The sequence below is a fragment of the Wasmannia auropunctata genome, unplaced genomic scaffold (genome assembly GCF_000956235.1).
Source record: "Wasmannia auropunctata unplaced genomic scaffold, wasmannia.A_1.0 LD336000.1, whole genome shotgun sequence".
NCBI classification, from domain to species: Eukaryota; Metazoa; Arthropoda; class Insecta; order Hymenoptera; family Formicidae; genus Wasmannia; species Wasmannia auropunctata.
The window spans coordinates 2,079,302-2,205,719 of NW_012026890.1; the positions used below are offsets into that span (position 1 = coordinate 2,079,302).

A 126,418-nucleotide genomic window follows, 5' to 3' on the forward strand; every position below is an offset into this window, starting at 1 on the left:
CAAATTAAAAAATATTTGTACACACGACAGATATTTAAAAATTAATTTCTTCCAGGAGGTACATAGAAAATAATTTGTAGATATTAATCGGCCGTTCGAATCGATTTGAGGAACGATAATGTAAGAGCAAAAAATTTTCAGATAAACAAATAAAAAACGTAACGGAATGTTTCTGATTGCGTAATGTCCGTGATCGTTAATGCGCAAACTGATATTGCGAACATTTAAGATCGGAGATCGGAAGTCGACTCGCGAAGCGGACAGAGACAAATCGAGATACTTTAAGCACACCCTGTACTTACAGATGTTTAAGAGCTAAGCAACTACTCAGAGCGAGTGAGTTGATGCGAGCCGCGTATCACGAGAAGGAAGTTCAATTTAACCCAATAAAGGACAATCAGAGGCCGACGGCGACCAGAGACGAGTACCTACTACTCTTCTGACGGTTAAACGGATCTACCGAGAGAGACTTCGCCTTCGGCTCTTTTCCACCCAGAAGACGAGAAACCAGTCGTTCAGCGCATATCCCATCATATTGAGAAAGATATCGCATCATTGCAACTTATGTTTGCAAACGGTAATAACGGAAGCGGAGAGCATACGTGCCGGTTTGATCTTGTAAGAAATCTCGGTCGCGACTCTTAATGGAGTTGATGCCGTAATTTACGGAAATATTATGCAGGATAAATACCGCACCTTATATAACGTTTTCTTAACGTATTTGTTACGTTAAAAAAAAAAGGTAGGCCATTTTAATTTTTGCGCGAGTGTGTCCCTGGTAAGCTTCCACATAACAATGAGGAGAATGTTCACTCGGCGTATCGTGCGGCTCCTCTACGGGCCGCAGAAATGTATTATGGGCTGGCACTCTGTGCGAAAATGGAAAAGGCCAATTCCATCCATTCTTCGAGCTCGGCCTCGTGCGAACGACGAGGAATACAGGGCTCACGATGCACCGAAGCGTAAAACCGGTGACATGGACCAAGTGGGTTTTCGTGCAGCAGATTTCTCACAAAAGACCGCAAAAAGAACGTGCGCATCGCATTCTGGGAGGCAGCTAAAGGCCGTTGGGAAAAAGGGTGCGACAAAATGGCTCTTGTGATCCGCGGGTGTATCGATCATGGGATTGGTCGCCGAAAATGTCCATTATGACATGTACACGACAAAGAGAACGAGGAGGTAAATATAATGGAAAAAAAAACGCGTGTTCCTTTCTGGAATATATCATATGATGTATGAAGATTAGATTTAGCGTGTATTTTTTACTTAAAAACAAATCGGTTTTTGGATGTTTATTATATCTTCTACTTTCATTTTTTATAATACTTTTATGATAATTATAAAAATAATTCATTTCTATAATTGCTAACAATATAACAAAATTATTACATCACAAAAATAATATTTTTTAGACTTAATAGTTAATTGTGCAATCAAATTTATAAAAAAAATTCTTCACGGATGACACTTTTTACATGCGACATTTTACATCGTGGAAACATCGGCCTGACTTTCGTCACGTCACGTACCGACGTTTATCTCATATGCGTATGCACGAGAGCAGCATCGGTATCGAGATCTCACGAGGTCCATTTGGGAGCTGATGATGAAAAGAGCGAGAGGTACCTAGTAGATTAGCGGGGGCTCACCCTCTGCCCACCCCGCTAGGCGGATAAGGGGGTTCCAGCATTAGCGATTATACGCATCGCGGCGTCCATACATCGGGTGTCTCCGTGTGGAACTAAACAGACAAAATGGCCACGCTCTGGATTCACCCCCAGATTCCGTTTTCCTTTTGCGAGAAGTTCTTTCTCTCTCTCTCTCTCTCTCTCTTTCATTTTTTCTTTTTCTCTCGCTTTTATTTGTGCCAACGAGAACAATTACTCTCTTCGTCTAGGAGAGTTGCAACGGGCAAGAGTCACGAGATTTTCGAAAGTGTTCCCCGCTCCTTACCGGAGAGATATGCCTCTGTGAGTCGGTGAAAAGCGTAGTGGCTCTTGTACACCGTCGTTGTCCAACATCCTCAGTCACGCATTCGTAACGCGAAAACAACAATTTGTGTCATAGAACACGCTACAAATGATATAAAAGATACCAACAGATGACAATGTTTTAATTAAATTTTGAACAAAATTTTGAACAATTTTAAATAATATATCAAAATGACAAAATTATGATTTCTAATATTTCTGTGTATGTATTTAAAAAGCATAAGAAATATAAAATGGAAAAGAAAGTAAAACATTGCTTAATTATTTTATAAGCAACTGTGAATGTCTTATTTGATTATAAAAAGTCAAGTATTAATTAAAAATTCACGATTAACTCACAATTATCGATTTTTTTCATTACAAGTAAGTAGTTTTGAACAAACAAATGATGTATCGAGCGTAGACGTTCAATTTCCTGCGATACAATCCTTCACATCTCAACCGCTGTATGACAGCTGTTGACCCAGTTTCCGGACCCACTTCATCTCATTGTCAAGGACATCGTAAGGATGGGATATCACGCCCCTTGCACTCCGCATCGCGTATGCCACCCTTTCCCCGCGGGAGACCGACGGAACACTTTCACGTGTATGCAACGGATATGCACACGGTTAATCCTCTTTCCATCGAGGCCGGTAAACATCGGCCATTCGAGTCCCCGGCCAAATCCCAAGCCATGTTTAACGCGATCATTTTGGAAATCGGATTTGGCGGCATTGTCCCCGTGAAAGGGATGACACCGATCTTACGCTCTGCGCACTTTTAAAGCTACTCTCGTCCACTGATGCATACCGCAACATGGTGTGACAGTCCTTTTAAGAGAGCCGATCGGCGGCAAGCGAAGCATAGGATACGTGCATTACTATGAAGAAAGAACGATTTCTTCTTTAATAATAACAAAAGCAAATAGAATTTTTTTAAACAAATATTATTATGTATATGCGAAAGTCGGACAAGAAATATTACTAATAACAAATATAGCTTAGTTAGAATGCTTAATTAGTTCTCAATATTTATACATGATGCATTTATTTCCGTGACGATCGAAAGATAGCGGATCTTTTATGGCATCTGCTTTGCATGAAAAGCCGAGTGTACAGCAAAAAAAAAATCGTTACCGTGATTTCATCTTGCTTGCGCAAGATGCGTTTTTCTTTCCTACAAGTGAATGCACATTCGTGCTCGTGAGTTAATGCAATTACAGGCTACTTTATAAGAGATCGGCGCGTAGCGTCTGTCAAAGGACGCGGCAATCGACAAGGATCAATTATAATATAGCGTTTAATGAAGTAGTTACGGAGTTTTCTCCGATGCTTATCGCTGTTTATTGATCACCGATCGATAACGGTAATAATATTTCATTATCCGCGCGCCTGATAAAAAGCTCCTTCCATGCCTGTCTTTTATTACTCCGTTGCGAGCGTTTCCGTGAGAGACGCGCGCGGCACTGAATTTAAATATAAATTGAAAGAAGCAGCTGATCGCGAGATTGTAAGTTATTATACTCCTTTGTATTCAACGACGTGGAAGACCGATGCGGTTAGACGTCTCTTATCTCGTCCGTATGTTTACACTATTTACAGTATACGAATTTGTGCGTATCGATTGTGTGTTTCTCTGATCGAGTCACGCTCAACGGAAGAAGAGCATACGAGACGTTATTATGTGATCACCCTGTTATCGCATGGTGTGACCGTCAATTGCTCGCATCTTTACAGGCCGTTTCCGACCTTCGAAACAATTACTTGCAATTAAAGTCGTCGTGGCAAAGGCCGAAGGCACGTTGCCCTTAATTTCTATACGAACTTTCTCGACGAACGAGAAGACGCGGATAAATTCGGGAAATTTTTACAACGAATTACAATCTAAAATGCGATGTCTCATGATGAGTTTCCTCTCCGCTGATATGTAATCAAGTTATTTTATTCTATATCTGGCAAATGTATGTTAATTTTTATCATATAATACGCGGCAATATATTTTTGGAAATATTAAGCTAAATAGATATTTCTGATACTGACAACGTGACACTGCCTTCGTAACTCGTCATCGCCTTTCAGTTATCACAGTTATTACGCGCCTAAAGACCGCAAGTGCCTTCGAAGAGCGTTTAAATATAGTAGCCGCGTTATTATTTTGCGTAAGTACCCGAGCTCTTTAGGTTCTAATAACTATATGTGTATACGAGGTAACATGCTCGGTCCGCATACGAAATAAATTACGGTCAACGTAGCCTCCTGCGTAACGCCTGTCACGATAGGAATTATCGTCTCATTATTGAGAGGACGTGTAATGACGACGGCGGCCTCCTCGATTCGGACGAGAGAAGAGTTACCTTCTCACCACCACCGGGAACTCGCGCGGGTCTTCGGTAGGCAAAAAGCGGCCGAAGAAGGCAGAAGACATCGAGAGCGCGCGTATGAAAGAAAAAAAAACATTAGAACGCCACCGACGTGTGTAACGACTCTTCAGGTAATTTCGCTCGCTTTGATCCCACGACGACAGAGACTCCGGAAATTGTCCAAGGGTCAGCGCATTTCGTGTGTTCGGCACACTGTAATTTACCTTTCGGCTATTGTCATTTCTTCGCGAGATATGCCAGAGAATTTCTGGTGTATATCGAATCGTGCAAACGACGCGACTCCCACCTGAGCTTCTGATTCGGCAAGCGGTCAGTCTATCGAGTCCGATGCGCAATTGGGATTCGAACAACATCGCGATGAAATTTTACTTTTGAGAAGATAAAAATAATTATTGCATAGAGATGTACTGCAGATAAGAATATAATGAAATCGAAAGCGCGGCGGATTTCGAACGAAAGTGGCATTGCTTTCAGACGTTTACCGTTAATAAACATCGAAACGAGGCGCACAGGCGGCGGCGGCAGCGGCGTGGCGCTCCACTTTTTACTGTGGCTGTTCGGAATCAGAGAAAACGTTTTCCCTGTCGTTAAAATGATATGCGCGATGCACATGTAATAATGACCGGGGGGGCTGTGTGGCCGGTAAGCAACGCTAATGGCGTACGCTTATAACTGTACGGTCACGAAGGCAGATCCGTCGACTCGGCTCGCGATATGGACGATAAGCGAGTTCACGAAACATCATCGTGAATATCGTAGTGCCCCAAAAAAAAAGCGTAGTTTGGTCTCACCGTATCATTAACCCCGTGGAATTGCCGGCAATCCGAATGCCAGGCTCGATCCGACAATCGGAACACCTTCCGCGCGAAATAAGCGGATGCAGAAGGCCGAAGGTGAACAAAACGCCTTTCCCTTTATGACGAATAATCTTGTAACATTGATTTCCGTTCATTCTTTATATATTACGTCGAGAAAGTTTCATATACCGTATGTTAAGCTTTATAAGAAATTATCTCCGTGATTGTATTTTAACATTTATTATAATTTATATTATCTTTTTTGCGTATATCGATTTACTTAAATGCGCTTAAACAACTATTAACATAATAATAAATTGCGAATTTACAGAGCACAATTGATGTTTATTATTAGACATGTTTTGAAAAGGAAGAAAAATTACATGCCTTAATCAGACATTAATCCCATCGATCGCACAATACCTTGATAGAATGCATGAGAACTCTATTTCTGCGCTGTAGAAAATTACAATTCAGTAATTTAATTATTACTTTAAAGCGCGTTACGGGAACGTTACGGTATGAAAATCAGCCATTGTTTGAGATTCACAGACTTGATAGAAAATTCCAAGTTTACAAAGCATTATACAGTATCAAAGAAAGGCCTTAATTTCAATTTCAGGTGATTTGTAAGCTAACAAGGCATCCCAATTTTATTCTTCACATCTTAATCAGCGTTTCCGCGTCACGGATAAAAGCGATCGGTATAGTGGCGTTTAGAATTCGTGATATATGTATCTCGAAAAAAAAAGAAGAAACGCGCTCTCGAAGGTCGTGAGGTAGCAGGTTTTCTCGCTCGTCAGCGCGGCGGTCAGGTATAAGACGAAGGGATTCTGGGATTCATTAGCGTAATTAACGGGCCCCTCATTAAACGTATTACGGAATGAAGGGGATGTCCTTACCAGCGCGAGGCTCGGCATCGGCCAGCTTTCTGCGAACGGAACCACGCGTCAATTACATTCGAGCCGTGTGTTCCTCTTTCGACGCGCACATATTTCACCTCCAGTTGACGCTCGTCACAGAAAATTTATAACAAAGAAGCCGAAAGGCTCGTCACACTTTGCTCCTACAACCAGCAAACGTACGCGCTCAAATTTAGTTTTCGTTCATTAACGCAAGAAGAATCGCGATATTCTTTTTATAATTCTGATTTTTAAATTAAATTATTTTGAATATTAATTGACTGAAAAACTTTGAATATTAATTAACATATTATCATATTAATGTGATTTTACATGTCTGTTTACTGCAGAAAATCATATAAATTATAAATATGAATGTAATTACAATATATTAATTATGCAGATGTAAGTCGTAAAATAGAAAAATGTCACATAAATTTTTATGATCAAAATCAACATGAATAATTGTACACGATTTTTCTACGCTTGTGTATATTTTAAGTAAAATAAAATCTGTTTTTCTTTACGCAAAAAAATTGTTTCCAATAATACTTCTTCACTACATGAGTAAGGCGCTTATATAACAGCATTCCGTTGCACGCGGTTAATGTTAACGATACATTATTCGAAGAATAAAAAAACTTTATGACCTTTCCAGGACTTCAGCCACGATCGCTTTATACACTATTTTGCGCAGCTTATTAATTAGGGTTTCTTGAATGATAAGATAAATCTATGCATACGTATACACCTGTATACATATATGCCGCCATACGATATTCTTATCTTCCTTAATATTCTACGACGTGCAAAAACAACCGGCGTTAATAAGTATATGATTACGTTCTTGTAGCTCATATAGGATCACGAGTAAATGCAAATACTTATCTAGATTAATGTTTGCAATATAGACATTATTATGGTTTACTTAATGCGCGTCTGGCGAACGCTGAAGAGTTAATTAAGATATTTGAATAGTGCAGAATTTGCAGAAAATATAGAGAATAAATATAAAGTATAAATGTGTTTAACATAAATTATTATAAGTAGGGTACGTTTGCACGTGTTCGCGCGCATGCGTGTGTACTTAAGATCAAAATCTATTAATTTAAAAATGAGATTTCACTTTGATGCATATCTGTAGTAAAATAAGTAATATGCTGCCATATCATCTCTGATGCTTTTATTGATATCGTGGCAACTTTGCTTTGATCTCGTTAGCGTTTACATTCGAGGAACACTATCCTAGAGGGTCCGAATGTAAAACGAGGCACGCGACGCGTGCGCGCAACAAAGGCTTAAGGGCGCGACTTCTTTGGGGTTGACACGTGTCATTCGGCCCCTGAAATAGGAGGCGATGATAGGTTGAAACGGTGATCCGACACCATTCCTACGAATTATCGAGCGACCATAAGGGTGGCTATTCCTTGGTCGTCAGCTTTTGATCTTACTTACGAACCCTTACATTTACGTGTTAAAGTTGGTACCATCTGCTTGCATAATGCGTGCATTTGCGGAATGTAATTGGCAGTTATCTTATCGAACTCGACTTTTGAAGGACAGACGTAAACTCAAAATAGTATATATGTAATAGATTCTGTCGAAATGTTGGAAACATAAAAAACTAATAATATAAGAATTTTACTTTCTTATAACTTTATAATTACAAGACTAATAATTAATATAAATAATTAAATTATATTAATTATTTATTACTTTACTTACTTATTTATTATATTAATTATTTATTATTATAATATTCTTAATGTAAATAATTATAGATTTATATACATATATGTCAATTATCGCACTGAATCTTTTACTATTAAAGAAGAAAGATATTCGTTCTTTCGACAAAATTTTCTTTATTTTCGAAAATTGATCTCGTTCCTTTCCTAAAAAGTTTTTAAAGTACCATCTGAAGGAGTGGATATTCAAGAGTGGGGGATTAACGGACGGGTGTCGCTGCGAATATTTTATAAATTAATGTCAATGCGCCCGGCTATATCCGATTACACCGGAAGTACCCGGGTACAATGAAACACGCGTGCGACTTGCAATCGGGGCTCACAAGGAAAAGACACAAGAGGGGAAGGACAGGCCGGGCGAAAAAATGCTTTTGGCCGTGCATGGATTTCCTCCCACATTGTAAAGTAACCCCCGCTACAGGGCGGCTTTTTTATCGGCAGTCTGCTCCGCGAGTTTTTTTTCTTGCCGCCCTCCCTCCTGGCGCGACCCCCTCGCGATTGTGTTCGAGGTACCGGGGGGCGTGAACTCTGGCTGCCACGAGTAACCTCGAGGCGTTTTTCGCATTTGCAAGTACCGCCAAAGTTGAACCCTGAAAGGAACCGTTGAAGTTTATGCAATCCAGCTGGATGGAGTTGGCGCGCTAGATTGCTTTTGGCAAAGATTTTAGTATATAAGATATTTTATAAAAATTTAATTTTTATTTGCACACCAAAGTCTTCATTCAATTTCAATTCGTTTCTAGATAGTGATTCTTAAGAGATTTAATTACAAAATAATGGATATGAATTATAAAGAAGCTAAACAAAAAACTTCAATACTCTAAATAGATATAATTCTATTTTTTAAAACTATTACAGACTCTATCATATATATTTATATATATTTCAAGAATCTACTAAATATATATTTAAAACTGTGAATAACAAATGTATGTAAATTACGAGCCATATTCAGTAAATCTGCACAGTTTGCTAGATCTGTTTTTTACGATGACATATTACGATTGTTTGCGAATTGTAAGTAACATTATCACCACAGTTTACGATCAATAATTTTTTGCTTATTTTTTTCTAATATGACAAAACATGAATTAGTGGATGGCAACCATTCAATTATATCATGCGTTCTGATCTTATAGTCTTTCGCGAGTAATTACTAATAAAAAAATTATTAGCCGTTTCCGTTGGTTTGTCCCTGTGTGGCAGTACGCTCCCCTAAAAACCGCCTTAACTTCCCAATAATTTATTCAGATACCCACCGCACGCTTTGCTTGCTTTCTCTTTTCTATTTGTCGCCGCTTAGCAGAGAGAGGTTTATATCTCAATCTTCCCCTACTTGAAAGGTATAAACTTAAACTTCAGAGATAAGCAAATTTTTTTTTCTCATATGGGACATAAAGTATCCTTGTCCAGAGAGAAAAATCCACAAGATTATGTTCTCTGAATACGCATTGAAATTGACTTGCAAACGGCATATTTAAAAGACTGACAGATACTGATTCCACAGGTAGAATTATTGTATTTATTTAGTTACGTATTTTCACACACGTATTATGATTAAGTTATACTCATAGTTTAACATGTAATTAACGCGTAACACAAATAAATACAGAAAAATTTACCTATATGCTTTACTCCTTCGTCTGACAGACAGCCGACCCGACCCGTCCTCATGTCCAGGCATGTCGCTAGATAAGATCTAAGGTTACGACGTTGCTGTTAATGTCAGATTAGTGTCACTAGCCCTTTTCCAAAACGACTCGCTCGAGAATGGGTCAGAGAGCCGGGCGTGCGCCCGCCGTCTATCGGACTTTATTTTCTCTCTCTCTCTCTCTCTCTCTCTCTTTCTTTACCTCTGCGTCGCTTCACGGCTTTACTTTACGACTACCGTCGAGTGAGGGCCGACCCTTCTGCAAATCTGTTTATTTTGCGCGAGTTCGCTCGACAGGTAGGTCCTCGAGAGGATCGACCCTCGTGCGATCGACAGCCTGAGAGAGAGAGAAAGAGACATCCTCGTATTGTCCTATTCTCGAGAAAGTTTTGCCGCAATCCTCGAGATTTGCACAAATCCTTTGATCCTTTCTGCCAAGGATCAGAGGACTCTTCCAAACTGCCACTTGACTTTTTGAAATTATGTTACAGCGCACCCAATTTTATATTCGAGCATATTGACTTTTTAAAACAATAGTATACAATAACCGATGTTCAATTTTTTGTACGTGATTTGGTAGATTTTAATATGCACAAAAAATAAATTAAAACCTTTTCGTTTCATTTAAAAGAAAGAAAAAAATCATTTAAAACAGTTAATTAATAATGATACAGGAATCTTTTATTAGATAATGAAATTTACATATAATTGATGTTATAATGAAAAACTCATTAAGCAAAGAAATAATATAAAAGAAAGATTTATAGACCTTATACTCTTTCCATGAGATGGCGAAAAGGCTCGTCGGCAAACGAACGAATGGCAGTAGAACAAATGTTAAAAAAAACTATGCCGAAGAGAGCAAGTTACTAAAGAGAACGCGAGAATATTTAATGAGATTATCGCTGATTTCTTAATGAGCGTTAATAGCACATAATTTTTTAATTATCTTAATAACGATCATGAATATAATCATTATACTTGGTAAATCTTAGTGGAATGGCAAAGAAGTAATTTATCCTTATCAATTTATCATGTTTATTTTGATTCATTTTGTGCATTCTTTATGGTAAAATATGTTGTTCATTTAATTCTTTCCTATAATATATGTTAACAGAACTTTAATATTTAGAACACATAGATATAGGAACATATAATATCATTTTTAAACAATATGCTGCTTTTTCTTTATTTTCAATATATTTGTGCTTCGAAATATGTACATTTGATCACTTGGACAGTCAACAGAACAGAGCAAATGTCAGTTACTAGTTTTACCCTTGCTTCTATACACGGAGTTGTTCGAGTTTCGTTACTGTGCGCGCACGCGTTTGTGTGCGCCTTTCTGCCACGTGCCTGCAACCCTTATGAGACAACCGATACGCTGGGCGGAGTTCTGCGCCCGGTTCCTTTCGACCTTTGTAATCTGCGCCGTGCAAGTCCACCACCTGGAACTACAGAAGTTCGGTCGATTTTTCGTCGTTAGAGCCGTTGAACAACGTTTGTCTTTGAAAGTTTTAATATCAGCTTGTTTCCATTTGTTTCATTATAGGGGAAAGAGTTTTCGCATGGCATTTTTATTGGATCCGCCACTGTTTTGACTTCATTCCAAATTTTATTATAAGAGGCATTTTTATCAAAGTATGTTACATCAAAGCTTTTTAATATAATTTTTTTATATAATTATTTATAATGGAAAAAATCTGTCCTCACACACAAAAATATATACTACGAATGTAATAAATACTACAAGCAATCGCGATGTAGGAAATGCTCAAGCGATGCATATAGCATGACTACCTTTCAAACGTATATAATTTTTAGGTAAAAAACACGAAGATAAAAAGCACGAAGCTAAAAAATGAAGTGTCTCCTTTATTTTAATCCACGTAACTTATGACACTTCACATGATATCCGCGATACATCTTGACTGCGACAGCAACAATTTTCAGCACGCGGAATGTCGCGGGGAGTGGTGGAAGGAAGGGACGGAGTAATAGAATTAGTTCGGCCAGAGAGACGAAGAGACCTCGCTTGCCTTGCTATAACACGAGTCAAGTTCCGTCACGAAGACCTTAATATCCGCTACTTCCGCCGCCTCCCACTCATTCGTTTGTTTATTCGATATCGTCGGCCGTCTTACGAGGCCCCGTGCCTCGTCTTTCTTCCTGACCTTTATGCGATAATATAATTCTCATATGGCGCTACATACGCGCTGGCTGATTTATTAAGTGGTGGGTGCTATTTGTATATGAACTCCGAGGGAAATGTCAAAAAAGTAAAATGAGAGACAAAGTTGTTTGACACGTTGGAAGGAGAGGACACATTACGAATACGTGTATTTTCCACATTTCCGAACACGCGTGAAACGATCGAAAACGTAGGTTTTCGTGAAATTTTTAAACATTTGCTAAATAATGATAGAATATTTTCAAAATATTATTCAATATCTTAATTATGATACGATAAAAATTATTCAATGTTTAGTTTCAAGCGGGGAAATACGGCTCGCGATTGTGGCCAATTATTATCGCAATTAACAATAGGATGTCCGATTTTTACAACGAGTTGAAATCACCCCGCACGCGAAGTACACCGTACATCTAGAGAGAGAAAGAGCTGCATTGTCCCGCGGACGATTCACTCGCGAAGTAGCGAGCAAGAAATCCGATGTGGGTTAAATGCTAATTGCTCAAAGTCGGGCGATGGCGAATCCCTCGGGTGGCACGATCCGCGGCCGTGATAAAGCGAGCTACACGAAGTACGTGCGTTCTTATCCGCGCTTACACATTGGGAAGGTTAAGAGTATCGTGTATGCGGCGCGCTCGAGTTCTGGGGCACTTTTAGCCTTCGTGTAGGCTAAGTTGCGTGCCGTTGGCTGCTGCACGTTCGTCCGAGCACGACCGCGGCCGCCGCTTGGAAAAAGTTTAGTGCTTTCTACAATGCTGGAAATAAAAGTTATCGATATTACGAATTTAACACGCGTTGAACTGTGCCAAATAATAAGTGGCTCATAAGCATGCTTATCGATCCCGTTACGTGGCAAACGTAATCTCGGGAGGATGAGAAGGTCGTGTGTATATCTGAACGTATTATTATCGTCATGAATAATTTACCGAGTTATTAATCACGGATACGATATACAGGCCGAGATACAAAAGCCGCGCGACGTTTGATTGTGTCAACTTCGTATCCGCTGCGACGGGACTGTGATCCGCATCTTACTAAGCTGTTTGCCTCCACATGGCGATAATGTCATAATGTCTTTTTTTTCCCTGACTGTCAGTACAAAGAAATGGGGTCAGTTTCGCGCAAACAATATTATCTAATATAATATGCGATAGAATGATTCGTCGAATATGCACGGATTAACCAAGGCGTAACAGCGATAAAATATAAAATGACGCAAATCTTTTTTTTTATAACTCACCTGTAGAACAAAATTAAATTGTAAGTGTGTATATATATATATATATATATAAGGCTCTTCCCGGCGATAGCTTTCTTTTTGCTTTTGTTATTTCAAAACTAGATCGGGTGTCTATAACGGATGCTTGATAACGTGTGCCGCTATATCCTTCGCATAATGCGGTAATATGGAGTTAAGAATCTACATTGATGGACTGGCTTGACCAGATTTGCCAGCTTTATCGAAATCCGCCGCGCGTGTTGACTGGAAAGTGTCCCGGATCGTACGGCTCCTTCGTCTACTTTCCTAAGTAAACAAATCACACCGTAATGCCCGAAGAAGTTACCAGTGTGTCAAGTTTGCAATTATTTCAGGAAGTAATTGAATATTTCAAAGCGGGCATGAATTTATTTAGCACGTTTTGTTGGAATTGATGAGGAATTAATTTCCACTTGCGCGTATCCCGCATTTTTAACCGTGATTGTTTAACGATGAAGAAATGAAACTTTCAAATTATATTAAAATATTAATATAGATTAATTGTTATTAATTACATGGATACATTATCGGTAACATAATTTTTATTTATTACTTATCGTGAAAACAAATGTCTTTCGCTCAAATTTTATTTTTCTAAATTTTCTCAAACAATGTGATAGCTGCAAGCGTTTGTGTTTATGTTTATCCAGTTTTTCGAGCGAAGAGGTATCTTGTCTTCATCTGCAATCGCTCACATTATCCCGTAATTCCTTCTCTAATAATGATAATCAACTGAAAAGGGGAAGTAAAAGAACTTTATTGATGAATAAAAATTCAAACGAATCTAACTTACAGTTTTCGGACAAGGATTAGGTCCTTTTCGTTGTTAAACGAGATTCCGATAGAAGACAGAGCGAAAGTAGGTATAACAATTTTTACAAGGTATCGGGCCAAACAGTTACAGTAAATCGAATTCGACGTTGATGACGACTGCCCGTCTTCGAGGTAGCCAAAAGCAAATAAACATCCACTCGACGTAATCTTTACGAAGGCTCGAAGCCGGGTCGAGTGCAGGCGCCTGCCTTGCGAGAACTCGAGCGTGCTCCATCGAGCATTGTGTCCATTATACGTTTTTGTCTGCCGCTCTCCCGCCCTCTCCTCTCCCCCCTCCTTCCCTCTTCCCCTTTTGCAAGGTTTCCCGTGAGTCCCGCGAGACTCCTCGCATTGTCATATCCGAGGTGGCCTTTCCATCCTCTCCCTTCTCCTTTTTCTTTCTTCCCTTTTCTGTATATAAGTATAAGTTTACGTTTGGAAACCACGGGCCCGCAAGGCCCCGCCGGTATTCATCCCAACATCGGCATACCTTTTTCTGCCGCGCGGTCCCGCACGGACGAACGGGCCTAGTCGCGCGTGGCGAACGACGGGCCTCGGAATAAAGTACTCTCGGAGAAATGGAGCCGTTTTTACTCCACATTTTTCAATCTCTTAACGAGGCACTTGGAGCCCAACATTGGACAAGTTAATTTAATCAAAGTTCGATTGCATCAATATCATTCTGTCTAAATAAATCGTTTTTCTTTTAAACTAAAAAAAATGTATAGGAAATTTAATTAATTTTAAGATGGATTTACAAGGATATGTCGAAATAGTTATTTTTAAAGCTCTGTTTAAGAAATTTCCATGATCGCGCTGTAATACGCACGATTGTTCCCATTGCCGATCGGAACGTCTTCCTCGGAACGTCGAGCAGAAGCTCGCGAGAAGACGCAGGATATGGTGCGCCTTCAGCTTTGAGCGAAGATAGGAGTACAGTTATCCATAAAGTAGAGCATGCGTACGTTGGCTCTAGAGCGGCAGGTGGCTACCGCTGAACAAAGAGACAAGAAGCAAAAAGAACATGAGCCGTCATCCCGTCAGGACAGCACGAGAGAGCTCTCGTTCACTCGGAAATGATTGAATCATTGAGCCGATGTCCACTCGTTACACGAAAATGTGGTAATTCACGAAGGACATGCGACGCGCGTCAATCGATGCGTTTCTTCCTGCGCTACCGCGTAAGGCGCATTTCGATTCGTTAATTTCTTTTTCTCTAAACCGGGTTACTTGTAATTACAAAAAAAAGATTCTTTTATCGTTGAATCGATATCACGGATATTTCAATGTTTCCTTAAAGAACTTTGAAGATATCTCTTAGGAACTTATAAATTTTAGCATACTGATTGAATAGTTAGTATATTTTTTAAATATAAAGCACTCTTATCATAAATATATTTGTTTTATATATTTTTTTACATAAAATGAAGGGATTATGTTGGGACAGGAAAACACATATATATGTAATACTACGAGACGATATTTTAAATTGAATTAATTAGTTATTATTCATATTTTATACAATAGTAATCATAATTAAGGTGTTTTAGTTCTCGTAATATTCTATATCCGTACAAGGGTACTCGGTAAAATCGATAAATTGGGGGTCTGCCGTGTTATATCCTATATGTATATAGACGATTTTTCTAGGCCTCTCTTGTTTCCTCTGTCTCTCGTTTTTTTTCTCGCATCTCTTTACACATTCTTATCACAATATCGTATTTTACACAGATTCACTTACGGCTTACATGCTAGAGGGCCCCGGTGCAATATTTACAAATGTTCGGTGTTCGATCTCTCAGCTTCGCCGAGTCTGATCGATCTCCGATGTGGTTTTGCACCGAGACTAGTAACGCTAGTAAATTCTATGGACTCTTTATGCTGTTTACCATTCTCTCTCTCTCTCTCTCTCTCTCTCACTCTCGCGTACTTTCTGTCACATTAAGTTCGCACTCGTTTTCGCGCGCGGTGCTATCATAATCCGCGAATATTCGACGAAAGCGTGGCAAAGGTAAGCCGCACGGTTGATTTTGCACGCTACTCATCGAAGCTGTCGGATCGACGTCTTTTCACGTCGCAGAGATTAATGTGTCACGCATTATTTCCCGAATACCATACATCTTCTTTCCAATTTACGCTCATAGCGATGTTTATAAATTATGTATTTTTTTTTATTATAACTAGTATTATAAAATTTCGTTGAAATTTTGTTTACTTCAGATTTATGTAAACTTAAGAATGGAATTTTGCATACGGTAAGTAAATTTATTTCTCTGATAACTGCAACTTTCCGGGAAATTCTGCACCAATCTCGATGACGACGATGATAAAAAAAAAACGCGCACCTTTGTCACTTCGACCACGCTCAATTGTTTTACGCTGTTTTTCGCATTTCCGGCTTTACACGCAATTTAGGAACTGAGGGGAGCTTCGTCTTAAATTATACACGCATACACCTTCTTATTGCACCGAATCAAAACGCAAGAACCCGTCCGAGAAGGCCGTCTCGTGCTTCCAAGTTCTTCGCAGCGCGGCTTGCGGTTAAATCTAACGGCACTTATTATTATACACGGGAGAGAATCGTCGGTGTCGTCGCCGTCGCCGTCGTCGTCGTCGTCGTCCCTGTCGCCGCTGCCGGTGCATCTTTCGCGTGCACCCGACGACGACGACGACGTTGAACGTCACGACGCGGCGCGGCGCAGCGACATCGATCCCCGGACCGTAGCCTACCTTCCAGCCCGCCTTCCCTTTTTTTTCCGCCGCGAGGCCTCTACGCAAGCACACGCGACGTAATCGTGTACCAGCGTTCAACAGCAAGCGCGGCCGACACGAGCGGAAGGGCATAAAACTAGTTTTGTACTGTTCTCTTTGTGCACCATGGGGGCGAACCCGGCAGCCTGATCCACCACGAGTTTCCGCGCCGCGTCGACTTGCCGCGGCGCCGACGCCCTCGTCGATTCCCAGGAAATCGAGGGAAATCGGGGGAGATTTATACGGGTGCGTTTTGCCATGTGAGATGCCGCGTACTCAATCGCCGTACTCTATCAATAAGCGAATTCGGAAACCGCACCGGCTCCAGTACCGCGAATACGATCATTTTGAGGTTTGATTGAGAAGTTATATTTTCGTATAAAAATGTAAAGTAAATTTGTGTGCTGTCTTATCCTGGGATTTGTCATTGTACTGGGAATTTGACACAACCTTGGATTGTGTAAAAACTCTGTTATTTACAGTTACGGGTTGACGGTGGGACCATGTCGGAGATATGAAAAATTCACAGAGGAGATCCTACGTTACGATAAATGTCCAGAAATTAAAATTTTGTTTCATTTTCAATGTTAAAAGTTTGAATTATTTGTATTAAAAGATACGTGCATAAATTTTAGAAATCATTAGGTAACTTAAATTTAACTTTTTGCAGGTTTGAGGGCCGGAATTGTGCGGAACCGAGGTCTGGCGGTCTCGGCGCGCATCGCGACCGACATGTGCCGAACGGTAACAATCAGAGCGAAGGAAAAGACAGAATCAGGAAGGACAAGGAACTGCGCGGCACACCACGCGTTCTCATGAGACGACGACGACCATTGTTGCACTGACGAGACCGTGGATCTGGGTCAGCGGTGGGGCCCGCCCGACCCTCCCAGTTTCCCGCGGTTGCAAGCCACAGCCGTCGTTTTTGCGGTTTTGGCGTCGCCTCTTGGAAAGCTGGATATTGTGCGACGCAAGATGGCAAGGGTGACCTAACATGGCCGACAGAGGACAGCGAAGAAGAAACAGCGTAAAACAGTCCGCCACATCGTTTACCCGCAACACGAACGGCTTACAGCGTGAAGCTCGCGTTCTGCTTTTCTGAACGAGCTCGAATCTAGCTTGTATGATGGAAAAGAATACTGAGAGATGCTACTTAGAAAAGGCCTTGATTATTCGAACGCGACAAAGATCGCGAGAGCTATATTTTCAGAGGCAGCAAATCGTTCTATTTGACTCACCATTAATTTACACTAAAGTTCTCCTTTCTCCCTTCCAATTTATTAATTTTATAATTTAAAATTTTTCAAAATAGATACTTAATAAAACGACATTTTTTTCTGTAAACAAATATATAAATAAATAAATATTGTATTTTTGAAATTAATTATTTTTAAGATAAAAATTTTCGATTATTAATTCATCATATAAAGTAAATTGCCGAGCGATTTGCGTTAGACTATACAGAACTACGAAAGAGACAGCAAATCAGGGCAACGAAATCAATGTCGAAATTCGAACGAATCTTCTCTATGTTTTTCCGACTGTTTTTTAATGTACTTAAACATCGGTGGCATTCCGCGCGCCGTCAACGCGGGATAATGACTTTTTTCCAGCTCGCTCCTCTATAGCTGTTCGTTCCTCCGTTCGTCTCGCGCGTATTATTCTCCTCTTTGGAGGAGGCCTCCGGCCAGTTGCCTCATCCGGGAAGGAGGGACTGGTGATTACAGCGAGCCACCGTGATTGCCGAGATCGTTTGACTCACGAAAATGTCATTAGGATTTCATTACTTCCAACCGCCTTGAGGAACGACTGCTCAACGAGTTTATGCAACGTTGTCTCTCGTTTTTCTCCCCCTCCCTCCCCCTCCCTCGTCTATCTTCCCGGAGAGACCTCGCCAATCCTGTCCGTTCTTCTCGTCCATCTATCGCGCGAGATCCAGCACGAAGTAGGTCAGCTGCGCTCGCGGTGCTGTTGGGCAACTGTCACAAAGGATCGACCGGCCTAACGTCATCGGCAATTGACATTTGCGAGGAGATAGAAATTGGTTTTTAGCGATGCACGATTGTGCCAGACCGGGGCTGATTTAGAAAGGTGACGAAAATATCGGGGCGATCGAGCCGCGCTGAAAAGAAGAATCACGGTCCCGTTGTTCGCCGGAGTTCGTTACTTGTCCTGGACGTAATTACTATAGAGACGAGCGCCGGATGTAGGCCATCAGGACGTATCTCAATCCTGATCCGCGTTCTTTCCCATTTCCCTTTTTCAAATCGTGATATCAATATCGCCACTATTATACTACTATCGCATTATAGTCTCGGTAATCGTCTGGGACTCGTTAAGTTTGGACGTAACGGTGATTGTGCGAGTTCATACTTTGTCTCGTTCAAATAAATCTCAGAAAATTATTTTTATTTGTCGTATACTAGTAAATTGTATATTCAACACCAATGTGAGTTCTTAATTAAACAGAAATTATCTGAACGAGAATCGTAACTATCAGATTTTACGAATCCAGTCTGAGAATGAATGTGTATGAGAATAATAGTGGCAATACTAAGAGACCAAAAACCTCAAATTTGATATTAAAAAATTTTACACACAATATATATTATCAATTAGTTACATTATAAAATATCTCAATATGAAACCGTGAGATAAAAATTTCACAAATAAATAAAAAATAAAAAAAAACAAACAGAAAATAGGACGGACTGTAAATTTAAGGCTTTTGGTCTAGAAATAAAATCAATTAATATCTAATTGTAATGGTCAATGGTAACGTCGATTCAATACTTTTTCATAGGAAATTATTGTATCGCGTAACTCGTTTATTTGATTAACCGTAGCGATTAAATTCAATATGCAATTCCACGCTTGACAAACGGCGGACAACAACATTTTCACAATGGAAACAATTGCTCGGGAGGCAATCTCTGCTTATAATTAACCGTAGTAATCAAATTAGATCCGATGCACGCAATCACGACGGTCGTACACGAACAGACATAGATAGAGAGAAGCCGTTTTATTCCCCGGGAAAAAAAGATTCCGCGCGGCTCTTATTTTTGCGACAACGATTACTTGTCAAACACGAAAAGCGTTACAGTCGTGGCAATCACTCAATCATACGCGAAGCGTTACAAGTACCCTCCAACTCGTAAATCGAACTTCAAGATCGTCAATGAACGACGTCGTCTTCAGAGAATTCGCATCACGAACGGTCACGGGTCGATTTTCGGCGATTTCACGTCGTGAAATCGCCGTTACATCATTATTATCAGCCTGCTTTTTTACGTTACTTTTTTTTACTTCACCGTACCGACGATGTCGCTCCTGTCTTCCTCCGACTAACGTCGATCCCAGCTCGAGGAGGAAACATCTCGCGGCACCAAACAACACCACTTTTAATCAGTCAAGAGTCACTCTCGATGCACGGATCGTTCATGACTTCCGATATTCCGCGACGCTGTCGTCGACAATCCACGTTGGCTGGAAAACTCGGGCGTCGGTCCTCTTCGTCGTCGAGAAGCGTCCATCGCCGATCGGCATTCGTGGTTGCATCTCTCTCATCCATTAGTATTATTACTAATATTTTGCTAAGGGGGGGGCGTGTATCACATACACAGACACACACGACGTCGCACTGTTCGTACCGCTCTCACTTCGACGGACGGCCCGCACGGATACCGGCATGCGGGTTTCATTATACGATTAGAAACAATATTAACATTCAATTTTCCTCGCGAGAGGTGCTACACATATTCACATTTTGGGGCGAGACCACGCTGGGATACGTTCGCGGCGCCACGAAGGGGTGGTTCACCTGAACTCAGTTCAAGGGACATCTTCGTTAAACCGCTGGCCATACTCTGTAAAAGGCACAAATGATCGTCCGATTAAAAAAAAACGTTGCGATGCATGACAAGAGATTTTGCGAAATTTCAGAAAATTAAGCCATCTATCTCAATATCGAGCTACTTTTTTTCATCAAATCAATATCGTATAAAAATAAACAATTTAACTGCCAAAAAATATTAAATATTAAATTTAACATTTCCATAATTATTCGTAATTTCGAATCAAGTTCAATACCAAAGTACGTTGCATCTTTCAGCATAAATCTGTAAATATACATCTATCTGTGCTGCACAAATGTATTTTTCACGCTCGGCACGTATACACGCGCCGGTCCTCGCGGTTATTATATTATTAAAGAGATATGCGGTAACTTTGAAGCTTCCGGAATCACCGCGATGAATATTACGGCAAGGCAAGTGAGGTAAATTTGTCTTGTCATGCTGGTTCTCAGTGAATAGAAGAAACGTCCAACATGTCCCAAGGGGACACGTGACTGGCAGTACCAGTTTGTGTTGAGGCGCGTTGATTGACGCGTCGCACTTTAATTTCAAATTGAAAATGTCTATGATTGAGTATCGAAGTACCATTCAATTATGCTCACACAGAAATCGCCGGTGTGAGTTATAGCCGGAATGACAAAGCTACTATCGAATGCAGACATTTAAAGAATGCTGTTCTCTCGTTGTACGTGAAACACGATAGATGTTCCATATCTTAGAACGCGATTCATTTCCCATACAATTATTTTTTATTTTCTGAATAGCGTTGAATCGTTGTAAAGATTGAAATACATGTATAGATGTATTATATATAATTTATACAATTATTTTAAACTTTATGAGCAACGTTTTTCTGTTTAACGTCAATTTTAATCTCAAATCACAAATTTAACGTATTCAACATTTTCAACATACAATGGTACGAGTACCGTATAAAGAGCTACGGACTACTTTAGATGCATCAATTTCGCAATAACTTCTATAGCTTTCCGAATGCAATGCATCAAAGCCTCGATGTCGATCCGATTCGGAGAGGCAGCACTTACGTGAGTAGTCCGGGGTTGGGGTCCGCCTGGTACCAGGAGTACTGCGGCATGTAACCCGCGTGATGCGGCGGCGGTGGCGGTGGCGGTGGATGATGCCCGGCCGTGTGCGGGTGATGATGGGAGTGGGGCGGCGCGTGTGGATGCGGATGGTGCTTCATCTCGCCCGGCCAGGAGGGTGCCGGCGGGCTCTCGTTGTGCTGAGGCGACATCTCGCTTCCGGGGCTCGAGCTCCCGGGGGTGTGACCGCCGCCCCCGCCGCCCATGCCGCCGAGGTAACCCGTCGTCGGGCTGCCCGACACGGAACTTCCGCCCCCTGAAACACAAACGCGAACCGGGAACCGTTTCAGAACCTCGCCTCTGAATCTCGCGACCGCTGCTGCCGCCGCACGCCGCGCCGTCGCGTCGTGTCGCGTCGCGTCGTCGGTCGTCGTATTCAGCCGTGTCGCCTTGCTGCACATGCAGCTGCATGCGCCTGAATGGGACCGGCGTCGCAAATTGTATTAATCGCGCGAGGGAGCGGTATTGTGCGCTAATGCATCTGGTGGCTGCTACGAGACGGGAAAGAGTTCCCAGACGCGGTGGTCGCGCCTTCGATTCCGCGGGTTCTAAGTCGAGCTGGGGTCTGCCTGAGTGTGTATATATAGTTCATCCCTGACTATACGTCATGTTTTCGTGATATTCCGCCATTTAGAAGCGCTCCGATTTTTATCTCTTCCGAAACTTTGTGTTACCTTGATGCTATTCTTAAGTACAGGACTGTTATTTCGTGCTCATTAGTGTAAGTAATGAGATGTATTATAAAGTATATACATATATTTATATTCACTTATGCTTATTAATTTTTGTAACATTCAATTTATGAAAATAATTAGCGATTGTAACATTCAATTTATGAAAAGCAGTTTAATATGTTAACGCAATAAAAGTATGCCAAGAATTAAACGGCAACACAGTTATTCACATACAAAGATAATATTTATATCATATATATCGAAATCACTAAGTACGCGAGGCATAATTGATGTGCACTAAAAAGTACACGGACGCTCGCACTAAATTTCGCCATGAAAAAGTGGCACTCCTAGCAAGAGAAATCTCTCAAGATGGGGTTAATTGCGCTGGCAGTGTCTTTCGTGTGGCGCATTTCCGAATAAATCACTCACTAGGCAGATTCGAGATTACCGTTAGTCGCAGAAAAGGAGCAGTGGTGAGGCAAGCGGTTTCGTCGTTGTCGGCGATACGGGCAGTGGCAAAGGCGCGATAAAAAACGCAAACCGCGAAAATTGCGTCGGATTATTAGTATTGTAATTACGGGGCAAAGCGCGGCGCGTCCGCGGAGATTGCGGCGATGAGATGCGGTAAAGTGATGGAGCCGGACCGCCGTCAAGCGCGCAATCATCGGGCACGTTCACCTGCAGTGACATTCAATTAACGCCCGTGGACGCGTTCCCTGGATTAAAAATGCGCGATTGATCGTGTTCGAAAGCGAAAATAGATCGAAGCGGTTGATCGTGAGAACGATTCAATCGATCGCCGATAAATTGATCGAACGTGCGCTCTTTCAAGATACCAATTAGATACGCGAGATGGAAGAGATTTTTCTCTCATAAATATATATTTTTTTTTATTAATTCATACGGTGCATATATTATTTATGCAATTTAACACGACTTACCTCCTTGCATGAGACTTCCGGGTTGACCGGGTTGAGGGGATGGTCCTCCGGGTAGAGCTGTCCCACCCGCCAGAAGACTGCCATGCTGGCCACCACCGCCACCCCCGCTCTGTTGCGCCGCCTTCATCATCTTCTTGTATTTACTCCTCCTGTTTTGGAACCAGATTTTCACCTGCAAGAAAAATCGTGACGGTCATGTTAGAGATGAATTTTTGTTCACGAACGAAAAGTAGGAATTTTTTTTACACATTCCACACTTTTGTCCAACGGACATGACGTGTTTCACAATTTCAATGATAACAAATAAGAATAATCTTATCAATATTAATTGAGCCGTCGTCCTTCATTTTGTTATAATAGTGAAGGTAACTTCCGTCAACTTTCCGAAGGTATTAGATAAGCGAGGAAGATAAAAGAGGGAACTTCGTGGCGACACAAAAAAAGTATTGCAACAGAACATTATATGTGCTTATTATATATCATGCTGAATACTTATTAAATGTTTATTAGTATTCACATCATATTTATTCCATGAGTATTACTTGTCATACAGGATTACTTGTCATATTATTTTTTTTTTAAAGCCGTCGGCGTTTATGCATTTTATATAACGATAACGAATTTCTTAAGTCGGATTAGAAGGTTTGAATATTCATACGTTACAAAGTGTTAATAAGTTATATTTTTAAATCATCTGACTTATAATGTAGTTACATGCAGTAAATTGCAATATTTTCAAATACATCGACACTCATATATTAAATATACACTCATCGCTATATCATAAATGCTAATAATTGTTATTATGTTTATCATTAGCATGTCTATTTACGCACAGTTTCCTCGAGCCATTAGATCGAGCCATAAAATTATCCACGAAATAGGACCGCAAGCGACTTCGTTCGAGACGCATCGTTCGATTATCGACGCGCGATTGGAAATATATTTTGCAACCGCGATGCGCAAAAGCGTTGCCTGAGTCTAATCCGATGCTTCGCATCATCGCTCCGTGCTGCCGGGTTAGACTCGCCGGCGAAGACGAAGGAAAAAGAAAAGAAAAAGAAACGCGCGCCGTTTCGTAATCGTCGTTTCTTTTGCCTCCTCGCTGCACGATGCATAGAACCGCAGCGCGGCAAGAGCAGCTTCGTCGTCCTGCGGCGCGTATACCGGTGCGCACGCGCGACCGCTAGGATTGCACATGCGGTATTTTTTTGTCTCAGCATCCGCACACATGCACCGCATGCACGTGACGTGCTGGCTCAATCTTACGTAACTCTTGCCGCGCGGAGCTAAGCGTGTACAGGAATACGCGAGGTGTACCCGCGTGTGCGCGGCTGCGCCGAACCGAAGCCATATGTTTGAACGTGTCGCCGAAATTGGTTCGCGAAGGAAATTCTACCGTTAAAAAAAATTTCTTTTCATTCGCGCCCTTTTGCGTGACATCTCACTATATATTTTATTGTAATAATTTTGTTGTATCGAAAAAAATCTATCTTATTTAATAAATCTGTTTTATGTAATAAAAATTCTACGTTCGATTTCACTTAATTATTTCTAAATTTTTTCTTTTAGATATCATTCACGTTGATAGATCGTTCAATCTCTGCGAGAATAAAGTTTTTCATATCAATGTAAAATCGATTATTACTTTTAGACACTTTCCACACGCGTAACCTTACACTGTCCCTGGCACGATTCCGTTATTCCACCGTACGATTTAAAAGTACATATTCGGCTACGCCGAATAGCTTGGACGAAAACAGAGACGTGCTCTTTTATTAATAGTACACCACGCCTAATGACTTTTTAACGAGCCTATCCGCTGTATAACCATCCGGGCTTACCCGATCAAACTCGATACTCCACCGCCACGTCGATCAAACGCTGCGGTCATAAAACGCGAGATGAATACAGTGAATACGTGCCTCTATTCACCAGGCACGAAGAATGATTTTTTTTTCTTCACAATTAAAGATTACTCTCCTTTCATGGCGATCTTAGTCCCGTCGAACAATGCACTCGCATGCGGTAGGAGTGTAAATTATAAAATAAATTATACCGTTATATATGTACATATATACGGCTGTCTATTAATTATCCAGGCGGACAATGAAGAAATTCTTCATCGCGGAAACCCGCGCGAGCAAAAATGCAACAATTGAACGTTTTTTATCTTCTGTTTGATTAGCATAACATTTATCGAATCAATCTGGTGAGCGCATTGATGGTATCGTTAATAATCAAATAAATTTTCCTCACAAAACGTGTTAAAACAGTATGCAAACGTGACTTTTTGCAATTAGATGAACCCGTTCTTTATTTTTAACGAACTTGTTTCTGCATGATGTTGCTACTTTTTCATGATATATTTCAACCGTCTGACTTCCTATCTTCTAGCGTCTCCTCCTCCCCGGCTGAATAAACTGACTTAGCTAATTAAAGTAACTGTCCAGCTTTTGATTGACGTCCAAAGTGCAAAAAAGTTGATGACATGAACGTATGCGCATGCTGTTTCATAGATATTATTGCGCAGCGAAGGAATCACAGACTGACGTGGCGAGCGATGTGGGTCTCGACTAAACAATCGTTTTCAGTTTATGATTATTCGATAAGACTGTCAAATAAGATTAAAAGGGGAAGAAAAAAAATTAGTTTGAACGTTTCGATGAATTGCATAATCGTATATTACAACAAATAAAAGTCTATGAAATACGAAAAGATATTTTTACAATTACAAGGAATCGCAAATATCCCAAACAAAAAAAATAAAAGAAATTTGGAACGAGTGATCAATATATATATAGGTATATGTTAATCAGTTCGTCATGGAGAAATTTCACTTTTCGCATATTATTACCTAAAACGCGAAATAATAGGTCCAGGTTGAATTGAAAAACGGGGTCTAATCGGCAGGTACGGCACGCTTTTGCATTATACATCAGCATGAAGAAACCAGAAATAAAGCATAGTTCCAGTTTTGCGGAACACGCATCGTCACACTCCGCCGTGGCCTCATCATTAAAGGCACGGCACGAGCTACCGAAAGAAATGTCTTGACTGACACAGACAAACGCATTATGTATCTACAGGATATACAGATTATCCCCCAGTATCCTCCTACTTAATTATCATGACAGATTCTTGGATTTGGGATACTAATATCGTCCCGAGTAAAATGCTCAACCGTATTTTGATAGATTGGTGAAATTGTGGAACTGAAGAAATAACTATATCAAGGATGATTAAGGCGGATGATCAATATAATATACTGCGCCCGATATTTGCCAATATTTAAAAAAAAATCGGTTTTTTTAATTTTTCCAAGCACCTGTTGTTGTGCGAGATCCCGAGACACTCTATGCATACGCGTTATACTCATCGCGAAAAAATATGCCGCGGCAACATCAGCAGCCCCTGCAGTCGGCGAGCGTGCGCCCGGCGTGCCGGCGCAAATAAATCTCTTTCTAATTGCTCGCTGAAAAACCCGGTTGCGTTGAGCAGAGATGGCGCCCGACAAAGGCCAGCAGCGCTAAAACCCGGTTTCGACGTACTTTATTTCGCTCAACTGGCCGGCCGGCCTGGCCAGCCGGGGAAGAGCGGATCGCCGCGTTCGTCGGCGTGCGGCGGTTTGTTGTTTATTGATATTTACAGCCGCCGTTGACAGGGCACGACGCGCATCGACGGTAAGGGATGCGCCTTTTCGTTCGCGAGGATAATGTTGGCGGGGTTTGCCCTTTTTTTCGAGCCGTCGGCGGCTTCTCTCTCTCTCTCTCTTTCTCGCGGGAACGGCACGCGGGATATATTTACGCGTGGCGGCGCGCTCGGCGCAAAGCTTTAATTAATATCTTTTTTCCAGGTGTCGTCAGAGCACGTTAGACACTCGTACGAATGCTTCTTTTGCCCCCTCATTTGAAGAACAGGACCGTGGATAATGATTGTATTTTATTTGTGGTACCTAAAGATAGATATAGGACGTATATTCGTTTCTTCGTTAATTTTTAATAAAATGTATTTTGACAAAATTATAAAAACTCTATCGTCTTCTTTCAAATAGATATTTAATTTTTATGTAACATTTGTTGCTATATTAATATATTGTACATAGCTCTCTCATACTTCAATTCGGTTGATAGAGAAAGTTTTGAAACGCGTGTGAAAATGTAAAGTTTTACGGTGCGAAATGCGGTTCGAGATAATATAATGATTGTTCCTTCGCGGTAGATACGACGACAAGCTCGGTCGTCAGTGATTTATTACTCCCTGTACTACTCATTACTCCGTTACTAACATTCTTTCCATCAAATCTTTCCCACAATTTGCGTACTACTTGAAAGAGAAAAATGTCTTCTTTGAGAAACTTAAGCTCGCATATCGACAAGATTTTGTTCTAAATACAACGTTCCCAGAGAAATTAAATATACGATCGAAAAACTAAATCTTTAATATTAATTAAAATTAAAGATTTTTTTTGTCATACACATATATTATATGTATAATATATGTACAAAATATTTTGGTATATTAATGTTATTTTAAATAGTTTCACAATTTATTGACGAATTATAATACTTATAAGTTAATCTTCACTTAATTTTATAAACTTTGTTCCGTAAAAATTTCGAAATTTCATGCAGGCCACGTATGAAGAAACCGGGTGTTAAGAGTAACTGGAGAAATAAATCAAATTACACTCCAAGAGTGAATCATAGAGCCGTCGACTAGCCGCGAGGTAGCAATCAAAATCGCTTTATACTCCAGCAGCGTTACAACAAGCGACGCAGGCATGAGGCGTCGAGCCGGGAATCTTCGCGCGCGGCTTGGCGTCGCGCGAGTTAAAGGAAGAATACCGAACGAGCCGAGTCGAGCCGTGCCGAGGGATACGAATGCACCCTGACGCCGACGGGCACCGGCAGGCACGGTGGCAAGCTGTCGTTATCTCTCGGTTGGACTTAGACGCGCGTGTTACGTGGTTCTCCGCGCGTCGAATGGCCGTCGGGCGGCCGCGCGCGAGCGAGCGAGCGAGCGAGCGAGCGAGCAAAAATTGCGCCGGAGCAGCCGGTGGTCGCCTCGCCGCGCCTCGTCTCGTCCCGTCTCGTCTCGCCTCGCGAGGGCAAAAAGAGGAAGCGAGGACGCCGTTGCTGCCGGACCCGATGATGTTGCCGCCGCGGCCAGTGACGGGCTTCCGACGTCGCCGCGGGCGAGGAACTCGGTAACAGTCCGCGCTGTCGATATCGCTGATGCATACTCAATGAGCGACGGATCGTCGCCGGGAGGACGGAGGGGGACGGAAGAGGATGCCAGCGGGCAAGGGAACGAAGGGGGCGGGCTGCGATCGAAGGGGACAGGTAAGATTTTAGACGAAAAAGTGCAGCGCGAATCGAAGGCGATGCTGTTTAATATGTATGAGTAGCATCTAGGAGTAATATTATCTCTGTATAAATGGAAACGCTCCCACCGCAATTCGATCCGCGTCGGGGCTGCATCCTCGGATCGCGATACAGCTCGATGATTTGAAGTCCCTACGCCTAATATGAGGGGGGAGACTGCGGAAGGATGAGTCGTTAGAAATTGCGACTTTCTTTTTGGATGGCTGAAACCGCGGATGCGATGTCAGGTTTTAAGTTGTTACTAAGAAATGTTTCGAACGTTCCTCTTATACAAAACTGATTTCAATAATGTAATTTAAAAAACACATGAAAAGCAAATAGAACAATCCAAAAAAGATCTTAGTTTTATAATCATCTTTTTTTTTTGTTGTTTCTTGCATTGTGAGTCGATCGTTCAGGGTTTCGAATCGATAGAGTTTGCTCCGTCAATATTGGTCGAGTTGACACGTGGCGGCGAGTGTGGACTAAATTACTCGTCGTAAAAGTGGCAAATGTAGCAATTGCGAAAAAATATAGTTCTACAGGTCTTGGAATACACATCGCGACAACGACAAATTCCAAGAATCATGTGTTAGCTGGGCGATCGATACATTTTGTAGAAATACTGTGACACACATATGTAGTAGGTATTATAATTCGTAATAAAATCGAATAGATCAATCTGCAAACGTTTTATTAATTCCATTGTAACACGTTAAAGTGTAATTTGGCAAATTGTGTCAACACGGATCATCCAACGGCAATTATATCGTACATGATATATGTTCTCCATTGCTGACCTCATGCATCGTAACTCATCCTTCATCTGATCGAAACGGAGACTGGACAATTAAATACAATTACAGCGACGGTGATGACGGAACGACTAATGATACAATACGAAGTCAGTAAGAGTCCAGTTCGTAATATAATGTGGAATATGTAATTGTAATTTATCAGTTAATAATTAATTGTTAATTATAAAAAATTTTTGTATGTTCGACGACTGTATAGCGTTCAATCTGCCATACAAATAGATGAAGTCTTTGTTAGCCGCATTATTCTAGACATTTTTTGTCACATTGAAAAACAATAAAAAAAATCAGAATACTCAAAAAGTACGAATTATAAATTGCGAAATTATATCGTGTGCTCGGCTTCTCACGCGGAGATCCGCGCGAAATTGAAAGTTACATCGCAGCGTTGTTGTCGCACACGTTGTTGATTCGAGTTATTCCTGTCGGCGGGTCGATCCCCCTTCATACAACGGAGACCCCCGGCACGTTTTGAATGATCCAATCTGTCCGCACAATAAATAATCACGCGTATCGGTACGGCCTACCTGCGGCCGAAAGCCGTAACAAACTAATCCGTCATCGGTGCGCGACGCCGCGCCGTGCCGCGCCGCGGCCGGTGCACTTCGCCTAAGGATTTTCAGCGAGCGTCAATCACGCGGGGGCACGGGTGAAGAGTGGCACGATGAGGTCACCCTCGCTCATGCCCTTTATACGATCTAAACTAAGTAGATCAACGAGCGTACATCTGATAGCGCCGAATTAGCGGTGCACTTGTTTGCACAGAAAAGATAGAGCAAAATGAGAAGGAGATGGCACATTCACATATAACATAGGATATATAGAATAGGATCAAGATAGAAAGCGATTCCGAATTATTTTGACAGTGCGCTCACAACTCCGGTCTACTGGCTGTTTGCTATATAAAAATTAAAAACTGAAAGATATGAAATAGAAAAATTTGTCAATTAATTTTTCCTCTTTTAATTTTGATATATTTGCAAGATGCGCAATTTCACCTAATTGTTAAGTGTGTCTCATCGTATCTCGCCAATATCGTCTGAAATCACACTTGGATCGCAGCTGGATAACATATGTCGCGTATTTCGAGGAGGATGGTCGCCCGGTCGGGCACACGGCGGATATCATAAGCGTTTTACATTTCCAGCTATCGGCTGGGTGAAGAGGATACAGGAGGGAGGGGGAGTAGGAGGTCAGGGAGAATAATAACAGCCGTGTAAATGCGTCACTAGGGCCCCGTTCGTTCGCATAATGCTATAATGCCTTTTTTTTTTCATTTCGCTCGCCCGCTCACTCCTACAATGCAACGTTCGAGCCCCTCTCCGCCCGCGCGCTCCTCCCGTCCACGCGCGCCGGGGCCCCTCGCTGCTTCGGCGGTTCCCACTTCCTGCCTGGCATCGGTGATGCGCAGTGCCACCTTAACAACGAAATTCCCCAACGGTGCAGCGGCGGTCCTCCTCGCTTTTGTTTCGTTCACGGTTGTTTCTTTTGTATGTATGACCGCGAACGTAGCGGGAAAGTTCGCGTCGGAATCCGACGCGATGATATAAAAGGAATTACAGATGTTATCAAGCGGCGTGATTCGCGTGTTTCATGGAGTCCGCGTTCAGATTTCAGCTAAGCTCCTCAACTTCTTGCATGGCGGATTACATCCTCATAATCCGAAGGACGATCTTGATCTCCTATCATCCCTCACTGCCACGCTCGCGCGACGCTCAAAGGAGCGTTAATTAAGTAGCAAGTTACTAGTTAATATCTTTCAACGAAATATAATGAAAAAGGTATAAGGCCGAGCGAGCCCGCTTTTGTTGTACCTGGACTATTTGCCTCTATACCGGTTTACTTATACTCGCGCCAACGCGCGAGTCTCGCCTATTTTTCTGAGCGTGGATAATGGAAAACTTCGAACGATGGCCGCCGCGCGATCGGATTTCGGATGGTACAATGTTTGCGCGCGCGATCGTCCAGCTCCTGTCGTTTTGTCGGCCGTTCGCGAGTCGCGACACAAAGCCGCGCGTGCTAGCTTTGTCCGGTGAAATCTTAATCGGAAGCGCAATTATCGCGATATCGTTATTATACGCTTCGCGCACTCCGCGTCCGCTCCGCGCAGCCGCGCCGCGTCGCGTCGCGCCGCATCGGCGCGAGGTCGCGCGAAGAGACGAAAAGTGGTTGAAATCAAACGCAATTCCGCAGTGGGCTCACGTGCCGCGAACAACGGTGACACCGTGACGAGCGGAATACCGCGTCGCGCGGAGCGGTACAACACCGTCACCGTTCCTTTTGTACCGTCGCCATTTGTTATTTTGTACATATTCATAACGGCGTTACATCACACCGGCGCGTACCGATGCATTCTCTCGCTCCCGTTGCCTTTTTTTTTTTACCTCCCGGTTATTTTTCCCCGCTTTCCGTTTCCACGTCCACGGATACCAATCAGTGGTTGTCATCCATCAACGTCTGCCGTTGATGCGTTTCGCGCGGATTTATTAGGTCTTACGGAATGACCACGCAGAAACACAGTGCCGGCCGCGTCACAATTAAAATGCGATTAATACATTGCGAGCGTATGGGGGTCACTGATTTTTGTCGTGGTAAACGTTTTTAAACAGGCTCATTAGTGTTTGTTTAGTGTCGTTTTTGCGAAGAAAAACACATCGTTACAAAGGATTACAAAAAGTATACGCACAACAATTGTATTCGTTGAAAAAAAAATAAAACCTGATTGAATCTACATTCTCCCTACTGCGCTCAAACAATTCCAATTACTGCGCTACATAATTTTTCTCTTATCAAGAAATATTACTTCCTCCAGATATATTCAAGATACTATTATTTATCAAAGCCAGTTAATTTTACTTCTGAAAGCAGTATTGCTGTATTACGTATAAAATTGTAAGCAAACTAATTAATTTTCCATAATTAGTAACGTCCCTTCTTTAGAAGAGAGATCTGACTTTCCTAACTTCCTGGGGTGGAGCGCACCAATAAATTTTCATTATCAGCCACGTTCTTGATCGACTTGTATTTCCTCCGATCAAACCGGAGCTCTTTTAAATCGCGCGCTGCGCAGTACAAGGCCCGACCAGAGAAATCTCATTTATTCCCCCTTGGATTTCAGCGCGCGAGTTCGCGCGAGGCATTTACGCAGGATCACAGCCGCAACCTGTGGTCCTGCGTTACGTGAGAAATCTTCGGGCACCGTTATTGTATATCGCGCCGGCTGTCGTTCGCAAGACAGACAAAGACCCTATTCATCCGCGTGCAATTGCATGTGTAGGAACCGATCCTGACTTCCACCGTGCCGTCGCGCGCCGCCTCGCGCTATCCTCTCCACCGCGACGAATACCCTCCCGCGGTTGGTCGCTCAACCTCGTTACCGCGACGTCACATCGCGACGGAAAAAGAATTTCGCAGTAAGCCAAAAGCGACACGCGGCTCTCTACAAAATCGCAAAATGTCTACCGAACGAAAGCCACAAACGGACGTTAACGACGCAAAAAAAAAAACGCATTCTGGGGTCAATATCTGTCCGCCGCATAACTGTCGGTCGATCGTAGAATCACGATTTACTCGAGTACAATTATTCATTCAACGTGGTTACATTGGTAGCAATTACTAATCTTTCTATTACGTCGAGATTAATAGGACGATAGTATTTTTAACGACACGAGTTATTAGCTTCATAGGGTTATTAATATTAATTAGCGCCCGTTTATTTCTTACGCTAATTGAGATGTAGTGATTTACAGACGGTTTCTCAACTGTGGATGAAATTACGCTCGATGAAATCAAAACCGGAAAATTTTGAGTTTTAATTTATGAAGAATACGCATTTAAGCATAATTAAAAATTGTTTAAAACATATATTAATTATTATGCACATAATTAAGTATTATGCATATAATTATTAATATATAAATTATGATATACGTATGTTATAAAAAAGTATATTAGAGAAAAGTTCCTCTCTTTTCTTCCTCTCTCAATTGCAATTGAATAAATAATGAAGATAATCAAAAATAAAATTGGCATACTTATTGGTATCAACTATCAAGCTTGGTGTGCAGCGATTTCAACGTGCGACCCAGCGCGGGAAAAGCGGCATAGTGTATGATCAAATCGGGCGTATCTTTCTTATCGGAGTGACGTATTTGGGGAAGCGCTCGTTGAAACCGCGCGATGGATGGCTTTACTTCGCAATTTTCACGATGGACATGACGCGGGACGGACATTCCCATGTCCGTGTTCTCGCGAGTTTCCACGAGCCGGAATAAGTCCTCGTTTGTAGGTGGGTACCTTCGTCACGGTGAGCGGTTCGCAGCATGGTTTACCGGACAATCGTGGTGGATGCGCTCGAGGACGATGAGCGGAGACAGGACAGAAGAGAGAAAGAGAGAGAGAAAGAATAAATCGGAAGGAGGGAGAAAAATAGAGGGAGAGAGGCCAGGGAAAACAGAGAAGAGAGACAATCAGAGGAAAGAAAGGGAGAGAAAGAGAGAGAGAGAGAGAGGAGAGAAGGGACCTTCTTCTTGGTAGCGGCCACGGAGGAAGAGAGCGAGGGACCACCATGTACACAGGGACGCGAGGGAAGCGAGGAGAATGTCGTGCTGTGCTCATCGAGGTGTAGATCCTCGTCCCCTGGGTCGTTCCTACGCCGTGGTCAGCGTCCCACTAAGCCACGGTCACGTTTACGTTGTCGCTTCAACCGCGTCTAAACCGTTGTCGTATGTGGCAATGTTAATCTTACTCGATCTTACGCGATCATCAGGATTTGTGCCGTCTTTCCGGTGAGCGCGACCGGTTTTCCGCCGTTACACGATAAATTGCGTTGCAAAAATATTCGCAGATATCATCGAATATATTACTGACGTACACAAATAGATTTATAAATACAAGTTCATTATAATTTCTATGAAAACAGATATATATGGCTACGATAAAAAAAAATGTATCCGTATTTTATCACGAAAGTATCAACGTTAATCATTCTCGCAGAACTCAGCGAGTATAAAATTCGACGATATTACAAATTCCGTGACTTCTCTCCCTCTCTTTCATATTTGCATGACAACTGTGCCATTATATGCCGAAAGTTTCATCCCTTTCACGCTCGCGTCCCAGCGAAACTTGGCACTTGGCTCGACTCCTTCCATTAGAGCGACAATAAGGTTGTCTCTCTCGACGGCGCGGCGGGGCGACACAATACCAAGAAACGATATCTTGATCTATCTCTCGAAACGCAACAACTAGAGTGGCCCCTTGCGCGAAATACCTACGGTATCCCTGAACACGTAAGTCCTCGTCGCGCGATAAAATCGTTTACGCCGCGCCAAGAGTTTCGCTTCGGCGAACGCCTCGCGCTTCGAATCGCACCTGGCGCGAGGTAGCAGGTTGCCGAGCGGTTGCGGAGACGGATCGGTACCGCGAAAACATTGCGAAAGAATTAATATATGCTGTTGCATGAATCGAAAATGTGATAATAGAACGAAAAATAACAGACGGCGATACGAAAGTCTCAAATTACACCTAAAGAAAAAAATATCAATATAGAGAAGATGTACCTTTTGTGTATATAACTTAAAAAGATTAAAAATATATCGATGGAATATCACACTTCTGGATACTGAGAAATATCAGTCAGAGCTGGTCTAATTACTTCAAATCTTCCTGCACTGCAACTTAATGTCGTCGCGTCACAAAAAGCCCTAAATCTCGACCGTCTGCATCAATATATGCGCGTTCTTATCCGCTTCATATCTGATGTCCGTAACGGTCCCTACGTATACGTCCACTTCCACCTCTTTGTGTCGCTAATGCTTACCAGGCTCGTATTTTCGCGATCGCGATCGCGCCGCGGAAGAGGAAACGCAATCGTTCCGCCGTGCAGGTCGATATCTCAATCTCGGCTCCTTTTTTTTTTTTGGTGCGCGGCTCGAGGCGTGCTCGCGGGTACCTCGTGTGTCTGCCTCGGAAGCGGCCGGTGAGAAGCAGTCCTCCGCCGCCGTGTACTTTACGGGTTAGGCCGGGTCGTCGTTCGTCCCGCGGATGTGTAAACCACGCGCTGTACATGGCGCACGCGATGGTGCCGCCAAGTTGCCGATTTCCGTAAAAGTCTAGAAACGCTCTCGCGCGCGGCGCGACGGACCGGCGGAGCGCGAAGCCGGCTCCTCCCGGCTTACCTAAATGGACCTTAGCGCTTCCACGAAAGCGAACGCAAAAGACGCATTCCCGCGATGCAACGGACTTGATGCACGGTTGCACTTAAAGGCGAGTCCCTTACATCTTAATTCGTGCATATGTAGCTTGGGAGCGGCGGCCTACCGCGAAGCGGAGGCCTTAGGACGAACGGAACAGGTGTGAGATGCGCCGCCGAGGAAATGGCGGAACTAATGTTACCGCGAAACGTTTAATGCGCGCATACGTATTCCCCGTCCATTCATTACATTACGTCGTGTACTGGTATATATACCCTAAATAGCGCTTTCCGCTTCTTCAAGAAGATTAAACGTCTAAAGATAGCACTTCCAATTGCATTAATAGAAAAAAAAATAATCTTTATGCAACGTAGTAATTAAAATCAATGGGAAATTCGACAGGAATTGAGAACAATAACTGCCTTCGCCAAACGTAGCGATAACTCTAATTAACGGACTTTGCACGTCTGCAATTTATCGGGAAAGATCCCGTGTGAATTTATGCCACCGCAAACCGGACGCGGGGGTCGTCAAAGCGTGTTAAATTACGTATTAAGAGATTAGCTCCACGTGTACCACGGAAAAAAATTCCGCGGTGATCAATCCTCGTGCAAGCGGATGCGGCGCGTTCAAAGCGTGCTAAATCACGCCCCGAAAGAGGGAGAGAGAGAGAGAGAGCCTTGTTGATGCCGAAGGAATTTCTGGGTTTCGCAAGAGCCGGAAGAGCGAGTCGCCATCGGCCGCGGAGATTTATCTGCAATCGCGACTTTGCGTCGAACTCTCTGCTCGGCGCTTCTGACGCACCCGGCCGTGTATGCAAATGTACCCCGCGCGTACAAAAAAACGGCGGCGGTAACAGCGGTATAGTAGCAGCAACAGTAGTAGTAGTATAGCAGCCGCAGCAGCAACGACAGCGGACCGACGCATGTTTACAGCAGTTACGTTCCAACAAAACAGACGGAAACTCGGTGAGCGAGTGACATGGTGCTACCGCGCAGGATGATGAAGTAGATTCCCTCCTGGCGAGGATGTGCATTATATCTCGCATCACGCTTATACGACCGCCGCCGCCGCCGCCGCCGCTGTGCGCACCGATGCGCCTGCACGCGCACCAGTGCGACACGACGCAAGTAGTAATGTGACGCACTTGGAGATAAAGTCTTATCTCGCCGCTGCGCACCGCGCGTTCGCTCGCGCGCGCTCGCGTGGGACCCGCGATCTCGCCGCGAACCGCGTCGGGAAATCCCGACGGTCATTAGCATAACGCCGCCGCCGTGTGGAAGAGGTAACGTTTTCCGTTTTCGATCGCGAAGATCGCGATATAGTAACCCGGTTTGTGTGCGCCGCGATCGAGTCGCTCGATCGAACGGAGGCGGTCGGCCGGAAGTCAGGCTTGCGTGTTGTTCGCTCGGGATTTACATTTTAAAGTGTCGGTAGAATGTTACGGAAGGATTTATGTTTCTAGGAATCGGCTCGGAAACAGCGTTACGCGCGAGATTCTAGATGTGTTTCACGTCTTGTGCTCGAAATAATTAAGCCAGAGAGACGGCGAGCATAAATAAAGTATGCCCGAATACACGGAATAGATGCATAAGAGAGTTCGTATCTCGCTATAAAGCGCGAAATTGAGTTAGAGTTCGGCGAAGATATGACATAGATGGCACATAAGATATAAATGATGATGGGGCAAAAATTCGTATTCAACGTGTTGCGGTTTCATGTGGAAGATCTTACGGTTAGATGATGGAACGGTACATTGTGTTGAGCGCGTATGTACCGCTGCGCGCGCTTTCCAGGTACACATCCACGGTGTATAAACCGCTGCTGGAAACGCTCGCGTTCGACACAGCTTTCAGCGGCGTCCCTTCTTATAAGCTTGTCCCGTGTTTTTAATCTTAACGCTTTGACAGACAGAGTATTAGTAGCGTTCGCGGCCAGATAGGCGGGCGGGAAAAAACGCCGTCACGACGCATCGCAGTCATATAGGTGCGCTTCCGCATTCATGCAGGGAAAAAGTTATCGATATTCTTTCCAAATTAAAGGATTAACACAAAACGGAGAACTATACCGCTAAAATTCTTTTATTCTGATCAATTTCACGCAGAATATATGCAGTCACATCGAATTTTTTTTATATCAATGATACGTGAGATTTGCCGTTTTTGAGATTATAATTATTTAAGTTCTGATTGCAGTGCAGCTTCAAGCATTTTGAAACAAAACCTGTAGCGTCGTCTGTCTAAGCATCCACAAATTCCCATCGCCAATGCGCATCCGTATGCACGCCGTATACACACGTATACGCACAACCGCGAGAAGCAGGACCCGTAAGCCGCAGCCGCATTATCTGAAGTACTCTTCGGCGCATAGCGGGCACATGCAATTTTCGAGCGGGTTCTGCCAGCTGGATGTTGGAGAAAGAAAGAGGCGACGACGAGCGGTATAGGAAATGCGCGAGGAAGAAGCGGCAGGGGAGGTGGGGTGGGAGGGGAAGGAGCGTAATTTTACCCTGGTTGCCGGTAATTTCACGCTTTTACTCGGGCAGGTTAGCAAGGCGCAGCTCGTTCTCGTGGAAAATGTCGTACCCGTTCGCGAGGTTCTCCCTCTTCACCCTCTCTCTCTCTCTCTCTCTCTCTCGCGCGCGCCGTGTCCTCGCTTTAAAGACCTGCTAGCTCACGAAAATGCAGACGGTACCGGCAGATAGTTACGGGACATGAGTTCTTCGCTCGCGGGATTTTATCGCCCTAGAAATCTTCCGGTGTGTATCTACACACGCGTGCGTGCGTGCGTACGTGGGTGCGTGGATGCGTGCGTGGATGCGTGCGTGGATGCGTGCGGGCGTGCGTGCGTGCATGCGTGCGGGCGTGCGTGCATTCGAGCGCACGGCAGGCGAACTTATCGTCGGTCTAGATTCGCGACTGTTCACTTATTAGCGCGCGTTTGTGATTTATCGTGAACACGAGCTCTCGATAAGTAAGGATTAAGCAATCCGATCCTTAACGCTGGGTGAGAGATGACGAACGTTAAACGAAGGGTTATCAGCAGCTGTCATAATTACGTCCGCGAACTCATAAGGGATTGCATATAGTATTCTACCGGCAGTTAATTTTTGTTGTCTTCACTTCTCCATTTCGCTTATATCACAAACGAAGATCGTGGAAGGACGAATCTCCTCCCCCTGATATGCGTTCGCGGTCAAGACACGACTGTTGTTGACGTCGTCTTAAAGACTAGAGCGTTATTCGGAGAAAGAGACGCATTCACAAATAACTCCCCCACTTGCTAATACAATCCGCATACTCATTGCGAATTATTACGTGAGATCATTATACAAGAATCGCCGTAATCATCTCATTCCAAATTCCGCCCTTTCTCCCCGGTTAAGGATTCTCCCTATATATAATAGCATCAGCGAAGATGATTAAAACTGGTTTCGTTACTTATGCATACATAAATTTCATGCCTCGCACGAAAGAGGAAGCGTACCAAGAGGTCTAAGATCGTATACCAATCGTATAGCTCTGATTGGTATCATTTATTCGCGTGCGACGCACACGTGATCTTTTACGAGAACGGCAATATATGTCACAAATTCGCTATTATATTGAGGTCTTAATAGTCTCTCGATATATTAGCTAATGGTAAGTATTAATACTTGAAAAATGTATTAATAAATAAATACTCAAGATAAAGGCAATAAAAATATTTAATAATTTTTTTGATAAATTTACCAAGTTTTTATAATATTAAAAATTATTTGTATTCACTTATTGCAGAAACATGATTTCTCGAGTACAATTTGCAATAACGATATTGCAAGATATCAAATTCAATTGTGATATAAAAAATATACACATTTCTCAAGTGATATTCTCGTGCTATTCGATATCGCGTAAAGATAAAGGTATTAATATCTCATTAAACTAAAGCATTTCTAACGCATGTACACGGTAGCGCTGATGGATATGCTCACGCGAGAGAGGAGGGCTCCGGAGTTAGTATCGGCTGTTCACTCCTTAGAGGCTTGAAGAAGCGATCGTTCGCAAGGAGCACCGAGCGATCGTTGATAAGCGCATAGATGCGCCCTGAGGAGTAGGCGTAATAAATTGTTTGCTGATTCTATTGAGCCTACGCGACCGGCAACAATGGCAGAAGTGAGGAGACGGAGAACGAGAAAGACAGACAAACAGAGAGAGAGAGAGAGAGAGAGAGAGAGAGAGAGGACCAATGAATGAATAATCATTCCAAAGGCGCCGGCTGTCATTGTCTTCTTTAACTTACGGAGCGAATTTGAATTCTCGAGCTCATTGCACGTTGCGCGCAGCGATTTTTTTTCAATATAAATAAATATATAAATATATATAAATATATATAAATATTATCCACTTGAACGTTTCTGAATTGTATCTCACTGTAAATCTGTTTTATCTCGTAAGCAAAAAATTGTATCGCCTAAAATCAAGTATAGATGCCTTCAAGCGATTCATGTACATTTTTGAAGTGATCATGAAGATAGATGTTAGATACGTATGCGGTAGTAGATATTACGTCAAATCGCGTACAAATCGAAATTGTTCGTCACATATCGGGGGGAGGGGGTTAATTTATCCTGCGGCATGACTGGTAACCCAAAGTACTTTCACCGATCAGCACGTTTCAATTTTACTCTGTTCCATACGTTCGATAACGCGCCGTAATGGCGGTTACATTTCCCGTGACTAATTTCTAGCAATCGGCTGCATCGGCACCCGCCGCAATCGCAAGATTGTGAAAGAAAAACCGGATTTTTTTATATACTTGTCGTAGACAGGATGCGAATGTGCTCGGATTTCAACATGTCGAATCTTTTTACCTCATCTACGTCACTTATGTTTATATGGAGCGGCGGCTGTCTGTTTCCTTGATTTAGTTTTTGTGTTATCTTTTTCTTACTTCTGCAGTTTGATCTTTGACGGGTATGTATCGATATGTGTGAGCAACGTATCAAAGACGCGAACGTATCGCGATAACAGGTGTCTCTTTATCCTTCTTATTACTCTGTCCTTATAGCAAATTGTTTTCCTGAGCCTCGATCGCCAATGCTTTCCACATTGCTCACAAAATTACAATCACTAAAAATTGCAATAACACAGACTATATTAACAGGATATTACTTTTCACTTTATTTTTCTATCATAAATTAATGGTTTCTTGGTAAATCAAATGTAGGAAATCGTTGTCGAGAAATTTAATGTTGGATGTCAAAGCTTTGCAGGAAAGAGAGAATATATCTAATATTAGATCCAGCATAATTTGCATAAAAGTAACTTAGTTATAAATCATCCTGATATAACAACGACCGATGTTATTTGATGACGACTTGAAAACAGAGAGAAAGAGATAGATAGATAGATAGATAGATAGAGACAAGAAAACGAGAGTTATTAAAAGATAAATTCCACACATTCATCCTTCCGCCTTCGGAAGACAAATGACAACATCGATCGTGCTCGTTTCAAGATGCTAAAATCATTAAGTCGCGCGCTTTTATTAGTCTGGCGTACATGCATCGAGCAAGTTGATAAATGCACACGAGTTATTAATTCGCACGCGAGGGAATCCCGGCCTGGAAAATTATTTTTCCGCAAAGACCGAGATTAGATATCGCGATGATGTCGTGCGTTTCATCGTCCACCGAGTACATCTTCGCACGGTTCGTTATATCACGTTCTCTAGTCCTCCTTTGCCTCTCCTCTCCCCGTCAATGAATCATTAGCGAGCGTATCAAAGGAGCCGCGTCCGAGTCCCGTCCATATTCGGCCGCGGCGGTATTTCCAGGAGTTGGAAACGCCAGCGAGAGATCGCGTATCTCCGGCATCTCGCGCGCTGCGCGTCTCACATGAGACCATTGTCTCGCGTTTTCACGGCAAGGTGAGATGATTGCGCAACGTACGGAGAGAACGCGGGGAGGCAGATGATGATATCGTGTGCGCATCCCGATTCTGAACTGAGTATGACTAAGCGACTACACGTCCCGCTTTTAGACGGCATATGTCCCATCGCCCACTTAATCTCCAAAACGTAATGCTTATATTTAATCGGTTCGCGCGCGATTCGGCGGGTTTACGAGTTGAACGTCGGTAACGGATCTTTGTGCGCGATAAATCTCTCTTTCGAGATAAATTGTGACAATATTTTTCGACTGCTTTTTTGTTATTCGTAATTTTTCTTTTGTAAGTAGAATGTTTTGTATTCCTGGAATGTTCCGCTTTCAAATATTTAATCTCCGATCGGCTTAATTACACCGTTTCTGGACTATTATTAATTCACGCTGGATTCGCGCTTCGTCGTTCATCTGCGGTTGAACTATCGCGCAAACCCAATTTTTCGGCGAGCGTGAGAACTCGATTTATGGATGTTCTATACAAGTGTCGCGCGTAAATCACCGGCGGGCGAGCGACGTGAGGAAAAGTAGGACGCGCACGGTGCGGACGCGGGTCTTCGGCGCGACCGGCGAGAGTCGATTTACAGTCGCAGTGACATTTCGCTCCTGTAAAAGTCCGATTGTTCCGGGATGCCCGGCCGACACGCGAAACGTTTGATTTATTTAATAATCCTTCCGTGACTGAGTCACTCAAGTCTACCAAGTGCGGTAGTCACAATAGCTTAACAAAGCGATTTGTTTCATTTTTATCTGCACAGTTAGGATAGTTTCTGTCGCGACTATAAGCGTATTTACATATCCAAAATAAAAAACAGAATGCATATTTAATTGTATAAAAGAGCCGATTAAAAATTAACAACGAAAGAATTAATATAATAATATAATAGAGTGAGATAAAATAATTTTTTAAAGCGTTTACCTATTCAAAAAGTTGGCGGAATTTAACGGCTCGCGCTTGTTAAAACTGTGAACGTTTGCATTACCTGTAACAAAAGAAGATACAATCGTTAGTCATTATGCACGTTTCTATCAAAACAATTATTACAATTATTACAATTATTGCATTATCCAATATTCTTCTAAAAATCACATAACTCGAGCACCATTTATTTCATTTAGAGATAGAGATCGTAGCGCGCATGGAGACCGCGATAGTAGGCCGGCGTAGTTAAGGCTTAATCGGAAAATTGGTCTGTTTAAAGCGCCACGCATGGCGCGTGAGTACGTTTTAATTACCACTTCATTCCAGCGAACATCCCGGCGCTTATTAAATGTGCCGCGTAAAGGCACGATTTTCGCACAAGACAATGCGCCACGCTGACCTTAGGAAGCTCGACGTTGTTTTCCCGGCGCCTTTAAGGCACGCTCATTAATCTCGATCGGGTGAGTCAGCCTCTAGGAGTACTTTCATCGAGGCGTGGGCCTACCTAAGAGGATCTACCAAGTGATCTATTCTTCAGCATGCAATATTTCGCTTGCCTGCAAATCTAGCAGAGAATTAACCGACACCATACATGGCAACGTCGTAGCGAATGCTTCTAGTCATAATTTCTAGCATTACCGTCATTACTTAATCGACAATTAATGGCTATATAAAAAAATTAAAGAAAAAGACACGGCATATCGTATATTTTGTTGTTCCCTTCACTGCCATATCCCATAATATTCTCGCAGGTAACTCGCGGCGGATCGATGAAAGGGTTAAGGGCTGCTCGGGGAAACTCGCGTGCGTCGTTGAGAATCTTCATTAATCAGGGGCCAATTAATCAGAGGGTCAATTATAGAACGGCGTACGCGTCGCGACGCACGCCGCCGCCGGGGCCCTTCAGGCGCGGCATGTGACCGCGCGCTCGACGCCGTGAGGGGAAAGTCGTTACAAGGTGGTGGTTGGGAAACGGTTAATAGGACAAATTACGCTAATAAAAGGTAACAACGCCAGCCGTTTTCACGGTAGAATAACAATGCAGGCCTCGCAGGTCCATTTGAATATTTCCCTAATGCCGGCCCGGTGCAGGGCCGGCAGCGGCGGCGGCGGCGGACATGCGCGCGCTTTTTCGTACGCATCAATGCCCCGTAGGTACGTTCGTCGTCTGTCGTCCGGAAGGGTAGGTCCGCGAAACTATTTCGAAACGCAGCCAGTCTCCCGAGGGAGGCGGCCGGCATTAAAACTCGTTCTGCCATCCTGGCCAGCCCATTTGTCTACGCGTTGCCGCGCAGAATTTATCGCTCCTCCTCAATGCACTTCTGTCAACCGCTATATATATACGCGTCATCTTTTTTTTTCTGGTTTTAACATTGCGTTCTTCTTGCTTTTATTGCCAAATAAATTTGCAAAGAACTTTCTGTATTGTTTAATTTATAATTCGTCCCATAATCTTCTATTTTTTTTCATTGATTCATTGAAGGTAATTATTGTATGTCAATAATTGCAATACTCAAAATTTAGAAAAAAAAAACACCTGAATACTCTGCTACTTCGATATTTTACGCATATAAATAGCTCTAATTTCATGTTGTATTTATAAGAAAGGCTCTTGTAATAATTAAAATAAAATTACACGACTAGAATATTGCGATAGAAAAAGTGATATTTCTCCTTTTGCGCGCCATACTGTTTTGTCATGGGGAGCCGCTTCGATCCTGGTATTGGACGGGGATCGATTGACGAGCGACGGTCGAGGGGGATTCCCCAAATGCGAGGCTGCGCTAAAAGCACGCTTAATTTTACCGTGACACAGGAGTATCGGGTACCAGCCAATCGGAGCGTGAAGCGATGACGCGGTGGAAAAAAAAGAGGACATGACCAATGAAGCTGTACGGATCGTCGGGTAACGACCAGCCGATAGGCCGTGGCTTTCATGCTTTTTAGCAGCCGGCAGCCCGGCGGTGACCAATGGTACGATAAAAATGGCTCATAAAATTCACGACGACGTCTCAACATTTTCATTCGCCAGACATTACTTGTACGTTCGTAAACGCTCTGTGCGAAGCGCACGTTGAATATTTCTCAACGATCAGACGGTTCTCTCTTTTAATTCTTAACGGACCGCGACGCTTTCTACGGTATGATGCGCGTAGACATTCCGCTCTTCGCGAGCATTATAAATTCCTGCCGCGGTTCCTATAATAGAAATCTTAATAGAAAATTACACAACTGTGATTGCTCGCGACTGCAGCGGTGCGGAGAGAGACGCAGCCGACGCAACGACCTGGCAGTCTCGTCTGCAACGAGATGAGGCGTACGTCGGTACGCTTTAAGTTTCGTCGCGTTGAATTTCGACATAATGTTGACGGAATAACAAGTCGCTTCTCCCGCAGCTGAAGCGCACGCGCGCGCTCGAGTTTAACCGCGCTCGCGATAAGATCCTCCGGAGGCTCCGATGTGTTTAGGCAAATTTCGAATTACAATGTATCCTCTTAAGTACGTAATTCTCGTAACGGCGAACGTACATATCTCGGATCGTTAATTCCGACGCTATATACGCTCGCGCGGCGAATGCGAAAGGCGAGATAGGCTCGTTTCCAGGCTACGTTTCACGAGGTATAGGTATACGCCCGCTTACGTTTAACGTTCTGAAGCCTGCCTGTTACCGGCGATCAGGTGTTCGCGCTCGGACCCCCCCCCCCCCGCCCTTCCCCGCCGGCAATTATATGTACATATATGAATTATTGCGACGGGCATTACGCATCGGACCGTACATTTAAATAACGTGCAACGCGTCTGGAAACTTCACCACCACGTCACCGCGCCGCTCGAATAACTGGAGATAGTTTATGTCAAAAGGAAACGCACATAAACATGTACAGTCGATGCCAACTCTATCGTCTATGTAATTGCAATTCTTGCAACTATAGATATTCATGTGTGTTCTTTCTCTGTTTCTCTCCTTTTACGTATTTCTCGAGATTGGATACGTATAGTAGAGAATGAAGCTACTGCGGCTGACATTTCGGTCTAATGACCGCGTAAGAAGGAACTAATTCTCAACGCGAGTTCGTACGCTCGTAGCGCGTACGCTCGCTGGTTAAATACGCAATTTCCAAGCCGACGGTCGTTAATTCCGCGCGCGATGGAATACGCATGTATACGATGGTGCCGAGGCTCGTTTCACCGGCCACTTTTCACGAGCCGCGCCCGCTTGTCCACGGGTAGCGTGCCTCCGCTATTATAACGACGATCAGGTGTCTTCTTCCTCCGGTGCTTACGAGCGGCAACGGCCGCACCGCGCGGAACGGGGCGGTGCTGCGCGAGTTCGAGCGCGGCGAGCGGAGTCCCGGGAGCGGAGAGGAGCGAAATCGTAAAGTTGCCCCCGTTGTAGTAACTCCGCGGCCGCAACGCCGGGCAGTAAAGGCGTCCTGGATTTCCATGTTGCGGCCGCGAAAACGAGCGTGCTTACGCGCCCGCGGAACGTAAAATCGCAGCGCGGCACGGAAAGCCACGCGCGGCGGCTCGCATCGTGCCGACCATAAAACCGCCGCCGCCACCGCCACCGCCACCGCCGCCGTCACTGTCGGCCTCTTTCCACGATCTCCCGCGTGTTTTCTTTTGCTTCTCACCTCGCCTCGTTTCGGCACGACGGAATGCCTGCTTAACCCCCTTGTTTCGGTTTGCGGATCGGAAATGCTACAACGCGAGAGCACTCTGTCGTGCAATATATATAGTGCTGTTATATATACGATAAAAAGCGATGACCATTATTGAAGAATTTCACTTGTATATGCGATATACATTGAATGTTGAATAGCCTTTGAAAACATTAAAACTATGATTTTATATTGCGCGTTAATTTTATTATTTAAATCACGGAATTACTTATAGTTGTTTTCGCGCCATGTTTTTCGCGCGATGTAATTACGGTCGTTATTAATTACTTTTATCTCGACCCGACGATCGATATCCAATAAACAAAGCGTTATCAGCATGATGTTGATCAGCAGTCTAGCGAACGGCCGTTAACGTGCTATTCCGGTCTTTAAATCATTTTCTATTGACACATCGAACTAACCGCGGTATCGTATGTACAATGTTCGAAGTAGTAAACTGTAAAGCCGGAAATTATATGCTTGTCATCGACGCCGCCGTTTAGGAAACACAATGCAAAAGAGCCGTGATAAATCGTGTCTTACGACACTTCTGGAAGTATCGGCAGCGTGTAAAAGTCGGCGAGCATACGGTAAACCGCCGTGTATTAAGCCTCGCGGCTTCACGGCGATTGTGGAGCGAGTTCTTTGCTCGCGCGCTCGCGATCCCTGCCCTTTCCTTTTGCTTCTCACCTTGCCTTCTTTTCACGTTTACCGAAGCACTCCTATTTCCTTTCCCGCACTTTTTGCAAATATACGCTATCCCGCGCGTATTTTGCCCCCTCTGATGAACGCACGGTAAACTTGTAGTATTTATTACACCTAAACGACCGCTGCTATAAATTGCGCAATTCGATTTTTTGTCCACGTTCCACGCATACGAGATTATTTGTTATCCGTCGGCTTACATTTTTCTTTATCACTCTGCCTCATCTCAAATCAAAGTATGTAAATCATCTTCGACGCGAAAACTTTATAACGAACGATTTCAAAAATGATATTGAAAAAAAAAAATTAATTATGAATTTATCACAAACTTTCATCAAAAAGATTTCGTCCTCTTTATCGGCGCGATAACCTTCACGTGATGAAATCGCGCTGTTCTAGAAAGATATAGGTTCACGGTCAGAGCTCGTGTATAGGAACCCGTTTCTTCCCACTTTATACTGCGACGCAACGACACAGCGCGATATCAATGAATACGGGCAAACTGGACTGCATGCAGACGCACGCGGGCAGCGCGCGAGCAGACACGATTTTAATCGACAGATCGTAACGAGGCGGCCTCATTAGCAGCCGGTTGCCCTTACGACTTTGATAATTATCCGCGAGCAACCGGTCGGCGCAGTAGTATCGCGCCAGATCTGCCCGTACCGTGGACAACGATACGGAAGAGAAGGAATATTCGTTCACTCGATGGATGCATCAACGTGGGAATTTTGTAGTCGTTAACGCGCCGTCGTTAACCAGCGGGGGGAATTTTTAATTTGGCGGGAGGACAGAATTATACAGCGGCGCGACACGGCGCGGCGTTCGTACGCGGCGATAACGGCGGCAGCGCCGAGAATCCGTTTCGAGAATCCTCGCTCATTATACGATCTGCAAACATCGGCAGCTCGTTAATTCTTAATTTATGAACTGCGAAGGACCGCCGGTATGACACCCGTCGCGATTTGTTCCGGCTCGTGGTAAATTTATGAGTTGCGTAATTATCGCCTTAATGGAATTCCAGGCGCGGTGAACGTTCGCGTTAACGCCGAGAACGGATGGAAAATTACCGCCGACGAATCCATCCTCTCCGGTCGTATTGGTTTCTGATCTCCCGTCCTTAACGTTATTAATATTCGTGCCACGTATAAATCATTATTACCGCATTTTATTTTCCATCTCGTGATCAACGTATGTCACACCAGAGCCTGAGTTCCTGATCGTCGTGTGTAATTAGTATCGTCGCGTTTTACAAGAATCAAATCAAATTTTTTGAACAGCGGCTCGTAAAAAGGATAACAAAAAATCCGCGATATAATATCCTCCGCGAGCCGGATAATCATAAAGATTCTACCTGATATAGTTTAACGAGTTCGAGCGAGTCGCGAGAGAAGGGGAAGCGATCTATTACGTTGACGTCTATGTCAGGTTAGTAAGACGGAAGAGACTAATTAGAAATACGTAATTCAACTCTCTTCTACGTCACAGAGAATCGCATCTTTTGATGCGCGCGAGCGGCTGGTTTTAAAAAGATATAACAATTATTTGGAACAATGATTAAATTTTTATATTGTTTGGAAGAGTATAAAAATGGGATCGTGCATTTACTTTAACAAACTATTATCTCTGAACTTGTAGGCGCGACACCACGTGATACCAGGATCGTTTTGACCCCGAATGCACGTTGGAAGGTTAAATACACTTGGCCGAGTGGAAGTTCCGCCACGGCGATGACTGGAAAACACCGTTGCGCTACGTGGGCCTCGACATGAAAGTGAGATAGTGATCCGACAACTTTAATTAACTTTGACATTGCCGCTGTAATTACAGGCGTCATTAAAAGCGGGGGCATTGTAATTGAGTTAAGGAAAGCGATTTGTACCCGCGGACAAACGGGAAAGAGCCCTGGACTCGTCCCCAACTTCCCGAGATTGCTATTATAGCTTCATATTTGTTTTGCATCTCGCATTCTCCAGAAAATTTTGGTTTTAAACGCCAGAAATGAGACCTATCATCGATTGAATGAGTGCAAAGTGCGTTATATTTCACGTAATATACAATATATATAAATGACATATTGCAAATTCATATCGCTTCGCCCAAAAACATCTTCGGTCAGGTATAAAATATAATTCTTCCTTTATTTTGCATTCCTTTTATTGGGCACTTTTTATTTATGCCCACTTGCCGCCCACCGCAGATGCATTTGCAGAGAATTGCAGTATACATCGCTGAGAATCGTGCACGTCCAACGGCGTAGGAAACGCGCATCCTTCAATGCAACGCCGCATCTTGATTTGCCGCCGTACCCGCCTCCCCCGCCGCGCCGCCGCCCTCGGAGCACTTTCAGCGTTACCCCGACAATCTGCCTCCGATCTCGCGGGGTCAAGAGGATTATTTTATGAATATGCATAGGGCCGCCACTCATACATATACATGCGCGAGTAATTCATAATGGTCCACTCCCCCACCCGACGTCCGACGCGTCCGCATTAATATCTAGTTTACTCTCGCGTCTCGCCCGGGCGTTTCTCCGCGGGGTGATAGTGGAGAAGGAGGAGAAGGGGGAGGAAGAGGGGGAGGCAGGCGAGGAGGAGGGTGCGCGTTTTAAGTGGCTTGTCGACACTGTATGACAGAAACACGGTTACCGCGGGGCCGGTGTAACGTCGTTTTCGGTGTAACGTCGCTTATGAATAGTTATCGCACGCGAGACGAAGACGGATCAAAGCGAGGCCGCGCGAGGATGTGCAATGCCGTCATAGCCGCGCGGCGCGTCCCTGCGCGTGCGTAGCACTCTGTAAAATATTACCGTTATTTTATTAGATTGTTGATAGGGCGGGGTTTCGTAATCCCTTATTCTTTCAGATCGCGTGCTCCGACAGGAAATCATTCTCGTTGAGCCAATATCGTTTTTTATTATAATAAGCGAAGCATGCTGATAGGTGAAGAAACACGACTCGTCGGAAACACCAACTGTGTGATTACGAAATTTGATACCACCAACGTCAACAAATTTATCATACAATTAATCTACTAATCAATCTACCACTTTTTATAACGTATAAAGAGTAATGCGTATAATAATAAATTAGTAATGCGTAACAATCTTTTTTTTATGTTTTTCTTGCATAATTTCCTCCTGTATTTTTATCTCCCACTCTCTTTATTCAGTCTATCTAAATTTCTAAAAATATACGTGTTTATGAGCATTATTTATAATATATGTGAATAACATGCCTATTGTGACTTTATGTGAAAACATTATCATACGTAAATAGCTTATTGCATGGGAAAAGATTCATCGTATACATTAACGCACAATTACTGATCACGCGCGAGCATAACAGAATTGATTTATTGGATAGAGAGCAAAGTATCTTTGAATTTTTACATTAGAAATGCGTATTCATGCCAAATCATTTGCGAATGTTGTGAGTTATCTATTGTATCATTCATAGCTTCGAGCTATGCGCGATAATAAGATAAAGTATTATTTCCCAGCGTAATAACAATAGCAATTATTTATAGCTTTGATTAATTTGATATTCTAATTAAAATTAAATTCTTGCAAAACATTTTTAAGCATATTGTCCTTATGTGGTTTTCCGTATAAAAACTATGTTAAAAAAGATCAGTGCCTATCATCAATGTCTATTTTTAGCGTTCTCGTTATCTTTCCTAAATAATAATACCAGTCACATTATAACGCAGACGATAAGGGAAGGTTTAGTTAACCGCGGTTTAGAGTTAATCGAGGGACACTAAGGCCGGCTCATACGCGCAATTAACCGAGGCGCGAGCTTCTCGGTACTTAGGCAGTCCGACGTTAATTCCAGCGGGCAACTACGCTATCATCGACAAAGTATCCATTTCCCAGTAATACCGCGTGCCGCCTTCCTGCGGTAGTATAAACCCCCGTTGTAATCTCTACCTCTTTCTCTCTCGAACTCCCGTAGCGGATTAACCACGGCGCGTTCGCCATCCCCGTAATTTCACGGATCTACCAGAGCTGAGTAATCTCGCGCGTTCCGCGGGGCGCGTTTCGGACCTCCGGAAAAATTGGCGAATACGGTAGCGAGACGCGGGGGGAGCCGGACACACCGCCGCGTTCAGCCGGCGGCGGTGGTGTCGGAGACGCCGTGTCGTCGCGGTCGTCGTCCATTACGGGCGAGGAGGATCCGCGCTTTCCGCATCGCACGTATGCGCGCCCCCGTTAAGTATACACCGCGCGCGGACGTGCGAGCGCGTACATCCGCGCCCCGCAAAACGAGTTCTCCTCTATCTGTCCGCCGGGGTAAAATAAATAAATGGCGTTGCGTAGCGCGGCGCGATGCGGCGCGGTCCTCCGCGTCGGGGGCCCCTCCTCTCCTTCCCCGCTATACAGCCACCCCGCTCTCCTCCCGTGTACCCGCGCGCATACCGGGTGTTCACATCCGTGAAAACAGGCTTCGTAAATATGCACGTTTTATGCATCAATACCATGCCGGTGCTCCTTCTCTTGCCTGCCTGCCCCCCTTTTTTTTGCTCTCGCCTCGTCCTGCTCTCCCGCTCTCGGTGTGCGTCCGTCCGGCGCGGCGCGGCGCGGTGCGGTGCGGTGTACGCTGCGGTGCGGTCGAAGGGTGAAGCGGGGCCATGTATAATTCAAGAGGCGTACGTAATTCTTAACGATAATAGAATCGATAGTCAGTAGTTCGATTTCATGCAAATGGCAAACGGGAGTTCTTCTTGCCCAGTTTCTTTTTGCCGTGCTTTTTGGCCGATTTTCTTAGAATAGATGCGCTGCTGTAGTGCTTGTTAATGTCGATTATCAACCGATCTTTATCGACATTTTTAATCCGCGCTCGCTACACATTTAGCACTAAATGCGGGTATTGAACAATCGCCCCGTATTTACGTTGCGGCAACGCATTTAATAAACGTATAGGGAGAGCGATATTTAGCGCCAAACACGCCATCATGTGCGATGTCCCATATGCTCATCATCTCCATCCCTCCCCTCTCAATCAAAGGGGCTAGAAATTAAAAAGGCGTTTCTTGCTGGATGACGCTTTTCAATGTGCCGCGAAGAAATTAAAAAGATAATTTCAGACTGGTTACGCGGAGGAAGACGATAGACGTATCGTGAAGATAAAAGTGATTGAACCGCGCACAGAGTATCGTCGTGATAAAATATACATCGTATAAAATCAGCAATCAAAGGATAATGCAGGTTATCACAGAAAAAGTGACATTAATTGTTTCTAGCAAGCAGTTAATAATCCAATGATTTTGTTAGTATTTGTAAGCAAGAACGTATTCAAATGCAGATTATATACAAAATCTATAATTAATATCCGGATGGTAATATATTTTTTAATAATTCGATTGTTTAGAATAAAGTTGATGGCGTTTATATCAATTTCACACAGCAGAGAATTTTCCTTATTTTTTTTTCTTCTCAAAAACAAGCCAATTAAGATTTGTAATCTTAAATACGTCGAATGATTAATTCCGATGAATCTATAATATTGAGATATGTCGAAACAAATCATTATTTTTTATAAAAATCTGTCTGCGTCAATCGTAAAATATAAAAACCGCCATATTTCAGAGTTCAAGTATCTTATTAGACAGATCGTATCAATCTGGACTGCCATGTAATTATAATAATACGTATAAAGTGTAATAATGTCCTAGGCGACGACATTTCCGTTATGACACATACTTCAAAAAATTTATGAATCAAATCTGCAATGTATAACTATGCGATTATCAGCGTTGATAAATGCGAATAAGTCTCAGACACACGTGTAACACTCCATACATTTGTCGTGTATATTACTCGCCACGCATTGAGTAAATTTATGCTTAATGTATGCCCAACGTAATGTGTTACGTCGAGTACTAACAAAATATACATTTACATTACACGTAATATTACATCCGTTATTATTTTTAATGACGACGCATCGTGTCGCATCGCCTTTTATGGGATTGAAGTTACTTAATTACAATTAATACAATGCAAATGCAACGCATTTTCTCGCCGTTTGTTTGGAGGGATTCTTACCCGCAGCACACGGGCTGCCACTGTCTCGTGCGTGCCAGATCTGCGTGACCAGACACGCAACTGGCATTTTCACGGGAATTCACAAGGACGAAAAGTGCGGGCATCAGCCGGCACCACTGATTGAAAGCCGATAATTGTAGCTGTACATCCGCCACGACACCGATCCACTGTTCATTTCATTTGTTCTTAATTTATGTGAAATTTAGCGCAATCGATCGTTTAAAGAGTGAATTCTGCACTTGGTAAAAGAAAACGTATAATTCTAGGTAACGACACGCCAAAAAACATTCGAGTAACAAATCCATAGTTGAATGTAAGCGCAATGGCTTTTGGCTCGTATATGAAATTATAATCGCTTCGGCAACTTCATTAGAAATCTCGCGCAAGTAACATTTTTCTCGTTAGTCCTTTAAAAGCCGCCTGTCGCAATTTAAATTCCTTCCTTTATTTCGCCTGGAAAACGACGAATACGAGGAAGGATGAAACTTTGAAACGTCAGCTGGATCACTACGGGCCGGGGCTCCAAGTGCGAAGTTTCATTCTCTTCGAAGGGAAAGAGAGAGAGGAAATAATTTTCAGCGCGTCCTTGAGGAAGGGGGCATTTGTCCTCCCACCCGCCGACGGGCCCTTAATGGGTTTTTAGTCGGGGCCGTAAAACGCATTAAAACTCGTACCGATGACGAAGGAGGAGGTCCCTCCTTGCCAAAAATCAGGCTGTGCATCAAGACTTCTCCCCCCCCCGTCTCGGTAAATTCGCAGCACAGTGGTACTTAACGCTCTTGGACTTGCCTGACGAGGAATCACAAACTTTTTGTGTTAATTACTGCATTAATTGCTTCGCCGCCAATATATTGCCTTTCTAAATGAGATTTTGATGTGACATAGTATACGCGCATTTACGTAATATAATCCATACGAGAGTTTTCAAGTTATAAATATTATATTTGTAAATGCGTAAGCTACTTAAGTCGATGATATAACTATATATATTTTGTGAAAAACATTCTGAATAAACGATAGATAAATTTAAAAAAATCGTATATATATGAATAAATCTATAAATAAAAATCTTTAAAGAAAAATATTAAACTTAGAGTTTTTCTGCTACTTTTCGAATAATACAAGATTCAATATACAACGAGAGATAGACACTGTGATATCGAATGAAAAATACTCATTATTTATACTGCTGATTAAACATTTCCAGTATAATGTCCATACTCATAATTCATCGCATAATTAATGAAATAATGTAAAAGATTGCAGACAGTTAATTGCAGACTCTAAACGGATAAAGTGAGACATACATAATTATTTATATTGATTAAGTCGTTGGAGTTACGGATATAAAAAGGATTAATATTTCAATTAGCAGTCCAGACGATTTTTTAGCACTATTGATGGAATACGAGCGAAATGCCGCTGCAAGATCGAGCTTCTAAGGTTTATAAAAATATAAAAAAGCTATAATATAAAAGTATAAAAGTATACTAATATGGAAGATAATAAATACAGTTTTCGAATAAAAAATTATACAATCTAATATTATAAATAATGATTCAAGACAAAATTTAACGTGCTACAGCAATTACTGACTGTATATGATACCAATGTAGACGGTATGAATTGAGAAACACTGGCAGGACCATTGTGGGCGTACCTCGACACATCCTATATACCTATAGACATTATATACTGCTATTCGCTTTTCGTGCTTAGGCGCAGTCCTGCGGCCTCGCCAGTACCCAAAACTGCCGCAGTAAGGCGATACTAATTTTCTATTAGGACGTGAATGTGGCAAAAACCGCTGTTATTAGGTGATAAAAATAGAAATATCGACACCGTTTACCCAAAACAAGGGAGGTTTACACCTGTCTCACACTCTATAAACTTCATAAACTAGGAAATTTATGTATCAATAAAGATGATTTTCTACACTTGATTATCAAGTAAAAATAAGTAATAAAATTGTTTACATTAATTCCGTACAAAATTTGTACATGTTATTGCATATTTTATATGTAAATTTTTATTTTATTATTAACATTTGTTAGTCAATAGAATTTATGTCTCTTTGCTTTTACTTAACTCCTTAAGCATAAGAATGATACGTCGGATTTTTGAATTAACGCATTTTCCCGGAAAGGGATGCTTACACGCATCAGCCGTTAAGCATCGTACCCAAAGAGAAAAAGTTAATCCAGGGAACTGGTACCGGTATTAGCGCTGCCTATTTCGTATAGCGCGCCGACTAAGACCACAGAGTCTCGGCGTACTATTGAGTCGTTAACGTTCAGTGTTATTCCGAGCATTATTGGCAGCTCGTAATTAAGCAAGTGTCTGTTAATAGCTCGTTAAACCCATGTCTACGATACGTCGAATCTCCGTGGCATCTTGTTACATTGCTTTGTATTACTTTCGTCAAGCCGCGGTATTTTTAGACCGCTGCACACAAAATGAATCTCTATATCCCAAGTACGCAACAGCTCATCAAAACCGAATTACTTTGTTGTCGAATAAATAATAAATTATGGAAGCCGTAAGATGCATGGACAAGCCTTTTCATCTTGTAACTTTACTTCACCGTTATTTTCATAATAAGCCCGTGTGAACACAAGCAATACAGTGATTTCAATTTTCATTCTATACCTCATCAAATCCAAAAATCCCACTATTTCTCTAAATAAAATCTCATTGAAAGAAACAGCTGTCGTCGACACTCAACGATCAACTTCTGAAGCTTTTGCATTCCGCTTTCTAATGAGAGGATCGTCGTAGAGTATAAGTAGGTAATCCTTCCTTTGCCGTGAGGGATTTATAGGATTTAATCGGCATGACATATACTGGCAAACGAGACGCCGCTTTTACTCGGCGCGCGGTAAAAGTTCATATCCGCGAACGGAACAAGGAAGTGTGTGCGAGGTGCCGCGAGTAGAAAAGGAACTCGCGCGTATGCCTGAAGTATACGTAGGCGTGCCGCGAAGTGTTTCGCCTCGCGAGAAGAGGACCAGAATGGCTTTCACCAACGAAAGAGGAGCACGACGCATCGCTCGTTCCCGCATAATTTCCCTGCAATGTTATCAGATTGTCCGGTTCTCGAATCGTCATTCGTAAAAAGAGAATCCGAATTTCCGTGTCCGAAAGTTATTTCGACCGCGCTCCGTTTAGAGTGTATTTGTACATTTACGGAAAGAATGATTTTGTTGAGAGGTCTACAAATTTTGTTAAAAACAGATCTAAAAGTAATTTTTTGTTGAATCATCAGAATAATTTGTTGGAATGTTAAAACTGATAAGCATTGCTATAAAACGTTTTAATGTTCTATAGCAATTATTTTGACTTTCGCACAAAATTATTTTGATTATTGAACAAAAATTATTTTCAGTTCTGGATTCAGCAAAATTGTTCTTTCTTGTGTTGAGAAAAAAGTCTGGTAGCTACCATAAATGTATTTTGTTTAGTGTATTGGTGTAACATTTAGTAAATATAAATATTATAACAATAATAATCAGCCATTTGGTAATAGTTACTATAAAATATTATTAATATTTATAGAAGTAAAATTAGCATTTAATTGCATTTGATTATTAATCAACTTTTGTTTGAAACTATTTTATCAAAGCTTCAGTAACTAGGGGTAATCTTGTAATGCTTGATTATTATTATCAAACTTTTTTCTCAGTGTATAATTTTTTAGTGCAGTAGTTAGCGGATATAGACATTAACAAAACATAGATACGTTTGAAAAGATACCGATCACGGATTGGATTTTCCATTGTGGAGCATACCGTTAGAAATTGTGCCATTGTCACCGTCGCCGTGCACGGCGATTACTATAATTATGAGATTATTACAAGATTGAAGAATATTTTCTTTTCCTTGAATGAAAATCGGTGTTTTAGGTGGAAAACGGTACAACCTGCGCGTAAAGCCTGACGTTACCGCGACGCTAAATCGATACTCTTCCGTCACTACGGCTATGCTTTATTCAACGAACTTAACAAAAGATACACCCAGCAGTAAGATAATGCGAGTGTTCTCCTATAGTGACCAAAATAGAGCGTATCCGAGCCGAAGTCATTCCCGGCTTGGCGAGACTCGATGATCGGCGGAGCGGTAGGGGGTCGAGCGGAAAAAACGCGGACGATAACGAAACTTGTCAGAGCCCTCATCTTTCGCATAATTTTCCACTACGTTTTTCACGTCGCGTATACCGCAAAAGCGCAACGTTCGCGGCACTTGGAACTTGAAATTCCTGTTCCCAACGTGTTTGTGTGATTTAACGGCATTTAGCTGCGCGCTACTTTTTCGACCCTCATGCACGATTCTCCCTTCCCTCTGCCCTGATTTTTAATTACATAAACGCACGGTTCTAGCATGCTTCAACAAATTATTATATCATTCAAGTACTTATATACGCTCTCCCAGACAATTTTTCCTACAATTCGATCTGTTAATACATATTATTACCATCATCATTATTATTATCGCTAACTAACGAGTTTGTTAGAAATATAATTATAATCCACGGTTTTATATACCGGTTTACCAGCACGCGGCGTAGTGGAAAAGCCGGCGGCGCGAATTACATAAAAGTCGTGGATATAGTATATATGCGAGTTTAGTGCGCGAACGCGCGAAAGAGCGAGAGGAGAAATAAGAGGAGAGGAGAGAAATTGCAGGAGAAACGTGTAAATTGCATCGCGGGTCGCGCGATACCGATCTAACGCGGTCCTGTGTAACGCCGTATTAGAGCGTGTACAGGCCGATTGAGCGGCACTGATCCAATCGATTCGCTTATATAAATCAGCGCGCGCGTCGTGTTGGTATCCCGACACACATTAGGCCAGCAGTTTGTTTCCTTCACACGCCGACCGGCACATATTTTCGCTGTCTACCTTTGTTCATGCCAATGCAATGCGGTTTCATCGAAGTATAGATTATACTCTCGTATATATTCTCTGATAACTCAATTACATTGTATACGTATATGTATACGTATGTAAATATTCCATTTGTATATGTATGTGTGCATTCATCGCGAATAATTCTTAAAATAAAATATGTACATTAAGGTTAATTAATCTTTCTACTAATTAACTTTCCTATTTATACAGATAAAACAAGTTTGTATAGATAAGATGCTGTGTTACACACATTAATTAATTTATATATATATATATATATATATATATATATATATCTTTACTGGCTTTTCTTGTAAATAATTTCAGTTAGACATTAAATCTGACAGTAATGAACTGCTAATATAGTAACAGAATAGCAAAGGAATGGAATTATATGGTTATAATTCCGTATTCAACCGCAGCTAGAACGCTCAACACACAATCATCATTCTTAGTTGATATTGTAAAATTAAAGCAGTACGAAAATCAATAAGTGAAACTTTATGTCGGTTAAGTTAATTAAATATTTAAGAAGGGATCCGACGCTTCAGAGGGACGGATGGGGAGGTGGGATTGATATGACCACACGAATGTAGAGCGTGTGCATTTAAATTACCGCGGGGACCACAATTGCACGTGGAGTAGTCAATGGACGATTACGGAGGTGGGAAGTGAAACGTGTGATTCACGCCACGATACATCTCACAAAACCAATCTACGCACGGATGAAAAACGATTATCATTATCCCATCGATTATGCAAAGTTTCAACGTGAGGAATTCTATCTATTTTTAACTGGCGTCCTTTAGAAACAAGTGCGTATTTAAAATTACAAGCGTTTCCTAGACGAGGATGAATGGCAATGTAAAGAGGTATTTATCCCCGTACTATTCCGACTCAATAGTACACGCGCTGTTTAGAAAAAAAAATTCGATGAGCATTAGTTTTATTCATGTATTTATTCCGCGTTCCAACGCGCTCTTACGTACCTCACTGCGTTCGATCTCTGCGTTTATCGATCATCAGCGTGGCGCTTGACGGAAATCGCGCGCGCGCGCGTATCCGGCGCGATTGAGCGGCACTGGTCGCGGCGAGCGGATTCGCGCGCGAGACTATAAATCAGAACGATCCGTACAGTGTACGTATCTCTCTTTCCAGAATGCGGCGGATTTCTTGGCTCGCCGGGCGCGGATAGGCCGCGATCGCGGCAGCGAGAGAGGTCGGTCATAAATATTCACGCTCGACATGCCGGCGTACACATGTGCACGAGCTCGCGGGTCTAAGACACGGGTCGGTACCGTCGGTAGAAACCGGAGGATCTTACCTCTTAGCCGCTTCTGCGCCTCTATACACGTGTCTCGCGCGCGTGGATATACACTTTAAAGCTCTCTCTCTCTTTCTCACTCTCTCATCTGGTCGATACGCGCCACCTCGCTCGCCTTCTTCCCTCTTTGCACGACGAAACGGAATCATCATACAATTATTGTCATAATAATTGTTTACCGCGCAATTACTGCACGGTGATCTGTTAAACGTTACGCGTCAGTTACCTGAGCGCGCTCTCATTAATCGAGCACGTATATTGGATCTCACGGAAAAGAGAGGATACGCGATAGAAAAGAACGATCGGGAGAATGAAGAAGCCAGGAGGAAATGTCGATAGATTAATCGTCGCGATAGCCAACGGTTTAATTAACCGTCCGAGCGCGATTTATGCCAGGCCGCCGCGGATAGATATGAAAAATTCGCTTTATCGCGATCAACGGATCGTCTAGTCGAGCGAGCGCCGATGTGCGTCGGTCCATAAAAGGCGTTCAGGAATCTATTCGGTCAATATCACGATGCGTTATTACGATCGAAAGTATTATGTGGATCAACATCGACGAAATACGCTTGTATACATGAACGATTTATTCAAAAAGTGTCATTCATTTTTCATGTTATTCCACTTACGTCAGCATATATTATCCTTAAACGATATATTAAATGCCTTTATTATCAATTAACACGAAATTACTGCAATCAATAAGATCATTCATCAATAGTTGATCGATCGACTTGCATCGTGTTATTGTATATACACGTGCAAAAATTAGGAATTAATATTAGCCAGGATATAATAGTGTCGGATAGATATGTAATTTTCGTAATGGTTTTTACTTTTAAATTTTAATATTAATTACACGTCGAACACATCCCGTGCAAAAAAAATGATTGTAATTATTCACGCCATTACTTTACCACCATATTATTGAATCTTCATCAATATTACTTCCGCACATATAATAACGTGCGCATAAAAATGTACGAGAGAAGCGACGATGATGTATCAAAATCATTTTTCCTGCGCTAAACACTACCCGTCAATTGTAGGTCATTTCCATGACTCGCACGAATTTGCATAATACTTTGCATTCGCTGGTCTCTCTAGGTATAAATACCTTACTATGTTATACATAATAATCTTAGGACTTTCCGCTTATATGCGTTTTACATCGTGCCGATTCAGCACTCGAGAGGGGGAACAAGAAAAAGACGAAAAAAAAGACTCCCAGCGGAACGTTGCTCGTTAATTACAACTAAGCCGAGATTAATAGGTAAGGCTCGACTCGGCGCTTACGTAATAAACAACGCATGTGTACTTTGCTGCGACGGATGTACCTACAATAGACGATGTCGCGTTCGTTCATCATTCGCATTTTTCCGCGCGCGACCGATGCCACGCGTTATTCATTAGCGACATTACTGTCTCGTGGTTCATTCGTAATGCACATTGCTCTCACTTTCTTGCCTCATCACGCTTGAATTCCGCGTCGCGGAATAGAATTTCATGCGATGCCTCACTTCGCACGTTTTTACGTGATCGTCAAAAATTTTTCAATATTTCTATAAAAAATTTCGGTTGAAACGTAAATTGTTAACTGCAATCGAACCTGATATAAAACCGTCACATGTTGCACGTATAGTCAGACGTTGTTGTTGAAACTTTGCATTTAATATCGGGATATTATTTGAAGCCTTAGATATATCTAGATATATCAGATATATCTGTAAATGATACTGCTACAAATGATGCAGCTATTTGTCTGTTTACTTTATCAGACGCTGAAAGACTAGTTGAGATTTAATCTCATGAGGAGTAACAGACGACAGATGATCAAAAGCCGCGAGTATAGCGATAGAAAAACCGTTTTAAAGCGATTGGAAGGATTTTGCGAATTAAACACACCTTATATCCATCTTCGCGCGAACCTAGCTGAAACGAAATAAATGATAATCCGCCTTCTGCCGATGCGAATCGAGCGGCAGCTCAGGAAATGACGCGCAAATGCACCGTTGCCCGCGTGCGTTCGCCTAGGAAGCCGAATCGTTATGCATAGCAGGCAGTTCGATCTTCTCGATAGATACGCTCGTGCTCTTCCTATATCAATCTTCGATTAATCTAAATTTATCTAAAAAAAAATGTACATATATATTATGACGGCATACTTGATAACGAGAAATAAAATATTAAACGTTAACGAGACGTAACTTATCGATAAGATTTCTAATAATCTCGTTAAATGTAGATAACTGAATAGAACTCGGTGCGATTGTATCCGCAATCAAATTTCGCGATTGAATCGGCGCCGTTAATCAGTCGCTCCTCTCGAACGTTTGCGTTCCGAATTACCAATCGGAGTCAAAGGACTTCCGGTCCTTCCTATCCGATGGAGTCGAAAGGGCCGGATGCGCCGTTCGTTCGCGACCTTACGCAACCGCGCGCGTATACATTCGCACGCACACGACCGCACGCCTCCGCGCTCGCGTATCGTCGATTCGGATCGGAGGGACCGAGAGCCGGTCATAGAAAGACGAGGAAACCACGGAGGACAGAACGGAATGGACTACGCGCTACGCGCGTGTCCGTATGGTGGAAGCGGGGAATCGGGCTTACGTAATTTCTTCTTCTCGGAGTCGGGTCCGGGCGAGCGCGTATGCGTGTGCACGTATAGAGCGGGATGCGCGCACACGCGCGCGCGTGCGTTGCCGCGGACGCATGACTCCTTGCGGATCCATTATTTCGCAGAAATCTGACAACTGGTTCATTAACGCGTTCGCCGCTTCAGCGATCCACGCCGCCACAGACCTATTACGCCATTTCGGACGACGAAACCTGGAGACGATCTTTGTCGGCTACTATTGGCGCCGTCAGTATTTCGCCGGGGGGGCCAAATGGACTCGAGCAAAATATTTTCTGTGACCTCTTAAACTTACAAATTCCAATTACGAATAATTGTAATGATTCTATCATTTTTTCCCCTGAGAATATTATGACATTAATAACAAAGTATTCTGAAAAATATTAACTATATATAATAAAGAATATTTCGTAATTAAAATTGGAAACTTGATATAAAATCTTTGAATTTGCATCCATTTGATATCAATCTATTACTTTCGTTTCAATAACTGTTCTACTATTCGGTGAATACGAAATATTATAATTGATCTAGGAAAAAGCACACTCATATCAACACGGAGACTTTAAGCTATTAGTCGTATCAGAATGACAATGCGTTAATCAGTCATTGACGCTACGAGTCATACCACTTATGACTAGCATCCTATGTGATTCTTGAAAGAGCACGTACTAGTTCTCCCAGCTTTCCATCATTCGATGAATCCGATGATCGCACCAGGATTCCAGTCATTCAGGAATTCGTATCGCATACAATGCCGCCGCATTATTCCGCGTTTTTCAGACCCCCCGCTCGGGAGTTATTCTCACAAGAACCAGAATCCCCGCATCTAACGAGTCTCACTTACAATTATTCCAGAGCGTACGTGAGTGCGTGGAAAAAAAGTGATCTACCATCTTGATCGTGTCTCAATGCGCGACGAAGATCTCAAATAAATTTTCCTTTCACAAAGAATTCGCAATAAACGACACTTTTAGCTAATTATTACGACACAAATATTTATCAATATAAATATGCGTTTTCCTCTTTTCTTTCTTCTACATTTGCTACTCGGAACCTAATTACATAAAATTTTGACATCGCTCGCGAAATAACAAACAAAATATTCTTTCAAAATTTATTCGATTTATTTAAAAGAGAAATTCGAAACGCGTTATTACACGCAGCGTTGCGATACTACAGGTATAAGTATGGAGAGAAAATGAAGCCTTCATATACGAAAGAAAAAAGGAACACGAGAGCGATCGGTAGTCGAGACGGAGATGTAACACACTCTTCCACAGAACCACCTGTAGCTACTGGTACTCTTTCCACGTGCTCCGTTCGTGTTCTCCGGCACCATGACACGCAATGTCGTTAATAATAACGCGCCCGCTCGCACGTTATTAGGCCTGATAACGACGTCTATCTCGGCCGATCCCGGCTACCAACGTATCGAATAAAACGTAACTACGTCGGCTTAAAGGATCGTTCAACCTCGGCAGGTGTAGCCGGTTGGGAACTTTGCAGTTTCAAAGTGGCAATGTGTGTACATTGCTACATTTCTTAAGATCGATTATCCGACCATCATGCACTAGTAAAGGAAGAAATGGGTCATCTGGTTTGACATGCCGATATTTTCAAAAGCTGCGGGTAGTCGATCGAGTGGACTTTATTGTTACCGATGGGACATCAACATTCCCATGTTTGATGAATAGATAACACCCTCATTCTGTTCTTCACATAGGCGACATAAATTATAAAATTATAACATCAAGAAAATTACATTATTTATCGATATTTCTCACGCAATCAAGCTTAGAAGCTAATATCGCGCTTTATAAATAAGGTTACTATTTTTATACTGCACTATTATCTAATGGCAATTTTAGTACTATTAACATTTTACAAAACTATTACGTATATCGCGAATCACATGACAAGTTCCGAGAAGTGACAGCGAAGTTCCCGAGATGAATCATATTCGGGAAGCTATGAGAGGCGCATCGTGTGACGGAGCGCTGTAAGCGTGTTTTTTTGTATGAGAGAGAGAAACAATGTAGCAATGGCTGAAATAATTCCTCGAGTTTCCCAACAAAGAATTTGCAGCGACAAGAGGCGGGTAGGGAAGGAACGAAGGCCGAAGGAAGACAGGCGTGACTCCGCGTATCCTCCGAGAGCGCCGAGGGCCCCGCGGAGGCTGCGAGGAGGAAAATCCGTGGAAGACGTAGGTGGCACTGTGATTACGCGAAAAACCTTCTACCTGCGGAGCTAAGATGGACCGACACGCTCGAGGGAGCCTCTGACGCGTCGTATCCGCAACTGCGCTCTTACGCAACGCTCGCGCGCCGCGGCACCTCTCTAGCTCCGCGTTATTGTTGCCTTCGTTGCCTATCGTCTGTTCCGAGTGTCGTCGTCGTCGTTGTTGTCGTCGTTGCCCGTCGTCATGTTCATCATCGTCATCCAGTCGTCGTACGGGGAACCGCGATTACTCAGCAGTACGTCGTGCGGCGTCGCAAAACGCGATAAATGGATATTATTAATGTCAGATAACGATATACATATATATATTTTATATATATATATATATGTATGTGTATTGTATTCTCGCGGCTGCGAAAAGGATCTCGAAAGAGCGGCCTTGAAGTACGTAGTTTAATGTGGCGCAGAAGTAATATGACGTAAGAATGTTGACACGGAAATGCATTAAGGAAACAATACGCTACAAGCAGTCATTGTAGTTATTCTTCGAATTTTATGTATCCATTCACGTGGATCTCGATTGATTTTGAACTTGCTTTAGGAGACTCTGACACCCTGTTAATCGTGAATTAGTTGAGAGCCGGCGAATCGGTTGAGGCACGAGTCGAGGAAGGAAGGAGAAGCTGCCGGGCTCGCCTTATACGAGGCGCGAATCTCGCGGCATGAAATCGCCGCGACGAGAGAAAACCTACGGGGCCTTATAATGGGTCGGGGCCGGGTGGGTTCTCAGGACGAGCCACGGGGAGAAAGAGAGAAAGAGAGAACAGGTGTGTGACGTCAGGTGGGCAGTACTTCAGGGCCGCGCGCGAATGAGGCTCCACTCGCTACTTTTCACTGAAACAGATCGTCGGTCAAACGGCGCCGCCGCGCGCCACATCGTGCTGCAACCTCGTGCACGTACATCTCACGGCCGCATTTCGGTTTCGGTACCGAGCAACATTGTTACCAATAAAAAAAATTACATCATCTCGATGAGCGAAAGAACAATGCAGAATTATCTCTCAGTTTAAAACTCTACCACCTTGAGGGCCTGTGAAGGCAAAAAGTATAGTTCGAAAGATATTTACGTCGCATTGTCGACTGAATGTATAAGTCGATATTAAAACTGATATTGCTGCAATTAAAATCTTTCTTATTTTGTAATCAAAAAGGAAAAAAAAAGATTTAAGATTTAAGATTAAAAATACAATTTTCAAAGATATTATTCAGATAAAGCAATCAGGAGATACGGACGTAACCTTTGTAAAATAAATAAAGTATGAAAATAAATTACTTCACTTAAGATCTTGGCAACAGTGTGACACAACCTTAAGGGTAGTACAGGCAGTTCGAGGACGTGCACATCGCGCGCGAAGAATGCAATCGCCGTGGCATCACCGGGCGCGGAGGGACGAGCGGATATGAGCATCATGCACGAGCCGGTGCCGGTGGGAGAAGGACGCGAAGCTGCGCTTGTAAATTATGTATGAGAGTGTACTCGCAGGGGATTACATAATGGCTTGTTTACGGTCGAATGTAAACAGCGATCAATGGAACGGCGGCGATCGTCCATCGGCGATCGCGATAAGGGATTCGCCCGCGACTTATGTATATTCCGGAGACGCGCGGCACGTGAGTCGCGCCGCGCCGGGGCAAAAATCGAATCGCTCGGGTCCACGGGATCGATGGAAAATGCATCGCGCGCGGATCTCGGCCGATGGCTTTATTAATTATTTATGTCGATCGGTCTCTGCCCTTTGAGCGAACCCCGGCGCGGCGCTTGCCGCGCAAACGTGACACACGCGATTGCCACTCGGTCGCTCGATTTTTTTTCTCTGTCGATTCCGCTGTTGCTGTTTTTTTCTGCCGTAAATATCGTAGGTGTGAACTAGCACGTGGCGGTTGCGAGAGTCGCTGTATGGATTTTCTGAAGGGTCAACTCCCACGTAGCACGATGCTTCGAGTTGTGAGACGCATTTTTTTTTTTAAAGTGTGCGCTCGCTTAAATTATCCGATTGTTTGACGATTCGCCTTTACTAATTGTTTAATTTATTATTACTTAATAACTTTATTGCACAATTAATTGGCATTTTTTTTTGCGTCGGCTTTCATTAGTATCGTACGTCAATCCCAACTAGATGACGAAAGATAAACTTTGCAGATAAGGAGTCCTTTGGTAGTCGTAACACTTTCTAACACTGCACCACGCGGACACAAGCAAACCTGGCGGCACGCTAGGATTGCAAATTACATGAATTAATACACCCGTTTCTGCAGTGCCGTCTAGTTAGAGTTAATGAGCACTTAACACAAAGAAGCGCCCGTACGTGATCATTAATGACGGCTAATAACGCATTATCCTGTCCCAAAAAGGGATGCACGCACTAATAACAATAGATCAAACCGGAAGTCAATAACCCCTCTCACTTTTCTAATAAAATGTCCATATTATTCAAGCCGAATGCATCCGCATTACATCCTGAACATGACATAGATTTTTCCTTTTAAGTTTCAATTTCACTAATAAGCATCATTTAAAGCCTACAAATAAAAAAAAGGTTCAATAAACACGCAATTAACATTTTTATAGAGTTACAACAGCATATGCGTTAAATAAAAAATTGTGAGAGAAAGAGAAATAAACGTTTTGACGTACTCGAGTTAAAAAAATGCAGTTGTTTGACGTACTCGAACAAAAAAAATGCACTTGTTTGAACGATCAGCCGGAGCAGGAAGGAGTTTTTCGCCATTCATCTCGTCGACACCGCGAGACTTGCCACCTCGATCGATTAATCATTTTCGCCTGTTACAGTTACTTATACACACAGAGAAACCGCGTTTCGTATCAGCGTAAAAACCAGCTATCGATCTCGCGACCGGTAATCGATAAGCGGCACGTTTGGAATTTCTCCGGCGTGAGGATCTTCTCTCTCTCTCCACGTCGCGTGGGGAGTAGCTTCACGGATCGCGCGCGATTCCACGTCGCGATGCGATTAAAAGGCGCGCGCGTTCGCCTTCGAGAGCATAAAGAGAAAGGAAGTATCGCCGGGTAAAAGCCGGCCGATTCCGCGAAGTAGCCGCTCGGACTAACGAACTGTCGAAGAATCGCTCAAAATAATTTCTCGCCTGGCACAGCTGGCGCGACCGGCTACCGGTCGGGCGATTGATCATTACAACGCATTTACACGACGAGAGGTCGCGTGTTGTTTGCAGATATTTCCGCAGTCGCGAGCACGTAATTCATATTACGCGCGAAAGTGGGCCACGTACTTTCGAAATTTGAGGAATTCATTGTGTTCTTTTTTTTTACTCTTCCAATTTAAACGCGATTGTTCGCGAATGGATTCGTATAGCGGCGAATATCTGTCGAGCCTTGATCAGGCAGCTCTCCCGCGTTGTCTTATTAAATCTCAACTCTATACGGTACGCTGATTACCTCTCTCAATCTCTCAATCAATGTTAATTAAATACATATCTAGCGTTCGCGATCGCTCACTTTCATCGTTCAATACTGACATCGTGCAACCTGATAATCTGGTAGCGGAAAGTAATCATCACGTTTATATCGGTATCTTTTTGTAGTGACAGTTTTTGAGACGTGTTGAGCGGCGGCGAGCATCTCTGTCGCGCGGCGAGAAGAGATTGCGGGTAAAATAGACGCGACGCGATTGCGGTTCATCGACCGACCGATTCTGTGTGTACAACGTGAGGCTGCGCGCTGAGAATGAGAAAATCGAGAAACGCGAACAGATCGATCTCGGCCCGTTCGATCTCACCGATTTCCAAGTAATAAAATTAGAGCGCGCGCAATCGCCGGGCTCTTCCTGCCCCGACCGGACTCTTCGTCATGTCCGCGCAACGATTTCTCAGGTGGATCGCCCCGTAAGTGCGTATCTCTCTCTCTCTCTTTCTTTCTCTCTTCTTCCTCTGGCCGGCGGTATCCCTACCCTCCGCCGCGGTACCCCCGGCCCGTCTTTCTTTCTCTCGGCAGTTGCGATGCAAAAATGTAATTAAAGGCGTGCGCGCGCGCAAGCACGAGCGCGCGCGAGCGCGCACATAATGAAAGTGGATGGCGACCGGCGGCACGGCCGCTGCGAGTGAATGACGCCCGAAGGCCACGGCGCGCGGTGCAACGTGTGTGCAGTCGCGCGCTGCATGCGCGCACACGAGCGCGAACGAGCGTCGCTACGCGCGCTTCCACAGCTAGCGAGCGGGAGTTTTCTTCTCACGCGGAAAGGATAACGTGTCGCGCAATGATGCGCTCGCTAGTCGCGTAATTACGAATCGATCGACGCGGCGAATACTCAACCGCGTATGGCGCGGCTCCGGCATCGGCCGCGGATTACAATTAGAATAATGCATTAAAATTTTTTTATATCAATTACATAACAAAGGGATATTCGCGGATGCAAGTTATTTCCTCGTGGTAATGAAGATTTTATCGACAACATTTTACTATCAATCCATTATCTTAAGTAGTCGAAGAATATATGCACTAATATGTTTGAAATTACGAAATGACGATTGTTTTTTTTTTGTACTATTGCTGTTATTTTGTTCGGCAACACGCTTCGCGTGAAACGCAAGAGACTTCGAATGGTGCCGGGCGAGCGGCATGAGGAATCTACATAATGCGCTGCATAATGTGTGCGCTCGGGCGAATGTTTTTTTTTCTTTTTCTTCCCATGAAAAGTCCGGTAACACGGTGATTCGCCATGGAGGCCAAGGAAAAAAGAATTGCGTCGAATTGCGGACACCGTTGATCGCGATCGTATACGTCGAAAAATTCCGGGAAATCGACCGGAGTGCCGCGGTGCCGAAAGGAAAGGGAACTCGGATGCATCGCGATGCACGAAATTCCGTTCTATGACGAGAAACGCGGTTACGCCTCGTTGAGAAACGAGATTATATCTTCCACTTTCCGCGCCGAGCCGCGATGGATCATTTACTTCGCGCCGATACCTAGAATTTTCGCGGAGATTATCATAAAAAGTATTCTTGCCTATCAACATCCGCGGACACGCTACGATCTATGTACATTTAATCAGCATACAGAATATATGTAATTAATATTTTATAATAAAGTCATCGGGATCAGTCTTGATAACTGGTTACCACAACTGCAGACTTATCATTACGATCTCTTAACAAAATAACATTTGTGCCTGTGTATAACGGCGAGCCGGCGCGGCGGAGAATTGTACGTAATTGGAGATTGTCAGACCGCTTTTCACTATCAGCAGAAAAGTAATTTGGAGCAGTTAGTTAATCTCGCTAGGGAATCTATTCGGGAAAAACGTAGAAAGTTGCGCTAGATTCTCTCACCGGTAGTAGCGGCCTCGTTCTCCTTCGGGAACGGGCATTAAGTGGATCGCACTCTGGATGAAGGAGAGGGACACCTGCCGCGCTGGCCGGAGTGAAAAGATCGACGCGTCATCAGCGCGCGAGCGAGCGCGCGCGGGCAGCAAAGAGACTCGCGTTAGACTCGCCTCGTTTTCGGAGGTCGGAGAGAGAGGAGAGTGTTGAGCAGCACTAATTGACCTCGGGGGCCCGACTGACCCGGCGCGCGTCCGAGCTGACAGACCGGACCAGCCGACGATTAAACTTCCCGTTAATATTGCCCGCCCGTTCTCAATCTTACTCCTTTCTTCATCTCCCTCTATATTCGCGCTCGCTCTATCATTCTCATGTCTAGCTCCATTCCGCCACTTGGCCGTGCCCGTTCTACCTAACGCGCGTTGCCCTCCGTCCTTCTTTCGACCGTTTCCGAAGCTCTCGCCCGTTCTCGCTCTCACCTTTTGGACTCACCTACACCCCGAGTCCGGTATAGCCTATGAATATTTATGCGGTTCGTAATCTAATACCGCGCGCGCACACACTCGGCAGGGGCGGAAGGAAGATGATATCCACACACACCCCCTCTCGTCGTGAATCTCGTTCCTCCGATTTCTATACGTATAAGTCATCGTTTGTAAGCCATCTTCGTTGTCGCCGCATTGATTACCCCATTGCAAAAAGATGTGATGAAATATTGCATCATATATAATAAAATCAATATATAAATCTAACTACAGGCAAGGAGTTCAATAATATCGCTACACTTTTTTCCGGCTTCTTGTAATTTCCGATGCGACCTGCAATTTGTCTCAACGGCCGCAAAGGATTCTCACAAAAGGAAGCTCATAACTGATTCGTGCGCTTATACCTGAAGGACCGCAAATACTTCCCTAAAAAGAAAGCTCGTCTCTTCCGGTCCCATTTATTCTCTCTCTCTCTCTCTCTCCCTCCTCCGTTTCGCGTGGGGACCTCGCGCTACCGTTTCGGGTCGCAACTTCACGGTTCAGTCGACTGGGCGCAGTCTTCGAGCGACTCTTGACCGACTCGACAGGAAGTCGACGGGCCCCGGGTCCCCCGAATGGCTGCGAGGCGTGCGACCGTGCGCATCCGCGCGCGCTTGCAAGAGAGACGAGGTGATTTCGTGATGAAAAATTTTCGCCTCGCTTCCGGATCTGCTTGTCAGGGCCCATCGTCGGAACGAAGCAAGGGGGGGGGGTGCGCGAGGGGCGCTGTCATTATTTCCCACAGCCGCCGTATGTTTCTACGGTTCCGCTAGGCTAAACCCGACGAAGAGGGGTCGACCAGGGGAACCATCGAGAAGAGAAAGGAAGGATTCCTCGAGGGGTCCCGCGTACAACCTGTCGTGTCGCTCTTGACAAAACAGCGAAATTATCCTGGGGGTTAAAACGGGGCGAATATGCGACGGCGGTGGCGGCGATATAGTCGCCGTGGTCAAGAATTACGATACTCTTCTTATATCGATGAGGGTACATGATCCTCGTGTACTTTCTTGCGCGAAGGTGATCGGTGGGAAGGAAACGGCTGCATGTGCGTGGGACTTCTGTCTCTTCGTTCGATCAACCCTTTCGAATGCGCCGCAAGAAATGTTAGGTCGCATAGACGTGTATGTACGTATATATACGTTCAAGGAGAGACGTCGACGTAAAGTATGCAGGTGAGGGCAGGTATGAAAGTGAAGTTGGGCTATCGTGCTGTACGTAGGCCGGCACGCCGGCGGCATCCTGCCTTTGTGAGCGTTCCTCTCCTCTCTCTGCATCGCTACGTCTTTTTCTGCTCCTGACGCTGCCCCTCGTGTTACATACTAGCGATCTCATCACAAGTGAGTGATAATCGCCCGGATCAAATAAGAATTGCGGACATGCGCGAAGTATTTATCCGGTGAAGTATAGCCCGTATGAGTAATGGTCATGTTTGAGAGATATATTATAAGTATGATATATAATATATCACTTTTCAGTTTTCTTCAAAAAGGCTCGTGCTATCTAGATTATATTTTGAATCACGTAAAAATCTGGCTGCGACTGATACTATCACTTACGATCAACTGATATAGCTAAACTAATGTTTTTCTCTTGCAGAATTCAAGTCTACATAGAAATTCGAAAGACCTGCGTCAATCGCGTGCATATGCCACTATACCAATCGCGGAGGATCGGCACGCGGTATCTAAGTCTGGTATAGCCAGTATATCGACCTAGTATGGCACGGGTTAATAATAACAAAAGAATCTGAGGCCTCGTTTCGTCGTCGCACGCCACGCTGGGTGCGCAAGGGTTGCAATGAAAGAAAGTTCTAATCGTCAACCGCGCGGATATCGATCCTCGTCATCGTCGGCAAAAGCTGACGGTTTTGAATCGTCGACCAACATCGTCTATACCCACATTCCCCCGAGAAGATCCATTAAAACTCGACACGATTCCACTTTTAGATTTTACAAGGAGTCGCAAACAAAAAATTATGCACATTAACGTACAATTTCTGCGGACGCAATTTAACTCGGCGACCATTCAGCAGACCGATTAATTTTTGAATCCAATCGTTTAACAGATTAAACGCCAATCCCTTTAAAAGTACTTAAAATTTTTTCGGAGATATGTATATATATATATATATATTGTATATATATCGATCTATACGAAGAAGGTACGCATTCGAGATTCGTGAAGGTAAGAAAGTTATATTCTACGGTAGGCACTATATATGGCTATAGCGAGCGTAGGCTCGCAAAGGAACGTTCGTTGGAAAAGTTACGCGGGGCTATAGCAGGAAAAGTTGTATTACTCAAGGTACGAGTAACGGCAGGAAGTGCAGGTGGTCAGTGTAAAATTCACGTACGGGGTGCAATATAAATTAGGGATATTTTTATCATCCCGGATATTTTCTAGAGTAATGTGCGTTCCGTGCTGCAGGCGTACAAGGTAAGGCAAATTGCATCGGTCAAAGACATACGCCATACTGTCTGACGTCATTTAGTGCCTGACATATTACGTGAGCGTGACGATATAAGTGACACTAGCGGCACTATTTGATCATCCGTATCTCTATATTCGTAGCGCTGCCTTTAGAGCCGCGGAACGATAAAATGTAATCTATATATGTAAAATAATGCATGAAGTCCGATTTGAAAGCACGATGTTACCGTTATGCGCCGTAGCTTTTTGCCGATAATGACGGTAATCGGAAGAAAGCGTAAGAGAAGAAAATGGACCACCCAGCGAGATGTTACATGCCGATCGAGTCATATCGTCAATCTTTTTTCCTCCGTCTGTCCAGCGTCCCGCGAAAGTGCCGCTGAATTATGTCAAATTAAATGTTCTCTTCGGTGAGATGTTTTTGCACGCGACCATTACCAGGCCCGTGTCGTAACGGCAATATTAACGATCCGTGAAACCGACGCTGCTTTGGTTGAACTCGATATACAACGCGGACGCCGTTCCGCGATTTTTCCGATCTATGCTACACCTGGCACATAATCGATATCGGATTGCCTCGAAAACATGATTGGTGCAAAAATATGTTGAATGATTGACTCGATTACGCTGACGTTACACGAAGAGAACGATATTCTTTCAGATATTAACAAAGATAACTGATAAGCAACTGCAAGATGTATGTCAGCAATTATTATTTGCCGCGATGATAAATTATAAAATTATGCATGCAATATTTAAATTATTACTATACACAAGAAAAATGTATGTGCATTTCTGGAGCATTAAGAAAAATTATTACGTTATTATATAGCTTTACAAATTCATCAATACAGATTGGAATAAAAAAATCCGCCGCAAGCGCCGATAATTATTATCGTGTCGTAATTCGTAATATTTGGACTACCGCGTTCTGGGCAACAATTTAGGGCTACGCGTCCCGCCGTTGTCATAATTGCACATACCTCTTAAGAGGTAACACGATAGTACCTGCCGCGGACCAATTTACAAAGAGGATCGATCGACAAAGGGCATCTGATAGGCTCCGTAGGATCTTGCGCTGAATGGATCGCGGTCGGTTCGTGGTGCGGTTTACGCGCCCAAACGCGAATAGTATGATACCGGGGTGTAAGGGTATAGACCTTTAAGCTTGCCTCACAGTATTTTGTCCACGCTATTTTTGTTAATATAACAGAAAAAAGAAAAAACACGTTGGCGACAAATTAAATATAATTTATCAGAAATTCGTCATCAATTTTTCATATATAAATTAATTTCTTTAGCTACATGTTTATACTGCAAAGCAATTTCTTATTCATGTTTTTTTAATATTGTGAAAGTCTCATGATTCCAGAGTATTTAAAGATAAGATTAAATTCAGTACAAAAATGATTTGCTATGTGCGACACAAAATTCATCATTTTTAATATTTCATATCTGCGTATTATGTTAATTTTTATATGGCAGTCTTAAAAACGGTAAAAAAATATACATGAGAAATTACAAACACGAACTCGAGAGACGTTCATCGAAAAAAGGAAATTTAATTAATTTGGCATTATTGTTTTATATCCTGCAAGGATCTTTTAGCTGTGTGAGGCCGGCTTAACGCGAGGCCCTGATCCCTACGGTTTTGGAGGAAGAATACAAAACGCAAAGGGCTCCAAGCAAAGACGAGACGGTGGGCGGGGCGCCTCTCGGGCTCCAAGGCGATCCACTCCGACCTCCACCTTCTTCTTACTTAGAGATATAGTAGGCGCGCGCGCATCAACGTGTTACATCTTTCATGAAACAGCAAATGAGAGTTAGAGATTACATAAATAAAAAAGAAAAACGCGCGCCAGCGACGGCGATGCGTGTGTGCGGGGGCCTCGGGAACCGTACGTGCTTGGTGGGCACACACACTCAGCTCCGCGGCAGCTGGTTGATAGCATCGGCAAACTGTGAGCGTGGCTGATTTTGACGTGGCATTAAAATCCTTTCTTTCTGCCGCGTCCGAGGTTATAATCACGGTGCAACTATGTACGATGAAGTGACACGCGGAATGTTCCACCCGCGCGCGATGTTTCGTTTCGTATAGTCGTAACCGGAGCCACCGCGACATCGGCCGCCTCAGGGCAATCGTGCGCGGCCGATGATTGACGATTATCCGACGCGCGGAAAGATCGCACCGTGCCACGTTAGATAATACGTTAGATAAACAGGCTTTAGGATTCAGTGGCAACACTTAGGACTATATACACAGGTGTAGGAGAGTGCACACGCGAACTGAAAAGTATACGCGAGTTTCAATTAACAATCCATTAACACACAGTACCGGATACTTTTTTCCGCCTTCATTCAACTTTGCCTTCTGGAAGCTTATTGTATCACGGCGAATCATTCAACGTCGGCGTAAGCTTGCTCAAGATCCCACGCGCGATGGTCGCGGGCGCGCAGCAAATGTGAGCAATAACAAATGGCTTACGCAAGCGTGCGAAGCGATGAATTCCGTCGAAGTCTTTGAGAACGGCCGACCGCGCGGATCTAGAAGGCAATGGGCAGAAGAAGACATCGACGATCGATCGGCAATGCCGATTAAGACATCTCTGAGGGAGTACCCCCCTCCCCTCCCACCTTTCTCCGTTCCTTTTTATTCTCCCACAGCTTTGTGTGCAGAAACGGATTGACGTACGATGTGTCAGCGGTGACAACTGGCGCAAGCGCAGTCCGAATACGAAATGAGACCTTCGGCCTTCCATTCGACTTTTACAGCAAGCTAACCCCCCATCGTCCTCATCTGACCCGACTCGCCGCCTGAGGCGACGAAATCCACGGGACTTCCACGAAAAGGTGGATCGACACCGCCAAGGACTCAAAACAACTTGTCCCGTAGAGCTGAAGAATAGTCTTATCACAACGCACCGGTGAACTTGGCACCCTGACAGGCAATTTGCTTATGCATCTACACCGCGACAAAATATTTTGGACAATATGTCTGACACGCGCGGGGTGTGACGGATTGAATTCGAAATGTGGCGCGTACGTCATCGGTCATCCTCTTGTTGTTTATGCCACGGCGAAATTTCGTGGCGCAATGCAGAATTATCCTTCTCATATACTCATCTCGTTGCCGTTGACATAGGCAACACCAACAAGACAAGAGTACAAGAGAGGGTCAACGAGTTGTCTCGCCAGAGTGCTGACATGGGTACGCTCATCGTTATACTGAGAAGCCTTGCACTTGTAAGCGATAACTAAGGGGAGAAATTGTACTAATTATATCGTCTACAGATATTTTCTAATATCTAAACATAAAAGGTACATTGTAACGATATTTGCACTAATTAATCAAAATGGAAATCTATCATCATCTGGAAATCAGTGATGACGATGAATCAAGTTTGACATTAATATATGTACTTAAAGCGAGTAAACGTTCGCTTACGTCGTTGTTGCGCGAAGATATTGGAAGTAGAATAAAGATTGTTGGAAACATCTGAAAATCCTCGATTCAAGTACTGAATAAGCGCTGAGCGAATCCCGCGAGCGGCAAGAACCGACCTACGTATTCTTGTTGCATCTTCGTTCTCCGGAGAATGCGAAAAATGTAGAAAGGGAGCGAGAGAGAGATCGATGACACTCTCTCTGTTTTCACAATCGGACCGCTTCGTCTACCTGGGGACCGTTGCATGTCTCCGAGAGTTCTTCTTTTCCCCGAGTACCGTCTCCTTGAATTTCTTCTCCTTTGCACAGTGAACGTTTTGGTTCCTTTCCTTTTGGCTTGCCTTCATTCCTTTCAGGAGGTCGAGGTCGACAAGATTGATTGCGTAAATTCGAAGAGTCCAACCGCGACGATTTTCATTTGATCGGATACATTTTACGCGAAAAAAAAGGAGAGCAACGTGTGTCGTTGATACACGTGATTGATGCGGCTGATCGATCAAGGCCGCGCCTCGCCTCGCGGAAATTCTCATGGCTGAATTCAACGTCACGCGGAAAAATTGCGTAATCCATTCCTCTACCATTCGCAATGGAGACTCTGTGGCCGCAAAAAATAACCTGCATCAATAAACGCGGATTTTATCTATATAGAACGAACGAATCTTTAGACTTGCTAATTGGAAATTAGCTTAAATCAATTCCAGAATTTAAAAACAATCTTCGCAAATAAATGTGGGAAGTTGAATAAAATAAGTAGTGAGATATCCAAGATGCGCACGAAACATCCGATACAAATGTTATGCACAATCTTCACGAGGCATGAAAGCTAGGCGAACACCCTCGGAGGTCCGTACTTTCCCCACGAAGCGAAGGCTGGACAAGGTTGTAAAACGATGCCCAGGCCCGGAGCAACGCCGCAACTATGCCGTACGTAAGGCCCCCGAAGCGCGGCAATAGAGAGACGAGGAAGACGCCGAAGAGAGCGCGAGAAGGTTTGTCCGGAGAAGGCGAAAGAGGATCGCCCGCGCTTCGTAAGGAACGAAGAGAGAGACGGAGCAGCGGGAAGGGATCGTCAACGGGCACGAAGGGAGCCGCCATGAAACAAACGAATACCGAAAGGGCCGGCCGTGGCTGTCGCGGTGCGCGCGAGCCGCAGTGGAGGGAAGAAGGTAGAGGAAGGCGACGGTAAGAAACCCGAGAGAGCAAAAGCACACGGGGACGCCGCCACTTCAAACGGCCCGCGCATGCGTCCTCCCCCCTTCCGTCTTCTTTCTTCCCCGCAAGGTGCCTGCTGTCGGCGAAGTAGACCATCAGGGCTGAGGGTATATCGCGTAGAGAGAAAGAGAAAGAGAGAGAGAGAGAGAGAGAAAGGAGAGCGAAAGGGAGAAAAAGACGCGGAACGACGGGGGGGAGAGAGGCGGGGGGGGGGTACGTCGGGACGACTACTCTGGATTCCTATAATTGTTCATTTTTGCAAATTCCATGGTTTTTGCTCCGCCACCGCAAAGTTCGGTAACCTCTGACGGAAAGCTTAGTGTCCCTTCGAATGCTCCGAGTATGTTGCCTATAGCGTGGGTGAGACGTGGGAAGGGTGCTGCTTTGATGTGTGTTTCACATAAACGATCATTCAACAGGATTTTAATTTTTTCTTTATCTAAAAATTTCATATTAAAACGACGACTACATCTTATTGTTTTTCGAAGTAATCCTATAACTATATATAGTAAAATGAATATGTCAATAAATCAATATATATCTGTGTGGTGTGTTCGCGTGGTAAGAAAATTATATGCAACATACACGGTTATTTCATTTTCCAAAGTGTATTCAAGCGTTCAAATTATATAATGTCTGTTTATAAAGACGCTACAGCCTTAAATGGGCCTTCTTATAAAAAAAAACCTCCACAGGTGAATCCAAATGTTCGAACGAGCGTTGTCAAAGGCGAAATCTCGGGAAGAAAGATTGTTGCACGCGCGTGCACGTTGTTTCCCAGGTCCCGCGGATCACAAACGGGCCCGGTTTCTCGGAGTGTTTCGTGCGAAATGCATAATTCGATCCGTTGCGCCGTCGTTAGGGCTCTTCTTCGCGGTGTTCCCACCGATCCCGACACGAGAAGCTTCTTTTTCTTGCGCCCCTTCCGTCCTCCTCCGATTCTCTCGTACCTTCTCTCCGGGGCCTTTCCACGAAGTCGTAGAAGCGAGGTGATATTCGTTCGATATGTACTCGGGCCGGACGCTCGCGTGCGAAGCGCGAGAGAGTTTCGAACTGGGACGCGCCTCGTTATCCGCTCGCGGGACCGATGGTTCCTCGCGAGAGAGTCCCTCGGTCCCTCCGCTTCGTAACCGGCTACGCGGAATTCGCATCGCGGGTATAAAGTAGCCCCTGAACGCGGTGGACGCCTCGTGACGCGTCGATCCGGACGGTTCTCGGCGGGGAGGAAGAGAGAAATTCTGGTAAATTATAGTTTTCGTATCATGAGAGCGACTCTCTCTCTCGCTTTGACTCCGACTCTGCGCACGCTTTGGATTTCCGCTTGAAAAGAGCGAGCGAGCAAGTGTTCGCACTGTCGTCCTGGTGGGTCTCGACAGATCGAGCTTGTCGCGGTACTTACGGCGCAGCTTAAAGCAAACAGAAAATCTCTACGACATTATAGCGGCCCGGTCGAGCGGTGTCGAAAGGTTGTAATTATCACAAAGCCGATTTATAGCGTCGTGATGCTAACCGCGTGGCGGTTTCTCTCCCTCGCGACGAGGCTACCTAAGAGAGGAGATATGGGATAATAAACTAGTCACCTGGCCGCATGGAGAGTTCAAAGTTGAATATAATTACCATAGTTGTGTTTACTCATCGAGCAAGTTCAACTGAAATGTTTACGCTGACGCGCGTAGCCTTACGTATACACGTTGTTGAAAGCGCATTGAAGACCAGTTCTTCAGGCTTTCGTAGGGAGTTCTTATGCGATTGAAAGATTTATTTATTGATCTGCACAAGTAATAAATTGGATACGTGATATTTAGAGAAAACGCGGCGCGGGACACCTATCGAAGTGGCGTCTTGATAGGGTAAGGTAATATTCATTCGCAACGGCGAACGGCCGCGGTCGGCCGCGAGGGCAACGCAAATAAAAATCCATAAGTGGAGGCAAAAATTAAAGATCGTCACGACAAGGTACTGTCGGATGAGACGACCGCGCGTCTTCCCTCTCCCGCGGCCCACCCTCGGCACCCCCATCTTGTTCCACGGCCGTGCACGACTGGTACGAGAGGGGTTCGGATTTACCGGCGAAATGTTGGATTTATTAGATCGAGATACGCGTGGGCGTGACCCGCCGCATCCCCCGTCCTCCGCTCCCCGCTGCTCCACCGACGTCGACCTTACCGTTAGGTTACGTACGTGCGTAGAGGCCCTTCCAGCGGAGCCACCTAAATCTAAATCTAAAGCTAGACGAGAGAGGGAGAGAGAAAGAGGAGCGTGGTGCACGCACACGCGTAGAGTATCAAGGTAGATCGCAGGCGTAGACGCCACGTCCTGACGAAGCTCTCTCGCCTCGCGCCCCTCGTCGTTCTAGGAATCGAGAGACGCGGGTATCGTGAATTCGATCGTCGGCGCCGAATGATGATTTACGGGCGAAAAGGAAGGAAAGAGGGAGAAGAAGGAGGAGGAGGAAAAGGGAGGAAAGACTGGAAGGGAAACCGAAACGCGCAGGGCGATCACTGGGGCCCGTCGGCGCGAAGATTCGTGGGAATCGTTGTTGCTCATTCTGATCGACAAGCGGGCGATTGAAACGATCCGCGGGGACGATCGCAAGTACCGATAGATCGCGTGACGCTTCGCAGGAGACACGAAATGGGGAGGGGGAGTGGGGGGGGGAGGGTAGCGGGACCAGGAGATCGCTCGATGGAACCGCGCTCAACCTCTCGTTGTGGGAACTCGGGGTGGTTTTTACGGTCGGTAGATTCGTGATTTGTAGCCGAGAAAGACACGAGAACGCGAAACGGAAGGAAGAGAGGAGAGAAGAGAAAGAAAAATCGGAGCCTCGTCAGTGACGTTCGTTGACGCACTTTAACTTACGCAGTCTGATACCATAAAGCGTTCGATGTCGAGCGTTATACCAGAGAGAAAGAGAGAGAGAGAGAGAGAGTGGTAACGAGACGTGCATGTTTTGGAGCGGAAGCCGCGGCCGCTTCCGCTGGAAGCCGTGTCGACGGCATGTAGGTACCGCGTCCTACGGAAAATCGTGCCAACGTCGAGCCGTCGAACGGAATGGTCGTCGGGGAAGGCCCCGGAATCGCCTCCTGGCGGGTGCGAACGTCAGCGCGACTCGTCGGGTTATTTACAGCTTCTTGGCATGGAGAGGCGAGCGCGCGGCGCCGCGGCGGAGCCCGGGCGCTGCCAGCGAGGAGGAAGTAACGATGATTTATATCCGCTGCTACCAGTCCTGCTCCCAACCCGCGATAATACCAATCATTATCATCGCTTAATAACAGGCATTACTGCCAACATTGAAATAATGCATGCGTGTATGTGTATGCGTGTACGTGCACGTATGCGTGTGCACGTGTGTGTGCGTGCGTGCGTGCGCGCGCGCGGGCGAGCGAACGAACATGTGTGCATGTACTTCACAAGCTGGCCCCGCGAAGGGTGTTGCTCCCTCCCTTATTTCTTCTTCACCACCCACTCTCTTCCTCTCCTCTTCTCTTCTTTTCTCTCTGGCAGGTCCGCGCCGCCGCGCAGTATTCAACGACGTTGCCGGCATCATCCGCGATACGGGCCGCGGCGTCAGCCGTGGCCAAGTCAGGTGCGAGCCAGCGCCGAACGAAGCGCAGCGTGCGCCGCCGGTGATCTTCCTGAAAGATCTCTCGACGGGGGGAAGGTCGGGGAAAGAGGGCGGGGTACGGCGGGGCAGAGGGTTCTCTACGCCGCGAAGGGATTCCTCGCACGAGGGAGGCAGGAAGGCCGCGCGCTGCCGCCGCTCGAAAACCCCTCGAGCCTGTTTTGCGCGAATTCTTCTACGCTCGGCCGTGGTTCTCTTCTCGAAGAACTTGCCGACGCGCGAGTTCTCTTCAAGGACGATCCATCTCCGCTAAGCTATCGCGAATATCTAAAATATCTCGTAATACTAAAAGTAACTATATATTCGAGAAAATTCCCCCCTGTCGGGTTTAAGATATTTAGCGAGGAAAATATATGCTTGACCGTACAAACATTAAATCCTTTTCTCTTTCTATTCTCCCTTTACTTCCTATTTCATTTATTTCACATTAATTATATATTCACACACGACTGATTACTTCTTCATTTGTTAAACCTGTGCTCCGCATTTTTGCCAACAACTATCAAGCGTTTCACGCGTGACGCCGCGCCGCCGCGACTATCGCGGTTAAATACGTGTCGGCGTTAGGTGCCATAACTTCAACGAAACACGTGTCATTAAGACGCACAACGATCCGTTACACGTATTCCCGCACGACTTCGTGGAAGAAAGCCCATGTTGCAAGTAACGGGTAGCAATAAAGAAACACGAATCCTTCGGAGACGCGCGGAATTGTGTCGAGGAAAATCATAATCTGCAAGAAACCCTTTGACTCTGCCCTTTTTTTTCCTCTATGCGGGTCGTTTCGCTCCGCGTTCGAGTTCACGTGTAACGGAATCGCGACTCGCCGCGTTGTTTCTGCAAACATCGAACTGTGTAATTATTGGCATTCGAAGCGCCGTGGGAGGTATCGCGATGCACGCCATCGTCCCACGAACGTGGATACATACACGAGTCGGTGCGTGAAAATAATTATTAGCCTCCCGTTTGCACGGCAAGAGAAACGTCACGAGGAGGTAGAGTCGAGATGAGACGCCGCTACGTCGCGGACGAAGAAAAAAGGGACGAGTTTCCGGTACTCCGCTCGGTTTCTTTTCCTTTCTCCGTCGCGGATAATATCCCGCTGTCATACGGAGTTTCCACCAGTTAAAATAGCATACTCGAGTGTCTCTCTTATCGAGCCGAACTTCATTTTGACTTTTAATTTTGAGTACAAAAATTATTATACAGTAAAAGAGTGATACACATTTTACAATGTGAAATTTAAATAATAATATTTAAATTTAATTACTTGCAATAGCTATCACAAAAGTCTTATTAGTTGTAGCTTTATATTTGTGCAATTCTTAAATATCAATTTCATGTTTCTCATAACTGCCAGCAACAAGTTGAAGCGCGCGGACGAAAGAGGCTCCAGCGTACCGCAATCGCGATCAACGCGCGTTGACAGGTTGACACAGCCTTCCGTTGAGCATACCCAAGTCGTGACTTGCCTCTCCATTGTCTCCGGTAGATTTAAAAAAAATAATCAATAAGGGAGCCCTGTCGCGCGCGCGCTCGCATCGCGTCTACCGCGGAAAGACGGGAATGACAGAAAATGAGAAAAAGTTACAAAAACTTGCTGCCGGGCGGGCGAAGGCATGCCTATACAGTTCCGCACTTAATGAAAATTACTGGACGTAATCCAAGGATAATTTCTTTGCGACGCACGTGTTGCCGTTGATGTAATCGCGATTCGATACGGCTTTAGCGGATTCTTGCTGTTCACGCCGCATTTGACGCTATTAATTATTATCGCGCAAGAAATCGGCCCGATATCACGCTCTGCGCTTGCGTCACGTGTGAATGACACGCGCGAAACGTCGAGAGATTTCGTACAAAACCTAGAAAAACCGGCAGCACCGGATCGCCGGATAACGATCTAAAAAAAAAAAATGGATATACATTTTCCCTATTGCCGATATCGCGTATGAGTAATGCCGATGCGTGAAAAAAAAAATCGCGCCATACGGTAGCAGACAAGTCGTTGTCCCGGGAGCCGAAACGCTACTTTGAAAGGGAAGTTTCTCGGTACGCTACCGCAAGAAATTAATGCGCGCCTTCCGAGAAAACAGGTCAATCAAACGGGTCGGTAAACAGTTTTTTATCCATGTGAATCAGAATTCGATGGACTCTCGATGATTTCCTTGTGGATTTCTTTGTGATTTTCGTGAATTATGTTTAATTAAGTGGATTTATAAAAATTTTAATTTAGCAAATTTTATATAAGATTTTTATTGAAAATTGTAACTATAAAGAGATTTTTATCGTACACAACGGTGGTTTGCAGCATTCCTTGACGATTTGACGCGACAAATGACAACCGTGTATTTTGTCAGTAGGTATACAGCTAATCATGTCTAATGACAGAAGAAAGTACACGGCATAAGTGGTGATACTCGATATACTGGCTGCGACGTTTCTATGAAACAACGGAAATGTCAATCGTACGACGGTGTTACAAGCTTCATCGGATACGGGGGAAAGTTCCAACTGCTACATCGGCGAAACCGATTTCAGACTGCAAGGCAGAAAATCGCCTAAGAAATCTAAATTTTTTTTTATCAGTATCATATACACTCGTAAAAATTTGTCCATCACGAATATATACGCGTTTGTAAAAGTACATGCAAGTGCAAGTCCAGTCGGCGTCGCACGCGAAAGACGCACGTGTACACACACATACACACGTATGTACATATATATACATACATTAGGAGAACTCGCGAAGAAATCCGTTAAAATCGTGACGTATGTACACGTAAATGCGCGAGCGCGCGTACACGCGAGTCGTCGGAATAATAAGTTGTATCGCATCCGAGGATCGCGTGCGCGCCGCTGAAACTTTCCCATTTGTAGCCCGGTGGACGGCGATCGACAGATACAAGCCGATAGCGATATGTCGGTCGAACTTCTATTAGTTTTATTGTACATATCGATAATGGCGGGGGTGGGCTGACATGGGCCCTCGTGCGAGCGCGAGTGGTGTGCATGCGCGACGCACGGCAGAAGCTGATCGCGCGCGATGGACACATCCCTATCTTGACACGCACGGACTGGCCGATGAGATAATATCGCGATAAGAGGGATCAATGCCGGTTAGTCGGTTAGAGTACGAGAAGATCGAAAGGGTGAACGAGAGAGAGAGAGAGAGAGAGAGAGAGAGAAAGGGAGAGAGAGAGAGAGAGAGAGAGAGATTGTATAAAAAGAAAAAGAAGTAAATTTATTATTCTGGGCCAAGGCCCGTCAGAATAAGTGTAGCTAAACAGAATGTACATGTATGTAAAAGGCAAGCAGCTGACAAATCTAAAAATAAAAGATATCGTAAAACTAGAGCATACTTTCTCTCTTCTGCTATATAATCTAGAGGTCTAACAAGTGGAGTGATGGTTCTTTAGTATCAAGAAGACGTTTCTATACAATCTTAGGAGCTAAATAAAAATTAGTAACTGATGAATTCTATTTATTTACTTGTTATCATTTAAGTGTGATGCGATATATTCATCCAATTCCCTTTCAAGTAACTTCGTATGTGCGGGGGAGGGCACAAACACAGAAAAGTATTTTAATTAACTTCACCGAAAGCGGCAGGCGTTTCCACGGCGCGGACTTCACGTCGCGTCAAACACGCAGGCAGACCTTTCGCCGAACTTCGTAAATCTCGATTAAAAAGTTTACACGATGATGTGAAGTACGTTATGTTTCGCCGGATTTCTCCAAGTTTCCGAAAAGCCATTAAATAACGAAGTTGTTCCCCGCTTTTATCGATTCATGCCGGCGTGCCTGAATTCCCAAGCGTCTCGAATGATTTCGCATATGTTATATACGAGCTGTCGACACTTCCCTTATTAAAACGGTTAATTAATTAGGAAGTTAATTAACTTATAGCTATACGTATATAAGTCGCAACCCCCGCGGAATCGCCGTGTATGCAATCAAGTTTGAACTTTCCGCCCGATAAATTGTGACATTATTTCGGCAACGAAACTAACTTCTCGGTTCTATGATTTATATCGAGTAGACAGAGTCATCAATTACCTTGCTCACAATGTTCTCTAATCAGAAATTGATTCTATTATCTCCCGTATCTGGCTCTAACAACAACGCGAAAAAGTTGCTATAGCAGATTATCGAGATAAACTCTGTAAATTTCTTTTAAACAACGTTTTTTTTCAGCAAAGCTTACGCATTTGAAATATTTAACATTTTTATACTTGCAAATTTATTTAAAACCTATTCTAAGTTTACGTAATTTTAATTACAAAAGGCATTAACCTACATTTTAAATTTTGTAATTATCTGTAATAAAAAATACAGTAGCGTCATTTTCTGATGTTAATTTTAGAATATAAGATTATGTTACGTTTGACAAATCGAGTTACTAGCAATTAATGAGTTTCGATAATTAATTTATTCAGATTTGGCTTGATGAATAAAATTTGGTAAAAAAAAAAGAAGAAACCTAAAATGTATCGAGACACAGATCGGCATCGCCTCTCCCATGTATTACATAACAAATTGCCCGAGCATCTCGTATATCCGCATTTATTCAATAAATAACACTTTCATAAATTCAACGATTTATTGCTGGGCCGGCGGTGACCCCGGTGATCCGATACACCATACCCGTGATTAATTATCCGATTCATTGTTCCCCGGCGAGAAACTATGTCCGCTATCTAACACATCTGGTCTGATAACGGAACGAAAGGCTTGCGGACCGCCGTGCCGGCGTGTGTGTTCGTGTTACATGTGTATACGGCGGCCGTAGTGATAGGCAGATAAATGGACGCTGATAAATGCGCGGGAAAGGTGGACGAGGGAAAGGTGGAGATATACATATACAGAACGGAGACACACGCCCGGTTATCGGCGGATCGACGTCTGCCACGAAGACGAGGACGACGGAGCGTTTCGCAAGTCGGCGTCATACGGCGGTAGCCGGAAAAAGGGAGAAAAACCGCGTAATGATTTTATAGTCGGGTGAGAGAAAGATACACGCGGAGGACTGGTCGGGAGAGTGGATAGGATCTTAAGAACGTGATCTGGGCTAATCCGCTTCTCTCTTTCGTTCTCCTGGAACGGATACGATCAAGGTTCTCCGAACCCAACGTCATTTCATGCATCTCGCGTATGCACGTGGTTTGCGCCGCAGCGTGTTTAGCAATCTTTTACATGAACGATTGGAAATCGGTTGTCGTAAAGTAACTATGCAAAGTTGGCGACTTTAGCTCGATTTTGAATTACGAAAATCAAAAGATCAATTCATCTAGAAAGGTCGTAAACAGTATTCTTCAAATCTAAAATTATTCGAAGAATATTTCTTCAAATACTTTTTAGAATGTCATTTAGAAGATGCTTTTAACATATAAACTAATAGAAATTACGAAATAATACTAATATATGTAATCAATATCTTGAAATTGCAAAATTATTCTGTCACTCAAGACACAAATGTTTGATATCCAAATATTTTCTTCTTCGGCAAATAACATAATCGTACACATTCGTATAAAATTTTAATAACATCATAAAAATACAAGCAAATTTACACAGAGTAAATCTGAATCGTAATAATAAATTCTGAAAAGAGCAGTCTCTTGTAATTTCGCCTTTCTTGTGTCGCATCAATTTATTATAATCTTTTTTTTCGTAAATTCTTACGTGAGTACGTATTTCAATACCGAGACAACAATGAACGGTAGCGATGGACGGCGTACATTACTTGTGTTCGCGAATGCATTCATGCATGAATAATAGTTACCCGCGTACGTTCATCTACTGTACGAATGGCGTTTTCGATGATGTGTACGGTGCTTTTCCGCGAAGCTGTATCGCGTGTTATCCAGCTACGTGACGAGCGTGTGGTGGTTGAATCCCCGAGGACCTTGAACGCGATTCGCAGCAGTTTTCCGATGCGTAATTTATTCTCATTCGGTAATTCAATGACAGTGAATTTGCTCGCGAGAGCTAGATATCTGTCTTTACGAATCCTACTCGTATTCCGTATTTAAGACTTTCTACGTGATCTACATATGATGAGCTTCACTGCAGTTGCTTCACAGCAAGACTTGATAATTTACAGTTCGCTCTAAATTGTACATCGATAACTTTTATATGTATAAATAAATGTATTCTTGTCATCAATTTTATATATATGTATATAATATCTAAATCAAATTTAGTCGCTCATAGTACTAAATGTAAAGTGTGAGTATTTTCTAATCTATTTTGTGCACGTGCGTGGTGCCATGAGTTTTCATGTTTCCAAATCGAATCGTTTATTCCTATACGACGAAATAGGAAAAGGTCTCTCTTTCTATGAGGAAGCTAATGTTGCACCCCTCGGTGGATGGGAGTATGGGAGAATTTCGAATTCACTTGGTGTACTCGCGCTTCCCTCCCGCGACTTTCGAATCTCGCTTCGACGTGTTCGCATTCCCGGGGCCAATGAGGAGAGATCGGGCACGTTAGTCGCGGCGAGGAGGAAGAAAAAGGAAGCACCACGCCCAAGGTACGTGGCAAGAACGCAGACGGGCGTGTTGGTGCCCACGTCCCTACGTATACATCCGCGCGAGCGAGCGAGCGAGCGAGCGAGAGAGCGTGTGCCCATGTACTTCGCGTGTGCAAGTACTCTCCCTGCTCCCTGCCTTTCCCGTCCTTCTAGTCCCTCCGTCCCCCTTGGTCCCCTCGGACCCCCTTCGCGTATCACGTGTACACCGGCGGCACGAACGCTACCACGTCCTCAAATTGAGGCCCCGGAGAAAAAGAGATGCGTGGCCTCACCTCGATCCTCACCGCCCTCCCCTTCCCGTTCCCCTTTTCCCGGCCGCTCTTTCTCTCTCGCTCTCTCTCTTTCTGAGGCTAAAGGAAAAGAGGAAGAGGAGGAGGAGGAGGAGGAGAATGGGGAGAGCCGGTGGGGAAATGCGAGGGGAGATCGCCGGGGGGGACGACGAGGCTGTCGTGGCATAAGGAAGAGAGGGGACGAGGAAAGAGGAGAAGATGGAAGAGACTGAAGGCTAAGGCGCCATGTTGGTGGCGATGACAAGAAAGCCAGTGCGCGACGGTAGCAGGGCCAAGAGTGCAGAGGCAGAGGCGCTTGGTCGAACGCCTTGATTGGACGATTACGGATTATGCACGGTGCCTGCTGAAGAGCTGCACCGATCGCGCGCGGCGAACATTCTTCGTTACGTGGCCGCGGAGATGCTGAGTGTTTGTGACAAAAAATAGAAGTCATTCTCCCCATTTTTAGAAAGAAAATTTACGGTGGTATCTAATGTGAAATTCAATTGCTTCATCGTAGATTTTTGTATTCGCCCGAGAGGAAAAATCTAAGATTTCACTTTTACGATGTTTTCGAATAAAATCGTACATACGATTGACAATATGCCGAACTTTCGTATTTTTATTAGTTTGCGTCAATTTGGGCCGGACAGAAATTAAGTATAACGGATTACATTTTGTACAGAAGATGCAATAGATAACTTCCGGAGGTTTTGTAATTTAATTTTCCATCCCCGACCGCGCGGCTACCGTTGATTTCGAACGACCGTGTTTAGTAAACAACCAGACGCCGACTGCTCATCAGGTTGCGTCGCGCTCGATTCACTCGCTCACGAGGGGGGAGAACAACTCCCGCGGTGCTCCGTCTAATGAAATTATCCGGTCCGGGACCCCCTGCAACGACATCAACCAGCTACGACAGCCAGTTATCCCATGATTACGCGATACACAGTTACGCGCCGCGCCACGACGATTGTGCACACACTTCTTCGAGGGGTGAGGAACGCACAAAGAGCAACCGCGAAAATTGCTCCATCTCGTCTCGCATCAGTCAATGAAACGCATAATTTCGTGTGAAGGAACGTGTAATCCCGTCAGACCGCACACACAAATCGATAGCAATGTATAGAAAAGGAACTGAACTTTACGATGCTTGGCGCCTTAATAAATTGCTCGTTGCGCGAGCCGATCCGAATAAATTTGAATTGTTCCCCGCGAAATCGTCCTAATTAAGTCGCGGACTTTCGGCTCGTCGATAAATCGTCACCTCCCCGAGAAATCTATAACGGACAAGTTCGGTGCCAATTAACTCTTCTCTCCGATTATGTAGCTCGATCTTCCTAATAAATCGTTAATTGGAAACCGCGCGACGGATAATTGGCGAAAAATCTTTCTCGCCGACGAGCGCATAAAGCCCCGCCCGCGTGGAAAGCTCGCGCAAAACTCGCACGATCGCCGGGGAGAAAATTTATGGCCGTCTCGTTAGTCCGGAAACTTGTCTCTTTCGTTCTCTTTCCCTCCCTCGGTACACTGGACACTGGCGGCAACCCTATCCCCGATGTCCAGGGCGTGGCGAATCGGTGATTTAGTAAAGTCATTTGTGCCGATAATGCTGACAGATGCCGTTTATCGGAGGCTCCCGTTACCGCGGACCGACCCACGCAACTGGATCCGTCCATCGCAAGGGAAAAAAAAATCATCATCATCGAAAAAGATTATCATGCCGTTTCGATGAAATTCAAAATTCTAATCGTGACGCGAGACTCTCGTATAATTAGCAAGGCAAATATTATATACGATGTGTTGTCGTTCGCACGAAATTTACTTGTTTACTCGATTTCGAGAAACCTTTCCGATAATATTTGATAATCCATATCGGAGTGAAAAACCTGTTCTTGGCTCGCGGAAATATATCCTAGATATTTTATCATTCGGCGCAACGGATTGTCAACACGGTATATTGTATCAGCTACAACTCAAATCATTTCTAGGTAAAATATGTACGAAGAGAAAATTTCTATGTTACGATATATATTATTTTGATCACTTTTTCTCTAAATACATATAATAAATACTCGCAGGACCTTTTAGACATACTTTGTCAAATTAAAATCCTGTTTATATGTATATAAAATAAAAATTCAAAATTAAATAAAAACTTATTTCTCGCCAATTATCCTCAATGATTTTCGTCCATATTAAAATAAACGATCACATTCTACTAGCCATTCTACTGGATTAAATATGCCAAAGTGCGCAAAATCCGGAAAGCCCCCTTACATTTGCCACAGCCCCATATATGTTTGCCACGGCAAAGTATTGTATTTTGTGCTTATCGCAATTTCTTTACGCCAACCTGTCACGAGCGCGAGATAAGAGCTACTTATCGTTACACGACTACGTCGTGGGAAGCTTGCGCTCTAGTCTGCTGGTCTTAATGTCGATAGAGAACTTGCCTGCGTTTGCGTGAGTCCGAGGCTGGCCGCGAGCTCCGCTCTTTCCGGTAGCGCGAGGTACTGCGTTCTCTGAAACCGCCTGTTGAGCTGCTGCAATTGCAGGCTGCTGTAAATCGTCCTCGGTTTCCTCATCTTCTTCCCCTTGCCGTTCCTGAGGGAACCGCCGCCGCCGCCGCCGAGCTCGTCGACGAGGCTTCCGCTTTTATCACCCAATGGCGAGAGGTCTGCGAACATGCACCACCCTAACATCAACTTTCAGAATCCTCATCACTGCTCGCGTACGAACTAAAAATAAAATTAAACTAAAACCTGATCCACAATTTTGACCCGAATTCGGTATTACGCCAACAGGAGATCACCGATGGCGGCTATTGATTTCTTTGACTTTAATAAATTTACGATCACGATGGACATTTCAAGGAGACATGTATAATGCGAAAAAGTAGAGAAAGCTAGCGGGAAACGGATAAAAATATTTGTAAAAAGAAGTTATAAATATTTTTTCATACGAAGAAACTTTAGTATAGATACAACAATAAAATGGTTGAGATTTTGTAGTTAACAAAATTATTTAATAAAGCTATACAATTAAGAATTTGAATTACATTTGATAAATTTATATAAGAAAAGCTTCATTTAAGTGAAAAAAAAAAAAGAAAATACTTCAAGCAAGAAACAAATTGTCACTTCATTAGTTTTTTCTTTAAAGATGCTTTTTCTTTTTCGTCTGTTTTTCGCGATAAAGCATCACATTATACGGGTAATTAAGTCGTTTTTCTGATCAGACGATTCCGAACGATCACGTAAAATGTAAAGACCGCTGAAACAGGAGTCGAGGAATCTTATCGAATCGAAATTAACGGAAATGACGCGTCGTTTTATTTTTTTTTTCGAAAAAACAGAGAAAGAAAAACAATAGAACAAACACAGAATATTTTATTCGACAAGCCGCGCGTAATTATCTGATAAAATAAATGCATTATTCAATTCATATACAATGTATTGTGATAATTAGTACAACGTAGAGAATGCGTGCTCTCGTTACGTCGAAAGAGAGTTGCGAGAGAAAGAGGGAGAGAGAGAGAAAGACCTACAGTGCGTTAACGGCGCGGTAATTAATTACGGAGCCATATATCAATCTTAAAGCGATGCAATGAAGTAGCGTAGAGCTCGATAGAGGTGCGCATCGTGCCAGCGCCCGCGCCCGCCTATCTCGCGCGGAATCTGTTTCATTATTTTTATATCGCGATTACGACGGTTGCGTGTTTTCATCGGGGAGACGCGAGTGGCCTTCCCGGGAGAGAGAGAGAGAGAGAGAGAGAGAGAGAGAGAGAGAGAGAGAGAGGGAAAGAGAGGAGAGCCACGGACACTTCTTTGCATCACGACGGTAGGCTCGTTTTGTCGTCTGCGCGAATGAGACAGGAAAGACCAAAAGTCGAAGAAACAGAGAGATATCGATGCCCGAGACTTTGGGATTAGCGATGCGTCGATTTGAACGCGAGAATTCCCTCTCCCCTCAGCCCCGTGACAATTAGCACGGCTATCAATTAATTATCGTAATTTACGGCGAGTTGCGCCGGATCCGCTCACGCGCGTATACGATTTCTCATGATTTATACATGAGTACGTCACATCGATGGAGGATCGACGAGACGCGGATCGATGGAATCAAACACAGAGAGGCTCTGATCGCCGCGTAAAAGAGACAATAATGATCCCCCATAAACTTTCCGCGAAGTTACGTTAGTCGCGCCGCCGCCGCGGCGATGCAATCGCGTGTTTGCGCTCGTGTTTATTTTCCCCGTGCAATTTCGAAGCGATACTGGGCGTGTGTGCGATATTCAATATCCGTGTAGGCGCCCTCAACTCTTTGACGTTACAATTCAACTCAATGAGAATACGGCAAAGAGAGTAGATTCAATTGCTAATACTTTAAACATGACATTTACTTTTCGTTTTTGACAAAAAGTGAATTCAAACACTTAAAAGCCCTTCAGTAAGACAGCTATAATACTACATTTGTAAATGTCATTTTCATTCATTTAAGATAAGATTTGTTTCATCAGAATAACTGCAGTTAGAATCAATAATTATTGAATTTAATAATAATTATTAATAATAATTAAAAATAATCAAGAGACGATAGAAGAAATTGAAAGAAATAATATGTACTCTATGTACTTTATAAATTCTTTTATCAATTATTCCTTATAAATGCAAGAACGTTTCGCAATTAATCTCAATCCCTTCGTCGCTTCTATCACGGTGCAACAGTTAACACTGTTGCGCTGGTGTTCACTGCACAACATAGTCCGCAATAAATTTTATAGAGGCGTTAGCCGCGATTACGAGCTCCCGTTGTTAATTACAGCCGATTAGGGCGACGCGAAGTCGACGGGCGGGGTGTAACACCGCGTGAAGAGACGAAGGTACTGTTTTATGGATGCACTTTTCTCTCCAGCGCCGTTCTCTACGGGGAGCTCGCGCTGCGAGGGGTTAGGGATAGAGAGGCTAGGGTTATGGTTTTTTAACACAGGCGTAACGCAAAGTGCGCGGCGGCAGGCAGAAACTACTGCAAAGTAGCACTTTGCGCGGCGGTATACGCGGTATTCAGCCGCCTCGCATCGCTAAAGGTTCTTTTAGAGAAGTCGCGTAATCAAACCCCAGCCGAACGTATGATAATAAGCCCACCGAGCGATTAATGCGACGTTGATAATCACACGGTAGGCGCGCGCGGCTCTCAATCCAAAGAACTCGAAATTACAAGGTGTCCGTCTCTGCCCTAGGCTGGACTTTACGCAGCCTGTCTAACATTGTCGCTGTATACCGACATCTTGTATTTCCACATCGCGCTACCACATCGCGCGCGCGAAACGATGAAAAAGCTCCCCGGATTTCATTTTTGTATTTCGACGCATAACTCGGAATGAAAACACATTCCTCTCTTTTCAGCCGGAGGCTGCTATTGAGAAATTCGTATAAACTATTCGAAAGGTTCGGAGTTGGATAACTCAAGCATAACTCATAATTTCTAAATGAGCTGTTCTATTACATGTAATTTAATTTTTTTTTAATCAGAAGTTTAATAATCAGATTCGAAAATAAATAAATAAATATATTACAAGTATTTTATTTAATTAAAGCTTATCTATAGTTCTCTCACTGTTAACAATAACTATGCGTTATCCGCGTGTCAACACAGGACTAGTTTAATAAAATCCATTTATTGAAATTATCGTGTATGTTTTCATTAAACTTATCCACTTATAAATTCTAAACACCTGTCGTTATTCTAAGAATTTAAATCTGGATATTGCGAAACAAATGGCCACAAGAATATCTTTAGGAAAGTATCTCTAGAAGAATATGATTTTCGAGTATAAATTCGAGCATTTCATCTGTATAAGCATCGAAGAAGTTTGAAAAAGGCCGGGTCGGCGTGCTTTTCAGGTCGATATATCTACCTAATCCTTGTGAAAACAACCGTTTAATACCTAATCCATCACTCGGACCCGGGGCACGCATTGTCTTTCGACCGTTCCGGATTAAGTCGGGCGGCGGTCGGACGTCAGGTGACTGATGCGAGATACCGTGGGGGCCCCCGTATATACGTCTGATACGAGAGGAGCCCCCGCTAATTGGATTCCCAGCTTCAGCCACGTTCCAACGTTCGTTCGAAGGGAAAGAAGGACAACGGGCGTGACGTCGGACGCGCGGACAAGCCGGTTAATGGCCGGTTCATTTGTCGCGACGATAAGATTGGTCGAAGGTGCGCAAAAGGCGCATCGAGTATACCTATATATACTCGCCGCCGCGGATACTCGACAAGCTGCGTACGGCACGGACGACCTCTCCTATACGTTCTCTCTCTTTCTCTCTCTTTCGCGACTCCTCACTGATGCTCGTATAATCCCGGACAGCTTCATTAGCGCTGGTCGAACTGTAGTCTAAGAGCGTTTAACGTCGCGAACAACCGCGATAATCGCGACGTCGCCGCCGAAGCACAACTCTGCACCTACGACTCCTAACACGAGCCGACTTCCAAGGAAACGCTTGTAATTGCACCGACGTTACAATCGCGCGAGTTTATACGCGCGTTTGATTGCGAGCAAGCGTAATAACGAGAGTGCCTCTTATCGAGAGCACGTGCGCGTGTGATGAAAAATTTCATCGACGACACATTTCGACATTTTAGGATAAGTGATACTCCGATCGTTTCACTAACCGATCGTTCGCGTACTAATGTACGCTTATAGCCTCGTAGATTTTATGTTCACATTTCATGCGTGACGATGCAATGATCAAGAGATTGATCTTGCGAGCGTCGGAGCTATAAGTGCGGACGATTTTGTTATAAATCACTTTTATGAAGGGCATTCTACTACAGTTTACTCACGCACGCGCGTGAAAGGTATAGTGATAATATTTTATTAGCTAAACACTTGCGCAATATATATGGCAGTTCGCTAAACTGTTTGTATTTTAAGCTTACAATATTATCCACTTCATTTGTTTGTCACCGCAAGAAAAATGCGAAGAGTACCTGTTGATTGTGTTAATCAAAATAATATTTTATTGATTTCTACTTTTATTAATTATTTTCAAATTAAATTAATTAATGATATTAATGTTACTAGAAACACGTATTTTGAAGAAGGTTTAGTTGTGCAAAAATTATGTATTTTTGACGTTCTCAATCCTTAATTAACACATTAATTGATCAACAAAGTCATTGTCAACATTCTACTTCGGATAATGTTTAAATAATATTAATTTTAAAATTTTCATAATCGTACAATTATTTTTCAATTTAATTTTAAACAATTATATGATAAATTGTGATTTTAAGTCCGAGTGTTCCGAATTGATTGCGCATAAATGCGCATTTATTACAATTTAGGTATATAGTAAATCTCGCAATTACCGCGTCACTGTTATTTCAATCAAAATCGTTCTGAAACAATCGCAAATTAACTTTGCGCACCGTACTCTCCAGGACAAATGCTCGGAAGCGCTCTGAGTGGAATATACAAACAGTGGCGTGCTCGTTAGCAGTTAGACGGATCGTCATTGTGACTTCATATTTTCGATTAATTAAATCGACATAAATGTGAATGTCGCATTCTCTCTGTGATATCGACTTTACATACTCGTTTGCGTATATACTCGCTTCTTCATAATGTCTCAGAAGTGGTAAAAGTTGATAATGTGAGTACTTCTGATGAATATCTCTGAGATATCATCGCAACGATACGTAACTGTCTTCTCTCTATCAGAAACCCGGAAAAACTTTTCCGTAGAAATACTGGAGTTATATCAACCCTTTTCCCTGAAGAAGTTTCTGCGATGCAGCTCGCGAAGCAGATCGAGGATATGCATTTCGTCGCTGTGCGATTTATGAAAAAGCGAGCCGTGCATAAGTTGCGAAGGAAAAAAAATGACCGGCAATTTAAGGAGCGAAATGCAAGTTACCGTACGCGTAGCAACTCCTCCGACATGCGTGAGAATTCAACCCCCTGACGAACGACGATCCGGCCGGCGCCACGATCATTTGCTAGCCGTGGCCATGCAAAAATTGCACCGCACCCGATGGCATGCATGCGGATTCCTCCCGTTGGGAGGAAAAGTTCGCCTCTCCCGTCGGCGAACCCTTTCACGGCTTTCGTCGGGAGATCACCGGTAATTTTCAAGAGAAGCGCCACGAAAATTGCCCGCGCGTCGAGAAGCGGAGGGTTGCCCTCCGCGGTGGATTACGCAGAAAATGCTGGGCTTCTCCCAGAGAGAGGTTGCCCGCGACCGATGGACACGCGGCAGTCGTTACGAATTCATGGGCCGCGAATGGAGGGTGGCGAACTGTCGCCGCGCTATTCGGTCGGTTATGCTCCTGCGAGCGTTTGCCTAAGCGCGCCAACGCGAGTTCCTCGTTGCTCTACACATTGCGCGCGCGCGCACGATGAATTATTCGCCGAATGTTGCCACGGCTTCAGAATATTTCCAGGCGATTACTCCGGACTATATTTGAAAATGCGATCGACCAAGAAAGCAGCAGCGAATGTCGCTGCATGGAGCCTCACGGCATGCCGACTTCCTTCGGTGAAATAAGTTATCTCGATCACGCGATTTCGCGATGCGGATGTGTATATATAGCCGCATTGTGTTTAGACCCACTGTGAGAGAGCTGTGCGCTAGATGTATATTACAGACAAATAAAATAGAAATTTCCATAAGTTAACATGATAACCCGTCATCGTTGTAAACAATTTAAATTAAGTGTGCATTTGTTGTTTATTATAAATCTTCTACTGTGTTCTCCTTCGTGCGTGGAAAGCCTAATTAGTATTCCGAGATAACTAGCTTTTTTCGAAATCTAACGATAACGAGTTTAAAAAGACATTCTAAAGTTAGTTATCGTAACATCGTGCGGTGCCTTGAGCGATTCCGCGATCCACGACGAACTCGGGGCGAATCCGATAATGATCGTAATTAGCTCTGACTTCGCGATTTCGCGCGTAAAATAAAAGTCCGCGATTACATCGTGCTAATGCGATTCCGGAAGGTAAAAACATGAGAGAAGAAGCGAAGTGATCGAAACCCCCATGAGCAAAAGGAGCTTCCCGAAGGTGAAGTCGCAACTGTAGCTCCTGTTTGATCCCGAACCTTTTTGTCCCGTTCGTTAGGCGCTTTGCGGGAGTTTTTATGGTCTTCGAGCGAATTCTCGGTCATATATCTTATTCCGTTTCGCGGCATTGTGCGACGTAGCATAGGTAGAACGCCGACCGAGCTGCTACCTGCTACTCCAGATTCTTGGGATACGTTTAGACACAGGAAAGAGAAAGTTGAGAGTATTTATTTTGAACTCTGTACCGATGCCTTTATTTGCCCAGTATCTTTCACGTTCTATATTTTTTAGACTTTCTTTTTAAAGTTCTTTTTAAAGTTTTACAACCAGAGACCAGAATTATGTGACAAAAAACTTATAATGTCCTCGTACCGTACATTTTTTAGAAAAAGTCCGCGTCAAAGCAATCAGTGAGTAACTTTTGCGAGTAACTGATTCGACAAATTTGGCAGGAGAAAACAACCGTAAACAACGGGCCGAAAATCGAGAGGGCGAATTGCGGTAAACGTTGACCGTTTCGCTTTTTTTACACCGGCGGCGACGGCGGAGGACCGCCATCTGATTGTGCTTCGCGTCGCGAAGCCATAAGCGTTCCCCACATTTGTCGTCGCACGGAAATTTACTTGCGCGGATGAAGACATTCGCGGCGAGCGGCAATAAAGTCCTATGGCCGTATAAAAAAGTTCGCAATAATAAAGCGCTCGCGCTGCGACGCGAGATATACAGGTGACCCACCGGAAACGCCTGTCGCCGTCTTATTTCGCCTCGTGTCAAGATGACCGTATCATTCTTGACAAATGTTACAACGCCGGCACGATACTCGCGACTTCGCAACTCGAAGTTGTCCACGTATTAGTCGCACCGATGATGAACGACTTCGAAAGAGATCACTATATTTATTTATCTACATCTAAAATGTAAGGCTCAAGATGAATATTCAAGCTAACATTTGGAGCTTTTTATTTCGAGTCGTAATAATATTTTTTCGCCGCAAAATATGGCATTAGAACTTCTGATTCGTTATTGGCGGATTATTTATTATCAATTTTATACAAATGAATTTTACACTTTTGCGGAATTTTTATGTACATAATTGGCCCCTATTCTGTAATTTTTACGACAGAGTTAATATCATTATATTGTCGTTGCGCAATTATTTTACCATATATAATATGGTGAAAAAGCGAAACGATAATATCGACAATGTAATTAAGAATTACAGAAGTTAGAAGCCAATATCATGAATTTCACGACGCGCGCGTATCGTTGATGCACGAGCACATTTTCGCCTTGAGCCTTTCGATGATATCTCCGTTCCCACTTTGCACTAGCACTCGCGCAAACAACACTCCGAGATTCACATTGACGTGACGAGCACAAAATGAATTTCGTTACATTATCATACTTTTTCGCGATTCCAGGCGTCGGCATGGAGCACTGATCCGAGGCGGCGAGGCGCCGACCGCGAGAAACGGAGATTTCACCGATTCAACTAGATATCTAAGTAATCTAAGAGTAGGAATAAAAAAGGCTGCGAATACATACAGTTGGGGTACTCACCGTCCTTGGGCGGCGAGGGGCACTGGGGGTACGTTCCGATGTGGTATCCGTAGGCGTTGTGCTGGTGCATGGGCGCGAACGGATATCCGGCCAGCGATCTGGGACTGGGAAAGCCCGCGTCCGCGTGCTGCTGATTCCCGCTGCCGGGCCCGGAGCCCTGATGCGCCGCCAGCGAGCCGACCTGATGCGAGAACTGGTGCGCGCCCGGTACGTTATGCCCACCCGGGTAACCGCTCCGCAGACTCGTCGGATTGTAGAGGTTGTTGTGCTGGAGTTCGATGAAGGCGGACTTGCCGCTCTGGGAGACCGGCGTGCTGGAGGTCGTGCTGTCACCGCCGTTACCGCCGGGTGGGCCAGGCGTCACCGAGCCGAGACCCGCGTGATGAAGATGCTGCTCCATGTCGGAGCCGGCGCCCCCGGTACCGGCGGCACCACCGCCGCCGCCGCCGCCACCACCGCCGCCACCGGTCGGTCCACCGCCGCCCGACATGCTATTCGGGGTCGGGGTACTCGACGGACAGGGGTCGCCCGCCCCGAATGGGCTCCCCAGATCCGTGAAATTGAGCGTCGTCGTGCTGCCCGGACGCTCCACCTTAAACACAACGTCAATGCCGCCGCCACAGCCTACGGTCCTCGATGCCGTCGCCGAACTCGCCGACGACGTCGTCGCCGCCGCGACCGTCGCGTGCCCTCCGTACGGGGCCCGAATTTTGAGACTTCTCTCAGACGATGAGCACACACTTAGCGGCGTGCCCCCGTACTAGACTAGGTCGACCGAGTCCTGGCGGAATAAGTGCGGAGAGTCGTCATCGGATCGCGGAAGAGTTAACACCTCTACCCCGTCGGGCGTTTCAATTCCAGCTCCGTTCCGGAGTTTTTACACTGCGGCAAAGAAGACGTCGCTCGATCGCTCGCACTGGACTTACTTTCGTCAAGTTGCACTATCACGACTGCTGGTTCGTTTTCCAGGGGATGGGGGGATTCACTGCGACATTCACACTTTCGGCTATTCGCAAAGCGGTCTTTGTTGCACGTATCCGTCGCCGTTTACAGGCCTCACGTTTGCTTTTGTTCAAGTTCGGACACCACTTGTCACACGTCCACTTCACACGCGTAGTCCTCGCGGAAACACTGTATCTCGAGCCGAAGGTGTCCCCGGGGTCGATGCTTACTGTCCGGTTGCCGTGCGTCAGCTCGTCGTCGCTCGGCCTTCAAACGGAGACGCGCCGCGACGGCGTGACCAGACCGTCGGCATATCGGTCCTTTTCACTCACGTTACCAACATATGCACCAAGTCGCGAAACGTCACTCGATCACTTTTCAACCACAGTCTCGGACTCGTTGAACGAACGTCAACAAACGTTGTCGCGCCCACAATGGTCCGCGATCATCCGCGCAATTCGTTCTGCACGACCGGACCCGAAAATCTATTGCTGTCGTGTATCCCAACACTCGCGTTTTTCGTCGCCGATTTAATTACACCGCCGTATTACAACGCGACACAAGCGCGCGCTCGCGCACCTCCTCGGTGACGATATGGTTTTTACACGCGTCGTGCCACGATTACTTGGCCGATGAGCGTATCGTGCACGCTCGACGTATACGCGGACGTAACCGGCTGGACGAAGAAGGTAAGGGAAGAAGAAGACGACGACCAGGGCGTAGAAGAAGAGAGAAAAGCACACACGCGCGCCTGGTTCCAGTAACTGCAGTGCACACCGCGCGGCGCGGACCGGTATAATGATACATAATGAAGCCGGAGCCTCTCCCCGGAGCCCGGTTCACCGTTTCTGAAAGTCGCCGCGGTGGCGCTACTCAAGGCCACGCCTATGACGAGCGTCATCCGCGTTCACGATTGGCACGTCGTGCTGCTCCCCTCCACTTGTATATGAAATCCGCAACCGCGATTGGCGTCGCGGAGGCCATTATGGTATCCGAGTGGGTGTCGCTGGAGAACAACTACGCCCATGTACACCCGGACACCCTCGGGGCGACCGACAACGCGGAGGTGTTCTGTATACCTGGGGAAGTCCGTTCGTTCGTCGCGCGTATTAGGTCCAACTGATATCGTCGGGGATATACTCGAAGACCTATGAGCGACATCAGCGAGTTACGCATCGCAGAATTGCGTTTGTTATCCTTTTCGACTCTTGCTTGATTCATTGACTAAATCGCACTATCAGACTCACTGTGACAGGAGGTGAGAGACGAGTGACATTCCAATTGTTGAGTACTTGACTTTTCGATTGTTAAGAGTTGAGTTGAGTTTAGATGAGCCGATTGTTTGTGGATACTACCTACTCTTCTGAAGCTGATTGTCTTGGACACGAGCACAGAGTCTACTAATTTTTGGAGCGATATCTTTTTTTTTTTAATTTTGTTTATTATCTTATTTATTTTCGACGAAAATACAGTTGCATTGACGTGTATTCTGTTTTCACGCACTGTCACTTGTTTTTCGAGAAAATTTTTTTACTTCTCAAAAAAATTTATAAAAATTTTTTTAGATCTTTGGTCTCTTAAAATTTATAAACAGAATTGCATTCCCTTTTTTATTTATTGAAAAGTATAAAATGATCGTTAATATATATATAATTTATTAATTTCTTTTTTAAGTGAAACGATATAAATAAAAAATAAGTTTCAACTTTCACAATCTTGTTTATCTTTATCAAAACTTATATATAGATCTAATTCTTATTTTTATTCTAATTTTTTTAATTCTTAAATTACCTAGTTGTATTTTGCTTCTACTTTTTCTATTGCTCAATAAACATATATGCACATGAAATGTTACGTAAATATGTAGGTCCACAATGTATATGTATACTAAACTTGAGAGAATAGAATCAATAAATGATTGTGCGGATCAATTATCCCTGCAGAAAATTTATTAATTCTTTCAGTGCTATGGACACGTTAATACATCCAGCAAATAGTGCACTTACGCGTCACACGACAGTATTTTTTATAAGATATAATACTTTTTATTTTTAAAACACATATAATACATTTAATTTTAAAAAGTGTTGTAAAAAAATATTCAGCACTGAGACGCGCCACAGGCAGTAAAGTATTCTGCACATACACGACTCATTATTGTCAGTCATCAAAAGTATTTAATATTAAAAAGGTTAATGTCAGGATAGCTTGTAGTCTGTGACCTGACCTGTATTGGAACATGATTTTCTTTAACTATTTATCTAGATTAATCATTAAAATTGGGGCATTCTTGGTCTAGAAAAAATTTTGGCAGATTCTGGTTTCTCAACTATCGGCTGATCGCGCGAACGTTGTCGCGACACTTTGGCAGCAAAGGACCTCCTTTGCTCCGCCCATTAAATCCACCACGAAGGGCGTCTACTCTCAGCAGAAGATGGAGTGTAGGAAAGGAGCAATATTTTTTTCCCCTCTTCTTGTTGCTTCCAAGTATACATCGTTGTGATTGCATCAGTGATCAGATTGGCGATAATGAAGCGCCAATGGATTTAACAATAATTCCCGCTGATTTAGTCCCAAAAGATAGCCAATGCAACGAGCACATCGATAATACCATTTAAGAGATTTAAAGACTTACGCTCTTTAGATTCTTACTACGATTTATAAATTTTGCATTCGATTATAAATCGCTACTGTTGTTATATCTGAAATTATATGTGTAATACTACTAAATATTATATGTATTTTGAGAATTCTATAAGAACAATTTAAATAAAAATAATTATACTAGATATTGCAAAGGTTATTTGTCTTGCATTTAATTAATCTAATTGTATCAGATAATTTGTCACATGTATATATATGTGACGGTAGCAATGGTATGAAATAATTTCAGCGTAGGGAATAAAGATTGAGGCAATATAAAGTAATGAGGGCTTTTTCCGATCTCTGCGTCGTTAAACTCGAGTAGAGATGGATTAGATCCTGTTCGCGGATAGTCTAATTGTACGTACTTATACATTCATTGATCATGATATCCGTATTATATAACTTATCAGTGTAATTAATTTAATGAAAATCGTGATTGGATATTATACCATCGATTCTTTACACGTGTAATTAAAATTAATGACTTTTTATTATGTGCCGCCTGGCTGAACTCTTCTCATGGATGACTGATGATAAACGGGCGAGCAAAACATTTTCTACGTAAGTCGATATACTTCAAGTGATTATCAAGTGACTTTTCCAGAAAATTTTTTTATTAATTGTACTTTTAATTTTATTTATTTGATTGTTAGGCATGAGATTATTGTTATGTATACATATATACTCAACTTATGTTTCAATATTATTAATTCAAATTAAAAAATTTTAAATAAGTATAAGAAACTTGACAATTCTTTTTATTAATACCAAGCACTAATTTATAAATACATAAAATTTTTTCGATAATATGCGATATAAATAAAATAGGAACTAGAAGATATAAAAGCCAATATACAATTTTACTTTGATTTAATGCGATATGAATTTCTGGCAAAAATTTGTTACAAAACTTTAGAGATATATATGTATACGATGCGAAATGGTTTAAACAGGAATTCATTTGTCGTAGCACAGTGACCTAGAGAGACATTTCTTTCTCGATTATAATTATGCTTAATCAGACAGAGCAAGTACAATTACTGTCTTGAGCGTGGTTATCGTCTACAATGATATTAGTCGCTAAATTATATACCATCTATTAACATTGCGTCACGTTCCGCTGGCATGCAGACGATGCTTCAATTATGCAAGGTCGTAATCTAGATATGTTTAAAAATGTAGTATAGTTAATTTTACTGACAGTAAATAAATGTCTTCACACAAATGTTAAAGAAAATGTGAATATTTTTTGTTCTCTTAGAATTTTTATGTAACATTTTTATATTACAAATGTAATAAAATTTACGCACGTAATTTAAATATAATCGGAACAGTTATTGAAACATATTTAGATTCTGTCTAATTTTCAGCAAATAAAACAAATCTATATAATATGTGCTATAAACAAAAAAGAAAATGTTAATATTAAAAATGACATAAAACTTTTAATAATGTAAGAATAAAGTTTATGCAGAACTCTATTTTGTGTTTTATTACAATGACGTTTTATTTGTAGTGAAGTTTTAGAGTTAAATTTTCTATTTTTAACGCTCAATTGCAATTGAATATTCACATAAATGCTAGTGAAAGATTATTATCTATATGCTGCGGATTAGTAATAATATTTTATACAGAAAATATGTTTAAATATATAGGTAATAAAAACAATATATAAATTTTAATATTTTTCTTTTTAAACGTACATTATCGTAAATAAAAACTGTTACACTTTTCTATGAATTAAGTTGAAAACTTTTTTGAAAATAGATATAAATATTTTAAAAAATCCTACAGCAAATTTTTAAGAATTATTGCACTTTAAAAGCAATGTCCTAATTTTAAAAGCGACGTGGCATCCAGAACGGATATCGATGATGAAAATTGATATTAATGACGAATTCGTCTTGTCAAATGCATGCGATATACAAAAGATGCGTCGATTAGAAAACACGAGGATGGCACGAGGCTCAAATTTCCTTACGTGTCCTGTACGAAATCACTTCCCTCTTCGTAATACCGGTGTACCGATACGCCCGCGGGAACGGCACTAGGCCAAAAGAGCGTGGCACGCTCTTATGGCGCGAAATTACATTGGGGGCTAATTGCATGGCGGCGGTAGCGCAAACACGTGTCATCAGTCGACCGCCACTACCATCAACACTACCACTACCACCATCGGCTGCGCCATCACCATGCGATGCCTATGGTGGATAGCTGCGCGGCCGGTTGTGTACGGTGAATTACGTAATTGAGGTAAATAGCGGCTATCCAGAGTGCGGGGAACTGTGCTAAATAAAATGCCATTCAATTAGACGACAAGAGGACCGCGTATAGCGTCGGCGGTACCCGATGTTGCTCCCTCCGTTTCGACGGGTATTTCCTAAAGCGGATGGCTCATCGCCGCTCGAAGCCGCGCGTTTTAAAAGTGTGCGTCTGGTCTTTTGATGAAACGATTAACTTTAATCGTTGACGTTAAGTTCGCCTATACAAGGTGTTATGTAATTCACGATATTAGTTTAGGAAATAGCTTATTCTGTACTACGCGAAAATTTAATTTAACAACTTTCATTAATTGTTCTGTTTTAAAACTATTTGTAATAAAACGTTTGCAAAAGCTACATAAATTTCTCATTATATCCAAACAGCGTTAATTAATATTACAAATATTTTTTTAGTGAAAGAGAACAATGTAAAATTTTCATTTTTAAAAGTTAAGACGTATGCAAAATATCTTCAATATAATATGTAAAAATGGTAACGTAAAAAAATAAACCAAATGGACATTCCGCCATGTCTGTCTCGAATTTACAATGTTTCACACGGCGTGGCGTTAAAAATGAGAAACTGTTTCTCGTACGGCGCGAGAAGAGCTCGTAATTCGAGTAGTTTTATGCACGGGAAAAAAAGGGTAATGCCAGCGTGATGTGGAAACGCATGGACAAATTGCGGCGCAAAGTGGCATTTTGATTTCTCGTTGCCCCGTCGTTTCTCTGTCAAATCAAAAGAACGTAAAAATACTCGCAGATTATAGTGCTAAGTGGCACTTTTATCACTCGCTGTAATTGCGCATGCATCCCGCGAGAACTTTCTCCCGCTCGCTCGTAGTTTCGCAGATTCCGTGACCGTCGATCGGTGCACCGCTTACCGCACTTCGGTTGTTTCCTTTCCTTTTTCCCCTCTGTATATCAGTTAATGACAGAGCTTGAATACTTGTCACGCTTAAACACGACGTAGGTATCTCGAACGCGACAGGTAAGATATTTAAAATGAAAGAGACAAAAGACTTTCTTCCATATTATTAATCTTCCATATTAATTAATTTTTGTTGCATCCATTCCAAAACGTTTGCTGTATCTTATTATTAAATTTCCGATATTTTATTGCAAAATTTGGTAATATATTTTTTGGAATTGCATCGCAAAAATTGCGTTTGAAGCTAAAAATAGAATCTCCAAATAGACGGTCACACGAGTTTACTCGTTTAAGTACTCTCGTATTTCGCGAGCAAAAGAATACCATACCGATAACGTTGTTCACGCATTGGAATACTCTCACTACCTCGCCTATTACCGGGCGTTGTACAATTTAATCTTTTTATGCGCGATTGAATCGCATTGCTCGCATGCATCATGCATTTTCCATCACGTGCGCCTAACAACGGACGCGTAATATCTACGCGGACGGCGCGGCGCTTAAGGTTTGCGCGCGTATCTATACGCCGCGCGAAGCATGAAAAAAACGGAGAAGGAGGAAAGAGAGACGGAGGGTGCGCGCGCGCGCGAGAGAGTAGCAGGTCTCTTCGAGAGTTTCTCGATGCCCGGAGCAGTGACAAGCTCGGATCATAATTTTCGTACTTTACTGCTCGGCAGTAAAAGCCGGAGCGAGTATAGGTGGGCGTCGCCCGCAAACATTGTGTTTGACCGTGTTCTACATGGTATTATCGTCCGTTCTAACGTCCGAAAACATTCTCTATTTTTAGCACGGGCCACGAAATCCACCTACCGCGCCCCTCTCTGCCGCTTCGCTAGAAAACACTTTAACGGGAACCGTCGCGGAATCGATCCTATTAATCTGATATCGGCGAGCGTATCGATGATTTACCGGGCGTCGCGCGCGTTTTCGAAACACCCTGTACGTTAGTACTGCACGCATATCCGTTTATGCGGGCACGAAATTACAGATCAGGTGCACGGGATCGCAGAAATGTACTTCTCGTTAGGACTCCAGCGGTATTGAATTTAATGATACGGTAGTTGGAGGAAATGTAGAGCATCCGAGAGAGAAGCGAGTGAGAAGTATTTCTTTTAGACAGGGTGTACTGTCATTCAAGAAAATGTAGCGAGGTGCGAGAAGGCATTGCACCGGAGGAATCGCGTCAATGATCGTTATTAATGTCTTCCGGAAAACTGATTTAATGGGATTCACTATTTTACATGCGGGTCTTGGATTACCCATATCTACAAATGCTGAAAGATGAATGATACGGAGCACATTAGCGCAATAATACACAAATCTCTTTTCAGATTCGAATTAATTTTTACTATTGGCATGGCAATTTTTGACAATTTTATAAAACCATTTCTAATACTTTTTTTTAATAAATAATTTTATGTAATTTATACAAAATATATGTATAATTTATTTATTACAATAAAAATAAATATTAAATATTCGCGAAACTTGATGTATTAGAATTAGTTATTTAAATTTAAAATTGTACATCCTGAGAAAAGTGCATCACGCAGCAGCGGCTCGAAACGCGACGCTAGAAAGGCGGGAGAGGCAGCGGAATCGTGAGTCTCACGGTGAGTCGTTCGATCGGTACTCACGAGAGTCAAAAGCCTTCGAGGAGTCGGCGCGACTTACGAGGCGAACGAGGACGAGCCGTCGTTCGAACAAAGAGACTTTCACGAGTGCCCCTGAGGAGGAAGAAAAAGACACTGAGGGGGAGGAGGTGGACGTGCGAAGGGGAGAGAACGAAGAGAGCCACGACGAGAAAAACGAGAGGGCGAGGACGCGGCTCCTTCAGGACGGATGAATGGGGCTACTAGCGATGTGGTGCGAGGGATGCCCTGGAGAAGTCGAATTGCCCGCCATTGTGACGGAATTGATTATCGTATACGAAAGAGGATTCGGAATAAGATATCGAATGGACAAGACTATGGATGCTGCAAGTTGCGCATGTCAAAGAGAACCTTGACATTATTCATAACGAAATTAATGCGTGGCGATTTAATCGTAAAATTAAATTCACGATCTTAATTAGCTGCAATTTTCTAAACACGATGGCTTTGTGTAAACATAAATGCACTCTAATAATTCGAATCTTAGAGTATTGTTTTGGTTGCCCAAGCAACACAATTACGTTTAAAATACGATTAATAAATGTTAAAAATCATGTAATAAACATATATAAACTAAAAATAACTGTTTAAAATTTGTGCAGCTTTTAAACTATTAAATAAATGTTAAAAAACATTTTATAAGACGTTTCTTTAACGTTTTCTTCCACAAGTTTAAAAAATAGTTTCTTTAACGGTTTCTTTCACTATACTTTAAAAAATAGTTTTATACGAGATATTTCAACGGTTTAAATTATAATAAACATATATTTAACGTTAATAACATCTATTTAACGTCTTTTACATACTATATAAAAACGTTTTGGCTAAATGTTTTTTAAACGTAAATAGTCTACTTGGATCATTATGGTAAGAATGTAAAATAGCTTTTTCTGACTAATATATAGAGCAAAGTGTTAACTTATTTACTTAATGTATTTCATAAATTAATGATAATTATTTAACCTTCTTTTCATGTAACACGCTAAAGATCAAATTAACTTATATTGACGATACTTAATAAGAACGTTAAATTATGAGTATGAAAATTGTATGTTCAATCGAAGAAATAATTTTTGCGTTTCAGATAATCAAGTTAAAATAATAAAATCCAATTTTATACAGTTCAAAATTCTCTTACTCCTTTAAAAGAACAAGCGTTATCGTGTTAAGATCTGACCAATGATAGTCGACACTTTAATTTCTCGAAAGCGCCAGGTAGCTAATTCTTGACAACACGGAGCATCCTCGAATCGGTCAAAAGACAGACGTCCAAAGTGTCGCCCGACCGGGTTTCCCATACTACCCGTACAATCGCACCCTGCAATTAAGTACGACCTGCCTCCTGGTAGTTTTTCTATTTCATTCTTCTACTATTTCCGTATATCGTATATCTTTTTTTTTCCTGAGACGCGTAGAAACGAGGAGGAAAAACTGACTTTCAAGGTGGTTGCCCTTGCGTGAATGAATGCCCGAAACAAAAGAACGCCGCGATGTGCCGGGGAGGGGGAGGTAAAGGGAGAGAGAGGGGGACGTGGAGGATGCGACCGCGAAGGGTGTGGCGAGTCCTACTGGAAGCTCTTTTGAATGAGAGACTGCGAACACCGGCGGATGTTTTCGGTTTTGATCGAAACCTGGACGTTTTTACATGGGAAGAGCTCTGCTCGCGCTCTCTGATGATTATGCGTGTCGCAATATTGTAATTGCTTATATATAGGTATACATATATGAGTAATTACTTATGTGCAGTACGTATTTTCACCATAAATTACCGTAATTGCTCCGTAAAATGCTGGTAGCACAAGCTTTACATATTTAACGACAAAGCGTGACATCCATCGCATATCTGTATGTACTAGCAAACGATTTATCGTGGAAATGTCATGAATAAAACATATATATATATATACATGAAGTGTTTATTATTTGTCATAAGAGCAGGTGCGCCTTAAAGTGATAAGAGTCATAAAGTAACGGCTGAATTAAAACGTTGACTACACGTGTTAACAGAAATTAGAAACTCATACATTAGCGCGATATCGAAGAAGAATAACGTTAATATAAGTATTTCGCGCGGATAGAGTTATTATCCTTTATTCCGGAGATAATGGCATACACAGAAGTGGCTGGACTTTTTCTATTCGCCAAGGTGTGAAACGGAAAGGACTTTTTTTATCACTTGTTATGGATTTTTTTTTTCCACGCGACAGCAATCATGAGAGAAGGAAATTCTGCAGCTCCAACGGGACTTTGAGGTATAATCGTCCGAGGGCAGTCAGCCGCGTAAAAAGGGTGAAGTTTTGAAATGAAGAAGACAGCAATTTGCACGCGTGAAAAATATAACAGAAGGGTCGTGAGTGCCAGGAGCAAAAAACGCAACAGTCGCGTGCAATCCCGCGGTACGATTGCGCGACATTCTCAGGCGCGTCTTCCTCGTATAACGTATTTACTCGTATAACGACAGTAAAAGAAAGTTTTTCTTTTTTTTTTTTCATGAAGTGACTGACTCCTCGGAAAAATACATCCCCTAAATTATAAGAAAAGAAAATAAAAGAAAAAAAGAAAGCGAGTAAAAAAGAGTATGCATTCAGATAGAAAATATTCCATTACGAAAAATCTTGTAATATCAAACGATTTTATTTGCGATAGTAATGTATAAATAAAACAATATTTCATATACATAGAAATAATTCTGTGCATAATTATATACATACACAGCTGTACAGTATATAATTATTAATACGCAAAAATTGAATGTACTAATTGGCAAGTCAAAAGAAATTCATATTTAAATGTCAATTATAAATAAATTTTAAGCGTAAATTTTCTCATGTACGTCAATATAATGATTGATATTAATTTCGACTCAGTACATTAAGCAAAATGTTTTTTATCGCGCCGCTCAGTTCGACGGAAAGTAATTTATAGCCGTGAAAGAGTCAGAAAATGTTTGTTGACTCGTTATTACAAAAATAGCTGATATCACTACCAGGAGGCAGGGGAGTAGGTGCGCGTTTCTCATTCTCTTTCTTATACCTAATCGAATCTCACGAGTACCCGCAATTTCTGCGACTTTCCACAAAGGCCTCGCTTGCACGCACGCCATTGCGAATGTATGCGACGAACACCTGGAGTTCTCAAACGATCGTGATGGACTGTTGATAAAAGGAGCTCAGTGTTCGCACGAAGGGTACGTGGGTGGAATTGAGCGAGAAACTCTGGACGCGAAGAGCTCCCCGGTTTCTTGCAAAAGGGGTGGCACACGATCACCATCGAGGTGTATGAATGATGAGAGAGAAAGGAGACCGAGGAGGCGGGCAAAATCATCGAAGAACGCATAGTGAGAAGTAAAAAATAAACTGGTATGAAAGGACATCGCAAGAGATAAAAACGAGAGAAACGTTAGAAAATGCAGAAAATGATGTGTAATTATATTGTGATTTTTAATGGATTTAATTTTCAGTTGAAGAACACAGATTTGAAATTCTGTCACGATAAAGTTGTAACAGCTGCCATTCCGCTGTAATTGCTTTTGTTAAAGTTATAATAACGTTACAAACGTCACTCCAATTTATTTATATGTATATTTGAAAAAGAGCAAAGCTGGAAAATTAAATCGTCACAACATAACTCTGTTTTATCTGTCTGGGTGAAATTTTCCTAATTGCATTTTACTGGCAGGACCATCGCGGAATGTTGCTTAAGACGAAGAGCGGGCGGGAGGGCGTCATGCGAAAGCAACCGAGGGAAGGGGGGGGGGAGAGGGGAGAAGAGAGAACGCCCGAGTGCGCGAAGGAGTTGGAGAGTTACGGGAAAAGAGAGCGCAGGCACGAGAAAAAGAAGGCTAGGTAGTGCGAGGAGAGCGCGAAGGAGAACGTATGGGAGTAGCGAGAGAGAACGTCAGCTGGCCGCGTTCTCGCGTGACGACGCTCCGAACCGCCGCCGCGCCGAGCCGAGCCGCGGCCGGCTCGGTTTCCCCCGTGGCGGCGGGAAGACCCGCCTCGTATCTCTGTCCCTCATTACTATTCTATGTGTCGTAGTAGACGACGAGGGCCGTCGTCGCGCATCAGGCCCAGTGTATAGACAACAAGAGAGAAGCGGGCAGTGTGCGTGCGTGCCTGCACCGTGCCGTGCTGTGCGTGCACGGGCGCACGCGCACGTTCGCGTCTCGACGAGCCCCCCTTTTTTTATATTTTTTCCCCCTGTCTTTCCTACTCTCTCTCTTTCTCTTTTTCACTCCTCCTCTCCTACACTCTTTCTCTCGTTTCCCTCCCTTTGTTTTTATTCGCACCCCTGCTCCGCCAGAATGCACGGGGTGCGTGTCTGCGAGGAGCAAGCTCTAGCCACGCTAGCCCGCAGCGCTCGATGTCAACTCGTTGCCACGCATCTGCCTAGCCGGCTGTCACGCTATCGATGAGCCTGAGCGGGCGAGAATCGGATCAATCTTACGGCGGACGGTGCGCGATGAGGGCGAACGGGTTCCAAGAGTTATGAACCGTCGTCGAACTTTTGCAAGAGAGCCTCGTCGATGCCCACTTCAGATTTTTTCTCGATTGACCGTTACAAGTAGGAATCGAGGGGATCGACGAAGTGGCTACGAGCCATAACTTGCTGAAGTATCATAATGCACACTCTATAATCGTCATTGCGGTCCCTTATCTCTTATAGTCTTAAAGTTCTCCTTTGATTTTTAAACCAAACCTATTTTTAACTAATAGTATAAATTAGTGGTTGTATATTATCTTGACAGCTTTAAACATGTATTTAAATTTATCGTAATTAAATTTATTTTTGAACAATGTAAATTTCGTTGGATTTTATTTAAACGGAAATAGACGGAAGAAATGATAATAATGAAGGTAACGGATGTACTTATTTGTTTACATTTCCCTAACACGACTACGCGTGACAAGAATCACGATCGCTCGTATTTACATTGCAAATATCGAACAATTTAGCGTAAAGAATTATCATAAGAATGTCTAACTTTTTTTTTCTTTACAGGAAGGCTGTCAACTTGTTGCGGTGTATTCGTTTTGCCGACGGCTAACACGCCATCGTCAGAGCATACTATCTTATCGAAAAAAAAAAAAACGGTAGACAAAGACAACGTAAGATAAAAAGGTAAGGTCGGTTGTAAAAAAAAATTGTTAAAACTATTTGAAAAAAAATTTATGCTGCACACTACGTTTAAATACATATTATATGTATTTTATAAAAATTCTCATGCGATTTCATTAACAAAATAAAAAGTAATATACTCACTGATACTTTACAATATTATCGTTACTTATTATTGTGTAATGTACTTTATTATTGTATATTGAAACAAGTATGAATATAACTTATATAGAAAAAGTATAAGGAAAAGCTTTAGGAAGCGTTCGATATCCAATATCATTAATCTCGCAAATTAGCATAATCAGATCTTAAGCGACAAATAGTTTTATCAAGTCGCAGGTAATGTACAAATATTGAATTTATATTATACACGCATCGATGAATATTAAATTGCGGACTTAATTGCGCACGCAATGTAGATATTACTTTGTAGATATTACTTCGTGCTCTCGATCTAAAAGTGATGACAAATTACGTTGAAAACACGACAAAATAAAAAAAACGCAATGTGAGATGCGTTCGAATCTATCGTAAAATAAATAATTCATTATCGATCGTATAGATAAAATAATAATTTGTAATACCCGTCCTAAATCAATAAGTAAAATAAATAAATTGCACGAAGTACTTGCTTTGATAAATAGCTGATGCGTTTACAGTTTAATCACGAGAGTTAATTGATCGCGTGAGCTAATAGTTGCTGATTATTCATAGGAAATGATCACGTTTCGATGGGTAATGCGACGATACATGGATTCACGCCGCGCTATACCTGCCTGGCTCGAGTCTTGCCGGGTGAATGATAACACAACGCGGACGACCTTGTGTACGCAATAGCACTCGGCGTATCAAAACAAGCACAACAAGGTTGCGAGCCGGTAAAATTGTTGTTTCGAAATATGTAATATGTTATACAAATTAGATCGAGTCGGATGCTCTTATTTGTTTTCAAATTAAGTTTGATTGAATAGCTAGTGCACACATGCGTTTTGTTTTTGCGGATTGATTAATCGCCTAGAAGATAACGATTAATGTCGTTCAATTAAGAGAGCACTTTGAAATAGAAATGTTCTTAAAGCTCAATCAACTTTAGAGCGAATTTACTTTAGTCTAATTGATATTTATATATAAATGTTATTAGTATAAAATTCTTTTTCTGTAATTGTACAGAGAAACTGAATCTTTTAAAATTTTCTTTTTATTATGACAATTTAAATAAGTGATTCTGTATGTAAAAAAATATTAAATCTATTATTTATAAAATCAAATTTTTATTCTAAGAGAGCAGTAAAATTGTATAATTTTTTATATATTTCTTTTCTATTTGAATTAGATGTGACTCTCTTTCCAAAGAAAGACGCGAGATTTCATCGTGGTGAATTGTAGGGTTAAAAAGGTCCGATAGAGGGTTAATGCCGTCATCTCTAACCAGAATTGACACGGCACTCATCCCCCTCGCTACGTAATTGGCCCCTTTGCTTTCTAGTCTGGTGCCAGAAGGGATTTCTAGGAGTCAGTGGGCAAATCCTATTTCGGCGGCGTTTATATTCGACAGAGAACCCTGGGGCCCGGTGTTTATTGCTGATCTAATAAAAGTCCCTCGCCTGTCGATTGTCGTAAAAGTGAGTGTACGTCGTTATATGGCGCCCCATAATTGCCACAATGAATTTGCGCAATCCCCGTCAACTTCAGTTATATTATCGCCCTCGTATTGTCTTAGGAAGCCACGATATAAACGGCTTTATCTCAGAATTTCTAGTTTACATAGCTATTAAAATGACGTTTGATATCTATTTTTGATATGCAGGTGGATGATAATATAGTTTCTTAATAAATTCTAGAGTTTTTAATTTGCCTCATAAAGACGCGATATGTTAGATAGATTGTTTTTCGGAGTCTCAAATTACATGTGTTTACGGCATTTAAGAAATATGACATATCACATGAAATTACAATACAGTATTACACTATAAATGCTTATCAAATATTATTTACAGCGTAAACGAACTATAATTACACAGGTCCGTGATTAATTGATTATTTCACTAATTTTTTTTATCTCACTATTTTACGTAACTTTAATCGATACGCGAAGACAGTTGAGATTTGCCGTAGACGAACGGCAGGCGCCAAAGAAGATATGCCAAGAGAACAAAGAAGAATCAGTCGGAAGAGACAGAAACGGAGTCGATGAGAGGGTAGCCGAAATAATTAGCGGGAGGCATCGAGAAGGTCGGGCGGAAGGTCGTGGCCAGGAAGCGGCGTGGGGAGTCCTGTGATCTTAGGGAAGTCACGGGTCAGCTATGTGTGCTTTGCCTGGTTTTTGCTGGCGAATATTACTGGCGCGCAATTAGCCGCGGTTCATTAGTTACTGTCCAATCAATCAAGACGCCCAACGGAAGAGACTTCCTTGTAAACTCGTCAGTTTTATAGAAAGCGCATCTTCGGGCGCGATATTTCCTATATAGATAACGTTTTCATTTTCCGTGCATCGTCAAATAAAATTTTTTTCAACGAAAGAAAAAAATTTGATGCAAAACAGTATTTACAGAACGATTTGTTATTTATATATATCCTTTTTATAAAAATGGAAAAGAGTTTTTAACGCTTTGATCGTGAAATAGATAAACCTTCCGCGCGCTATAATTTTTTTAATGTATAGAATTAGATCCTGATTAATTACGAAGCATCGGGTTCGATTCACCTAATTTCCGAGAAGGATTCGATTGAGGTCAAAGACCAGACCGTGATGGCCCTCAATATTATCGGTAGCTTTCTTCTCTACGTATAGGTCACAGTAAACAAAAAGTGTCGGTATTATTTGTGCACTAAGTAAATAAAAATTATAAATGTAATTTAGAATTTTTTCATATTATATAGAATCAATTATAATAATTACGTTGCACCGTGAGTATGATAAAAATTCAATATTTTTCTACATGCGTATTTAAATTTAGCGGTATGAAAGCTTCATACCGCTACATTCAAAAAACATAAGCAGATCATACTCAAATCCGGGCAACGTTATAATCCACGGCATCCATCTTCCTCAGCTTTCTGGTTGACCCTTTCCACGGGAGTTTAAATGAAACTCAGGTAATCTGCCGGGTGCTCCGGAGGTTCATTAGTCAGGAGACTAAACGCCGTTGCCCCACTCTTGCTAAGTAAGCTGTAAGGTCTAGGGACGAACCGGAAAGTCGAGCGTCTCTCGTAACGATGCGTTCGATCGATTATTACTGCATGATCTTGCACAATTCGCTATTTCGCTGCCGCGCGAGCTTCGACTCTCTACCCGGCGATACCGATAAATTGGCCACTTAAAAATCCATTAATTACAACGAGAAACGCGTGAATAGAATTTTGGGCAAAGTGACTTCCGAACAGGTTGCTCATTCATAAACATGTCAGACTTATGAATATTTCTTTCAGCTGTTTAGATATCTTATATGTATTTTTATGAGAAATTGTTTTTCTCACAGAAGCTTATGTATTTAATGCTATTATTTAGTCGTTCATTCATTTATTAATACCATATATCGCAATATATTAATATAAAAAAGCAAATTACTCGCCGTTTGCAATTTTAAGGAAAACCATAAAAGAAGAAATCTTTTGATGATTGCATCAACATGAAGACTATTTAAGCGCGTAAAAGGAACGCGAAGATGAATCAAATCCTCACGAATCACAAGACAATCGCGAGTCCGCTCTCAATCCGCTGGGGAAAATTTTTTGTTCCCCGGCAGTGGGATGATTTAGACGGTGCTATGGAGAGTGGCGCCAGGGGAAGGATTGAGGGCGCTCTCCGGCTTCTTCTGGGCCTGATTGCGTAGCCGTAGAAGCGTAGCTCGGTCCACGGCTCTCCGAGGGATTCGAGGAACGGGACGGGGGGAGGGGAGGGGAGGGGGAGAGACAAGGTGAGATAGAAGAACTTTCAGGGCACAGAGGCACTGGCGCCGCGCGCGGCAGCCTCAAAGGGATCCTCCGCACGCCCATCTGTCTCCGCTCCGCCCCTATTCCCGCGCACCATATACATCATGTACGACCGCGACGTACCCACACCCGACCACCGGGATCCGACATCGTGTCAGGCCACGTCACACATCACCGCCGCCGCGCGAGTGTCCCCTCGAGGGGTTGCTTTATTCCGCGCCCTCCACCACGTGCTGCTACCTTTGTACCCTACCGGTTTGATCATGCCCTTCCGCGCATTGTAGATGGGCAGAGTTGCGATGGTAGCACCGTCAGACGTGTTATCATCACACTCGGTAACTTCAGCTAAGTTTATTAACGCCCGAGTCGATGTCACCGTTACATTTCAAGCTGATACAAATCGGATTTGCGGATATATATACGTGATTTATTCCGCGAACACTTTGTTAAATCGCACTTGATTTCAATTAAAGATATGTTTAAACGTTTCAAATTTTTGAATAATTTGCTACGCTATTGTATTTGCTTCGTTATGTAGAATAAGATTTTTAATATGCGTCAATGTTACAGCATCGCATTCGCGCGTTGGCTTTGCGTGAAACCGAGACAATATCGCGTTTTATACTGCCTGTGGCATATTCGTGTATATTGACAATGTAATACGCGGAAACAAATAAGTACTTGAAACTATTTTTTTAAATGTTCACGACTTTTGGATATGTATAGGAGTTTTCGACATGAACAGGATTATGGCGATAGTGATGTTTGTAATGCGAATATAATTACTCAATTTATCTTATAACATGTTTAAACGTCTCAAGCCTATGTAATCCTAATTATACTAGAAACTTGCTACGCGGTAATCAATGTACTTAATTGCAGGAACACTCTTACGCGCAATTCGCGTGTATCGTATAATCAGACGGCGTGCTGACTTCTCACGATATGATTGATTATAGTTCATATATAACAGCAAAAGATTCAGCTCCTTTGCGTTTCTATGCAGTTTCGCGAGAATCACTTGATCGAAAAATTAAAAATGCTAAAATTTTATTTATTCAGAATTAAATAATTCGGTCATTTGTATCGAGATGATTTTATAAGAGTCGTGGATATAATAAGTATATATATTACTATAACAAAGTCTTTAAAAATTCGTAGTTAAAGTTGGAGTATTTTCATTTTTAATTAAATAATGCGATATATTCTTTAGCATAAATTATACCGCAATAAGTTCTCCTTTAAATGAATGTGACTTCAAGGTTGTATAATTCCATCTGGATTATTTTTTATTAACGCTGGCGCGCTGCCTACAATAAAAACCTCCGACCTATAGAATTAACGAGCCTAAGTGTATCCAACGAGGATTAGCGATCCGTCGATGGCAGCGAAGGGTGGGCATGGACGAGACACGAGAGGAGAACAGGACGCCCACGGCAACGAGTCGCTTTACCGAGAAGTAGAGAGCTCGGGTGTAGAGCCAAGAATTTCCCGCGAGGCTCGCGTGTCCCGGATTTCAGGATGGGGGCCCCTGTGCATCCTCGAGCATCCTCGATCTCCTCGGAAGAGGAGACTCCTCCGGGGGGGTTGACTAGTCGGGCTAGAATACATCCAGGATCACGCGAACCCCCTCCGGCGCTGAGCTGGCCAGCACGGAAACATCGGCTCGCCAGATCTTTTGCGCTCGAGTTACAAGTCGATCCAGAACACTGACCAGACCAGTTGTTGATGTCATAACGCAAAAGTGCATATATTTTATAATAATTTAAAAAGTCAGTCAGTGGTTTTATTTTTATTTGTATTTTTAGCGGAATTCAAAATTCAAAATTTTAAATTAAATTTGTGCCTAGGATAGTAATACTAACCATCTTTGAAAAATTTATATATGGTATTACAGTATTTTCTATTATAAATTTTTATTATATTCTTATAGTACCGATCTTACATATATTAATACCGATATTTTAAAAGAAAATTATATTTCGTAAAGTATTCAATTCTGTTCTAAAGATTTAAAAAATTTCGCTTTTTGTACATGTATTTGTATTTGTACGACACGCAGTGGCTTACCACTTATACATATAATGCCCACCTGAATGGATGATCCAACTTTCGACGTACAGGTAGCTGCGGGGAACCGTCAAAAGTTGTCATAAACTACCGCGAAGGAAAGCATCGTACGGCAAATAATGACGGCCGCGAGACAAGTGGGTCCCTTAACGAGCCGAGTAACCGATCTTTGAGATAGGATCGCGGGTGCCGCGTAATGATCCCGACTGGATTTAGCACCCAATAAAAATGTGTAAATATTTGATGCAAAAAACGTGTGTCTACCCCCTCTTTCACCGCAGTCACCACGATCCATGGGGCCACCCTTGATGGGATCTGAACTACCACCGCGCGGGTCAACCGGTCTCCGATTCTTCGCGGCGGCCTATCTTTGTAGTCCGACCTAGCCTCGTTTGTGAAACAAGCCGGCTTACAGGTACGCGAGACAAAGACCCCGTGTAGCTTGGTGATGGGTATTTAGGGATTCGGTTATAATTGCTTTCGAGGTTTCTGAGCCCCGGTGATATCCCGTGTTCGAGCCCGCTCCGTGCCGCTGTCCACGCGGCTTCGTTACGCTTGTTCGGCAAAGATGAATCGTCGTTACCGAATAGAAGGTACGAAAAGACTGTCAGGTAGGGCATATACTAAAGAAAGATACTTGCAGATATTGTATATCGAATGCTCGAATGCTATCTTAATCACTTAAATTATTTGTATATTTGTATAAACTTGGTAATATTGTAATTTTTAGTATAGGTACATAATTCTCTTCTGTGAAACTTTTGAAAATATTTAATAATAATATAATTAACTCATTTATGTGATGATGCGATTCAATTAATAATCGATTTTTGACACCCTCTTATTTCTTTTCCTTTTATCTTCAAAACATTTTTGTAAATAGAATAATAAAATTATTATTACATATCACAATCAATAACAAATACAGATATTTATAAGCGAATAAAACTTTCCTGCCACAGAAATTGTGATAAAATTATAACAATTCTTGTCATTTATAGCCGAATAGTTTAAATGTAATTCGATCCATATGCAAAATTTATTTCATAGAAAACTGTCGAAGCAATAATATAAATGATTGATATTGTTGCTCAAAATTTTTACTAGATTAAAATTTTTTGATCACAGTCTGTTTATTTCGAAAGTAGTCAAGTGTTACAAACTAGCTTAATTTTCATAGGCCTGCTTTACCTCTTATGAAACGTTGTACCTTGTTTCCTCTTCCGAGCGCCAGGCGCCAACGTTTCACGCCTCCTCAACGGTCTCATTCGTCTTTTTTCATTCCTTTAGCCATAGTCCTTTAGCCATATAGTGATCCTATTCTTTGTAATTCTGAACACTGTACCGTTCCTCATTTTTTAAAATAATTATTGCAAAAGAATATACAAATTAATTTTACAACTATTTAGAGTCATATTTTCGCAAAAAATTAATAAATAAAAATCTAACTGTAGTTAATATTCTTACTAGATAGATGTGCAAATTTTTCTCAATCAAACTTTTGTCAGTTTTAATTTCACGTTGACCAATATTTATTATCTCTCTGTTCGACGTACATTTACGTTTATAATTATTACGTTAAAATAAATATGTTCGGCTTTATGAAACGATACTTGTTTAGTGTTGGCGTCAAAATATGTATCTCTCGAAACCGGCCGGCCGAAGTATCGGACACTATGTTAATAAAAATATCGCGCTGGCGAAACAAATTATCTTTCTTAATATATAGCCTTGCATTGGTTTACTGTCTTCGCCGACGTTATCTTTCTCTCTCTCTCTCTCCTGCTGTGGCATTCGGTTCAGCAGAGCCTTTCTCTCTTTCTTTTTCCTCACCTATCCGCTTCGGTGCAAGTCATTCCAGAATAATTTATAACCCGAAGGATCGGCTAAACGGACCGACTAACTTAACTAAATGCCGTGCTAATTTCATTTAACGCCTGTGCCTATGTCTCGTGTATGCTGGCCACGCTGGGAGTTGTTTATCGAGTGGCCCGCGTACCTGTGTGGGCCCAGTCACCTCTTTTGCATCGACTGTCATTTACGTTTTGATCAGTAATTCTGAATAGGTGCCGTGACATTTTTCTTACACGGAAAGAACAATTTTGCTGAATCCAGATCTGAAGATAATTTTTGTTCAATAATCAAAATAATTTTGTGCGCAAGTCAAAATGATTGCTAGAATATTAAAACGTTTTATAGCAATACTTACCAGTTTTAACATTCCAACAAATTATTTTGATGATTCAACAAAAAATTATTTTCAGATCTGTTTTCAGCAAAATTTTTAGATCTTTCAACAAAATCGTTCTTTCTGTGTTACTTTTATCTCTTTATCAACACATTTGATAATCTTTTTTACATAACTGAACACTTACACTCCTTATTTTGACATTCGATAAATATAATATGTTTGAGTACTTTAGATATTTAATTAATATTTTTTTTATTTTAATGCAACTTAAAAAGACGTTTAATTTTGTGAGTTGAGGCAATCATCTATCACCTATGAGATTTGCTTATTTAGCGAAGTGTCTTAAAACAGTCAAACTTTTCTCTTTAATATCCATTTGACTCAAAAAACCCACCGTCGGTGTGAAGATAGTACTCTCGGGGTCTACAATCTCTTCATTCCTTTTTGGGCGGGTCTTTTGCGGAGACTTAGTGCCACTTCTCACGAGAAGCGGGTGGAAAAAAGGCGCAGTCGATAGTTTCTTTCGCCACAGCAATGAAAACCGATTCAATGGCCTCGTAATGTATAGTTTTATCGATTTGGGCCGAGCATAAATTCCATGAAATGACGTTTTTTTTTCTTGTTTCTTTAAAAGAAACATCACAGAAATGTGCGATTTGACACCTAGATGCGCTTCAGAAAATTACGATACTACCTCCCAAAGATTCAACGATATTAAGAGATTAGTTCGGCTACCGCTCCATTCTCCAAAGAATTTATGAATCGATTAATAGGCCGATTATTTTAACGATAATGACTTGTGTTTAGAAAATATACAGATATTTCGGCGTTTTACGATTTCTTCCTAAGTAGACACGATTTATTATCTCAGAAAAGCTGAAGTGATAAAACAAAAAAAAATTTATGACCTATAATTAAATCACAAATTTATCTTTGTAATTTAAACATAAAACAATTAATGTAATTACTTTATGTAAAAGTAAAAAATAATATAAATAAACTAAAAATCGAACAAGTTAGCTTTCTGAATAGTGCAGATTTAAATTGAATCCGAAGAGAGACGAACTTTCTCACTGAAAATCCGAAATTGATGGCATAAATCGACAGTAAACTCTAAGAGGATCCCAACGCTAAATTGCCCCACCGCCCTCTTCGAAATAATCTCTCTTGAGAAAAGGGACTGACTTTCGAAGATTCTTCCTTTTTTCCCCCCTCGAAGGAAACGTCATCTTCGAAGCCGTTTCCTGTCGACGACTAATGCGTCGAGTCAGGCGCCGCCGCGTTGCTTTCTTCCATTCATGTTTTTCACGGGACGATTAATTGCCAGCGCTTGATAATATCAGTACGGTAGCGTTCTTTTGATGCTATACTCATTCTCAAGGCCACCTTTAGAGGTAAAAAAAAAAACAGTTACACAGAAAGAGCAAGAAATTGGGAGAACTAAAAACTTTTGAAGTTCTTTTAATCTTTTACGAAAATCATAAAGATACTAATAAAAAAATTTTATATTATTCTAGAGAGTAAATGTTTCTTATGTGTTATAGAATTGATATTCTTTATTATTTTGTGAAATATTATATAGTTTTATGACTCGCGTATATAAATATACTATAAACGCAAAAGTATCGGGCCATGTGAGGGGCGTTTCTGAAGGAATATAAATTTACAAATATTATTTGGTTACCGTCAATTTTATAATATTTAAATATCGATGGAGGAGGGGACGAGGGTGCCTTCACGTTTCAATAAAAATATATATAAACGGCACAAGTACTGACAATGAGAGAACAAGATCGACCAACAGTACCAACAGTAGCTGGGATATCTTTCGACTCCGTTGCAACTAACTGAGAAGGCTTTATCTCAGGCGAGGTGGATAAAGGACGGTGATTGCTTCTTTTCCTTTTTCCCGTTCTCTCATCGAGCTTCTGCCCCTCCCCCCTTTCTCTCTCACTCTCTCTTTCTCTTCCAACAGGACGTCGCGCATCTCCGCCGTCATTACACGGCATGACAAGGCGCCTCTGTTCCTGCTCCTCAACTTCTCGCCACTTTTTCTGCTCCCTATTCTCGCACCATCTCTTCACACGCTTCTGGACGCGTTACGCCGATGGGAAGACAACAGCCGAGACGCACAATGATTGTCGCGGATGACGCCTTGTATACGAAACGGCGACCTTCCGACCTTCCTTACGCATCTCCATTGTTGGAATCAATCGATGAATCGCTAAGAGTCGAGAGAATTCAAACTGTACGGGCATGTCTACGAGATCCTCGAAATGTTGATGTTACATGCCTCTTTATATTTCCCTCTCTACATTTGATATTCCAATAAACGCGATTATATTCTATAGATAAGACTGGACTTAAATGTAATGATTCTTATGAAATTTGGAGTTTTTAATTATAAAATTGTATTGAATAGATATTTTTAAAGAAATATTTATTCTGGTAAATATCTATCTCACAGTTTCTCTCTTTTCTGTTTTTCTTATCTATAACGATGAGTTGATCCAATATTATCACGGGAATTAATCCCGATCTGCAGTTATCCCTTATCATGACGCATAGACAATTACAAGTCGAGTATCATGTCGTGCGGTTGGATCGGCTCGACTTTCATGGAAGTCTATCCGAGAGGAAGTCGGCATGGCAGGTCCTGCAGGTTTACGAGGTCCACACTTGTGCACTAATTGATCCGCGGCTGCCCGTCTGTTCTACCTGCGTGGATGAGAGGGCGGCACGCGGACGGCGGCGGGACGGACAAACGGATACACGCAGGAGTGGAAGCCCGAGTCTACGGCCGAAGCCAAGTACCAGGAACTGGGTCCTGGCTGGCAACACACGACCACGTAAAGCGATTACGTGCTTTAGAAGAGGCGCCAGTTTCTCTCCCATCCTTTTCCCTCCCTTTTCTCGTAGTTTTCTCGTATTCTCAATTCTAAGATTTCGGCGGAAATAAAATTGTTCTTAACAAATAAAAAATAAAATAAACTTTATTCAAAAGAGGATGACAAATTTGTAAATTTTCATGTTGATGTTTTCTATGTGAAGCGATCTAACGATGAATAGATCCGAAAATCTTTCCGCCTCTATTCGTATATATTATATTAAATTGCAGAAAACATCTGTATCTGTTTTATAATTAGATCTTTCATCACTTCGTCAAGTCAGATTAATAAATAATAATAAATGGACAGTCATTCTTAATAGATGCAGCAAATGGTTACTAAAAATGCTACATGATCAAAAGTTTACTGCAAGCAGAACATCTCCGTCGCGTCGCCGCGGTTTCTACGCGTGGCAGTCAGCTTTTTTTCTTTGTTCCTCGATCGGCATCTGGACGGACGAGATGGAAGAAACGGGAAGGAAATAGAGAATAAGGAAAAATACAGAGATAAAGAGAAAGAGAGACGGAAATCCGCGGGTCGGCAAACGCCAACAAGTTGGCTGTAATAGGTCGCCCTGATCAGACGGTGGTCTCTCTCTCTCTCTCTCTCTCTCTCTCTCTCTCTCTCTCTCTCTCTCTCTCTCTCTCTCTTTCCCTCATAAAGCTACGGGTCGAGGAGAGCGAATCCGTTGCATGCCACAAATTGGCTCAAATATTTACGCAATTGGCATGATAACCGCATTACGTGATTATGTACGGTTGTTGCGCGCGATCCCGATGCTCACCCTCTCGTCCCATCATCAGCACCCTCCGCCACTTCTCTCCTCTCCTCCGTGCCTCTTGCTGCCCACCTCCACCTCCTCCATGACCTCCCGTATAAACGGCAAATCAGGGTTATTAAACGACCGTTCGCGGGACACGCATTGTTCGCGCTGGCCATGCAACTTCCGCCTCGAAGACCTTCCTGCTAGCTTCGTCCCTTGCTCCGCGCACGTTTTTCCGCCTGCGCTCGCTTCTCCGCGGCAAATACTATTTTTTTCTGCATACGAGAGACTACCCGTGCTGCAATGTTCTTTTCAAAGACACAGCCAATTGCCGGGATTGTGTTGTTTGGCATTTGCATCATTATAATGCAGATCGGTGTGAATAAAAATCTTTGAATATCAAAATAAGATCTATTGCTGTACAAATCCAAATGCGTACATTAGAACACTAATCTATCGTGCATTTTTTTAAAAGTAATGTTATAATCATCGAGAAAAGTTCTTTTATTGCGAGTTATTAATAAATAATCTTTAGTAATTATATTTTGTTTAAAGTATATAAATTAATTTTAGTCTTGATGATTAATAATGCTGCTTCTTGCTTAAAATTAACACTTTATGCTTTGCAATAATAGATTATCTTTATAAAAACGATTACAGGATGAGAGAGTAGCTGCAACATTCGCTCGCCACCTATAACGATTGTGCTTTTAACATGTCATTTTCATTCCCGAACGGTGCAAAACATCAAGGCCGAAATGTAATAATCGGTCATTTGAATAGATTACTAAATACGACTGGGAAAATACCTACTCACGCAACATTGTACAGACTGCTGATCGGGCTAAAGTCGACGGTGACTTGCATGAAAATTACCACGTGATATTTTTTATTTCGCAAAAAGATACGATTAAACGGCGCACCTGTTAACGATGCGACGCATTCATACTATATTATAATCACGAAAATGTATGTAAATTATCGGTTGCTGGAACTAAAGCACGTTCAATTGTATTGATCAAAATAACTGAAACGTATCATGATATTAATTCAACAATAATTAACTCAACAAGAAAAAAATGAGATATAAAATTACATTTAACGAAATAAAATTATTTAATGACGGTAAAATTGTCTGAGGGCAATCTATCGAAAATATTTTTTCGGTGAGATCCGAGGTTGTAGCCAGTGAATTTTCACGAAAATTGCAAGAAACTCTATATGAAAGCTACCAACACCTCACACCCCTTATCATCCCCGCCAAATATGGCGGCTGCCCCTAGGCGAAGTTTTGTTCAACGATTTCGCTTCAACGCGGCGGTCGCTTCTTCGAAAATACAGTTACTTCGGCCGTCGATCTAGCGTCGATCCGTTACGTAACACTCCATGGAAACGTTCGCTCGTGTTGGCTTGGGTCGGCACGGAGCGCGCGTTACGTGCGGTTTCCGTAAATTGCTACGTGCGAACCCGACCGATCCGCGTCGCGCACGATGTACATACTCGCCGACGTGACGGTGGTTGGTATCCCCAAGATGCGATCCCGCGCGAAAAAGGCGCCCCTCGCGCGTACAAGTCGACACGCCGCGCCGTGTCAGGGGAAAGCGACCACGGAAAAATCGCCGCACGGAAATCGCACGTGGCCGAGGAAAGCGTTAGAGAAAACAACGTTTCGTGCATATGCGAATTATGCATCGCGCGCATGATTATTATGCAAAAAGTGTCAGAGAGAAAAATCGGGGATGTGTGCGTGAGGATGTTCCGCCGAAGGGATCATGCTCGGACTCGCGAATAGATAGATACATTCGGCGCTCAATAAGTAATTAGAATGAATTAAATAACGCACATAATAATTATTTGGAAAGTTCGCGCCGATGTGTGGTAGCAGTTTCAAAGGGATACTGATGCGACTTAATTGCAATCCCCTGCCGAGAGGAATCACTTCGAGACTTATACATCCATTATAAGCTAATTATTGCTATTGAGCAATGCTTCATCGTGAAGTGGAAAATATCAATGCAAAGGTCACCACGTTCAGAAATTCATTTTTCCAGCATCTTTTATTTATTCTCGTATTCGCTGTTATCCTCGTGGAAAATTAAATGTCTTTTTTTTTATATACAAGTTGTATAAGTTGATAAAACTTTTTCAGAGAAAGAAGTTACGCATCGAAGATAATCTGCATCTTCTTACAACCGAGTAACTAAGTACTACCTGTAGATAATCGGACCTATATACTTGTATCAAATCACGAAACTATTGTAGCTAAAAGCTATACTTATCTTAAAAAGTAAACAGAACTATACATGTTCAGTTATATTTAACTAAAAAAGTGAAGCTATAAGGTATACTTATATCCCTTGTATACGAAACTTCTCTTTTAATTTATTGGTCTATGGAAGTTGATTTATACAATGCAAATAAGAAAGTCCACGAATATATTTTATTTATTAAAAATATGTAATAGAAATAAATTATGAAAAATATGGCGAAAAAAAAGAGAAAAAAGATTCTTTCTTTTCGATAATCATGTTGGGATTTAGGTCACCATGGTAAAAGAGTGAATCGCTTCGCGGTTACCGCATAATGAATTAAAATTACTGGTTGCGGCGATGGGACTTAAACACAAAGCATCACTTTAAAGGCAAGAATTATTGTAATTACAACAATTTATTGTTACGGGGTACGGCCAATGGCGTATAATACTTGCGCTCAATGAGTCGATGGCGCTATCTAGCGATGTCTTTTTCAGGCGTGTCCATGTTAAACCATCAAATGGTCTAACTGGCGACATCTCGAGCTCTAACGTGGGACACTATATAATAACGTTGCGTTTTTATATCGATATATTATTTTAAAATAAACTTTTTTATATCATAAACTATAAAATAATTCCATTACTTATTTATATTTTACGATATTATTATCTAACTCATTTTATGTAAAATAAAAATTGTCAAAATAAAAGAACAAGAGCCAAGATATAAATGTAAAAATTAAAAGATAGACACTAAATTTTATAAATTTGTGATAAATTTAAATAATCTGTTTCAAAACAAGACTACTAACTTGTTTAAATAAATAAAAAATGATAAAGAATAATGAACGTTTTTAGAAAAGTTTTATCGACGGCAAAACACTTATCTATAAAGAAACACTTATCTAGTGCGAGCTGATATCAGAGAGAAGCTAAAGAATGGACGTGCGTTATAGGTGAAACCCGTTTACTCTAGCGTTCTATATTCAAATTATATCGCAAGTCTGTTTCAGGTATA

At 42.8% G+C, this 126,418-nt stretch overlaps 2 protein-coding genes across 2 annotated transcripts; one reads left to right on the top strand and one right to left on the bottom strand.

The window, feature by feature from the left end:
- Positions 1 to 21,363: 21,363 nt before the first annotated feature.
- On the bottom strand, positions 21,364 to 98,151 carry LOC105453328 (homeotic protein distal-less). The gene is made up of 4 exons (XM_011695170.1): positions 97,733 to 98,151; positions 89,573 to 89,771; positions 23,043 to 23,214; positions 21,364 to 21,680 (listed from the first exon to the last, which is right to left on the bottom strand). The coding sequence occupies exons 1-4, from the start codon at positions 98,149 to 98,151 to the stop codon at positions 21,364 to 21,366; spliced, it is 1,107 nt and encodes a 368-aa protein (XP_011693472.1).
- Positions 98,150 to 98,515, top strand: LOC105453431 (WAS/WASL-interacting protein family member 3-like). Its single transcript, XM_011695393.1, has one exon. The coding sequence runs from the start codon at positions 98,150 to 98,152 to the stop codon at positions 98,513 to 98,515; it is 366 nt and encodes a 121-aa protein (XP_011693695.1).
- The last annotated feature ends 27,903 nt before the right edge of the window (positions 98,516 to 126,418 follow it).

What these genes read in the sequence shown, in the direction of transcription:
- LOC105453328 (XM_011695170.1), bottom strand. Translation starts at nt 98,151, where the DNA reads ATGGAGCAGCATCTTCATCACGCGGGTCTCGGCTCGGTGACGCCTGGC. An exon ending in TCGGACTCACGCAAACGCAG is followed by an intron (nt 23,215 to 89,572) that starts GCAAGTTCTCTA and finishes TTTTTCTTGCAG; the next exon opens with GTGAAAATCTGGTTCCAAAA. An exon ending in CGGAAGTCTCATGCAAGGAG is followed by an intron (nt 21,681 to 23,042) that starts GTAAGTCGTGTT and finishes TTTGTGTTTCAG; the next exon opens with GGGGCGGAAGTTCCGTGTCG.
- LOC105453431 (XM_011695393.1), top strand. Translation starts at nt 98,150, where the DNA reads ATGTCGGAGCCGGCGCCCCCGGTACCGGCGGCACCACCGCCGCCGCCG.